This window comes from Gopherus evgoodei, unplaced genomic scaffold, assembly GCF_007399415.2.
Source record: "Gopherus evgoodei ecotype Sinaloan lineage unplaced genomic scaffold, rGopEvg1_v1.p scaffold_87_arrow_ctg1, whole genome shotgun sequence".
Classification (NCBI taxonomy): Eukaryota; Metazoa; Chordata; order Testudines; family Testudinidae; genus Gopherus; species Gopherus evgoodei.
Genome location: NW_022060108.1, coordinates 102,061 through 237,936, shown reverse-complemented (window position 1 = coordinate 237,936; position 135,876 = coordinate 102,061). Strand labels below are relative to the sequence as shown.

General features: G+C 57.9%; 6 protein-coding genes across 17 annotated transcripts in view; 2 read left to right on the top strand and 4 right to left on the bottom strand.

Moving 5' to 3' along the window:
• The window catches only part of LOC115644076 (tyrosine-protein phosphatase non-receptor type substrate 1-like), a 38,848-nt gene extending 6,048 nt beyond the window's left edge, over positions 1-32,800 (bottom strand). For 2 of the 3 annotated variants that reach the window (XM_030548155.1, XM_030548156.1), the window contains exons 1-5: positions 32,677-32,800; positions 31,136-31,495; positions 30,492-30,794; positions 28,404-28,688; positions 27,954-28,055 (exon numbers count right to left, since the gene is read on the bottom strand). In XM_030548155.1, coding sequence (XP_030404015.1) covers positions 27,954-28,055; positions 28,404-28,688; positions 30,492-30,794; positions 31,136-31,495; positions 32,677-32,722 — 1,096 coding nt within the window. In that variant the 5' untranslated portion in view covers positions 32,723-32,800. The remainder of the gene's footprint in view (positions 1-27,953; positions 28,056-28,403; positions 28,689-30,491; positions 30,795-31,135; positions 31,496-32,676) is intronic. The other variant, XM_030548157.1, reaches the window with a different exon arrangement.
• Positions 32,801-45,220: 12,420 nt separating this feature from the next.
• LOC115644086 lies at positions 45,221-54,024 on the bottom strand. Its single transcript, XM_030548180.1, has 5 exons — positions 53,985-54,024; positions 52,727-52,812; positions 51,922-52,201; positions 51,221-51,574; positions 45,221-47,366 (listed from the first exon to the last, which is right to left on the bottom strand). Exons 1-5 carry the CDS (start codon positions 54,022-54,024, stop codon positions 47,149-47,151), a joined length of 978 nt encoding a protein of 325 aa, XP_030404040.1. The 3' UTR covers positions 45,221-47,148.
• On the bottom strand, positions 53,522-77,843 carry CD19 (CD19 molecule). 2 transcript variants are annotated; one of them, XM_030548159.1, is made up of 17 exons: positions 77,718-77,843; positions 77,077-77,355; positions 71,496-71,738; positions 70,171-70,467; positions 67,870-67,962; positions 67,358-67,406; positions 66,961-67,031; positions 65,754-65,861; positions 63,397-63,447; positions 63,134-63,199; positions 60,864-60,923; positions 57,504-57,563; positions 57,074-57,145; positions 55,198-55,275; positions 55,024-55,121; positions 54,426-54,509; positions 53,522-54,306 (listed from the first exon to the last, which is right to left on the bottom strand). In XM_030548159.1, exons 1-17 carry the CDS (start codon positions 77,830-77,832, stop codon positions 54,295-54,297), a joined length of 1,836 nt encoding a protein of 611 aa, XP_030404019.1. In that variant the 5' UTR covers positions 77,833-77,843; the 3' UTR covers positions 53,522-54,294. The 2 variants fall into 2 exon arrangements, with proteins under 2 accessions (XP_030404019.1, XP_030404018.1); XM_030548158.1 differs by having other exon boundaries at positions 55,035-55,121.
• A 4,518-nt stretch (positions 77,844-82,361) lies between these two features.
• Positions 82,362-92,887, top strand: RABEP2 (rabaptin, RAB GTPase binding effector protein 2). Of its 5 annotated transcripts, none has more exons than XM_030548168.1 (14): positions 82,363-82,462; positions 83,663-83,923; positions 84,582-84,730; positions 86,385-86,504; positions 86,668-87,012; positions 87,194-87,310; positions 88,271-88,369; positions 88,510-88,641; positions 90,322-90,511; positions 90,669-90,680; positions 90,773-90,828; positions 91,073-91,171; positions 91,965-92,081; positions 92,174-92,887. In XM_030548168.1, the coding sequence occupies exons 1-14, from the start codon at positions 82,456-82,458 to the stop codon at positions 92,273-92,275; spliced, it is 1,806 nt and encodes a 601-aa protein (XP_030404028.1). In that variant the 5' UTR covers positions 82,363-82,455; the 3' UTR covers positions 92,276-92,887. The 5 variants fall into 5 exon arrangements, with proteins under 5 accessions (XP_030404029.1, XP_030404028.1, XP_030404027.1 ...); XM_030548167.1 differs by having other exon boundaries at positions 91,010-91,171; XM_030548169.1 differs by lacking the exon at positions 91,965-92,081 and having other exon boundaries at positions 82,362-82,462; positions 91,010-91,171.
• A 1,474-nt stretch (positions 92,888-94,361) lies between these two features.
• On the top strand, positions 94,362-112,863 carry TUFM (Tu translation elongation factor, mitochondrial). Its single transcript, XM_030548151.1, has 11 exons — positions 94,362-94,410; positions 102,690-102,736; positions 103,397-103,559; positions 103,933-104,099; positions 105,032-105,136; positions 110,306-110,470; positions 110,553-110,685; positions 110,797-110,901; positions 111,011-111,162; positions 111,242-111,361; positions 111,516-112,863. The coding sequence occupies exons 1-11, from the start codon at positions 94,362-94,364 to the stop codon at positions 111,684-111,686; spliced, it is 1,377 nt and encodes a 458-aa protein (XP_030404011.1). The 3' UTR covers positions 111,687-112,863.
• A 118-nt stretch (positions 112,864-112,981) lies between these two features.
• ATXN2L (ataxin 2 like) lies at positions 112,982-124,626 on the bottom strand. Of its 5 annotated transcripts, none has more exons than XM_030548146.1 (23): positions 124,341-124,626; positions 123,207-123,278; positions 122,737-122,793; positions 121,640-121,711; positions 120,530-120,680; positions 120,310-120,434; positions 120,060-120,151; positions 118,482-118,682; positions 118,227-118,402; positions 117,941-118,045; positions 117,500-117,697; positions 117,269-117,358; positions 116,914-116,981; positions 116,549-116,829; positions 116,190-116,259; positions 115,926-116,072; positions 115,395-115,467; positions 114,897-115,084; positions 114,521-114,650; positions 114,324-114,445; positions 114,016-114,225; positions 113,743-113,932; positions 112,982-113,217 (listed from the first exon to the last, which is right to left on the bottom strand). In XM_030548146.1, the coding sequence occupies exons 2-23, from the start codon at positions 123,222-123,224 to the stop codon at positions 113,147-113,149; spliced, it is 2,835 nt and encodes a 944-aa protein (XP_030404006.1). In that variant the 5' UTR covers positions 123,225-123,278; positions 124,341-124,626; the 3' UTR covers positions 112,982-113,146. The 5 variants fall into 5 exon arrangements, with proteins under 5 accessions (XP_030404006.1, XP_030404007.1, XP_030404009.1 ...); XM_030548147.1 differs by having other exon boundaries at positions 116,914-116,978; XM_030548149.1 differs by having other exon boundaries at positions 118,521-118,682.
• Between the last annotated feature and the right edge of the window lie 11,250 nt (positions 124,627-135,876).

Genomic DNA, 135,876 nt, shown 5'->3' with positions numbered 1-135,876 from the left:
CTGGGGCTGGTGCTGGGGGACTCTGGTTGGGCACTGGGCGTGCTGGGGCTGGGTGCTGCATGGGGTTGCTGGAGTCAGCACTGGGCAGGGCCTTGCCCCTGTTGAGTCCGTGTAGGGGGCTCCGCGCTGCTCCAGGCTGGGGGGCGTCCATGCCCTTTTTACTGGAACAGCTCCACTGTGCTGCGCATCACATGTGTAAACAGGATTCAGGCTCCAGGATGCCTGTCCTGCCCTTCAGCTCCACTTCCAACGGCTCCTGCTGAGAGCAGGGTCCCGAGGCCGCAGGGTGCAGGCAGGGTTGGCGTTCGCTACAGGGCACCTCGGGGTAACTGCTTCCTTCCTGCTGTCCCCGCGACCCAGCCCTGGGTGATGACAGTCAGTCGGTCCTAGCGGCACAGGGAGGATGGGCCTGAGTCAGCAGCCCCCAGCATCGCAAACGGGCGTCTGTGGGGATTTAACTCTGCTGAGACGCACTAGGCTGCGGGGGCAGAGCGAGGGGACATGGGATTTGCTCCAGGGAAAATAGGGGCTGCAGGGATCCATGCCCAGGGCAGGCTGCCTGCTGCAGAGTTTGTTTATCACCCGGGTGAGTGAACGGGGCGTGTTAGTGACGTGGTGACAGACCCTCAGCCTGGCCACTGTGATTGGGGGTCGGTGGGACTCTGCACAGCGGATGATAACATCCCTTGGTCGCTTGCTAAGAGAGCCGGTCACTTGGGAGCCAGCCCTGCGCCGTGTGCTCCTGGCACTGCCGCCCACTGCCCTGTGCAGCAATTCGCCTGAGGCCAGTCTGCAGGCTCCATAGGCGGCTGGGTTTCCTGTCTCAGTCTCGCGAGCATACGGTGCGTGTTACCGCCCAGCCCTGCAGAGGTCAGACAGTCTCTGCGCTCGTCATGGAGTCACGGGTTCAGGACAGGCCTCTTGTCGTGTGACACTGAAATTTCTGGATGTGGCAGTGTTACCAGATCTAAGCTAGTAATTAAGCTTAGAAATGTCCATGCAGGTCCCCACATCTGTACCCTAAAGTTCAGAGTGGGGGAGGAACCTTGACATGGTGAGCAGTGGTGAGGGATTTTTTAGGAATCAAAAGCCAGTAGGATTTTTTCCCCTCCTTTCTAGCTGCTTAGAAAGCAGCCTGAAGACAGAGATGTTAAGTTTTTTAACAAGGGTCTTTGTTAAGGGGAGTGTGATGTTATTGATATAAACTGGGACCACATAGAACATCGTTTGCAACCAAGGTCCTGTAGTGGCACCAAATCCTATGTAAAGGGGGTCATATAAGGTGTCTAAGACCAAGTTATGAGTTACTGGTTATGATTATGCTGTCTGTATGTCAGTATCATTATGTAGTTGAAGTTATAGGTATTGATTGTATACTGTCTGTATTTCAAATTGGTGCTGCAGTCCTGGAAAACACTCCAGACAAGTTGGTGTTAGCTCTGCTTAGCCTGCTTGATGGCCCATTAAGGACCATCAGCTACACAATTGACCCATTGAGAGGAGGCAGATACGCCTTGTAACTCAGCAGGGTGTGCAGGGACTTGCCCATGTGACTGCAAACTCCATTTTGCTGTAATTTTCCACAGTAAGAACAAAGAAGTGTTCTTACACCTGGAGGTGCCTATATAAGGCTGATGCCTCATCTCCATCTTGTCTTCAATCCTGCTTCTTACCTCTGGAGGGACTTGGCTACAAACTGAAGCTCTACACAAAGGACTGAGGACCCATCCCAGCAGGGGATGTTCTCCAGAGACTTGATTTAAACTTACAGTTTACTCCATCACTGCTACCAGCCTGAACTAAGAACTTTGCCATCACTGTATGGAATTGATTCCATTTAACCAATTCTAGCTCTCATCTCTTATCTTTTTCCTTTTATGAATAAACCTTTAGATTTTAGATTCTAAAGGATTGGCAACAGCGTGATTTGTGGGTAAGATCTGATGTGTATATTGACCTGGGTCTGGGGCTTGGTCCTTTGGGATCGAGAGAACCTTTTTCTTTTAATGGGGTGTTGGTTTTCATAACCATTCATCCCCAGGATGAGTGGGACTGGTGGTGATACTGGGAGACTGGAGTGTCTAAGGAAATTGCTTGTGTGACTTGTGGTTAGCCAGTGGGGTGAAACCGAAGTCATTTGTGTCTGGCTGGTTTGGTTTGCCTTAGAGGTGGAAAAACCCCAGCCTAGGGCTGTGACTGCCCTGTTTGAGCAATTAGTCCTGAATTGGCACTCTCAGTTGGGTCCCGCCAGAACCGCATCGTCACAGGGAGGCAAAGGAAAAAGAGAGGGAAAGAGAGAGAAAGCATGAACTGAAATTAGCAAGGGCTAAGCAGGATGTACCAGCCAACCTTAACAACCCTTCTCCAGGTACTGTTTCCCATCCCAGAAAATTCCCCACCTACAAGGCAGGTGATGATACTGAGGCCTTCTTAGAAAATTTTGAAAGGGCCTGCCATGGGTACAGCATCCCTACAGACCAGTACATGATAGAGCTGAGGCCACAGCTCAGCGGACCCTTAGCAGAGGTGGCCGCTGAAATGCCTAAGGAACACAAGAACGATTATAAACTTTTTCAAATCAAGGCCAGAATCAGAATGAGGCTGACACCTGAGCATGCCCGTCAGCGGTTCAGAGCCCTAAGGTGGAAACCAGATGTGTCATTTACCCGACACGCCTACCACATTGGAAAGAATTGGGAGGCCTGGATATCAGGAGCAAGTGCTAACTCTCTGGAAGAGTTGTCCTTCCTAATGCAAATGGAGCAGTTCTTAGAGGGTGTTCCTGAGGAAATAGAAAGGTACATCCTAGATGGGAAGCCCAAAACTGTAACTGAGGCGGGTGAGATTAAAGCCAAATGGGTGGAAGTGGCAGAAAAGAAAAAAGCTACTAGCAAGGGGAGTGAATATCACTGGGGGCAAACAGAAAATAAACCCTATCACTGGGGGCAACCCAAGACCCCACCTACAACCCAAGGAAAGCCCCAGACACCCTATTGTCCCACCTCACCAGTCTCCAGCAACCCACCTCGACCAGTGACCAGTCAGCTGGGCGATGTTTTAAATGTAATGAACTGGGACATATAAAGGCCCACTGCCCCAAGAACCCCAACCGGTTACAATTCATTACACCACAATCACACCAAAGATCCCCAGGCCCAGATGCCTTTCAAATACCCTTGGAGCAAAGGGAAAACTTGAGAGTGAGCGGAAAGAAGGTTATTGCGTGGAGAGACATGGGGGCACAAGTGTCAGCTATCCACCAATCCTTAGTGGACCCCAAATTCATCAATCCAGAGGCCCAAGTGACAATTCACCCATTCATGTCAAAATCTTTAAACTTGCCTACAGCTGAGTTGCCTGTCCAGTACAAGGGCTGGTCAGGAATGTGGACTTTTGCAGTCTATGACAATTATTCCATCCCCTTGCTACTGGCAGAAGACTTGGCTAGCCAGGTGAAGCTGGTCAAGAGAGTGAAGATGGTCACCCACAGCCAAACCAGGTAAGCTTCCACACCCACCCCTGTTCCTGAGCCGTCCACAAGGGCCCCGTCTGTGTTACCAGAGACCTAGACAGAGGTGGTGGAACCAGATCCCCTGCCAATGACTGCAACAGCCATAGTGCATCCAGTCCCAGACCCGGACCTGGAAATGCAACCAACACCAGAACCATTGCCAGCACTGATGCCAGCGCTTGCAAACCCATCTACAACTCCAACGCCAGAGGGCACCAGCGGACCTGAACTGGTAGAACCAGTGGACAACCCTACCCAAGAGGCTCAGCCAGAGCCTGAAATATCACATAGTGCACCAGCGGAGAGCAGTTCACAATCAACGAAAACAACCCCATCACCTACGTCGCTTCCAGAGGGATCAAGCCCAAGTCCACAGTTTAAGGAGGAACTGATGTCTCCAGCCTCAAGGGAACAGTTCCAGGCTGAGCAGGAAGCAGATGACAGCCTTCAGAAAGCTTGGGCGGCGGCATGGAGCACCCCACCAACTCTCAGCTCTTCTAACTGATCCTGGTTTGTTGTAGAACAAGGGCTTTAATACAAGGAGACTCTTTCTGGTGGACACCAGGAAGACTGGCATCCTCAAAAACAGTTGGTGGTTCCAACTAAGTACCGGGTAAAGCTCTTGAGCTTAGCTCATGATCATCCCAGTGGCCATTCTGGGGTGAATAGAACCAAAGACCGTTTGGGGAAGTCCTTCCACTGGGAGGGAATGGGCAAGGATGTTGCTAATTATGTCTGGTCTTGTGAGGTGTGCCAATGAGTGGGAAAGCCCCAAGACCAGGTCAAAGCCCCTCTCCAGCCACTCCCCATAATTGAGGTCCCATTTCAGCGAGTAGCTGTGGATATTTTGGGTCCTTTCCCAAAAAAGACCCCTAGAGGAAAGCAGTACATACTGACTTTTGTGGACTTTGCTACCCGATGGCCAGAAGCAGTAGCTCTAAGCAACACCAGGGCTAAAACTGTGTGCCAGGCCTTAGCAGACATTTTTGCCAGGGCAGGTTGGCCCTCCGACATCCTTACAGATTCTGGAACTAATTTCCTGGCAGGGACCATGAAAAATCTGTGGGAAGCTCATGAGGTGAATCACTTGGTTGCCACCCCGTATCACCATCAAACCAATGCCCTGGTGAAGAGGTTTAATGGAACTTTGGGGGCCATGATACGTAAATTCGTGAATGGACATTCCAATGACTGGGATCTAGTGTTGCAGCAGTTGCTCTTTGCTTACAGGGCTGTACCACATCCCAGTTTAGGGTTTTCACTGTTTGAACTTGTGTATGGCCACGAGGTTAAGGGGCCATTACAGTTGGTGAATCAGCAGTGGGAGGGGTTTACGCCTTCTCCAGGGACTAATATTCTGGACTTTGTAAGCAACCTACAAAGCACCCTCCGACACTCTTTAGCCCTCGCTAAAGAAAACCTAAAGGATGCTCAGGAAGAGCAAAAGGCCTGGTATGACAAACATACCAGAGAACGTTCCTTCAAAGTAGGGGACCAGGTTATGGTCTTGAGGCACAACAGGCCCTGTCATAAACAGAGTGTTAAGGGTTAATGTCTCTTCTACCTATAAAGGGTTACAAGCAGGGAACTGGACACCTGACCACAAGACCAATCAGAAGACAAGATACTTTTAAATTCGGGTGGAGGGAAGTTTGGGTGTGAGTTCTTTGTTCTTCTCTTGGAGGGTCTGAGAGAGACCAGACATTACTACAGGCTCTCTAAGTTTCTTTTCAAATAGTAAGTAAAAACAGGCGGTTTAGGCTTTTTAATTGTTTTACACTATTTGCATTTGTGGATCTGGCTGGTTAACTTTTATATGTGTAGTTGCTGGGAATATTTCGATTTGTATTAGTACTGGTGGGAAAGTCTCTTTCTGGTGTCTGTAAGCTATAGGACCCTGTAATAGTTACATCTTGAAGTTACAGAGATAATTCTTTACTTTTTCCTTTCTTTTATTAAAAGATTTCTTTTTAGAGAACCTGATTGATTGTTTTTCTCTGTTTCCCTTGTTTTATCCCAGGGGATTGGGATAACTCACCAGGACGGGTGGGGAGACGGGAGGGGGAGAGATAAAATCTCTCTCTGTTTTCCTTGAATCTGTTTGCCTCTTTGTGGAAGGGAAGGGAGATGCTTCTCTGTATGGTGATTTAAGAGGTTAGATCAGTATCTCAGGATAGCCCAGGGAGGGAAGTTCTGAGAGGGGGAAGGTGGAGGAATGGTTTTATTTCTCCTTGTTTTAAGAACCCAAGGGATCTGGGTTCTTGGGGTCCCCAGGGAACGTTGGGGAGGTCAGAGTGCCCCAAACACTATATTTTTGGGTGGTGGCAGCCTATCAAATCTAACCTGGTAATTAAGTTTATGGAAATTCATGCTAGTATCTCATTCCTGGACTCTAAGGTTCAGATTTGAGAAAGAATGCTATGACAGGCCCATAATATGGAAGCATCATGGGAAGGACCATTCACGGTCCAAGATCGCCTAGGAGCTGTCAACTATCTCATAGCATTCCCCACCTCAACCCTAAAGCCTAAAGTGTATGTGACGTTATTGATATAAACTGGGACCATATAGAACATGGGTTGCAACCAAGGTCCTGTAGTGGCACCAAATCCTAGGGGTCACATAAGGTGTCTAAGACAAAGTTATGAGTTACTGGTTATGATTATGCTGTCTGTATGTCTGAATCATTTTGTAGTTGAAGTTATAAGTATTGGCTCTATACTGTCTATATTTCAAACTTGTGCTGTGTTACTGGGAAAGATCCCAGACAAGTTGGTGTTAGCTCTGCTTAGCCTGCTTGATGGCCCATTAAGGACCATCAGCTACACAATTGACCCATTGAGAGGAGGCAGATATGCCTTGTGACTCAGCAGGTTGTGCAGAAACTGGCCCCTGCAGACTCCATTTTGCTGTAATTTTCCACAGTAAGAACAAAGAAGTGTTCTTACACCTGGAAGTGCCTATATAAGGCTGATGCCTCATCTCCATCTTGTCTTCAATCCTTCTTCTTACCTCTGGAGGGACTTTGTGTAGAGCTTCAGTTTGTAGCAAAGGACTGAGGACCCATCCCAGTGGGGGATGTTCTCCAGAGACTTGATTTAAACCTGCAGTTTACTCCATCACTGCTACAAGCCTGAACTAAGAACTTTGCCATCACTGTATGTAATTGATTCCATTTAACCAATTCTAGCTCTCATCTCTATCTTTTTCCTTTTATGAATAAACCTTTCGATTTTAAGATTCTAAAGGGTTGGCAACAGAGGGATTTGTGGGTAAGATCTGATATGTATATTGACCTGCGTCTGGGGCTTGGTCCTTTGGGATTGAGAGAACCTTTTTCTTTTACTGGGGTGTTGGTTTTCATAACCATTCATCCCCAGGACGGGTGGCACTGGTGGTGACACTGGGAGACTGGAGTGTCTAAGGAAATTGCTTGTGTGACTTGTGGTTAGCCAGTGGGGTGAAACCGAAGTCCTTTTTGTCTGGCTGGTTTGGTTTGCCTTAGAGGTGGAAAAACCCCAGCCTAGGGCTGTGACTGCCCTGTTTGAGCAATTAGTCCTGAATTGGCACTCTCAGTTGGGTCCTGCCAGAACCACATCGTCACAGTGGCGTAGTCGGCAGGATCCACTGGACCAGGTCAATTAAGCTTTGAGTCAGAACCCCACGCTATCCAAATTTGAAATTTGGGATTGAGATTTTGGTTGGTTAAAGATCAGTGACCATGAGCCAGAAGGCATCAGCAAAAGCAATGAAACTGCAAACACTGATGGACAGCCTGCAGTTTGAATATGAGCAAAAACTGGCAGAAATTCGAATGAAAGAGAAGCAAGCCCTGGCCCAGCTGGAGGCAGAGGCTGCTGAACGAGAGAGAGAAGCTGCTGAGTGAGAGAAAGAAGCTGCTGAAAGAAAGAAGGAGGCTGATGAGAGAGAAGAAAAAGCTTGTAAGGGGCGTCTGGAGCTTCTGGCTGCTGAGGAGAAAGCTCAACAAAGGCAACAGGAGCTGGAACAGGAGACTCACAAGATTGAACAGGAGACTCACAAGATGCAACAAGAAACTGCCAGACTTCAGCTCCAAGTCAAAAAAGCAAGGGAAGAACAGCAGAGACTATATCCTCTTGAAAGTCCAGTTTATAACAATGTTGGTATGTTGTATAACTCTGAGCAGTTGTCTGGGTGTAACCAAATGTACCCCAACACGGCCACCTTTTATGTCAATGCTGGTACTGTGTGTTCAGTAGAAGGTGGCCCCATAAATTGTGCCAGTGCTATGTACGAGAGTGGTAATGAAAAATTCATAGAGATTGTAAAAGTCAATGGTAAAAGCTGTTTAGGGCAAATGATGGCATCTAACATCACTCTTGTTAAAGCAGATCTAGTCAAAGAGGAAGATTATTTACCAAATCAGAGTGTGAATGTTGTGATCCTCTATGAGTTTACTGTCCGTGTGCCTTTAGCCAGAATCCACCTTGAATGGAATGGGGCTAAGCATGAAGTTATAGCTGGGGTAAGGAAGTTATTGCCTAAACATCTTTTAATTGGGGAAAATGTTAAAGCTTTGTTCAGTTCAGGTAGCCAGTCACAGGACAGGAATGATCTTACACCTGTGTCTATTGTGGGCAATGGTTTGCCTGAGGAGGGTTGCTCCAAAGGTTTGTCTGTGCAAGAAAGCAGTGTGTCTGTAAATGTAGTTTCTGAATGTCTGTCTAATGTCTCAGAAGTGAATCTGGAGTTAGATCAAGAGCAAAAAGATCTCATTGGGGAGGAAAATGTTTCTCAGGAGCAAATTAAAGTAAATGGTCAGGTGGAAGCCCTAACTGAGGAAGGAAAGGGTAGATTTGTAATGGGTGATGGATTGGTGGCTAGTGCAGCTTGTAAAAGTGAACCTGAAATGGGTAACGGTGATTTGCTGGAAGTAGCTCAGGGTATGTCTACATCTAAAATTTTGCAGCGCTGGTTGTTACAGCTGTATTAGTACAGCTGTATAGGGCCAGCGCTGCAGAGTGGCCACACTTACAGCAACCAGCGCTGCAAGTTGTGTTAGATGTGGCCATACTGCAGCGCTGTTGGGCGGCTTCAAGGGGGGTTTGGGGAACGCGAGAGCAAACCGGGGAAGGAGACCAGCTTCGCCGTGGTTTGCTCTCGCGTTCCCCGAACCCCCCTGCAAACCGCAGGGAAGGAGACCTGCTTGCTCGGGGGTTCGGGGAACGCGAGAGCAAACCGCAGGGAAGGAGACCTGCTTGCTCGGAGGTTCGGGGAACGCGAGAGCAAACCGGTGAAGGAGACCAGCTTCGCCGTGGTTTGCTCTCGCGTTCCCCGAACCACCCTGCAAACCGCAGGGAAGGAGACCTGCTTGCACGGGGGTTCGGGGAACGTGAGAGCAAACCGGGGAAGGAGACCAGCTTCGCCGCGGTTTGCTCTCGCGTTCCCCGAACCACCCTGCAAACCGCAGGGAAGGAGACCTGCTTGCTCGGGGTTCGGGGAACGCGAGAGCAAACCGGGAAAGGAGACCAGCTTGATTACCAGAGGCTTCCTCAGGTATGCTGGGATACCTGCTTATTCCACGGAGGTCAAGAAAAGCGCTGGTAAGTGTCTACACTTGATTACCAGCGCTGGATCACCAGTGCTGGATCCTCTACACCCGAGACAAAACGGGAGTACGGCCAGCACTGCAAACAGGGAGTTGCAGCGCTGGTGATGCCCTGCAGATGTGTACACCTCCTAAGTTGCAGCGCTGTAACCCCCTCACCAGCGCTGCAACTTTGTGATGTAGACAAGCCCTCAGTGTGGTGAAAAAAGCAGCAGCTTATCTGTGGAGAGTGGCAATGTGCCTGGTAGGGAAAGTCTGGATGAGCCTAGGCAGCCTTGTGAGCCGATGGCTTTGTCTAGTCAGCAGTGTGGGAAGACAAGGATAGTGGACGATGAGTGTCCCTATCCCTTACCAGTTTCCTGTGTGGAGAAATGTGACAGTGGAGGGAATGTGCCTGTGTCTGTCAGGGGTATTGACTTGCCTATGGAGGAAGCTACCCCGATCTCCAAGCAGTTGTCTGTGAACAGCCCTGTGTGCTGGGACAAGGGAAGTGAGATCCCAGGCTGTGTGCCTGGTAAAGGAGAATGTGTCTCCGGCTCTTCTGTGTCTGTGGAGCAGACAGAAGGTGCCTTTCAGCCTGTGATGGTTGAGGGTAATTCAGTTGTCTTGGAGTTGGTTGTAAATACAGCTAAAGCCCAGGAAGGGAATGGTCCTAAGTTTGTGTCTGCTGGGGAGAATGGCCCTGTGACTAGGGTGCATCCAGTTAGTGTCGTAGCAAAATCCCAGAGACCAGACAATTCTGGTGCTTGTAGTTTGCCAGTTGCTGATGTGTGGTTGGAAAAGGGTGTAGCAGCTCTGTCTGCTCAGGGTGATACCCTAGCCAGGGCACAAGGAGAGCAAAAAGGTGATTTAATTGTGTTACCTACTGACAGTTTAACAACTGGTAACAAGGAGGAAATGATTCCTAAATTTGTGTGTGTTGAGCCTGACAACTTGCAAGTTGCCAGTGACTATAAGGAAAGTTGCAGAGGGAAGGAGAGTACCTCTAACCTTTTATCTAGTGAGTCTATAAGTCTGCCTGAAAGGGAATTGTGTAGAAATCTGCCTGATGGGCCAAAGGTGATTCTGAATGTAAGTGAGACCCAGAAAAAGCCTGTGGTTGCTCAGGAAAGTGTTTCTTTAGAGCAAGCCCTAGGTAAAGAAGATGAGGGCAGAATTTCTAAGAGGAGTACATTGCTGCTTAAAAAAGCTGCTAAGGAAAGGAATCCTCATGGTAACCCGTGCAAGCAGTTTGGTACAACTGAAGGGTGTGAAAGTGATTTAATCAAGGAAGTTTTAGTTCCTAACAACCAAAAGTTTTCTATTGTGAATGGATCCACTGACTTTCCTTTTGAAAAATCCAGTGTGGATAGCTTTGAGATGGTCTCAGATGGAGTAAAAGTTGTTAAGGAATTTAAACAGCCCTATGACCAAGTGCCTGGGTTTGGGCAGCTTGTTGGGAAGACAATGGTGTTAGGACAGGAATGTCCCCATGCTAATTCTGTGAGTGAGCAGCCTGTGCTTCAGGATCTGAGAACAGAGTGGGTTACTTGTGTTTCAAAGCAGAATAGTTTTATGGATAAACGCTTGAGGATGCAGGGAAGAGCAAACAAACGCTCACCCTCAAACCCTTTGGATTTGTCTGGTATCTCTGTAAGACAGAGTCCAGCCTTGGAATTGGTGGCAGCTAAGAAATTAAAATCTGGTGTTTGTGTTAATGCAAATTACCTGGCTGGCAGGGAGAAGAAGGACTTGCTACTAGCTGTTAGCACAGGGAGCCCACCCCATCAGCCAGTGAATTTGGTTAAGCAAGAGAAATCTGGGTTTGATCCTGTAGAACAAGGAGGAAAGAGAAAACTGAATTTTGCAAAGGGAAGCCAAAAGTTAACCCTAAAATTCCCAAACTCCAATGGTATTAAGCCAAGGCTGTGGCATGACAAACATGATTGTAGATGGACACTTGCAATGAATTTGTTGTTATTGCTAATGGTAATTTTTGTAACTAATGTGTTGCTATTACTGAGAATTGTAAGAATGTACAATGTGCCCAATCCTTTGAAAAGTTCCTTAAACGTGTTGAAAGCAGTACAGGAGAACATACTTTATGTGAAAAGGCCTTGCTATACTAATGTTTCACAATTAATGCCTGTAAACAGTATTGAAACTTTTCACAGGGGAAAAGACATTCCAGACCAGATGTGCTGTATAAAAAAGGGAAACTGAGGCACACTACCATATTAATTGCATGACTAAATGCCAAAATTCCTCTACTGTGAACAACATTAATATCTATGTTGACTTAATGTTAATTGGGTTCCAAACATTGGCCAGAGCATGTGTAGAGAAAATGGCTAGTTTCTTTAGCTCTTGGCAAGATCATATAAGACATACAGAAATCCTGCTGCAAGAGCAGAACCAATCCACTATTGTTCTAACCAAGTTTGGCCTTAAGTTTGTAAAGAGATTCAGTCATGTTATTGAACATGAGTTTGGTAAAGCAATTCTGTTATACATTGATATAGCTTCTAACCCAGGATGGGGAGCTCTTGGGATGCAGTCAGCGATGTCTGTGTCATCCCTTCCTGCATAAATTTTGCGTTGGGGGTGTGACGTTATTGATATAAACTGGGACCATATAGAACATGGGTTGCAACCAAGGTCCTGTAGTGGCACCAAATCCTAGGTAAAGGGGGTCATATAAGGTGTCTAAGACCAAGTTATGAGTTACTGGTTATGATTATGCTGTCTGTATAATTTTGTAGTTGAAGTTATAAGTATTGGCTCTATACTGTCTGTATTTCAAATTGGTGCTGTAGTTCTGGGTGACACCCCAGACAAGTGGGTGTTAGCTCTGCTTAGCCTGCTTGATGGCCCATTAAGGACCATCAGCTACACAATTGACCCATTGAGAGGAGGCAGATACGCCTTGTGACTCAGCAGGGTGTGCAGAAACTGGCCCATGTGACTGCAGACTCCATTTTGCTGTAATTTTCCACAGTAAGAACAAAGAAGTGTTCTTACACCTGGAGGTGCCTATATAAGGCTGATGCCTCATCTCCATCTTGTCTTCAATCCTGCTTCTTACCTCTGGAGGGACTTTGCTACAAACTGAAGCTCTACACAAGGGACTGAGGACTCATCCCAGCGGGGGATGTTCCAGAGACTTGATTTGAACCTGCAGTTTACTCCATCACTGCTACAAGCCTGAACTAAGAACTTTGCCATTACTGTATGTAATTGATTCCATTTAACCACTTCTAGCTCTCATCTCTATCTTTTTCCTTTTATGAATAAACCTTTAGATTTTAGATTCTAAAGGATTGGCAACAGCGTGATTTGTGGGTAAGATCTGATGTGTATATTGACCTGAGTCTGGGGCTTGGTCCTTTGGGATCGAGAGAACCTTTTTCTTTTACTGGGGTGTAGGTTTTCATAACCATTCATCCCCAGGACAGGTGGCACTGGTGGTGACACTGGGAGACTGGAGTGTCTAAGGAATTGCTTGTGTGACTTGTGGTTAGCCAGTGTGGTGAAACTGAAGTCATTTGTGTCTGGCTGGTTTGGTTTGCCTTAGAGGTGGAAAAACCCCAGCCTAGGGCTGTGACTGCCCTGTTTGAGCAATTGGTCCTGAACTGGCACTTTCAGCTGGGTCCCGCCAGAACCGCATCGTCACAGTGTACCATGTTAATTCTCTAAAGCCCTTTTATTCCAGAGACTTAAAGGTTTGTCAGTTTACAGCCCAGGGAGGAGATGACGCTGAGTGGCCTGAAGGTGTCTACTACGACAGAAAAAGTGATGGTGGCGTGGAAGAGGTGAATCTCTCCGCGACCCTTGGACGTCTGCAGTGACAGCAGATCAAGGAGCTGTGCACTAGATTTGCGCCAATGTTCTCAGCCACCTCAGAGTGGACTGAATGGGCATACCATGCCATTGACACAGGTAATGCTCACCCAATTAGAACCCCACCCTACCGGGCGTCTCCTTATGCCCAAACTGCTATAGAACAGGAGATCCAAAACATGCTACAGATGGGTATAATCCGCCCCTCTACCAGTGCATGGGCATCTCCAGTGGTTCTGGTACCCAAACCAGATGGGGAAATACGCTTTTGCGTGGACTACCGTAAGCTAAATGCTGTAACTCGTCCAGACAACTATCCAATGCCACGCACCGATGAGCTATTGGAGAAGTTGGGACGTGCCCAGTTCATCTCTACAATAGATTTAACCAAGGGGTACTGGCACGTACCGCTAGGTGAACCCACCAAAGAAAGGTCAGCATTCGTCACCCATGCGGGGGTGTATGAATTTAATGTGCTTCTTTTCGGGCTGCGAAATGCACCCGCCACCTTCCAAAGACTTGTAGATGGTCTCCTAGCAGGATTGGGAGAATCTGCAGTTGCCTACCTTGATGATGTGGCCATTTTTTCTGATTCATGGGCAGAACACCTGGAGAACCTGGAAAAAGTCTTCGAGCGCATCAGGCAGGCAGGACTAACTGTTAAGGCTAAAAAGTATCAAACAGGCCAAAACAGAGTGACTTACCTTGAACACCAGGTGGGTCAAGGAACAATAAATCCCCTACAGGCCAAGGTGGATGCTATCCAAAAGTGGCCTATCCCAAAGTCAAAGAAACAGGTCCAATCCTTCTTAGGCTTGGCCGGATATTACAGGTGATTTGTACCACACTACAGCCAAATCACTGCCCCACTAACAGACCTGACCAGAACGACACAGCCAAATGCAGTTAAGTGGACTGATGAGTGTCAGAAGGCCTTTAACTAGCTTAAGGCAACGCTCATGTCTGACCCTGTGCTAAGGGCCCCCGACTTTAACAAACCATTCCTCGTAACCACAGATGCGTCTGAGCATGGTGTAGGAGCAGTTTTAATGCAGGAAGGACCGGATCAAGAATTTCATCCTGTCGTGTTTCTCAGCAAGAAACTGTCTGAGAGGGAAAGTCACTGGTCAATCAGTGAAAAAGAATGCTATGCCATTGTGTATGCCCTGGAAAAGCTACGCCCATACGTTTGGGGATGGCGTTTCCAGCTACAAACCGACCATGCTGCGTTAAAGTGGCTTCATTCTGCCAAGGGAAACAACAAAAAACTGCTTCAATGGAGTTTAGCGCTCCAAGATTTTGATTTCGAACACACTTTTCAGGAACTTCTAACAAAGTAGCTGATGCACTCTCCCGTGAAAGTTTCCCAGAATCAACTGGTTAAAAATTGTCCTTGAAATGTGAAAAATCTTGTCGTTTTACATAATTAGTAGTATATGTAAAGGTGCATGTGTTTTATTAATCTGTTTATTCTAAAGTTCTAGGAAGAAATCACCACCAGTGTGGTTCCCCACTGTCTGAGATTTGGGGAGCGTGTCAGAAATAGATAGTTAAGGATTAATGCCTCTTTTACCTGTAAAGGGTTAAGATGCTCAGTAAACTTGGCTGACACCTGACCAGAGGACCAATAAGGGGACAAGATACTTTCAAATCTTGGTGGGGGGAAGTCTTTTGTGTATGCTCTTTGTTTTGGGGGTTGTTCGCTCTTGGGACTAAGAGGGACCAGACTTCAATCCAGGCTCTCCAAATCTTTCTGAATCAGTCTCTCATGTTTCAAACTTGTAAGTAACAGCCAGGCAAGGTGTGTTGGTCTTATTTTTGTTTTCTCAACTTGTAAATGTTCTTTTTTTTGCTGAGAGGATTTTACTTCTGTTTGCTATAACTTTGAACCTAAGGCTAGAGGGGATTCCTCTGGGCTATATGAATCTGATCACCCTGTAAAGTATTTTCCATCCTGATTTTACAGAGATGATTTTTACCTTTCTTTTTAAGAACCTGATTGATTTTTCCTTGTTTTAAGATCCAAGGGGATTGGATCTGGACTCACCAGGAATTGGCGGGGGAAAGGGGGGGGATGGTTAAATTCTCCTTATGTTAAGATCCAAGGGGTTGGATCGGTGTTCACCAGGAACTTGGTGAAAAAGCCTCTCAAGGTTGCCTAGGGAGGAGAAGGTTTTAGGGAGACAGGAAGTGTTCCAGACACTGAAATTTCTGGACGTGGCAGTGTTACTAGATCTAAGCTGGTAATTAAGCTTAGAAGTGTCCATGCAGGTTCCCACATATGGACCCTAAAATTCAGAGTGGGGGAGGAACCTTGACAACACCCCTCGGGGAACATTGTCACTAGGAGGAGCTTCCTCGGCTACAGCTCGTCCTGGTTCTGACCTCGGAGCGTCCAGCCCCCTGTTCACCCCCTGAGCTTTTGGCAGTGGGTCCCCCTGGACGGGGCCCTGGGGCAGCCAGAGGGACCCTCCCCTGCCCTCCACTCCAGTCCCCCCCACTCCACAGCCAGCTGGGACTCCCAGCCAGTGTGTGACACAGATGGGTTATCAGCCAACAGGAACCCAGTGTAGAACAGGGCTTGTTAGCTCAGAAAACAGGAACTTTCAGCCAAGCCCATCTTGGGGGGGTCTTTGGGCTCCCCGCCAAGTCCCTACCCAGGAGACTGACCAGCTTCCAGCCGCCCAGCCTCAGTCACGCCCAGCTGCCCCACCTCTGGGCTTTGTCCCCTTACTGGTGTGGCAGAGCTCCGACCTTGCTCCCATGGGTCCTGTGCTTCTAGGCGGTTTATGCTAGCCTCAGGGGCTCACTGTGTCCCTCCACGTAGCCCTTCTCTCTCTAGGGCCAGGGTTACAGTCTACTGAGCCCTTTTCATCACAGGCCAGCAAGGAGGTTGGTGAGAGAATCCCAGTCTCTGTTCAGCCTCCTGTCCTGACAGGGGCCTGACTTCCCCTCCCAGGAGATGTTCTTGTAGTGGTGGGTTGGGGGGAACCCGGGCCCACCCTCTACTCCGGGTTCCGGCCCAGGAACCCTAATGGTAGCAGCTGTTGGCAGCCAACCTTTCACTTCCAGAGTTGCTACATTTCCCTGGGCCACTTCCCCACAGCTCTCCTGCTTCTCCCTTACCTTAGGGCTCCTTTAACAATGGTCTGAGGGGGTCTTCAGTAACCAGCCCTTCAGCTGCACTTGCTCTCCCCTGCCTGACTGGAGTGAGCCCTTTTTACAGTATCAGCAGGGCCTTAATTAGAGTCAGGTGGTCACATTAACTGAATGGGCTCCCCTGACTCTGCAGGTTAATTAGAGTCAGGTGTTCTCATTAGCCTGGAGCAGCCCCTGCTCCGGTCAGTCAGGGAACAGAAAACTGCTCAGCCAGTGGCCAGTATATCTGCCTTCGGCTATTCTGCTGTACCCAACTGGCCTGGGTCTATCACCTTGGGTAAACAGGCTATTTACTCCTTCTCATAACATATGAACTAGGGGTCACCCAATGGAATTAATAGGCAGCAGGTTTAAAACAAACAAAAGGAAGTTTTTTTTCACACGACGCACAGCCAGCCTGTGGGACTCTTTGCCAGGGGATGTTGTGAAGGCCAAGACTAGAACAGGATTCAAAAAAGAACTAGATGAATTCCTGGAGGACAGGTCCATCAATGGCTATTAGCCAGGATGGGCGGGGATGGTTGTGAGGGGCACCCCCCAAGGGTGCCACCTGGAACTAGGGTACCACTGAGCAACTCTGACCCAGCAGCCTGGGCTCCCTCTCACACTGCTGCTGGGACCAGCCTGCTAAGCCGTCTCCCAGGCTCCAGCACACACACAGGTAGGGACACATCCAGCTGCAGTTACAATCACATGGGTTCTTTAACTAGCCCCTGCATGGGCAAGCACAGCTAAGGTGCCTCTCAGTCCCTAATACGCACCCCACATCTGGAGTGTAAACTCAGCATTATACCATCTTGTGCTGCACAGGGAACTGTACAGCGCAAGCTCATGAAATTCACCCTCTCCTTCAATGTGGAGAGAAATATGCAACACCCGTCTGCCCTGAGTTATGACTCCCACACCCTGGTTTTAGACAAAGCAAAAACAAGTTTATTAACTTCAAAAGATAGATTGTAAGTGATTATAAGGGCTAGCAAACAGATTAAAGCAGATTACCTAGCAAACAAACAAAAATGCAAACTAAGCTTAATATACTAAGGAGATTGGACATGAGCAGCAAATTCTCCCCCAAGGGATGATTCAAGCAGGCTGCAGAGATTCTTAAGGGGTCAGTTGCACTTGCTCACAGCTTGGAATCCTCAGATGTTCCTTTCACAGGCTAAAAACCCCTCCAGCCTGGGTCCAGCACTTCCCCCAGGTCAGTCTTTGTTCCTCAGGTGTTTCCAGGAGTCAACTTGGGCAGGGAGTCAGTGAAGAGTCCCAATGATGTCACTCCCCTGCCTGAAGTAGTTTTTGCGTATGGAGGGAACCTTTTCTCTCTAAGCTTAGTTCCCACACCCGTCAGTGGGAAAACACTGGTATCCCAAGATGGAGCCAGCACCAGGTGACCTGGAAGCAGGGCCAGTGCAAGGGTGTTTTGTGCCCTAGGTGAAACTTCCACCTTGCACCCCTCTGTGCCCCCACTCTGAGGCGCCCCCCCATGGCAGCTCCCCCCATCGGCCCTGAGGACCCCCTTGCAGCAGCTCCACCTTGAAGCACCTCCCCCACTCCAGCTCACCCCTGCTCTATGCACAAGCACCTCGAGCACGCCGTCACTGCTTCACTTCTCCCGCCTCCCAGGCTTGCGGTGCCTAAGCTGGTTGGTGCCGCAAGCCTGGGAGGTGGGAGAAGTGAAGCAGCCAAGGCGTGCTCGGGGAAGAGGTAGGGCAGGGGTGAGCTGGGGCTTGGAGTTCCCCTGTGTGCCGCCCCCCCGCCCTCTCACTTGCTGCAGGCGGCCCTCCCTGCACTCCCCTGCCCCAGCTCCCTCCACCTAAATGCCAGCCGCAACTGGGGCAACTGAAGATCGGGACGCCGCAGTCGCTGTGGAAGAAAATGACGTCCCGCAAATCCCAGCACCCTAGGCGACCACCTAGGTCGCGTAAATGGTTGCACCAGCCCTGCCTGGAAGTTGTCCTGTTTTGTCCTTTTCAAAACACTGGCGCTGTGATTAGCTTAACGCGTGAAACACAAAGTTGTTGCAAACCAGAATGTTTTGGTTTCACCAAGTTGCCACCGACCGTTTTCATCATTTCAACACTTTGTTTTTCAAGTCCAGAAATGTGTCAGACCCAGGCGGACAGCCTGCCCCTTTGGAGCGCATCCGTATGGCTCACTAACCCCGCTCTCTGGGACCGGGCTTGGGGAGTCGGTGTTGCCAAGCCCATGCTGGAGCATCCACACTGCTCTGTAAACCCGGGGTTACAGTCGCCAGCCCTGGGTCTCACAGCCGCACTAACACATCCGTACTGCACCGTGCAGCCCTCCTGACGCGGGGCTGCAGCTTGAGCTGTGTACACACTGCACTGTAAACCTGGGGTTACAATCGCCAGCCCTGGGTCTCACAGCCGCACTAACACGTCCGTACTGCACCGTGCAGCTCTCCTGACTCGGGGCTGCAGCTTGAGCTGTGTCCACACTGCACTGTAAACCTGGGGTTACAATCGCCAGCCCTGGGTCTCACAGCCGCACTAACACGTCCGTACTGCGCCGTGCAGCCCTCCTGACTCGGGGCTGCAGCTTGAGCTGTGTCCACACTGCACTGTAAACCTGGGGTTACAATCGCCAGCCCTGGGTCTCACAGCCGCACTAACACGTCCGTACTGCACCGTGCAGCTCTCCTGACTCGGGGCTGCAGCTTGAGCTGTGTCCACACTGCACTGTAAACCTGGGGTTACAATCGCCAGCCCTGGGTCTCACAGCCACACTAACACGTCCGTACTGCGCCGTGCAGCCCTCCTGACTCGGGGCTGCAGCTTGAGCTGTGTCCACACTGCACTGTAAACCCGGGGTTACAATCGCCAGCCCTGGGTCTCACAGCCACACTAACACGTCCGTACTGCACCGTGCAGCTCTCCTGACTCGGGGCTGCAGCTTGAGCTGTGTCTACACTGCACTGTAAACCTGGGGTTACAATCGCCAGCCCTGGGTCTCACAGCCACACTAACACGTCCGTACTGCACCGCACAGCCCTCCTGACGTGGCGCTGCGGCTTGAGCTGCATCCACACTGCACAATGACAGGGCTTTGACCCGTGTCACAGCAGAACTCAAGCTCTGACGCACCCCCCCAGGCAGGGTCTTGGGACCCGGGCCCTGAGTGCTGCTGACCTGTGTCAGACTGATTTGTGTGGGGACAGAAGTGGGGTTTAAACCGGAGTGAGAGTCCGGGCTTAGTGCGCTGTGTAGACACACACGTAAGGGACAGCAGTGCCGGGCTGGCCAGCCCTGTTGTGGTATCTGACTCAGCTGGGAAGGGAGCACATGAGTATAAAACCAGCAAGTGCCTCTAGTGAGTGGTGAGGGGCTGAGAAGGGCAGCTGCACCTTTGGTCACCGCTGGAGAAGGGAAACTCATGGGCAGTCAGCCTGGGGCAGGCCTGAGGAGCGGCCGGAGGGTGATGGGCTCCCACAATGAGTCCAGAAGCAGGAGAGAATGAGTGTGACAAGGCCCTGGACACAAGAGAGTTCACTGAAAAGCTGCAGGAAGGGACGGTTGTTTGCCAAACGTAGAGCTGAAGAATGAAATTGTTTCTTTTTAATGACTATTGTTATTGAGACTTTATTAATCTGACTTTATTTTGTATCATATGAACGAACAGAACTTCGTGAGTAAAGTCTCATGACTGACACAGCATTCATTCATCCAACCGGCTTTCGCAATAACCCGCTAAATGGCAATAAAGCTGCTGGTGAAGTTCCCACAGTTCGTGCTTATCGAAAACGTCCGCAGCTGTTCTGTTCAATCACCATCCGCTTCTTAGAGCCACAGCTGTTCGGCCGGCTGCTCTTGCACTTTCAGTTCAATTGCTGCTTGGAGCGCTGGTCCTTGCTCTTTGGGTGACTGTTTTAACATTGTAACCCCTTTTCACTGTTTGCCTCCCAACACTGTAAATTGTTCATGACACTTCTTTTGATAAGACTCCGTATTGTAAGTAAAACTCCATTTTGAAATGCTCACTCCATTGTGCAAAACCCTGATGTAACCTTAGTAACTCAGTTCAGGTGTCTGAATGAGGTACGCATGAATAGTGCAGGGGTTCTCAAACTGGGGGTTGGGACTCCTCAGGGGGTCGTGAGGTTATTACAGGGGGGTTGCGAGCTGTCAGCTTCCACCCCAAACCCAGCTTTGCCTCCAGCATTTATAATGGTGTCAAATATATAAACAAGTGTTTTTAATTTTTAAGGGGGGGTCTCACTCAGAGGCTTGCTATGTGAAAGGGGTCACCAGTACAATCGTTTGAGAACCACTGGGATAATGGAATCAACCGCCGGCCCCAACCTATCCTGACAAAGTGAAGTGCAAACACCAACGGCTGAAGATGCATTGAAAAATGAGAAGAATCCGCCCCAAAAGAAAGGAACAAAGATGCAATTGAAACAAGATAAAAGTCAGGTCTGAGGCTGACAGTCATCTCTGCAATGGACAGGTGATCAATCACCAATCCCAGAGGCAGCGGGACACAGCAAGACCCATAGACTCTTGTTCAAACTCCATAGACTCTTGTTCAAACTAAAGCCTATAAAAAGGATGGCTGAGATGGAAGACTTTGGGTAACGTTCTGCTGACAACATCAAAGGGCATCGGTGTGCACCCGACAGAGACCTGGCTCTTCCTTGTGCCCGGCTTTCCTGGCCAGTTAGCTGCCACAAGCTGCAAACTCAAGCTACGAAACTAAGCTAGGGACTCAAGCTGCATCCAGGACTAGTACAACAGCTGCAGAACATTTGGAGGGGGCGGGGCACGCACTCGTTGTCACGGAGTCCCCAGGCGATGCTCTGGATCTGCTCCCCACAAAGCCAGGCAGGACTTTGGGGAGCCTCCTCTCCCTTGGAGCAGACTATCTTCAGGGCAAGAAGCTCACACGGCTTCACCTCCTGGGTCTCTCCTTGGAGCATTCAGCATCCTCTGCCCCTCCATGAGCTTCCCACAGCGAGCCTGCCCCAGCGGGGTCCTGGGAAAGCCACCGGGTCCTGCACCCCCACTTTGCAGTGAGACGTGACTCTCAGCCAGCCAGGAACAGAGAGGTTTATTCGATGACAGGAACACAGTCTAAACCAGAGCTTGTAGGTACAGTGAACCGGACCCCTCAGCTGGGTCCATTCTGGGGGGCAGTGAGCCAGATCCCCACGTCTGCCCTCACTCCTCATCCCCAGCCAGCTCCAAACTGAAATCACCTCCAGCCCCTCCTCCTCTGGGCTTTGTTCCTTTCCCAGGTCGGAGGTCACCTGATTCCTTTGTTCTCCAACACCTTTAGCATCCTCTTGCAGGGAGGAAGGGCCTCAGCCATTAGTTGCCAGGGAGACAGAGTGTCAGTGATTTATGCACACTGGCCTTTATCCCACCACCTAGAGACTTAAGAAATGCATAGGGGAAACTGAGGCACCCACATAGTATTCAGAGGAAACATTAAGAACAGTCCCACTTCGTCACATGCGTGTGTACGTATGTTGGTATTAGGTATTAGCTATTGGTTATAAATCAATTTGTGTTCTCATAATAAAGATGGCATATTGCCTTGTCCCCGAAAAGATCCTGTGTAATTTTATCAGTGTAACACATAGTCCCTGTATGGAGGGGGCTGCTGGCCCCTCACTTACACTGAAGGGGATTTTTGGCTGGCCCCTCTCCCAGCACCAAAAGAAAAGGAAGGGGCTGAAGAGAAATCAAGATCCTGAGTCTGACAGTCCCCAGAGCCAATGGGGAGACCCTATTGTTCTAGGTCAGCCCAACAGACAAGGCAGGCAGCCAATGAGAGAGCCAGGAACCCGGGGTCCTGTTCTGCAGGTGAGCTGGAGCTGCCTGAGCCAGAGCGGGGCAGAGCTAAGGGGAGAGCAGCAGCCTGAGCTGAGCTGGGGGCAGGCAAGCAGAAGCCAGAAGCACAGGGGCCAGAGTAGAGAGAGCCGGGAGCTGGAGCCGGAGCAGCCTGGAGCCAGATAACGTTACCAACTTTCTACTTGCACAAAGCCAAACACCCCTTCCCCGCCCCCACTCACTCCATCCCCCCTCCCTGTCGCTCGCTCTCCCCACCCTCATACACTCGCTCATGTTCACTGGCCTGGCTCGCGGCTGGGGTGCAGGGGTGGTGCTGTGTGCTGCCTCCGGCTGGGAGGGCAGACTCTGGGGTGGGGCTAGGGATGAGGGGTTTGGGGAGTCGGAGGGGGCTCCAGGCTGGGGGCGGGTGGAGCAGAGGGATTCAGAGGATGGGATGGGGCTCCAGGCTGAGGCAGGGGATTGAGATGTGGGAGGAGATATGGGCTCTGGGGTGGGGGTGCGGCCAGAAATGAGGGGTTCAGGATATGTGAGGGGGATCAGGGCTGGGCCAGAGGGTTGGGGTGCGGGGGTGAGGGCTCTGGCTGGGGGTGCAGGCTCTGGGGTGTGCTGGGGATGAGAGGTTTGGGATACAGGAGAGGGTTCAAGGCTGAGGCAGAGAGTTGGAGTGCAGGCTCTGGAGTAGAGCCAGGGATGAGGGTTTGGGGGCACAGGCTGACCTGGGGCTGAAGTGGGGAGAGACAACTCCTCCCCGCCCTCTCTCATCGCAGCAGCTTGGGGCTGGGGGAGAGACGCCTCTCCCCTGGCTGCAGCCCTGAGCCACCGCATGGGGCTTAATAGGCAGCTGGCCGCTTAGAGGGACTTGAGGTTTGAGCAGGAAAGAGGCCAAATGGAGCTGTGTCCAGGGTCGTTTATAGCTTCTGCCAAGTGAAGGGAATCCCATTGTTCTCACTGTGAGAAATTACAGATAATAAGATGGGGTTTGGAGTCACATGGGCAAGTCACATGTCCATGTTGCTTTGCTTAGTCATAGCAGAGGCCATTCCCCACGCCCCAGTTAGAACGTTCACAGGAAAGTCCATTTAGTGTAGACAGGCATCTCCCATTGGGAATTCAGTGTTCTTCAATGGGCCATTTAACGGGAATGGTCCCTTCAAGATGTGCAGGTTAAATACCTTATTGGTGTTACCACATGAGCAAACATTTGAAATACAGGTACATAGTTGTGACGAAGTGGGACTGTTCTTAATGTTTCCTCTAAATACTGTGTGGGTGCCTCAGTTTCCCCTATGCATTTCTTAAGTCTCCAGTGTGCATAACTTGCTGACACTTTGTATCCTGGCAACAAATGGCCAGGGCCCTTCACCCTGCAAGGGAATAGCTAAAGGTGAACAAAGAGATCAGGTGACCTCCTGGCCCGGGAAAGGAGCTCAGCAAAGAAGGAGGGGCTGGAGCGGGTTGCAGTTTGGGGCTGTCTGGGGAGTGGAAGTGAGGGCAGACGGGGGTTGTCTGGCTTGCTGGGCCCCAGAATAGACCTAGCTGAGGGGTCCCGTTCTCTGTACCTACAAGCTCTGGTTTAGACTGTGTTCCTGTCATCTAATAAACCTCTGTGTTACTGGCTGGCTGAAAGTCACGTCTGACTGCAAAGTGGGGGTGCAGGACCCTGTGGCTTCCCCAGGACCCCGCTAGGGCAGACTCACTGTGGGAAGCGCACGGAGGGGCAGAAGATGCTGAATGCTCCAAGGAGAGACCCAGGAGGTGAAGCCAGGTGAGCTTCTTGCCCTGAACAAGTCTGCTCCAAGGGAGAGGAGGCTCCCCAGAGTCCTGACTGGCTTGGTGGGGAGCAGTTCCGGAGCATCGCCCAGGGACTCTGACAATAGTTATCATTCATAACTTCAGATACAAAAGTGACACATGCATAGAAATACCATAAGCATATGCAGCAAACCATGACCTCTCCATAGACACCTTACTTGACACACTTTGTACAAGACTTGTTCCAATATATAACAGTGGTAGCAGCAATGATCTTCATCGTCATATTCTAACCAGATAACATCACACCTCCACACTAGGTGCTGGGGCTGAGCCTGCCCGCCCACACCTGGTGCACCTGGAGCGGAGGGGCAGGCCCAGCCCTTGTGTTGTGTCAGGATTGGGTGCAGCTTCACTGCACAGTCCATGTCCCGGGTGGGGAGCTGCACAGTGATCTCCCACCTCTGTGCACAGAATTTTTAATTGTTTGGCACTGTATTCCCTCAGGAGTAAAACTCCATTTTGGCTATGTGTCTCTCTGACTTCCTCAGTTCCCAGGTGAGAGAAACCAGGCTCCATCCAGAAACCAGCCCTTTATCCCCCACCTCCCAGCCCTTTGTTCTCGAGCTGGGCCCTCTGCCCAGCTTCCCTGCTGGGGGGGTGGGAAATCCATCCAGGTGTCAGTGTGCTGGTGATTGGGCTTTCCATTGTCTTCTCAGTTCTCCATTGAGCTGGCCATGAGCCATTCAGTCTGCTCAGACAGCTGGGTGACACACACACTCCTGTGGCTCTTAGCCGGCCCTGAGCGCAAACTTAATCCTCCATCCCCCACCGTAGCAATGTCTGAGGGAAACTGAGGCACTCACATTGGGCTTGTGGATTTGGTGTTTCCAAGCCCATGCTGGAGCATATACACTGCACTGTAAACCTGAGTTCACAAGTTGCTGGCTCCCGGTCTCATGGCCAGGCTAACACGTCCGTACTGCTCCATGCAATTCTTCTGACTCGGGGCTGCGGCTTGAGCTGCGTCCACACTGCACAATGATGGGCGTGGACCCGAGTCACAGCAAGACTCAAGCTCTGACCCACCCCCCCTGGCAGAGTCCTGGGACCCAGGCCCCAAGTGCTGCTGACCTGTGTCAGACTGATGTGTGTGTGAATGGAAGGGGGGCTTGGGCTCCGGGCTTAGCATGCTGTCCCTCCCCCGCCCTGCTGGGCGACATGAACAGCGGGAAGCCCTGGGTTCAGGTGCTCCGTTCAGTACTGTCCAGGTGCTTCGTACTGTCTGGGCCCCCCACAGGCCGGCTGCTGTTCCCGCTATTCCTCTGCAGGCCGAGCTGCTGCTGGGTCCACAGCTGGTCCTTGGGTCTGAGCGGAGGCTGCAAAGCAAAGCAGTTCGGGAGCTCCCGGGCTGGCTCAGCGGGAGCCTAACATCCCCCGGGCTCAGTCCCTCAGTGCACACCTTACACCCAGGTCACTGCCCTCGGGCCAGAGGTGTGTTTTACACCCACCCCTGCCACAGCTCCGCTCTGCTGGGTCCCCGGGAGCCCTGGCGGTGTCACTCCCACCACAAAGGGCCAAAGGAGCGTAGCAGAATCCCCCCTACCACGGCCGCCCCCATGTCAATGCACCTCCTTGGAGCCTATGGACCTAGCTGGCCAGCTGGGGGCCCTGCCGCTGCCATCTCTTCCCAATTGGGAAAGGCTCTTAGCGCATCCCCACGGCGCAGAGCTCTCCACACGCTACTGAAGCCCCACAAGCCCAACCCCCGAAGGGGTCCGTGTCATCACAAGGGGGGAAACTGAGGCAAGGAGAAAAAGTGACTTGCCAAAGGCCTAACGCAAACCACTTACAGAGCTGGGAACAAAACCCAGGAGTCCTGACTCCCAGCCTCCTCCCCCCAACCCCCCATGAACCTCTGGCCTGCGCAGCAATCCAGCGGCACCCCAAGACTCACGGCGCAGGGTGTAGTCTCCGAACTCCTTGGTGCTCAGTGTTCTCCCGTCCTTGCTGATGAAGCAGCACTGGTACCGGGCTCCCAGGTCCTCCGGGCTCCTGACACGAAACATGAGTGTCGTGGCCAGAGTGGCTGAGCCTTTGTCCAAGGGCAGCATCTGCGTCTGGACTTTGTACAGACTGTTGATGGGAACAAGCGGCTGCTCCTCCCCGTCGCTCCCAGATGGGTCACCCCTGGCGATGGGCATTAGCTCTTCATTTTGGCACTTTGCCCACGTGGCCTCCGTGCCCGCCGAGCAGTGGTAGCCAATGCACACGAGGGAAACGTACTCCCCAGGGACCCAGACTTTTGGCCCCACGATGTCGCTGGCGGTGAACATCTGGCGGGCGGCTAAAGAGAGCGAGCATTGTAGAGACACATGTAGAGACAAGAATCCCGTGCACTGCTACAGACTAGGGACCGAGTGGCTGGGCAGCAGTTCTGCAGAAAAGGACCTAGGGGTTACAGTGGATGAGAAGCTGGATAGGAGTCAGCAGTGGGCCCTTGTTGCCAAGAAGGATAACGGCATATTGGGCTGCATTAGTAGGAGCATTGCCAGCAGATCAAGGGACATGATCATTCCCCTCTATTCGACATTGGTGAGGCCTCATCTGGAGTACCGTGTCCAGTTTGGGGCCCCACACTACAAGAAGGATGTGGAAAAATTGGAAAGAGTTCAGTGGAGGGCAACAAAAATGATCAGGGGGCTGGAGCACATAACTTATGAGGAGAGGCTGAGGGAACTGGGATTGTTTAGTCTGCAGAAGAGAAGAATGAGGGGGGATTTGATAGCTGCTTTCAACTCCCTGAAGGGGGGTTCCAAAGAGGATGGAGCTCAGCTGTTCTCAATGGTACCAGATGACAGAACAAGGAGCAATGGTCTCAAGTTGCAGTGGGGGAGGTTTAGGTTGGATATTGGGGAAAACTTTTTCACTAAGAGGGTGGTGAAGCACTGGAATGGGTTCCCTAGGGAGGTGGTGGAATCTCCTTCCTTAGAGGTTTTTAAGGTCAGGCTTGACAAAGCCCTGGCTGGGATGATTTAATTGGGGATTGGTCCTGCTTTGAGCAGGGGGTTGGACTAGATACCAACTGAGGTCCCTTCCAACCCTGAGAGTCTGTGATTTTATGCTTATTTATACCGCACCAGCATCCCCATCAGGGGCCAGGGCTATGCTGCTCGGGGTGTAACGAAAAGCGGCCCTGCCCCAGACAGCCTGCAATGGAGGTGTGGGCGAGAGACGCCGGGGACATGACAAAGGCAAGGGGGAGTCCCAGGAAATGATGGGAGCCGTTCTGACCCTGGGCTGTGCAGTGGGTGCAGCTCTCCGGTTGCCTGCTCCCTCGACCAGAGCTATGCAGCCAGTCTCACGCCTCAGCCTCGAGGCGCAGGCCCACCCTTCAGGGAGGCAGCGGCGGACACAGAGAAAGGGAGACCAAGAGAAATGTACCGACTGGCTCAGGACTCTCAAATCCGAGTCCTGGCGGATTTACTGAGGGCGGAGTGACCAGACAGTAAGTGTGAAAAATCAGGAGAGGGGGGTGGGGAGTAATAAGAGTCTATATAAAAAACACAAACAAATATTGGGACTTTCCCCCTAAAATCGAGACATCTGGTCACCCTAACCAAGGGCCAGTCAGTGCAGCTTGCAGGCACTGAGCCTACCATGATGGGAACGGTGCTAGCCTGCAGTGGGCCTCCTGGTCACCCTTGCGCGGCTTGGAAGTGAAGGGGGAGCCGGGCGTGAGGCCTCGCAGACATTTACGGCTCTTTTGACAGGCCAGTCACAGGTACCTGCACGTACAGCAAATGCTGCCCACGCGTTTCCATTCTAAAGGGCCGTGTCGGGCACCAGGGCTCTGTTGGCCGGCGCCCGTCTGGGTTGACGCCTGGCCCAGCTCTCCCGGGTACTATTGTTTGCAAAGAGGACAAACAGCTCAGCCATTATTAGAGACGCAAGGAATGGGGGAGAGGGATAGGGGGGAAACAGCTTTGTCACCAACTGTACTGGGGGGTGAACCCCTCTGGTGTCTGTTGGATTGGTATTATACCCTTGAAATGCAGCGGGGACCCTGCCCCAGGGACACTGACGGGCTTTTTTAATAGCCCTGTGAAAATCATTTCTTTGTGTGAGTGACAGTTAAAAACTAGACCTGGCGCCCGCTGCCGGCGACGCACTGAACTACTGGGCAGCAGCTGGCACCACACATGGGTCTGTAAACCCACACCTGCCCTGCTGGGAGCCCCCCGGGACTGGGCGTGTGGGGAGGTGCAGGAGAAAGCCCCATGCAGCTGCACCTGGCCAAGCCATCCCATACCTCTGCTTCTCTTGTACAGGAAGAATGCGACTCCAGCCACCGCCAGCGCTGATACCGTCCCTGACACCAGCAGGACTATGACACTGACCTGGGTCCCCTCATCTGGGGAGAAAGGGAACCTGGGTTTGTCCCCCACGCCAGCCAGTCCCCAGCCCTGGGGCCAGATGGGAGCCGGCGCCCCCTAGAGGGGAGAGGCCCCATGTCCCATTCTCTGCTCCCCAAGCTGGCCCGTCCCCAGCCCTGGGGCCGGATCAGAGCCAGTGCCCCCTAGCAGGGAAGGCCCTTTGTTGCCCCCTGAGCCAGCCAGTTCTTCCAGACAATGTCAAGCTGTCCAAGGGAGGGTGAGGCTAGTGTCCCTTCCCCCTGCTTCCAGGACAGGAGCCTGCCCCCCTTCCAGCTGGCAGGCACCTGACACCAGCCTCCGCCCTCCGTCCCTGTCCCCTCACTCACACTCCAGATGCACCCGCACACTCCGGACGATGGGCCGGCTCAGCGTCTCGTGCTGCACCTCACAGCTGATCTCAGCACCCTCTGACTCCGCCACAGGCTTGAACTGGTAGAAAGACTCCAGGTTGAAGGTGCCATTGGGGTTTACGCGGGGGGCTTCTGTCCGGACACCATTGAGGAGCCAGTTAACAGCGATGGCTTCTGGGTAAAAACCCTTCACGTCGCACATTAACACCTGGGCCTTGCCTTGTACAAACGTGGGGGCGTGAATGTTCACCATGGGAGAGACTGCAGCGGGCGTTAAAGACACCAGGGTCATGCGAGTTGTTATGCAGCAGCTCAGAGACAGATAGCACCACCCCGGGACAGCCCATGGGGCAAGGCCAGGATCCAGATCCCATGGGACAAGCAGAGCAGGGTACAAGCCAGGTAACGTCACCAACCAGCCACTTACACAAAACCAAACACCCTTGCTGGGAGCGTGGGATATGGTATGGGGCGAGGGATGAGGGGTTTGGGGTTGTGACAAAGTGGGAATTTTCCCTTGTTATGTTGTATCTGACTCTTACTGTTGAGCCTATGTGAGTTTTACCATTTTGCATGAATAATGTGTATGCCTCAGTTTCCCCGTGTGCTGCACCAATACCTCAGTGGTGGGAATAGGGGTGTGAGACTTTGTCTGAGACCCTTTGGGGCAGGTGAGGCTGCTCCAGCTGCCTGCACAGATACTATGACTGGTGCCCTTCATAACCTGAGAGTCGACCCAGGAGTGGGATGAACCAAGGGAGGAGACCAGGTGACTCTTTGCCCAGGAAGTGAGACAAAGACAAGGAGGGGAGAAAAGGGGGTGTTTGAGGTGAGGTCACTGGAAGCTGGGCAGTCTGCTTGGGGGGACTGGAAGAGGGGGAGTCAAGGGCATCTGGCCCAGGACTCCCCGAGATTTCTGTGCTAACAAGTTCTGTTCTACACTGTGTTCCTATTGAATAATAAACCTTCTGTTTTCTTGGCTGGCTGAGAGTCACTGCTGACTGTGGAATTGGGCTGCAGGACCCTGTGGCTCCCCCAGGAGCCCTGCCTGTGGGGAGTGCACGGAGGGGCAGAGGGTGCTGAATGCTCCAAGCTCACACCCAGGAAGGTCAAAGCTGCGTAAGCTTCTTGCCCTGGAAATAGTCTGCTCACAGACAGGAGACTCCCCCAGAGTCCTGACTGGACTCATATGAAGTAGTTCCAGAGCATCACCCGGTGACTCCATGACAGGGGTGCAGGAGGAGGCTCTGGGCTGGGATCGAGGGGTTCGGAGTGTGGGAAGGGAATAAGAGCTGGGGCAGGGGGTTGGGGTGCAGGAGAGGGTCAGGGGTGCAGGCTCACCTCAAACAGCTCCTGTAAGCAGTGGCATGTCCCATCTCCAGCTCCTACACGGAGACGCGACCAGGTGGCTCTGCATGCTGCCCTGCCTGTAGGCACCACCCCTGTGGCTCCCGTTGACTGCAGTTCCCAGCCAATGGGAGTTGCAGAGCCGGCGCTTGGGGCAGGGGTGGCGTGTAAAGCCCCCTGGCTGCTCCTATATGTAGGAACCTCAAGGGGAACATGCCACTGCTTCTGGGAGCCTCTTAGAGTCACAGCAGGCAGGGAGCCTTCCTTAGCCCGGCTGGGCCACTGACTGGACTTTTAACGGCCCGGTCAGCAGTGCAGACTGGAGCCACCAGGGTCCCTTTCCGACCAGGTGTTTCAGTCAAAAAATGGACACCTGGCAACCCTAGGGCCAGGCCTGCCTGCCACAGCACCCCCGCCACCGTTACTAGCCACACCGCTGTGCCTGGGCATGTGCACGCCGGTGCCAGCACCCTGGGAGCGAGGAGACGGGGTGGGGGCGCAGCTTTGGCAAGAGGAGGAATCTGGCGAAGCGGCAGCTCCAGGACCAGATGCCCAGAGTCAGTGGCTGGCCCCACGTTGCTTGGGGAGTCTGGAGCAGAGCTGGGATCTGAACCCAGATTTCCTGAGGCCTGGCCAGCACATGAACTACCGGGCCATGCTTCCCTCAGGAATACAGGGCCAGGGCCCTTCCCTCCTGCCCCCCGCCCATGTTGTCACCTCCGAACACGAGCTGGAAGTCTGTCTGCAGAGCGCCACGCGGCAGAGCGGCGTGCTGGACCTGGCAGGAGAAGGCGACGCCCTGGTCCTGCTCCGTGGGCTGGAAGGTCAGAGAGCTGCTGACGTTGAAGGTGCCGTCCGGGTTCCTCTGGGGCGCTGGGAGCGGGGATGCCGGCAGGACCTCCCCAGCCCTCAGCCAGGTCACTGCGATGTCGGCCGGATGGAAGCCGGACACGGAGCATTTCAGCAAGTTCGGCTCCCCCCTCAGCACCGCTTTACTGGGGATGGCAACGGTGGGCACGGCTGCAGGGAACCAGATGGCATCAGCAGGGAGAGCCCTGGGGAGTCGGGGGCCTCCCAAGCATCCCCTGCTGGGCTGGGTGGTTCCTCCCCCCAGGACAGCCAGAGCTGCCAGAATGCCAGGGCGGGAGGCCAACAGCCCCTTGGAGGCACCCACTCCTGGCTGGCGGGGGTGGGGGCAGGGGCCGGGGGGGGGGGCTTAGTCACATGCTGGGAATGTAAGGAAACCCCTTGCCCTCTTTTGTGCCCACCTATCATGGAAACACCCTGCCCAGCCCCAGCAACACGCGCAGTGCGGGCCGTGCCCAGAGCAGAGGGGCTGGCTGCAGAACCAGTTCCCGCACCTGTCTCCCCACTCCCTCGCCAGCACTGACCCAGCACTGCCAGATATAGGCTCTGCTCCCCTCTGTCCGGGCTGTGGATGACCAGGCAACGGTAGGCTCCTTGCTCCGACACGGTCACATTGTGCAGAACCAGAGAGGCGTTGCCGCTGGCGAGCTGCTCCGTGTCCATGGACACTCCCGGCCGGGAGATGCTGAGGGAATCATCGTACGACGCCAGCTCCTGGCCCTGGAAATACCAGTGCACAGCCAGGTACTCTGGGCTGATGGGGGCGTTCGCCACGGTGAAGGTGCATGGGAGGAGAGCCTGGGAGCCCAGCTGAGCCGCCACCGGGGAGTCCACCATCACCTCCAGCTGGGCGCCTGCACAGAATGGAGCCCGGTTCATCCCCAGCCTGCGCCAGAGAATGGCTCGCAGCCAGACAGAGGGATGCAGAGAAGTGGAGCCGGGAGAGGAAGGAGAAGAGATTGCGGGGCGAGGAGGAGGGGGATTAAATAGCTTTTGTTCAACTAAATATTCTCTAAGTCAGGACTGTTAAATGTCCAGCCTGGGGGCCAGATGTGCCACACACAACAGATTCACCAGAATTTCAGCTTTCATTTAAAACATAGTACGTTTCTACCCCTCATTGCTGTGGAGAGAACCTTCTGCGTGTGACATATGTAATGATGCTGCCTGACTCTGCAGAGCCTGGGCCCATCGTTGTGAGAGGGACAAACTGCCCTGAACGTGATCGATGCAGTGAGACGCTGCCTGGGTCTGCAGAGAGCCTGAGCCCATTGCTGTGAGAGGGACAAACTGCCCTGAATGTGATCGATGCAGTGAGACGCTGCCTGGGTCTGCAGAGAGCCTGAGCCCATTGCTGTGAGAGGGACAAACTGCCCTGAATGTGACCGATGCAGTGACGACGCTGCCTGGGTCTGCAGAGAGCCTGAGCCCATTGCTGTGAGAGGGACAAACTGCCCTGAATGTGACCGATACAGTGATGACGCTGCCTGGGTCTGCAGAGAGCCTGAGCCCATTGCTGTGAGAGGGACAAACTGCCCTGAATGTGACTGATGCAGTGACAACTCTGCTTGGGTCTGCAGAGAGCCTGAGCCTATCGCTCTGAGCTGAAAACTCCCCTGGCTCTTATTAGTCTGATTGGAGCCTCAGCTGTACCTCCCCAGGATGACGCATCAGTGTGGACATGAACTGTTGGTCACGGGTGGTTCTAGTGGCTGGAGGAGGGACGGCTGCGAGGCAGCATCAGATCGACGCACCCCGGAGGGAGAGAGACACGGGGGACGGGCGATGGACAAAGGCAAAGGCAGCGATATCGGTAGATGGCGAGTCTCTGGTTCATGGCGGAGGTGACACCGTGAACAACAGCGAGCCGTTTAGTGCTGCCTGAGAGCCACACCCTCCCCTTGGGTCCTGTGCAAACCCCGCGCGGCCGTGGGAGAGACTCAGGGCCCGATCCCGGACACAAACCCCCCGCTCTCCTTGCCCCCGGTGCACCAGGGAGCTGGGGAGAGGGCTGGGTCCTTGCCCATATACTCACAGACGCCCCCGAGAAGCAGAGAGAAGAGCCCGACTCGTGCCCCCATAGCCCCGGCCAGGAGGGGCTCCAGCTGCCTGGCTGCTCCTTAGCAGTGGGCCTACAGCAGGGAGCAGTGACCGAATGCTTTCACTTTCCCTTCCTGTACAGCTGGTTGCCTTGTATCCGCCCTGTGCACAGCCAGGCAGTGAGCAAACAGAGCCGTGCCCAGGCCTGCTGTGTGCACACAGCCTGGGCCCTGATTCACACTGTGACGTGCTGCCACACTGAAGCTAGCCCAGGTAAGTGTTGGCCGAGGGTCGCCAACCTCTGGGTCTTGGCTCCTGGGAGGAGGGGAAAGGTTGATCCGAGTGTGATGAAGTGGGAATGCTCTGGCCCCCACAGGCTGCAGTGAGGACACTAGACCCTGCACTGTCAGGCAGGGAACACCTGTAATCCGCCTGGCTCCGTGCAGTCCCGTGGCTCCCCGCCCCCACGATGCGCAGCTGGGTTCGCACCCGTGGGATTTATGGGGGGTGTCTTAGACCTGCCCACGGGCAGCCAGAAGCACCCGCAGAACGTGAGCCAGGGTTAAAGTCCTGTCCTTGTATCCCCTTGGGGGCCCAACTTTATCCCCCAGCTCTCGGGGCTCCGCCTTCCTGGGGGTGAGGACCAAACAGCTCCTCGGGCTCCGAATGGATTTTATTACTGTCACGGGGCCAGTGGCGATGCTCTGGGACTGACCCTACGGAGCCAGGCAGGACTCTGGGGATGCAGCGAGGCCGTGTGGTTCCACGCCGCCTGGAGAGGGACGAGCGCCTCCAGACACCAGAGGAGCGGAGCCAGCGAGTCCCGTGCCTGCCCCCCCAGGTCAAGGCGCAGGAGAGGAACTATAAAAGCCCAAACCAGAGCCCACTCGAGAGGCAGCTGCCGCAGAGGCCAGATGCCTCCGGCCTAGCTCCCGGTTGGCAGACCCGGCGACCTACGGCTGGCCCGAGGAACGGCCCGACCTGCCGACATCCACCAGAGCCCAAGGAGCTGCCCAGCCTGCCCCTCGCCAGTTACCTGGAGGAGTCCATGGTGTTAGACCCCCTGGAGGACACCGTCCGGCCCAGGTACCTCCAGAGGGTCTAACACACTGGGGCAGCCGACCCGAGTCTGGCTGTGACACTGCCAGAGCCCATGTCAGAGCGGTGCGGTCAGGATCCCACTGACGCAGCAGCGGGTCTTCTGACGCTGTTAGGGCCCCGGGCTGGGATGCAATGGAGTGGGAGGGCCTGCGTCCCCCCTGCCACCCACCCTGCGGTGTCAGTCTCCCCCTTTCCAGGCCCCTATGAGCCGAGAGCCTGGGCTAGTTGTGAACCCGTCTTAGCTCAGCTACTGCCTGAGCCAATGACTCTCTGCTGCCCAGCCCTGACCAGGGCCTGGACCTGCTAATTGCATAATCTGTTCTTCAGCCCCTGCCTGAGAACCTGAGCCCGTGACTCACCATTGCTACCAACTGCGGGCCGGGCGTGAATCACTGTCTGTGTTTGCCTCTACTGCTGCCGCAGGCGAATTCCCCGTCAGCGACTGGAAGGAAGTAGCAAGATGGTGTGGTTCCCCACTGCCCTGGAGAGGGACAAGCTGTAACGATGCGGTTCTGGCGGGACCCAACTGAGAGTGCCAATTCAGGACAAATTCCTCAAAACAGGTGTGACGTTATTGATATAAACTGGGACCATATAGAACATGGTTTGCAACCAAGGTCCTGTAGTAGCACCAAATCCTAGGTAAAGGGGGTCATATAAGGTGTCTAGGACCAGGTTCTGGGTTGCTGGTTAGGATGATGTTGTCTGTATGTCTGTATCATTGTGTAGTTGAAGTTATAGGTATTGGCTGTATACTGTCTGTATTTCAAATTGCTGTTACAGTTCTGGGAAACACTCCAGACAAGTTGGTGTTAGCTCTGCTTAGCCTGCTTGATGGCCCATTAAGGACCATCAGCTACGCAATTGACCCACTGAGAGAAGGCTGATATGCCTTGTAACTCAGCAGGGTGTGCAGGGACTGGCCCATGTGACTGCAAACTCCATTTTGCTGTAATTTTCCACAGTAAGAACAAAGAAGTGTTCTTACACCTGGAAGTGCCTATATAAGGCTGATGCCTCATCTCCATCTGGTCTTAAATCCTGCTTCTTACCTCTGGAGGGACTTGGCTACAAACTGAAGCTCTACACAAGGGACTGATGACCCATCCCAGCAGAGGGATGTTCTCCAGAGACTTGATTTGAACCTGCAGTTTACTCCATCTCTGCTACAAGCCTGAACTAAGAACTTTGCCATTACTGTATGTAATTGATTCCATTTAACCAATTCTAGCTCTCATCTCTATCTTTTTCCCTTTATGAATAAATCTTTAGATTTTAGATTCTAAAGGATTGGCAACAGCGTGATTTGTGGGTAAGATCTGATGTGTATATTGACCTGGGGCTGGGGCTTGGTCCTTTGGGATCGAGAGAACCTTTTTCTTTTACTGGGGGGGTGTTGGTTTTCATAACAATTCATCCCCAGGACGGGTGGCACTGGTGGTGATACTGGGAGACTGGAGTGTCTAAGGAAATTGCTTGTGTGACTTGTGGTTAGCCAGCGGGGTGAAACCGAAATAATTTTTGTCTGGCTGGTTTGGTTTGCCTTAGAGGTGGAAAAACCCCAGCCTTGGGCTGTGACTGCCCTGTTTAAGCAATTGGTCCTAAATTGGCACTCTCAGTTGGGTCCCGCCAGAACCGCATTGTCACAACAGGGCAGTTACAGCCCCAGGCTGGGGTTTTTCCACCTCTAAGGCAAACCAAACCAGCCAGCCAAAGAGGACTTTGGTCTCACCCCACTGGCCAACCACAAGTCACACACGCAATTCCCTTAGACTCTCCAGTTTCCCAGTATCACCACCAGTCCCACTGGTCCTGGGGATGAATGGTTATGAAAACCAACACCCCAATAAAAGAAAAAGGTTCTCTCGATCCCAAAGAATCAAGCCCCAGACCTAGGTCAATATACACATCAGATCTTACCCACAAATCACGCTGTTGCCAATCCTTTAGAATCTAAAATCTAAAGATTCATTCATAAAAGGAAAAAGATAGAGATGAGAGCTAGAATTGGTTACATGGAATCAATTACATACAGTGATGGCAAAGCTCTTGGTTCAGGCTTGTAGCAGTGATGGAGTAAACTGCAGGTTCAAATCAAGTCTCTGGAACATCCCCCGCTGGGATGGGTCATCAGTCCTTTGTGCAGAGCTTCAATTTGTAGCAAAGTCCCTCCAGAGGCAAGAAGCAGGATTGAAGATAAGTTGGAGATGAGGCATCAGCCTTATATAGGCACTTCCAGGTGTAAGAACACTTCTTTGTTCTTACTGTGGAAAATTACAGCAAAATGGAGTTTGCAGTCATATGGGCCAGTTCCTGCACACCCTGCTGAGTCACAAGGCGTATCTGCCTCCTCTCAATGGGTCAGTTGTGTAGCTGATGGTCCTTAATGGGCCATCAAGCAGGCTAGGCAAAGCTAACCCCAGCTTGTCTGGATTGTCTCCCAGAAGCACAGCACCAATTTGAAATACAGACAGTATACAGCCAATACTCATAACTTCAACTACAAAATGACACGTGCATACAGACAGCATAATCCTAACCAGCAACCCATAACCTGGTCTTAGACACCTTATATGACCCCCTTTACATAAGATTTGGTGCCACTACAGGACCTTGGTTGCCACCATGTTCTATATGGTCCCAGTTTATATCAATAACGTTACACCCCCAATGCAAAATTGATGCAGGAAGGGATGACACAAACATCACTGACTGCATCCCAAGAGCTCCCCATCCTTGGGTCTGTCTTCAGCTACTTTATCCATACACGCTCTGGCCAATGGTTGGAACCCAATTAACATCAAATCAATGTAGATATTAATGTTGTCCATAGTACAGGCATCTTGGCATTTAGCCATGAAAGCAATACGGTAGTGTGCCTCAGTTTCCCTTTTCATACAGCACATCAGGTCTGGAATGTCTTTTCCCCAGTGAAAAGTTCCAATACTGTTTATAGGCATCAATTGTGAAACATCAGTATAACAAGGCCTTTTGACAGAAAGTGTGTTCTCAGGTATTCCTTTCAACATCTTCAAGGGATTTTCCAAAAGATTAGGCACATTGTACATTTTTACAGTTCTTGGTAATAGCAACACAATAGTTACAAAAATTACCATTCGCAATAACAACAAATTCATTGCAAGTGTCCATCTACAATCATTTTTGTCATGCCACACCTTTGACTCAATACCATTGGGGTTTTGGCATTTTAGGGCTAACATGTGGCTTTCCTTTGCAAAATTCAGTTTTCTCTTTCCTCCTTGTCCTGCAGGATCAAACCCAGATTTCTCTTGCTTAACAGAATTAACTGGCTGATGGGGTGGGCTCTCTGTGCTAACAGCTATTAGCAAGTCTTTCTTCTCCCTGTCAGCCAGGTAATTTGCATCAACACAAACACCAGATTTTAACTTCTTAGCTGCCACCAATTCCAAGGCTGGACTCCGTCTTACAGAGATACCAGACAAATCCAAAGGGTCTGAGAATGAGAGTTTGCTTGCTCTCCCCTGCATCCTCAAACTGTTTTGCTCTGAAATAAACCAAATCTGTCCTTAGACCCTGAAGCACAGACTGCTCACTCACAGAATTAGCATGGAGGCATTCCTGTCCCAACACCATTGTCTTCCCAACCAGCTGGCCAAACCCAGCCACTTGGTAATAGGGCTGCTCAACTTTCTTAACAGCTTCTATTCCATCTGAGACCTTTTCATAGCTACCTACACTGGACCTTTCAAAAGGAAAGTCAGTGGATCTATTCACAACAGAAAATTTCTGGCTGTTAGGAACTGAAACTTCCTTGATTAAATCACTTCCACACCCTTCAGTTGCAGTAAACTGCTTGCACAGATTATCATGAAGATTCCTTTTCCCAGCAGCTTTTTAAAACAGCAATTCCCCCGTCTCAGAAATTCTGCCCTTACCCTCTTTGCCTAGGGCTTGCTCTAAAGGAACACTTTCCTGAGCAACCACAGACTCTTTCTGGGTCTCACTTATATTCAGAATCACCTCTGGTCCATCAGGCAGATTCCTACACAATCCCCTTTCAGGCAAACTCATAGACTTATTAGATAACAGTTTAGAAGCATTCTTCCTTCCTTTGCCACACACAAGTTCAGGAATCTTTTCCTTCTTGCTATGAGTTGTTAAACTGTCAGTGGGCAACACAATTAAATCACCTTCATGCTCTCCTTGTGCCCTGGCTAGGGTATCACCCTGAGCAGACAGAGCTGCTACACCCTTTTCCACCCACACAATAGCAACTGGCAAACTACAAGCACCAGAATTGTCTGGTCTGTGGGATTTTGCTACGGATTCAACCTAGTCATAGTGCCATTCTCCCCACCAGACACAAACTTAGGACCATTCCCTTCCTGGGCTTTAGTTGAATCCAGAACCAACTCTGAGGACAGGTGCACTATTCTCAACCCTCACAGGCTGAAAGTCACCTTCTGTCTGCTCCACGGACAAAGAAAAGCCGGAGACACAGTCTCCTTTACCAGGCACACAGCTTGGGATCTCATTTCCCTTGTCCCAGCACACCGAGCTGTTCACAGACAACTGCTTGCCCTCCATAGGCAAATCAATACCTCTGATAGACACAGGCACGTTGCCACTCCCAACAGATAAACTGCTGCTATTCTGACTACACTGACTTTCAGCAAATCACAGTTACCCTTTTCCAGGTTCCCTTTTACAAGTTGTATTAGCCCACAATTCATCACCCATCAAAAATCTCCCCTTTCCTTCCTCAGTTACGGCTTTAACTTGACCACCCACTTTAATCTGCTCCTGAGAAATATTTTCCTGCCCAATGAGATCTTTCTGCACTTGATCTAACTCCAGATTCACTTCTGAGACATTAGACAGACATTCAGAAACTCTATTCATAGACACACTGCTTTCTTGCACAGACAAACCTTTGGAGCAACCCTCCCCAGGCAAATCATTGCCCACAATAGACACAGGTTTAAGATCATTTCTGTCCTGTGATTGGCTACCTGAACTGAACAAAGCTTTAACATCTTCCCCAATGAAAAGATCGTTAGGCAACAACTTCCTTACCCCAGCTATCACTGCATGCTGAGCCCCATTCCATTCAAGGTGGATTCTGGCTAAAGGCACCCGGACAGTAAATTCACAGAGGACTACAACATTCACACTCTGATTTGGTAAATAATCTTCCTCTTTGACTAGATCTGCTTTAACAAGAGTGATGTTAGAAGCCATAATTTGCCCTAAACAGCTTTTACCATTGACTTTTACACTCTCTGAATTTTCCATGACCACTCCCATACATAGCACTGGCACAATTTATGGAGCCACCTTCTACTGAACTCACAGTAACAGCATTGACATAAAAGGTGGCCGTGTTGGGGTACATTTGGTTACCCCCAGACAACTGCTCAGAGTTATACAACATACCAACATTGTTATAAACTGGACTTTCAAGATAGATCCAATTTCTGCTGTTCTTCCCTTGCTTCTTTGACTTGGAGCTCCAGTCTGGCAGTTTCGTGTTGCCTCTGTCGAGCTTTCTCCTCAGCAGCCAGAAGCTCCAGACGCCCCTTACGAGCTTTTTCTTCCAATTCAGCATTTTTTTGCTTCTCCAACAAGCGCAGATCTGCTAGATTCCGTTCATGCTCCAACTGCAGTTTATTTGTTGTCTTCTGCACTCTAATTTTTTTCTGCATCTTCCGTAGCCTCAGGTAAGGGCTGTGCTCCTGCCTCCTGATCCCTGGCCATTAACAGCTCTCCCAGGTTTTGATTTGTAGCTTTCTTTCTAAAGCTTATCACCTTTCTGAACACAAATCTTCCAGGGCTCTTTTGCCAAGGCCTCAAGTGCTCTTTGCTCACCCATTGCAACTGCTCTTTAACCAACCAAACTCTCAATCCCAAAAATAAAATTTGGATAGCGTGGGGTTCTGACCCAAAGTTTAATTGACCTGGTTCTGTGGATCCTAGCACAACTATGCCACTGTGATGGTGCTGGTTCTGGCGGGACCCAACTGAGAGTGCCAATTCAGGACAAATTGCTCAGAGCACGGTAGTCACAGCCCAAGGCTGGGGTTTCTGTGCACACCAAGGCAAACCAAATCAGCCAGACAAAGAGGACTTTAGTCTTACCCCACTGGCTGACCACAAGTCACACAAGCAATTCTCTTAGACCAGGGGTAGGCAACCTATGGCACAGGTGCTGAAGGTGGCACGTGAGCTGATTTTCTGTGGCACTCACAGTGCCCGGGTCCTGGCCACTGGTCTGGGGGGCTCTGCATTTTAATTTAATTTTAAATGAAGCTTCTTATGCATTTTAAAAACCTTATTTACTTTACATACAACAATAGTTTAGTTATATATTATAGACTTAAAGAAAGAGATTTTCTAAAAACATTAAAATGTATTACTGGCACGCGAAACCTTAAATCAGAGTGAATAAATGAAGACTTGGCACATCACTTCTGAAAGGTTGCCGACCCCTGCCTTAGACACTCCAGTTTCCCAGTGTCATCACCACCAGTCCCACTCGTCCTGGGGACAAATGGTTATGAAAACCAATGCCTCAATAAAGGAAAAAGGTTCTCCCGATCCCAAAGAATCAAGCCCCAGCCCCAGGTCAATATACAAATCAGATCTTACCCACAAATCATGCTGTTGCCAATCCTTTAGAATCTAAAAACTAAAGGTTTATTCGATAGAGATGAGAGCTAGAATTGGTTAAATGGAATCAATTACATACAGTGATGGCAAATTTCTTGGTTCAGCCTTGTAGCAGTGACGGAATAAACTGCAGGTTCAAATCAAGTCTCTGGAACCTCCCCCACTGGGATAGGTCATCAGTCCTTTGTTCAGAGCTTCAGTTTGTAGCAAAGTCCCTCCAGAGGTAAGAAGCAGGACTGAAGACAAGATGGAGATGAGGCTGTGACGAACTGGGAAAGTTCTTAATGTTTTCTCTGAATACTGTGTTGGTGCCTCAGTGTCCCCTTGGCAGTTCTTAAGTATCTGGCAGAGCAAAGGGCCAGTGCACCTAAATGCCTGACACTCTGTCTCCTAGCAACTGATGGCCTGGGACCCTGCCCTGCAAAGGTGCCAACTGAAGGTGTTGGAGACAAAGGGATCAGGTGACCTCCTGGCCCGGGAAAGGGGCTGAGCAGAGAGGAGGGGCTGGGAGGGGTTGTTAGTCTGGAGCTGGCTGGGGTCGAGGGTGGAGGGCAGACCTGGGGGTCTGGCTCACTGCCCCCAGAATGGACCCAGCCGAGGGGTCTGGTTCGCTGTATCTACAAGCTGTGTTTTAGACCCTGTTCCTGTCATCGAATAAACCTCTGTTTTACTGGCTGGCTAAGAGTCACATCTGACTGCAAAGTGGGGGTGCAGGACCCGGTGGCTTCCCCAGGACCCCACTGAGGTGGGCTCGCTGTGGGAAGCGCATGGAAGGGCAGAGGATGCTGAATGCTCCAAGGAGAGACCCAGGAAGTGAAGACGTGTGAGCTTCTTGCCCTGAACAAGTCTGCTCCAAGGGACAGGAGCTCCCCAAAGTCCTGACTGGCTTGGTGGGGAGCAGTTTCAGAGCATCGCCCAGTGACTCCGTGACAATTGGTGGCAGCGCTGGGATGTACTGCACCCTGTTAATGGTGCTGCTTGCAGTAAGTGACTGGGGAGCAGTAAAACAAAGGAGGGATAATGAGGACAAGGCGTGCTGAAGGCTCAGAGAGGGACGGTGTCAGGGGGCAGTTAACTTCTGGGAGTGTGTGACCAGCGAGAAGGACTGTTGGAGTAACAGGGTCCCCCTGAGGACTGCAGTGAGCAGTCTCAGAGGCGGAGGAGCTTGCCGCTCGACCCTGGAAGAGAGAAGGATTTTTGCAGTAGCAGGGTCCCCCTGAGGACTGCAGGGAGCAGTCTCAGGGGCGGAGGAGCTTGCCGCTCGACCCTGGAAGAGAGAAGGATTTTTGCAGTAGCAGGGTTCCCCTGGGGATTGCAGGAGCAGTCCCAGGGGCGGAGGAGTCTGCAGCTCGACCCTGGCAAAGAGGTGGTGATCACGAGAAGGGCTGGCACACCAGGGGTTCTTCCTGGAAACCATGGGGGAGCCAAGAGCACACAGGCCTGTGAGTCCAGAGCCACTTGGGAACGGTGAAGTGATGGCCTATCACCGTCTCCTTAAGAAGGACATTGTGATCCTGTGCACAAAGAGAGTGTTACACATGGGGACGTTCACCAAGGCACAGTTAATCGTGCAGTTGAAGGAGAAGCACCGCTCTGAGGAGCAGATTCCTGGCCCAGATGGGGCTACAAGAGTATCTGAGAGCAGCTGGAGCATCAGCCAGGCATCCCCGGGAGTCTGGTCCCCAATCAGACGAGGGTCTTCACGATTGGGTTCCCCATCAGGAGATTGGAGACGGATGGGATGGGAGCAGAGCCCGAGAGAGCGAGAGGACCGTGAGAGAGAGCAAGAGCCCGAGGAAAAGCTGCATGAGAAGCAGCAGCAGCGTGGACTGGTGATGGTGGAGCAGAGAGACATAGGGGGCTGCCCAGGGGTCAGTGGGGAAACACGCCTGCAGGGGCGAGACCCTGGGACAGAGAGAACTGTGGTGGTGCAGCCCCAGATGCTGAGGGACTGTGGGACCTGGGTGAAGTTCCCTGGGGTGAAGCCCCTCGCCCTGCCTATGGCCCAGATCCCTGTGCAGACCCAGGAGGGGTCGGGCTGGCTGGTGGTTGGGGTTCTCCAGGACATCGGCTGGGAGGCCCTGTTGGGGGGTGACTGTCTCCCCTTGGGACAGGATCCAGGCCCCGCTCCTGTAACGGCCGAGGGTTTGAATTCAAATCCAGGGAACCAATTGGCTAGGGTTGAAATGGTCAGTGAAAATGCAAATAACCTGGCTGGCAGGGGGGAGGGGCTGCTGGGCTCAGGATACCTGCCTACCTGTAACCAGCCCCCTGGGGCTGAGTGGGAGGGAGAGATGCTCCCCGCCCCCCTGCACACCGGAGAGGGGGCTCACGCTGGCTCTGATGCTGGGACCAGAGCAGAGAGCTCGCTGCCTGCCCCCACTGGGACAGCAAGGGCAGCGCTGAGCACGGGGGGAGCTGAGACCCCAGCTGAGTGGGGGGACACCCAGGCAGGGCAGGTCAGCTGCCAAACAGGTTTGTCTGGTCCAGACGTGCTGCTGGGAAGTGATTGCACAGCAGGGAGGGAGCTACCAGGGACAGGGCTCAGGGGGGCTGTGACCCCAGGTCCAGCCAGCGAGAGGGAGCAGGTCCCACTCCCTGCCCCAGCTGCTGAATCCCAGACGGAGCTGCAGAGGGATCCCTCCTTGGAGAAGCTGAGGGAACTTGCTGGCCACAGTGCTGCAAACCCCCTTAGGGAAGGCTGCAGGGACAGAGTCCTGCAGGAGAAGGGATTCCTGTACCGGGAATGGGCTCCCCAAGGGGAAATAGAACTGGGGGGAATCGGGAGGCAGCTGGTGGTACCCCAGGAATCCACAGGGTTCTTCCCATTTGAGCTGCTGGATGGGAGGAGAGTGAGGGGACCCCTGGACCTGAAGGGGGAGGATTGGATGGAGAAGGGGGAAGACCCCCGGGGGGATCTCTTCCCTGAGGTGGGAGACAATTTCCCCATCAGGTGTTCCCCGTTCAGAGTCACTGGGAAAGCAGCCCAGAACCTGGAGAGAGAGGTCAGGGACATGCTGGCTTTAGATGGGATCCAGCCATTTTACAGCCCATGGGCCTCACCTGTGGGGCTGATCCCCAAGCGAGACAGGATGATCTGGTTTTATGGGGGCTATCAGAAGCTTAAAGCCATCACAGTGTCTGATGCCAACCCCATGCCTAGGCCTGGGGAGATTCTAGACAAGCTGAGAGGGATGGAGAACTTGGCCCTGGCAGACACTGATAACGTGCATCTTTAGCCAGACCTGGGAGGAACAGGTGTCCCAGGTGAAGAGGGGCTGGGCTGCCTCAAGGAGGTGGGACTGACGGTAAAAGCTGGAGAGTGTAAGGGGGGACGGCAGAGGTGTTGTGTCTGGGCCACAAAGTGGGAAGCGGCTGCCCAAGCCCAGAGCTGGCCAAGGCCAAGATGGGGGCTCTTAACCAAGGGAGCCCGAATCACAGACCAAAGGGCTGGGAAAAGACCCAATCCCAGCTTGAAGCCCAGGGGTACTGGGGTGGCAAAGGGTGTGGGCTGCATAAAACTTCCCCCATGCAGCCTGCAAGTGCCATCAAGCACACCCGACCTAAGGGAGGGCGTGAGACTGGACTGTCCTGGTGTAACTCACACCAAGGAATGGGAGAGATGCTGGGGCATCCATGGGAACGTTGGTGGGTTCGAACTTGCCCACGTCACTGGCTGAAGTGACCTCGCTCAGTTCGGTCTCGAAGTGGGGAGAGATGTGACGAACTGGGAATGTTCTTAATGTTTTCTCTGAATACTGTGTTGGTGCCTCAGTGTCCCCATGGCAGTTCTTAAGTTCTGGCAGAGCAAAGGGCCAGTGCCCCTAAATGCCTGACACTCTGTCTCCTAGCAACTGATGGCCTGGGCCCCTCCTCTGCAAAGGTGCCAGCTGAAGGTGTTGGAGACAAAGGGATCAGGTGACCTCCTGGCCCGGGAAAGGGGCTGAGCAGAGAGGAGGGGCTGGGAGGGGTTGTTAGTCTGGAGCTGGCTGGGGTCGAGGGTGGAGGGCAGACCTGGGGGTCTGGCTCACTGCCCCCCAGAATGGACCCAGCCGAGGGGTCTGGTTCGCTGTATCTACAAGCTCTGTTTTAGACCCTGTTCCTGTCACTGAATAAACCTCTGTGTTACTGGCTGGCTGAGAGTCACATCTGACTGCAAAGTGGGGGTGCAGGACCTGGTGGCTTCCCCAGGACCCCACTGAGGCGGACTCGCTGTGGGAAGCGCACGGAGGGGCAGAGGATGCTGAATGCTCCAAGGAGAGACCCAGGAAGTGAAGACGTGTGAGCTTCTTGCCCTGAACAAGTCTGCTCCAAGGGAGAGGAGGCTCCCCAAAGTCCTGACTGGCTTTGTGGGGAGCAGTTCCAGAGCATCGCCCGGAAACTCCGTGACAGAGGCATCAGCCTTTTATAGTCTTTTCCAGGTGTAAGAACCTCTTTGTTCTTACTGTGGAAAATTACAGCAAAATGGAGTCTGAAGTCACATGGGCAAGTCCCTGCATACTTTGCTGAGTCACAAGGCGTATCTGCCTCCTCTCAATGGGTCAGTTGTGTAGCTGATGGTCCTTAATGGGCCATCAAGCAGGCTAGGCAAAGCTAACCCCAGCTTGTCTGGATTGTCTCCCAGAAGCACAGCACAAATTTGAAATACAGACAGTATAGAGCCAATACTCATAACTTCAACTACAAAATGACACGTGCATACAGACAGCATAATCCTAACCAGCAACCTATAATCTGGTCTGAGACACCTTATATGACCCCCTTTACATAAGATTTGGTGCCACTACAGGACCTTGGTTGCAACCATGTTCTATATGGTCTCAGATTATATCAATAACGTCACACGAGCCCCAGCCAAACCCCAGCCAAATCCCGCTACACAGAGCATGCCTCCTCCCTCTGAGTAGACTTAAGCAGCTCACACAGCTTTGACCTTCCTGGGTCTGAGCTGGAGCATTCAGCCTCCCCTTCCACACTAGGGTGACCAGACATCCCGATATTGACGCGTTTGTCCCGCATTGATTGGGATGCAATTTGTCCTGATATTTCGCGGTACTCCGTTTGGTTTTCGTTTCCCCCCCTCCGCTGGCAGCACTCTGCTTTTTTTTTTCTCTGCTGGCAGACACCCCTTCCCCACGTGTCCCAATATTTTCTTCCTCTGATCTGGTCACCCTATTCCACACTGTTCGCTTCCCGCAGCGAGTGCACCTGGGCGTGGCTTCTGGGGCAGCCAAAGGGTCCTGCACCCCAACTCCGCAGTCAGATGTGACCCTGAGCCAGCCGGTAAAACAGCCGGTTTATTAGGCGACAGGAATGCAGCGTAAGGCAGAGCTCGTTAGCACAGAAATCAGGGACTTTCAGCCAAGTCCAACTTGGGGGGAGGGGAGCCCAGGGCCAGGACTCTCATCCTCCCCCTGAGCCCCAAAACAGTTGGGACTGACTCGCTTCCAGCTGCCTGGCCCCGGCCCGGCCCATTGCTCCTCCTCCAGCCTTTGTCTCACTTTCCAGGCCAGAGTCCCCTGGTGGCATCCCCCTCCTGGTCTCAGGTCACGAAGGGGAGGCCACAGCATCGGTGCAGGCAGCTGGAGAAGCCCCCGCAAAAGTCACAGGCTTATTCTCACCACTTGGACATTGTGCAGCAGAGGGAAACTGAGGCACACACAGTGCTCCTGCCAAAGAGTAAGGCTCTCACAAGATAACAAGGGGAAATCCTCACAATTACAGGCAGAGAAACCAACCCCCCACACCAGCCAGTCCGGGCTGCTCTGGCGCCTCAGCAGCGCCTCTGGTGGGCAAAAGGCAGAACTGCAGCATATTTTCTGCCTCCCTCGGACAAGAACCGTGTGCATGCTGTGGGGAGGGGGCGCGAGGTGGGACGAGTGGCGTGTGGGTGTCAGCACAGGGGGTGGGGCTGACCCAGAGGCTCCCTCCCTCCCGAGAAGTCCTGAGCAGTGTGGCCAGTGGCAACGGGGCAGCAAAATAATACAGCCCCGCTGGGCTAGCAAAGCACATACTTGGCAACTTCTGCCAGTGCCCCAGGCAGGTGCCTAACTGGAAATCCAGGCCTGCACAGGGTGCAAAGACCCCCAGTCCGTCCCGTAGCGCTGGAGCTGCAGCCGGGGCGTGCTGTGTCCCCCAGCCGCAGAGGCAGAGCAGACCTCAGCAGTGCCCCTCGCTGCTATTTCAGCCCTGAGCTGGGCCTGGTCAGAGCAGCCTGGGGTTGTTCCCGGCCCTGCGAGCAGTGGCTCCTGTTTCACTTCCCCCAGCAGAGACAGGCTCAGCTGCAGGGTGCAGACCACGTGGGGAGGCCAGGCTGCGCTCTGGGGCTGTGGCTTGTGGGGACGAGAGTTGCTGGTTGCAGGCCCTGCACCATGCAGTGGGGCTGTGTCTCTGTGGTGGGGATGGCATCGCCCACATGTATCCTGTGCACCATCTACTCAATATAGCCCAGATGGTGCCCTCCTGGGGGAGCGGGAGCTGCTGGGCCCCCTGGGTTCCCAAAGAGCCTCCGCACGTCCTGGGACCCTCTTCTCACAGCCGCTTCACATCGGGCACCTCTCCTTTCCAGGGCGCAGGTTGCCAGGGGGGCTCCCTGAGGGTTCCCTCCCCAGCTGCTGCTGTCCCCCAGCCGACTCTGCGCAGGAGCAAGGGAGGGGACTCTGGGGACAAGAGGACCCTGGAGCGGAGGTGATGGCGCCCTGCAGCCAACTAGCCATCAGAGGGATCGGGGGGCTCCGTCCTTCCCTGCCAGCCCAAGGGTTGGCCGTGAGCCCGGGTCCCCAGCCACATCTCGTCTCTGGGCACCAAACCTCATGGACCTCCGACGGTGGCGCAAGCCCTGGCACTCCCAGCACACCATGGCATGCAGGACCAGCAGGATGGGCGCCAGGACTCCCAGGGGACCACAGGCTGCCCAGTGCTGCACCCCGGATCCTAGAGAGGGAACAGAGGGGAGCATGTGTGGGTCCCTGCAGGGGGGCAACAGGGGGCTGCTGGGGGTCCCCCATCATCCATCCCCCTCCTTTGTTCTGCCCTCTCCTTCCCTCCATCCTCTCCCTGCCCTTCCCCCTTCCCTCTATCCCCCTCCTCTGCCTGCCCTTCCCCCTTGCCTCCATGTCCCTCCTCTCCCTGCCCTTCCTCCTTCCCTCCATCCTCTCACTCCTCTCCCTGCCTTTCTGCCTTCCCTCCATCCCCCTCCTCTGCCTGTCCTTCCCCTTTCCCTCCATTCCCCTCCTCTGCCTGCCCTTCCCCCTTCCCTCTATCCCCCTTCTCTGCCTGCCCTTCCCCCTTGCCTCCATCCCCCTCCTCTGCCTGCCCTTCTCCCTTGCCTCCATCCCCCTCCTCTGCCTGCCCTTCCCCCTTCCCTCTATCCCCCTCCTCTGCCTGCCCTTCCCCCTTCCCTCCATCCCCCTCCTCTGCCTGTCCTTCCCCTTTCCCTCCATTCCCCTCCTCTGCCTGCCCTTCTCCCTTGCCTCCATCCCCCTCCTCTGCCTGCCCTTCCCCCTTCCCTCTATCCCCCTCCTCTGCCTGCCCTTCCCCCTTCCCTCCATCCCCCTCCTCTGCCTGCCCTTCCCCCTTCCCTCTATCCCCCTCCTCTCCCTGCCCTTCCTCCTTCCCTCCATCCTCTCACTCCTCTCCCTGCCTTTCTGCCTTCCCTCCATTCCCCTCCTCTGCCTGCCCTTCCCCCTTCCCTCCATCCCCCTCCTCTGCCTGCCCTTCCCCCTTGCCTCCATCCCCCTCCTCTGCCTGCCCTTCCCCCTTCCCTCTATCCCCCTCCTCTGCCTGCCCTTCCCCCTTCCCTCCATCCCCCTCCTCTGCCTGCCCTTCCCCCTTGCCTCCATCCCCCTCCTCTGCCTGCCCTTCCCCCTTGCCTCCATCCCCCTCCTCTGCCTGCCCTTCCCCCTTGCCTCCATGTCCCTCCTCTGCCTGCCCTTCCCCCTTGCCTCCATGTCCCTCCTCTGCCTGCCTTTCCCCCTTCCCTCTATCCCCCTCCTCTGCCTGCCCTTCCCCCTTCCCTCCATCCCCCTCCTCTCCCTGCCCTTCCTCCTTCCCTCCATCCTCTCACTCCTCTCCCTGCCTTTCCGCCTTCCCTCCATCCCCCTCCTCTGCCTGCCCTTCCCCCTTGCCTCCATCCCCCTCCTCTGCCTGCCCTTCCCCCTTCTCTCCATCCCCCTCCTCTGCCTGCCCTTCCCCCTTCCCTCCACCCCTTCCTCTGCCTGCCCTTCCCCTTTCCCTCTATCCCCCTCCTCTGCCTACTCTTCCCCCTTCCCTCCATCCCCCTCCTCTGCCTACCCTTCCCCCTTCCATCCATCCCCCTCCTCTGCCTGCCCTTCCCCCTTGCTTCCATCCCCCTCCTCTGCCTGCCCTTCCCCTTTCCCTCCATCCCCCTCCTCTGCCTACCCTTCCCCCTTCCCTCCATCCCCATCCTCTGCCTACCCTTCCCCTTCCCTCCATCCCCCTCCTCTGCCTACCCTTCCCCCTTGCCTCCATCCCCCTCCTCTGCCTGCCCTTCCCCTTGCTTCCATCCCCCTCCTCTGCCTGCCCTTCCCTCATCCCTCCATCCCCCTCCTCTGCCTGCCCTTCCTCCTTCCCTCCATCCTCTCACTCCTCTCCCTGCCTTTCTGCCTTCCCTCCATTCCCCTCCTCTGCCTGCCCTTCCCCCTTCCCTCCATCCCCCTCCTCTGCCTGCCCTTCCCCCTTCCCTCTATCCCCCTCTTCTGCCTGCCCTTCCCCCTTGCCTCCATCCCCCTCCTCTGCCTGCCTTTCCCCCTTCCCTCTATCCCCCTCCTCTGCCTGCCCTTTCCCCTTCCCTCCATCCCCCTCCTCTCCCTGCCCTTCCCCCTTGCCTCCATCCCCCTCCTCTGCCTGCCCTTCCCCCTTGCCTCCATGTCCCTCCTCTGCCTGCCCTTCCCCCTTGCCTCCATGTCCCTCCTCTGCCTGCCTTTCCCCCTTCCCTCTATCCCCCTCCTCTGCCTGCCCTTCCCCCTTCCCTCCATCCCCCTCCTCTCCCTGCCCTTCCTCCTTCCCTCCATCCTCTCACTCCTCTCCCTGCCTTTCCGCCTTCCCTCCATCCCCCTCCTCTGCCTGCCCTTCCCCCTTGCCTCCATCCCCCTCCTCTGCCTGCCCTTCCCCCTTCCCTCCACCCCTTCCTCTGCCTGCCCTTCCCCTTTCCCTCTATCCCCCTCCTCTGCCTACTCTTCCCCCTTCCCTCCATCCCCCTCCTCTGCCTACCCTTCCCCCTTCCATCCATCCCCCTCCTCTGCCTGCCCTTCCCCCTTGCTTCCATCCCCCTCCTCTGCCTGCCCTTCCCCTTTCCCTCCATCCCCCTCCTCTGCCTACCCTTCCCCCTTCCCTCCATCCCCATCCTCTGCCTACCCTTCCCCTTCCCTCCATCCCCCTCCTCTGCCTACCCTTCCCCCTTGCCTCCATCCCCCTCCTCTGCCTGCCCTTCCCCCTTGCTTCCATCCCCCTCCTCTGCCTGCCCTTCCCTCATCCCTCCATCCCCCTCCTCTGCCTGCCCTTCCTCCTTCCCTCCATCCTCTCACTCCTCTCCCTGCCTTTCTGCCTTCCCTCCATTCCCCTCCTCTGCCTGCCCTTCCCCCTTCCCTCTATCCCCCTCTTCTGCCTGCCCTTCCCCCTTGCCTCCATCCCCCTCCTCTGCCTGCCTTTCCCCCTTCCCTCTATCCCCCTCCTCTGCCTGCCCTTTCCCCTTCCCTCCATCCCCCTCCTCTCCCTGCCTTTCCTCCTTCCCTCCATCCTCTCACTCCTCTCCCTGCCTTTCCGCCTTCCCTCCATCCCCCTCCTCTGCCTGCCCTTCCCCCTTCCCTCCATCCCCCTCCTCTCCCTGCCTTTCTGCCTTCCCTCCATTCCCCTCCTCTGCCTGCCCTTCCCCCTTCCCTCCATCCCCCTCCTCTGCCTGCCCTTCCCCCATCCCTCTATCCCCCTCTTCTGCCTGCCCTTCCCCCTTGCCTCCATCCCCCTCCTCTGCCTGCCTTTCCCCCTTCCCTCTATCCCCCTCCTCTGCCTGCCCTTTCCCCTTCCCTCCATCCCCCTCCTCTCCCTGCCTTTCCTCCTTCCCTCCATCCTCTCACTCCTCTCCCTGCCTTTCCGCCTTCCCTCCATCCCCCTCCTCTGCCTGCCCTTCCCCCTTCCCTCCATCCCCCTCCTCTCCCTGCCTTTCCGCCTTCCCTTCATCCCCCTCCTCTGCCTTGCCCTTCCCCCTTCCCTCCATCCCCCTCCTCTGCCTGCCCTTCCTCCTTCCCTCCATCCTCTCATTCCTCTCTGCCTTTCCGCCTTTTCTCCATCCCCCTCCTCTGCCTGCCCTTCCCCTTTCCCTCCACCCCCTCCTCTGCCTGCCCTTCCCCCAGCCCTCCATCCCCCTCCTCTCCCTGCCCTTCCTCCTTCTCTCCATCCCCCTCCTCTCCCTGCCCATCCCCCTTCCCTCCATCCCCTCCTCTGCCTGCCCTTCCCTCATCCCTCCATCCCCCTCCTCTCCCTGCCCTTCCCCCTTGCCTCCATCCCCCTCCTCTCCCTGCCCTTCCCCCATCCCTCCATCCTCCCTCTCCTCCCCCTCCCCTTCCCCCTTCCCTTCCCCCTTCTGTCCATCCCCCTCCTCTCCCTGCCCTTCCTGCTTCCCTCCATCCTCTGTCTGCCCTTCCCTCCATGCCCCTCCTCTGCCTGCCCTTCCTCCTTCCCTCCATCCTCCTCCTCTCCCTGCCCTTCCCCCTTCCCTCCATGCCCCGGCTCCCCTGTCCCCCAGGGGTCCCACAGACGGGGTGGAGGGGTACCTAGTCCCTCCCCCAGGACGCTGAGTTCGGTCCCGTTCCCAGCGTGGCTGCTGGTGGCTGAGGTCCAGATGAAGCAGCGGTAGAGCCTGGCATCATGCTGGGTGAGGTTGACCAGGTGCAGGGACACGTCCCGCTGGTGCCGAAAGCGCCCTGAGTCCAGGGCAACGCGGTTGCGCAGCTCGGTGACCTGGCTGGGTGGCTGGTAGATCTGCACCTCCCCACTGCCACCGGGTGTGCTCTGCACCCAGGTCACCGCCAGCTTGGAGGCCTTTGGGGTGGCAAAGAAGCTGCAGTTCAGGAGCACGGAGCCCCCCGGTGAGGCCCTCACCTCCGGTGGCTGGTGCACTCGGACTTCTGGGGTGGGAGGAGAGACATCGAGCGGAGCAGGAGAGGCTGTGACCCGCCCTGCAATCTCTGGATTCCCACTGCTGGGAACCCTCCCACCTTCCCAGGCTCCCTGCTGCTGGGGACCTTCCCTGACCCTGCCCTTCCCCAGTTCCCCCAACTCTGCTGCCAGGGTCTCTCCCCAACCTCCCATCCCTCCCCCTGCTGCCAGGAGCACCCCTCCCCTTCTCACCTGGCTTGTGTTCCCCAGGCTGCCCCACTCCCCAGGAACCTCCCCGACTCCCCATCCCTGGCCTGCTCTCCCCACACCACCCACCTCCCCCTGGGATCCCCTGAAGTCAGCCCCTGCATGGTACCTGACCCTTGCAGCAGGAAGCAGCCAAGGGGACGAGCCAGATGGGCAGCATGTGACACATCCTGGGCTGGTAACAAACCCTGGGATGGTGAATCCCTGGGGCGGCAGCCGGGTCTCTGAGGGCTCCAGACTCTCTCAGGACAGGGAGATGCCCTGGCAGATTCTGTACTCACACCCGGTTGGTTCCAGCAGCGAGAGACCAGCCTGTGGTGCCCACCTGGGGTGCAGGGCCCGGCCACGATGCCAAGGGTGCCAGGTAACAGAGATGTCCTGCAGTCACCCTACAGAGCCAAGCCCCCAGCTGGGGAGAGCCAGGTGTGACCATCACTTGGTGCTGTGTCCAAGGCTGGGCTCTGCACCACACAAACAGGGAGATGCCAGGAAGGGGTTGGCAAAGGGCCGCCTGACAGAGCTGGATCCACTCAGGTCAGCCACATGAAGCGGTGAGGGGCACCTGCCCGGGGAAGGGATTCCTGAGAGCAGGGCAGAGTGACAGCCCCGAAAGTGCCAGTGTTTGGCTGGGAGGGGAATTAACCAGCAGAGCCGCTCACCTAGAGCTGGCGCAGATTCTCCAGCAGCCCCTTGCAGCGCCCGGGAGTCGAGACACCTGGCTTTCACATGGGGGGGCTTCGGTCAACTCTCCAGAATGACACTAAATCCTGTTGCCTCCCCTGGGCCGAGCCCCCGGGAGCTGCGACTCTGAGTCAACCTTACAGAGACCCTCGTTCAGTGGCGCCTGGCTCGGGATGGCCCCTCGGTGAGAGCACAGAACGCGCCCAACCACCAGTGGCTGCGTCATTTCCCACCCACCCCCGAGAAGCGAAGTCTGTGGGCGTCAGAGAGATGGAAGTGAAACCAGGCTGGAATCGGGGCTGCAGGGCTTGCTCGCAGCCTGCACCCAGAGGCCACGGGGAGAGCTGAGACACAGCCACGCCTGGGCCCAGGGGTGGCTCAAAGCCATGGTGATACCAGCTCTCCGCACACAGCTTCACTGCCTAGCCCTCACACACAGCAGGGTCCCCCTCACACCCGCCTGGAGCCAGTGTCCCTCAGAGACCCCTCTCTTTGAGGGGAGCCATACAAGGCCAGTGTTCAGAGAACTCAGCTTCCATTACTCTCAATGGGGCGGGAGGGACAAGGTTTTTCCATTGTTCTCAGACCCCAGGTGTCCTGGCTCGCAGCCTCTCCCCGCACCCCACCAACCCCATTCTAACCCACTAAGTCGCACTCCCTACCCAGAGCTGGGAGAGAACCCAGGAGTCCTGGCTCCCAGCCAGCCCTGCTCTAACCACCAGACCCTGCCCCCCCCCAAGAGCCAGGGAAAGAACCTAGGAGTCCTGGCTTCCAACCACCCACTCTAACCACTAGAGCCCCCATCCCTGAGCCAGAGAGAGAACCTAGGAGTCCTGGCTTCCAACCACCTGCTCTAACCACTAGACCCCCCCATCCCTGAGCCAGGGAGAGAACCCAGGAGTCCTGACTTCCAACCACCTGCTCTAACCACTAGACCCCCCATCCCTGAGCCAGAGAGAGAACCCAGGAGTCCTGGTTCCCAACCCCAGGCCTGTCCCACTTCTGGCTGTAACATGACCCCAGTGACACAAACTCAGGCCAAAGATAATAGGATTTATTAGGGATGGAGGCACACTGGTGGGGGGGGGGCGGTTTGGGGGGCATTTTGCCTGCCATGGCCCCTGCTCTTCCTACACATCAGGCCAAGGGGCAGTGGAAATGTGTGGGGAGAGATTGCTGCTCGGGAGCGTGGGCAGTGTGTTCCCAGCGTGTAATGGGTTGGTGGGGACAAACGCTGGGGGGCCCTGTCCCCAGCTTGTCATTGGGAGTACAGACACCGGGGGCCTGTCCCCAGCATGTCATTTGGGGGTGGGTACAGACATGGGGAGGCCTGTCCCCAGCATGTCATAGGGGAATACAGACATGGGGGTGGGGCCTGTCCCCAGCCTGGACATGCACGTGTCAGACGCCGTGGGAATGCGGTTCAGCCCAGCTGGATGGACCTGGCTGTGTGGGGCAGCTGAGCCCGGGTAGGGGGCAGGCCAGAGGCACCTGGGGGCACGGCGTCGGCGGCTGGCCAGTGCAGAGCCATGGGAACAGTGACTGGAGCCCTGCGGTGCAGCTCCCGGAGCCCATGGCCCCCCCGCAGCCTTGGGGCCGTCCCTGGCAGTGGAACCCAGGACGTGGGGCCGGGATGGGGAGCAGATCCATGGGGGCGTGGGGCCCTCCCGGGAGCCCTGTGCTCGTGGGCTCAGCTACACTTGCTGCTTGTCTCGGCCCAGGGGTGGCGTCTCCTAGTCCCGAGTCAGGCTCCGGGGCACCCCTCGCCTGGGGGGTTCAGCTCCGACAGACCCTGGGGCCCTTAGCCCAGCAGCTGCAATGAGAACAAAACAGGTGAGAGCCCAGGGGTGCCCCCCTCACTGACCTCTGCCCCCAGGCCCCGCCCCGGATACCCCCCAGTGCCTATCTCACCACCACCCACCCATCACTCACCGTCTCCTCGCAGTTCCACGCTCCCCTCCCAGGGAGGCAGGACGCAGCCCGGCCCCCCCTCCATGTTCTCGTAGGAATCGGCATCTGCGGACGGGAGCCGGAATCAAAGCCAGGGCCTGGGGGGGCTGTTGCCCCCACTCCACCCCCCCATACACACCTCATTTCCGGTGGGGGAGGTGGAGGGCTGAGCCCCTCCCAGTCCTTCTCCTGGGGAGCCTCCCCCTGCACCCCTGGCCCTGGGGAGGGGCAGAAACATCTTGGGTGCATCAGGGAGAGGGCCTGGTGTGGGGGCCCCAAGGCCAGGGATAGTCCGTGCATGCTGGGATATTGGGGTCACTCCAGGGAGGGGGGCTGGGTGATGGGGTGACCCCAGGGGTGTCAGGGTACTAGGGTATGGGAGTGACTCAGGGAGGAGGACTGGGGCACTGGCTATAGTAGTGACCCTTGGGATAGGGGCTCAGGGCACTAGGATATGGGGTGACCCCAGGGAGGGGAACTCAGGGGCGCTGAAATATGAGGATGACCCCAGGTAAGGGGGTTTGGGGTGCTGGGATATGCAGGTGACCCTGAGTGGGATATTGGGGTCCCAGCCCCATACCTGGTGCTCACCTTCCTCCTGGCTGCAGTCCCGGAGGCGGAGGTGCCGGACAGGGGCTGCATACAGAGCCCCGGCCATCTCCTCATAGGCCTGGGAGCCTGTGGGGAACAAGGGGGCATGAGGGAAAGCTCTGGGAACCCTTCACCCCCCGGGGGAGCTCCTAGCCCCTCTCACCAGCAGAGCCCTCACTGTGTCCGTCCTGCCGATCCCGCTCCGGCTCCTCACATGCACCCAGCAGCAGCATCCGCAGGTCTGCGGGGAGAGACCAGCCACTGAGTGAGGCCACACAGCGTTCCCTATAGGCACCCCGGGATCCACACACACACAGCACCCCCTATAGGCACCCCGGGATCCACACACACACAGCACCCCCTACAGGCACCCTGGGATCCACACACATACACACAGTGCCCCCTACAGGGACCCTGGGATACACATATGTACACAAAGCACTCCCTACAGGCACCCCAGGATAAACACACACAGACACACACACACATACAGAGTGCCCCCTACAGGGACCCTGTGATCCACACATACACACAGAGCACCCCCTACCTGCACCTCAGGATCCACACACTGTGACGGAGCAGGACGCGGGTGGATTTGCCCTGGGAATGTTGCAGGGGTTACAGTGGAGGGGGGACTTCCCTTGCAGGAAGCTCCCTGAGCTGTAACCTGAGCCAGGAGAGGGGTTGGGAGAAGTGACACCTTCTGCCCCCCAGACTGAACAAAGGGAGGAGGAGCAGTGGGGAGGGCGGGGAGAGAGCTGCTGGAGGAAGTTTTTGTGGAAGAAGGGAAAGATTGTGTAAGGCAAGTAAAAAAAAACTGTGTAAAAAGTTATCACAACCTTGCACTAATAATTAAATACGTAAACTGGCGCCTAACATGGGGCAAATAAGACAGCAGGATAGCCTATGTATAAACAAAATGCAGCTGTTGCTCATTATTGTCTGTATTATTGCTTGTTATTGTCTGTAACAAAGGTATAAATGCTTTCTGTAATTGTTTACCTGTTGAGAGACCTGTCCGGGACTGGGGTGACCCAGTGTCCTAGGGCACTCCCTCCCTCTATTGCAATTGCTAAAGTTAGAATAAAGTATTTAATTTTGCTGCACCCAAACAAAAAGCGAGAACTAAGTTTTTCCTCCGACATTTTGTTTTCAGTTTTGGGCCGGGGGGTGCAATGCAGGGAACCCCAAGCTGGGGTCTAAGCTCCCTGAATCCCCAGAAGGACTTGATTGAGGGGTCCTGGTTGTACCTACAAGCCCTGCGTGGGACTGTGTTCCTGTCGTCTAATAAACCTGCTGTGTTACTGGCTGGCTGAGAGTTAGGGTCAATCTCAGGAAGAGGGGTGCAGGGCCCTGACTCCCCCACACTCCGTGACACACACACACACACAGCGCGCCCCCTACAGGCACCCCGAGATCCACACACACAACACCCCCTACAGGCACCCCAGGATCCACACACACACAGCGCCCCCTACAGGCACCCTGGGGTCCTCACCACACACACAGGACCCCCTACAGGCACCCTGGGACACACACACACACACACACACACACACACACACACAGTGCCCCCTACAAGCACCCCAGGATACACACACACAGCACCCCCTACAGGCACCTGGGATTTACCCCACAAGCACAAACAGACACTGCACCCCGTATGGGCACTTCAGGATCTCCCTCCAAACACAGCATCCCCTACAGGCACCCCAGGACTCGCCGCCTCACACACACATACCACACCTCCTACAGGCTCCATGGAATTCACACACACACACACATACACACACACACACACACACACACACAGTGCTCCCTACAGGCACCTTGGGATCCCACACACACAGCGCCTTCTACAAGCTCCATGGGATTCACACACACACACACAAACCATGCCCCTTACAGGCTCCATGGGAGTCACACACACACAGCGCCCCCTATAGGCACCCTGGGATCCCAGACACATGCAGATCCTGTGGTGGAAGACTGATCCCAAGCCCCCCACCCAGGGACCCCACCATCCCTGAGCCCATCACCTGTTACAAGCCGCACAGCTCCGGGGCTCAGCGGGGCGCTGTCCTCCTCCGTGTTCTCGTAACACTCGCTGTCTGCCAACACGGGGGGCATCCCTGTCAGTAGCAGCCTGCGCCTGCTCCCCTCCGATGGGCTGTGGGGCAGGGGCACCCTACTGGGGCAAGCCTCTGGGCTGCCTGGAGTTACCAGGGATCCCGTTACCGGGGCCATAGGCCAGTGTCACCAGGGGAGCCGTTACCGGGGTGATGAATGGTTGCAGGGGTGTTGTTACCAGGGTGATGCTCTGGACAAACCTGGGAAACCATTGCCCTAGGTGCGCAGATCCCCACCCACCCCTAAACCCCAGGGTGATGGGCCCCTCCCGCCCAGGGGGATGCCTGGGAGCGGAGTGTGATCTCCGGGCAGCCCCCTGCCAGCACCCCACACTGTTACCTTCAGAGACCTGGTCTTCGGCCCCGGGGCCCTGGCGAGCATTTGTGTAGTGGGCAGCGTCTGGGGACCGGGATGGGGGAGACCAGTGAGAGATATGGGGGAAGCTGTGGAACTGGGGGTGCAGGGCAGGGGGCTCTGTCAGCCCAGGGGAGACCCCCCGAAACTCCACACTCAGCTCTCCCCCCACCACACCCAGGGCTGGCAAGTTATATGGGCTTGTGCTGCCCGAGCACCAGGAATATTCAAGGCTGGGGGCTGTGCTCCAACAATATTTGGAGCTGGGTTTCTCCCCTGGCCCTGCCCTCGCCCTGCCTCGGAGCTTCCCTGCCTGAAAGAAAACCGAGGGGTGCCCCCTCCCTTGCTTGTGCTGCTTCGGCCTAAGGCCACAGAGATCAGCAGCCTCTTGGAGAGGGGAAGAGGGAGAGAGGAGGGGGAAGGAGGCGCACATGGCCTTGGGAGCTGTCTCCTCCCCGCCCCAGTACCCACCATAGGGGAGGCGAGTGGGCTTTCTGGACCGGAGAGACTCCTTAGGAGCATGTGCAGTGACCGTGGTGCAGAGTGAGCGTGCTGCCAGTGTGGGGGGAGGGGGGCGGGAGTCCTCTCTGGCCCTAGCCCTGGGGCAGCCTGTCTGCATCCCAAGTTCCTTATCCCCAGCCCTGCCCCACCCCAGAGCCTGCGCCCCCAGCACCCCAACCCTGAGCACCCTCCTGCACTGTGAACCCCTCATCCCCAGCCCCATCCCAGAGCCCTCACTTGAGGGGAAAAACGTGCAACTTAAATTTGGTGGTCAGTTTGGAATATCATTGTGTTTAGCACAATACTTGATTATTTTACACCCGTTAAGTATATAACTAGTCGTATACAGGTGTTACAAAGTGGGAATGTTCTTAATGTTTTCTCTGAATACTGTGTGGGTGCCTCAGTTTCCCCTGTGCAGTTAGGTATCTAGGTGGGGGGATCAGGGAGTGTGATTGTTGCAGAGCCCAAGTGGGCCCCTGTGATACTGTCTGCACAGAAAATGGCCGACACCCTGTCTCCTGGCAACTGATGGCCTGGGCCTCTCCCCTGCAAGTTGCCAACTGAAGGTGTTGGAGAACAAAGAGATCAGGTGGCCTTCTAATGCCTGGAAAAGAGAGGAAGGCCAGAGGAGGGAGTGTCAGTGCCTGTGCAGACTTCTGGGAAGCGCCTGGTGTGGAAGGGGATGCTGGGATGCTTTGGAACTACTCCATACAAAGCCAGTCAGGACTCTGGGGGAGCCTCCTCTCTCTGAGCAGACTGTCTGCAGGGCAAGAAGCTTACACCTTCCTGGGTCTGACCTCAGAGCATTCAGCATCCCCTTCCACACCATGCGCTTTCTGCAGCGAGTCTGCCCAGGCAGGTCCTGGGGCAACCAGAGGTCCCTGCACCCCAACTCTGCAGTCAGACGTGACTCAGCCAGCTGGTAAAACAGCTGGTTTATTAGATGATAGGATCACAGTCTAAAACAGAGCTTATAGGTACAGAAAACAGGACCCCTCAGTCAGATCCATCTTGGAGGGTGGGGAGCCCAGACCCAAGTTCTGGGCCTCTCCCCATTTCCCCAGCCAGCTCCAAACTGACACTCCCTCCTCTGGCCTTTGTGTCTCTTCTGGACAAGGAGCCCACCTGATCTCTTTGTCCCCAACACCTTCAGTGGGCACCTTGCAGGGGAAACTGAGGCACCCACACAATATTCAGAGAAAACATTAAGAACATTTCCACTTTGTCGCAACAGCTGCAACAAAATATAATACCGTATATTGAAGCAGGCAAGTGCTGCTTCTGACTTTCCACTTTTAATTGACCCTTGTAATCTTGTGGTGCCAACGCATTGTAGCTGCATTTTATATCAGCTTACAGGGCAGGAGTAGGGGGGCACCACCATTTTGGGCACCACCAAAAATTATACAAACCTGCCACCTAGGGCCACACCACAGCCTCACCCCTCCCCGCCCCAAGATCCTGCTCTCACTCCTGCCCCCCCCTTCCCCACCCAGGACCCCACTCTCAGCTCTGCCCCCTCTTCCCCAGCCAGGACCCCACTCTCATCCCTGCCTCCCCCTTCCCCAGCCAGAACCCCGCTCTCAGTCCTGCCCCCCATTCCCCACTCAGGACCTCGCTCTCAGCCCTGCCCCCCATTCCCCACTCAGGACCCCGCTCTCAGCCCTGCCTCCCCCTTCCCCAGCCAGGACCCCGCTCTCAGCCCTGCCCCCAATTCCCCACTCAGGACCTCACTCTCAGCCCTGTCCCCCATTCCCCACTCGGGACCTCGCTCTCAGCCCTGCCCTCCCTTCCCCACCCATGACCCCACTCTCAGGTCTGCCCCCCCCTTCCCCAGCCAGGACCCTGCTCTCAGCCCTGCCCCCGCATTCCCCAGCCAGGACCCCGCTCTCAGCCCTGCCCCCCCATTCCCCAGGCAGGACCCCACTCTCAGCCCTCCCCTCCCTTCCCCAGCCAGGACCCAACTCTCAGCCCTGCCCTCCCTTCCCCACCCACGACCCCACTCTCAGGTCTGCCCTCCCTTCCCCAGCCAGGACCCTACTCTCAGGTCGGCCCCCCCATTCCCCAGCCAGGACCCCGCTCTCAGCCCTGCCCCCCCATTCCCCAGGCAGGACCCCGCTCTCAGCCCTGCCCTCCCTTCCCCAGCCAGGACCCCACTCTCAGCCCTGTCCCCCATTCCCCACACAGGACCCCACTCTCAGGTCTGCCCCCCCCGCCAGGACCCTATTCTCAGGTCTGCCCCCCCCATTCCCCACTCAGGACCCCGCTCTCAGCCCTGCCCCCCCTTCCCCAGCCAGGACCCCACTCTCAGCCCTGCCCCCCCTTCCCCAGCCAGGACCCCGCTCTCAGCCCTGCCCCCCATTCCCCACACAGGACCCCACTCTCAGCCCTGCCCCCTAGTCCCCAGCCAGGACCCCGCTCTCAGTCCTGCCCTCCATTCCCCACTCAGGACCCCGCTCTCAGTCCTGCCCCCCATTCCCCACTCAGGACCCCACTCTCAGCCCTGCCCCCTCTTCCCCAGCCAGGACCCCGCTCTCAGTCCTGCCCCCCATTCCCCACTCAGGACCTCGCTCTCAGTCCTGCCCCCCATTCCCCACTCAGGACCCCACTCTAAGCCCTGCCCCGCCCCCTTCCCCACCCACGACCCCACTCTCAGGCCTGCCCCCCCATTCCCCAGCCAGGACCCCACTCTCAGCCCTGCCTTCCCCTTCCCCAGCCAGGACCCCGTTCTCAGCCCTGCTCCCCCATTCCCCAGCCAGGACCCTGCTCTCAGCCCTGCCCCCCCATTCCCCAGCCAGGACCCTGCTCTCAGCCCTGCCCCCCAACCAAGTCCCCCATTACCTGAAGCCCAGTTGCCTCCTGCTCTGTTCTCCTCCAGACTGTTCTCGTAGCAGGCGCCGTCTGGGGGAAGGACGGGAAGGCGTCAGGGGAATGGGGCAGGGGCCTTTCCCCTCTAGGGGGCGCCATCTCCCATCTGGCCACAGGGCAGGGATTGGTTGGCTCTGGGGTCAGGGAATGGGACATGGGGCCTCTCCCCTCTAGGGGGCGCTGTCTCCTATACAGCCCCAGGGCAGGGATTGGCTGACTCTGGGGTCAGGGAATGGGATATGGGGCCTCTCCCCTCTAGGGGGCGCTGTCTCCCATCCGGCCCCAGGGCAGGGATTGGCTGACTCTGGGGTCAGGGAATGGGACATGGGGCCTCTCCCCTCTAGGGGGCGCTGTCTCCTATACAGCCCCAGGGCAGGGATTGGCTGGCTCTGGGGTCAGGGAATGGGACATGGGGCCTCTCCCCTATAGGGGGCGCTGTCTCCTATACGGCCCCAGGGCAGGGATTGGCTGACTCTGGGGTCAGGGAATGGGACATGGGGCCTCTCCCCTCTAGGGGGCGCTGTCTCCTATACAGCCCCAGGGCAGGGATTGGCTGACTCTGGGGTCAGGGAATGGGATATGGGGCCTCTCCCCTCTAGGGGGCGCTGTCTCCCATCCGGCCCCAGGGCAGGGATTGGCTGACTCTGGGGTCAGGGAATGGGACATGGGGCCTCTCCCCTCTAGGGGGCGCTGTCTCCTATACGGCCCCAGGGCAGGGATTGGCTGACTCTGGGGTCAGGGAATGGGACATGGGGCCTCTCCCCTCTAGGGGGCGCTGTCTCCCATCCGGCCCCAGGGCAGGGATTGGCTGACTCTGGGGTCAGGGAATGGGATATTGGGCCTCTCCCCTCTAGGGGGCGCTGTCTCCCATCCGGCCCCAGGGCAGGGACTGGCTAGCTCAGGGGGGGTGGGGAATGGGACATAGGGTGTGACGTTATTGATATAAACTGGGACCATATAGAATATGGTTTGCAACCATGGTCCTGTAGTGGCACCAAATCCTAGGTAAAGGGGGTCGTATAAGGTGTCTAAGACCAGGTTACGGGTTACTGGTTATGATGATGCTGTCTGTATGTCTGTATCATTTTGTAGTTGAAGTTATAAGTATTGGCTCTATACTGTCTATATTTCAAACTTGTGCTGTGTTACTGGGAAAGATCCCAGACAAGTGGGTGTTAGCTCTGCTTAGCCTGCTTGATGGCCCATTAAGGATCATCAGCTACACAATTGACCCATTGAGAGGAGGCAGATACGCCTTGTGACTCAGCAGGGTGTGCAGGAACTGGCCCATGTGACTGCAAACTCCATTTTGCTGTAATTTTCCACAGTAAGAACAAAGAAGTGTTCTTACACCTGGAGGTGCCTATATAAGGCTGATGCCTCATCTCCATCTTGTCTTCAATCCTGCTTCTTACCTCTGGAGGGACTTTGCTACAAACTGAAGCTCTACACAAGGGACTGAGGACTCATCCCAGCGGGGGATGTTCTCCAGAGACTTGATTTGAACCTGCAGTTTACTCCATCACTGCTACAAGCCTGAACTAAGAACTTTGCCATTACTGTATGGAATTGATTCCATTTAACCAATTCTAGCTCTCATTTCTATCTTTTTCCTTTTATAAATAAATCTTTAGATTTTAGATTCTAAAGGATTGGCAACAGCGTGATTTGTGGGTAAGATCTGATGTGTATATTGACCTGGGGCTGGGGCTTGGTCCTTTGGGATCGAGAGAACCTTTTTCTTTTACTGGGGTGTTGGTTTTCATAACCATTCATCCCCAGGACGGGTGGGACTGGTGGTGATACTGGGAGACTGGAGTGTCTAAGGAAATTGCTTGTGTGACTTGTGGTTAGCCAGTGGGGTGAAACCGAAGTCCTTTTTGTCTGGCTGGTTTGGTTTGCCTTAGAGGTGGAAAAACCCCAGCCTAGGGCTGTGACTGCCCTGTTTGAGCAATTGGTCCTGAATTGGCACTCTCAGTTGGGTCCCGCCAGAACCGCATCGTCACATAGGGCCTCTCCCCTCTAGGGGGCGCCGTCTCCCATCCGGCCCCAGGGCAGGGATTGGCTGGCTCAGGGGATGGGGCATGGGATTCGGGGCCATTCTCCAGGAGGCACCGGCTCCCATCTGGCCCCAGGGCAGGGACTGGCAGGCTCAGGGAGGTCAGTCCCATCTCATCCCCTGTGCAGTGGGTGGTGCAGGGTAAGGGTGGGGGAGCTGGGGGTGGTTTTGGGGAGGCTGTTACCGCTGGACCCCTTGTCCCCCATACACAGTTTCATGTCCCCATTGGTGTTTTCATAGCCATCGCCATCTGGAGCCAAGAGAGAAAAACAAAACAGGTGACCCCAAACAATGGCCCGGGGGGGGGCAGCCTGGCCCCTTCCATCACCCTTCCCCATGCCCACCATCCTGTCCCCTCCCAGCGCCCTCTCCACCCTGTCGCTGCCCTGTCATGCCCCAACACCCCTCTCTAACCCCAGCTCCCCATTTCTCCTGCCTCCAACTCACCCTCAGGTGCTGGTTCTTCCTCACTGTCTGGATGCTCATACTCCTCCTCATCTATGGGAGAGGGGGTGTCAATGTGGGTCTTGCACCCCCCAGTCCCTTTACTCTGGTCACTCCCTGTGCTGAGCTGCATCTCTCACTCCATACAGCCCTCTGGGCGGGTGGGGGGGAGAAGTATCCCCTCCTCCATCTCTCCCTGTAGTCCCCCATGCCAGTCACTTTCCCTGACTGGCCATCACCCTATTCTGTGGCCCATGAACCCCCTTCCTGGCTCTTACTGCCTGTGGCTGGCCCCCATTGCTGCCTCCCATCCCGTCTGGGCCCCCATTATCCCCCCTTTCCCCCACTATGTGCCCCTGCCCCCTCAGTACCCCCCACCCCTCATCTGGCTGTATTCCCATCACACCTGTGACATTCTATACCTTGGGGGAGTGTCCTTGAACCCCCATACTCCTCATTTGTATATACTGGTGATCTCACATAGAAAGCCGGCCTTGTCATGTACCGGGGAAAGGTTATGATCTGCTGAGAGTCATTTCTCTATCCATAGATGTGTGTCTTTAGCGCATGTGAAGTTATGAGATTGTGTTGTGTGGTTGTCACTGAAACATGCTGTAAGTTGGGGAATCAGCCAGATACTAGCTCCCTAGAGGCAACAGCAAGGAAAGTAATCGACGCCCGGGAGAGTGTCGAACAACCATCACCAGCCATTGTCCAGCAAGGGAGCTAGGATGCAATGACTCCCCTGCACGAGGCCCCACCGGGGGAATTGCTCCGCCTGGCCTGGGGACTCAGCAATGCCCCAGACAGGCCTGGGCTTGTGTGTTCCAAGCTGTGACGAAGTGGGGCTGTTCTTAATGTTTCCTCTGAATACATTTCATAGACTATCAGGGTTGGAAGGGACCTCAGGAGGTATTAGTCCAACCCCCCCAATCCTGTGTGGGTTCCTCAGTTTCTGGCCAACACTCAGTCTCCTGGCAACTAATGGCCCAGGCCCTTCCCCTCTGCAAGGGGATGCTAAAGGTGGGGGAGAACAAGGAGGTCAGGTGACCTCCTGGCCCAGGAAAGAGCTCAGCAGAGAAGGAGCGGCTGGAGGGGGTTTCAGTTTGGAGCTGTCTGAGGATGGGAAGTGAGGGCAGATGTGGAGGTCTGGCTCACTGGACCCCAGAATGGACCTGGCTGAGGGGTCCTGTTTTCTGTATCTACAAGCTCTGTTTTAGACCGTGTTCCTGTCATTGAATAAACCTCTGTGTTACTGGCTGGCTGAGAGTCACGTCTGACTGCAAAGTGGGGGTGCAGGACCCGGTGGCTTCCCCAGGACCCCACAAGGGCAGACTCGCTGTGGGAAGCGCACGGAGGGGCAGAGGATGCTGAATGCTCCAAGGAGAGACCCAGGAGGTGAAGCCGTGTGAGCTTCTTGCCCTGCAGACAGTCTGCTCCAAGGGAGAGGAGGCTTCCCAAAGTCCTGCCTGGCTTTGTGGGGAGCAGATCCAGAGCATCGCCCGGGGACTCCATGACACAAGCACATGGGACTGAGGGTATAAAACAGATACAGGGGCCCCACGCTGGGCCTTTCTCCTGCCCCCACCTACACTGCAAGCAACAAGGACACTCTGAAGACTCCAGCTGAGGGGACTGGGCCAGGCTTCCAGAGTGAAATCTGTGTACTAGGAACTGCAATATCCAGGGGGGTGAGAAAAACTGCGTAATCTAGTTGTTGCCCGGTCTAATAGGGTTGAGAGGTTAGACTCAGGCTTATAGTTTATTTCTTTCGATAACTAACTCTGACTTTTTGCCTATCACTTAATATCACTTAAAACCTCTCTTTTGTAGTCAATACACTTGTTTAACTGTTTATCTTTACCAGTCAGTCTGTGTGACGGGTTTGGTAAATGTGCTCAGGTTTACAAAGGCTGCTGTATGTCCACTTTCCACTGATGAAATGGGGACCCAATTAATAAAGTTGCACTGCTCGTCTTGAGCAGGGCAAGATGGTACATTCCTGAGGCACAGTGCTGGGAGCTGGGGGGATCTGGCTGGTGCCTTTCTCTGGGAGCATTCATGAGTCGCTCTGGGAGCAGTCATACAATCTAGCTGGGTGTGGGGCTCCACATGTGGTTGGGAAGAGTGATCACTGCGCCTGGAAGGGTTGCTGCTGGTCACTAGCCAGGCATTGAGAGACAGCCCAGGCTAGGGAGAGGACCCCGGGGACCCCATCACACATCCCACCCCAATATGTGCCCCCCATCACTCCCATCCTCTGTTCCTCTGCCCCCTCTCTGCATCCCACTCCTGCAGTGCTTGGAGAGCTGGGGGGGGGGGCTGGGTTGGGGTCACCTCAGGGGGGTTCTGATACTCACCCTCTGATTCAACAGTACTGATGGGCCCCTCTGCAGGCACTGGCCTCCCCTGCCCTCTTGCATCCAGTGCCACATTCTCATAGGGCACTGCATTTGTCTGCCTGACACCTGGGAACAGGGGCAGGGTCAGAGCGGGGCCCCCAGAAGATGCACAGTGAGGGAAGGGCGGCACGGGCGGGGGGCGGCACACCAGCTGGCCTGGGTGGGAGCAGGGGGAGGGGGTCAGTGCAGACAGTTGTGGCAACTGGCTATCCCTGGGGTTGAGCCCCACAAGCCCTGGAGCTGGAAAGAAGCAGGGCATCAGCATGCCCCTCCCTGGGCCGATGGTGGGGACGCAGCCCCCTGGGTGACTGGAGTGAGGGTACACAAGGCGAGGGGGTCTCTGCATTAAGATAATGCCTATGATCCAGTTGCATGCTTCAGGGCTGTGGCCTGTCACTTGCAGGGTCAGGAAGGAACTTGCCCCCCCTTTGGCTGGCTGGATTCCCAGTTTCATTTTCCCCTTCCCGTGAAGCACCAGGGACCGGCCGCGCTGGGGAGGGGACACCAGGCAGGCGGGCAGGCTCTGAGGGGGGTCAGAGAGCCCTCTTGGCACTTGGCTGGTGGGGCTGGCTCCCGTGCTCAGAGACATTCTCATGGCCCTTTGCAGGGTCAGGAAGGATTCTTTCCCCAGGTCAGATTGGCTGGGACACTGGGGGGCTGTGGGCTGCTGCAGGCGTTGGGGGCACCCCAGGCTCCCCTATTCTCTGCCTGGGGCCACAATTGCTCAGCCTCCTTGGGACTAAACCACTTCAGTGCAACAGGTCCATATGGGGGGTTACAATGGGCTGTGAACGTCAGGGGATTAGGCTGATCCAACAGGCTCTTTGGGCCTTGATCGCTATGAAAATAGAGGGGGAGCACTCACCTGGGGGGCAGGGTGTTCCTGTAGAGAGTGGGGAAGCAGGGGGGCAATGGAGTGTGGGGGACAGTCACGAGCTGTGTTTGTAGGGGCAGACTGTTCTTGTGGCAGGCAGGGTGTGTGTTGGGGGGCAAAAGGAGCTGTCGGCGTGTTGGGGACCCAGTGGAGGCAGGGACCACACACTGAGGGTGTCTGCTGAGGGCAGGATGTTCCTGTGGGGGGCAGGGGTTGTGGGTGCTGGGTAGAAGGTGCTGGGGGGCAGTGGGTGTTGGGGGCTGGGAGCGCTGGGTAGAAGGGGGCACTCACCAGCGGTGTCTGCAAGGGGCAGGACATTCCCGTAGGGGGTGTGAGCCCCATTCCCAGTCACCTTGAAAAACCTGGAAATGGAGTAATCATCATTGGGAAATCAGAATCACAAACTCCACACACACACCCCTGCCACTGCCAGGCAGAAATCCCGGCCCACCCTGCCCCCCACCACTCCCAGAGACCCCACAGACACCGTGTGGGTCAGAGACATCCTGTGCCTGGCTGCCAGACACCCCAGAGCCTCCCACCCAGCCAAGGACCCTCCTGCTTCCAGCAGCCCCCTCTCCACAGCCCATACAGACCCCCCTTCCAGCTCCCAGAGATACCCCCATCCTGCCTGGGGAACAGACCCTCCCTCCCAGCCCAGGTAGCAGGTTCTCCCCACCCAGGTCACCTCCTGGCTGGATCCATCAGGCGTTTCCTCCTCCTCCTGGTCTGCAGGGCTGGAATCAGACAGCACAGGGAGGTAAGGGGGACTCAGGGGGGCCAGCCCTCCCTGACCCCCAGACACCCCTCTAGTTCCCCCAGCACCCAGTGCTTCTCCCCCACCCAGCCACCTCACTCAGCACCTCTGCCCTCGACGAGTCACTTGCCACACCTTATGCAGCACCCTCCAGCACTCAGCTAGCCCCCCCGCCCCACCCAGCACTTCCCACCCCACTCAGCACCTGTTCCGCTCTGCCCCTACTTGACCTCTTCTCCCTATGGCCGGGGTCGTCACCCTAGAACTGAAGGTACCATCTGAGGGGGAAGGCACCCCCCAGAGTGGGGACCCCCTCCCCGGAGCCCTGAGGGCTGAGCCCAGTCACACCCACCCATCCACCACACAGAGCGGGCTGGGGGAAGGTCTGCAAAGAGGGCCTGAGATGTGGGTCAGGATTGGGGGTGTCCCGGCCCCCCACTCACCTCGGCGGATCTGGTAGTATCCAAACAAGGAGGCCAGGCCAATAGCAACGTATCCAAATGCCGCAGCTCCCACGATCCAGGGCTGCCACCCTCCTGGGCAGAGACATTGTCATGGGCCTGGCCTCAGCCCCCATATCCCCCCTGTGTCGCCCCTGCTACTGCCCCCCTGTACCCACCCTCCCTAATACCACCACCCTCCTGGGCAGAGACATCGTCACGGGCCTGGCCTCACCCCCCAATATCTCCTCTGTGTCCCCCCTGCTACTGCCCCCCCGTACCCACCCCCACTAATGCCCCCACCCCATGGGCAGAGTCATCATCACGGGCCTGGTCTCACCCCCCCCATGTCCTCCCCACATCTCCCCCACTACTGCCCCCCTGTACCCACCCCCACTAATGCCCCCACCCTCCTGGGCAGACACCTCATCACGGGCCTGGCCTCACCCCTCATATTCCCCCTGTGTCCCCCCCTGCTACTGCCCCCCTGTAGCCACCTCAACTAATGCCCCCACCCCCTAGCCAGAGACATCATCACGGGCCTGACTTACCCCTTTCCCCCCTGTGTCCCCCCTGCTACTGTCCCTCTGTGCCCACCCTCACTAATGCCCCCAACCCCTGGGCAGAGACATCGTCATGGGCCTGGCCTCACCCCCCATATTCCTCCTGTGTCCCCCCCTGCTACTGTCCCCCTGTATGCACCCCCACTACTGCGCCCACCCCCTGGCCAGAGACATCACCATCCTCTTGCCCCACAACCCACCCTAGCCCCCATGGTCACTCTGCCCCCTACCTGTGCAGGCCGTGACCCCTCCCCCCGGTCACTCTGCCCCCTACCTGTGTGGGCCATGACCCCTCCCCTCCAGTCACTCTGCCCCCTACCTGTGCAGGCTGTGACCCCCCCCGGTCACTCTGCCCCCTACCCTGTGTGGGCCATGACCCCTCCCCCCCAGCCACTCTGCCCCCTCCCTGTGTGGGCCATGACCCCTCCCCTCCGGTCACTCTGCCCCCTACCTGTGCAGGCTGTGACCCCCTCCGGTCACTCTGCCCCCTACCTGTGCAGGCTGTGACCACTCCCCCCCGGTCACTCTGCCCCCTACCTGTGTGGGCCATGACCCCTCCCTTCCGGTCACTCTGCCCCCTACCTGTGCAGGCTGTGACCCCCTCCGGTCACTCTGCCCCCTACCTGTGCAGGCTGTGACCCCTCCCCCCCGGTCACTCTGCCCCCTACCTGTGTGGGCCATGACCCCTCCCCTCCGGTCACTCTGCCCCCTACCTGTGCAGGCTGTGACCCCCTCCGGTCACTCTGCCCCCTACCTGTGCAGGCTGTGACCCCTCCCCCCCCGGTCACTCTGCCCCCTACCTGTGCAGGCTGTGACCCCTCCCCCCCGGTCACTCTGCCCCCTACCTGTGTGGGCCATGACCCCTCCCTTCCGGTCACTCTGCCCCCTACCTGTGTGGGCCATGACCCCTCCCTTCCGGTCACTCTGCCCCCTACCTGTGCAGGCTGTGACCCCCTCCGGTCACTCTGCCCCCTACCTGTGCAGGCTGTGACCCCTCCCCCCGGTCACTCTGCCCCCTACCTGTGCAGGCTGTGACCCCTCCCCCCCGGTCACTCTGCCCCCTACCTGTGTGGGCCATGACCCCTCCCTTCCGGTCACTCTGCCATCTACCTGTGTGGGCCATGACCCCTCCCCTCCGGTCACTCTGCCCCCTATCTGTGCAGGCTGTGACCCCTCCCCTCCGGTCACTCTGCCCCCTACCCTGTGTGGGCCATGACCCCTCCCCTCCGGTCACTCTGCCCCCTACCTGTGCAGGCTGTGACCCCTCCCCTCCGGTCACTCTGCCCTCTACCCTGTGTGGGCCATGACCCCTCCCCTCCGGTCACTCTGCCCCCTACCTGTGTGGGCCATGACCCCTCCCTTCCGGTCACTCTGCCACCTACCTGTGTGGGCCATGACCCCTCCCCTCCGGTCACTCTGCCCCCTATCTGTGCAGGCTGTGACCCCTCCCCTCCGGTCACTCTGCCCCCTACCCTGTGTGGGCCATGACCCCTCCCGTCCGGTCACTCTGCCCCCTACCTGTGCAGGCTGTGACCCCTCCCCCCCGGTCACTCTGCCCCCTACCCTGTGTGGGCCATGACCCCTCCCCTCCGGTCACTCTGCCCCCTACCTGTGCAGGCTGTGAACCCCTCCGGTCACTCTGCCTCCTACCTGTGCGGGCTGTGACCCCTCCCCTCTGGTCACTCTGCCCCCTACCTGTGTGGGCCATGACCCCTCCCCCCCCGGTCACTCTGCCCCCTACCTGTGCGGGCCGTGATCTCCAGCTCCACAGCGTGGCTGTGGTTCCCCTGGACACAGAGGTAGGTCCCAGCCTGGTCGAGTGTCACTGCCGGCAGCACCAGGGCTGCCCCCATGCCCAGGGCGATCTGGAACTTGTAGGCTCCGTAGCGCTGAGCTGCCAGCTCCACCAGCTGCTGCCACGAGATCTCTGGGCCCAGCCGCTTCCAGGCCAGGGAGCCTTGGACCCAGACACCCGGCATGGAGCCACTGCAGGGGAGACGGGCTGTGTCCCCTGCCAGCACTGAGAATGACGGCTCCCCTGCGGGGGACAGGGACACTCAGGGGTGGGACAGGAAGGGCCTGGGGGGTTGTAGGGCAGGAAGGCAGGAGCAGAGGGCAGGAGGCAATCGGGGTGCCGGGGTGTCAGCAGGAACTAGGATTGCCAGGTGTCTGGTTTTTGACTGGAACGCCCAGTCGAAAAGGGACCCTGGCAACACTGGTCAGCACCGCTGACCTGGCCATTAAAAGTCCGGTTGGTGCGGGGCTGGCAGGCTCCCTGCCCAGCTTAATGCAGCTCCTAGGAAGCGGCAAAATGTCCCTCGGCTCCAAGGTGCAGGGGCGGCCAAGGGGGCTCCATGCGATACCTCCACCCCAAGCACCAACTCCACAGCTCCCATTGGCTGGGAACTGCGTCCAATGGGAACCGTGGGGACGGTGCCTGCAGGCACAGGCACCATGCGGACCCCCTGTCCCCTACACCTAGGAGCCGGAGGGACATGCCGTCTGGTTCCCTAGAGCTGTTTGATGTCAGCACCACCTGGAGTCTGCACCCCAAACTCCCTCCTGCACCCCAACCCCCTGTCCCAGCCCTGAGCCCCCTCCTGCACCCAAACTCCCCACCAGAGCCCACACCCCAACCCTCTGCCCCAGCCCTGAGCCCCCTCCCACACTCATGACCCCTCATTTCTCACCCCACTTGGAGCCCAAACCCCCAGCTGAAGCCCTCACCCCCTCCCACACCCCAACCCATGACTCAGTTTGGAGCCACCTCCCACTCCAAATCCCTCAGCCCGACCTCCCAGCCTGGAGCCCCTCCTTCATGCTAAACCCCTCATCCCTGGCCCCACCCCAAAGCCTGCACCCCCAGCCAGAGCCCTCACCCTCCCTTCACTTCAACCTCCTGCCCCAGCCCAGTGAAAATGAGCAAGTGGGTGAGGGTGAGGGAGAGTGAGTGATGGAGGAAGGGGGGAAGGAGTGAGTTTGGGGGTTTCAGAGAAGGGGCAGGGGACTGGACAAGGATGTTCAGTTTTCTGAAACTCTAGTCGGGGGCACAGCAGGGTCCCTCACCTCCCAGGTGCAGGTGCACAGTCCAGTTCTGGTTCCCGGCCTGACACCGGTACTGCCCGGCATCCCCTGATTCCAGCCTCTCGATGAGCAGGGCATTGCTGTTGGGCCGGTGCCGAGGTCCAGCGCGGTCAAACTGGTGGGTCCCGTTGTTTGCATCCCTGAACCAGTCCACAGCAGTGGCATTTCCTGCGGCGCAGGGGAGCACAACCTGCGCCCCCTGGGTCCCAGAGATGTAGTGCTCCCCTGGCAGGGATGAGAGTGAGCTCAGACCACAGCCCAGCCCCGTGTCCACCCCAGTCTCTGCCCTCTGGATCAGCCCCCAGGTCCCCTGCCCCCTCCTGGAGCTGGAGGAGAGGCGGGCAAGAGGACCTGCCACAGGATAAGTGGGGAGGGACCCCGACGCAGGGGCAGCCCTAGACACCAGCAAAGCAAGCACGTGCTTGGGGCACCACATTTGCAGGGGTGGCAAGGAACCAGCATGGGAGCTGAGAACGAACAGGGGGCCCTGGGAGCTGTAGTTCCTTGGTTAGCTCCCTGCCTATAGAGCCAGCCCTGGAGCAGAGAAAGAACTACATTTCCCAGCATTCCCTTGGCCACCACCGACTGGAAAGGGAGGAGTAGGGAGTGAGGTAGCTGAGACCTCATGCTGCAGCTGCTGTGAATGGAGAGCTGCACTGTGCAGGGTGGGGAGACCATATTTTAACATTCAAAAAATAGGACACTCCACGGGGAGGGACGGTAGCCCCACCCTGCCACCATCCACTCCCTCCAACTGCCCCCAACAGAAACCCCAACCCATCCAACTCCCCCCCTGCTCCCTGTCCCTTGATCACCCCCTCCCAGGACCCCTGCCCCTAACTGCCCCCCAGACCCCACCCCCTATCTAAGCCTCCCTTTTCCTTGTCCCCAACTGCCCCCTCCTGAGAGCCCCCCAACCTCCCCCCTAGGACCCCACCCACTACCTGTCCCCTGACCAACCCCTGGGACTCCCATGCCTATCCAACTGCTGCCTGTCCCCTGACTGCCCCCCTAAACCTCTGCCCCATCCAACCCCCCTGCTCCCTGTCCCTTGACTGCCCCCCCCGAACCTCCTACCCCTTCTCCAACCCCCCAGCCCTGTTACTGTGCCACTCAGACCAGTGTGTCTGGCTCCACACAGCATCAGACATGCTGCTGCATACATGCTGCCATCCTCCCCTGCAGAGCCACAGCCGCCCTTCCCCTCCCCGCACCTGCCTTCCAGATTTGAACACCTCAAAATTCAGGAGTGCTCAAGCTCAGTTTGGGCAGCTGTTACTTCATTTCTCCCAAATCACATATACTGATCCACTGCAACTTGCTGTAGAACAAGTAGGATAAAATTGAGCAAGAAATGCTTCCCAGTGGTTATTAGGACTGGGATTGCTATTTTCAACAGCCAGTGCCTTTTTGTTTGTTTGTTTGTTTAAAAGGAAGACAGTGATATTGCATTGGCAAATTCTCCATAGAAACAAAGAGTGGAACAAAAGAATAATAGAGGCACCTCAACTTTTCCTCATTTATGGAAGACAGTCTTATAATATGCATCCAGAGATCCTCCAATCACACAACCTGAAAATTGTTCCACTTTACTGCAGTTCCATAACCATATGGGAACCAGTCCTGGCTGTTCTGTGCACAGGGGCAGCTCCAGGCACCAGCATGCCAAATGCGTGCTTGGGGCAGCAAGTCACTGGGGGCGCTCTGCCGGTTGCCGCGAGGGCCTTCAGCAGCTTACCTGTGGAGGGTCCGCTGGTCCCGCTGCTTCGGCATACCTCCCGCAGGCAAGCTGCCAAAGGCAGCCTGCCTGCCATGCTTGGGGTGGCAAAATGCCTACAGCCGCCCCTGTCTGTGCATATCCAAACTTCCTGCTGAATGACCCGCCCTGGGAGCGAGTTACCAGTGACTCATGGCTGCGGCAGAAGGAGGGTGCAAGTGGTGGGGGAGAGCCCAGGGCTGGGACAGCAGGAGGTGTGGGAGGGCAATGGGGGAGAAGGGGGCAGCCCAGAGCTGGGGCAGCAGGGGGTGTGGGTGGGGGGAGAGAGCGTAGGGCTGGGATGGGGGGCAGCCAAATATTTTTTGCTTGGGGTGGCAAAAAACCTAGAGCTGACCCCGCCCCGAGGTGCCAATTCTGCAGGAAGCCTAGATGCTGAAGTGTTCCCCAATGTAATGGGGCGGGGGGGAGGGAGTATATCGATTCCTCCTGCTCTGCCTGTGAGGAGGCTTGTGATTTGAATCAGGATGACCTGATGGATATGCACAGTTGTCTAATCCCCTGTGATGGGGTGAACAAGGCCTCAGGATTCTGCCACTCCCATCCCAGGAGAGGAGTGGTGGAGAAGTCCTCCAAGTGGCTTAGAGTGATGAGGAAGCAATTAATCAGAGTATCAGAGGGGGAGCCACGTTAGTCTGGATCTGTAAGAGCAGCAAAGAATCCTGTGGCACCTTGTAGACTAACACACGTTTTGGAGCGTGAGCTTCATGGGTGAATACCCACTTCCTTGGATGCATCCCACGAAAGCTCATGCTCCAATACGTGTCTGTTAGTCTATAAAGTGCCACAGGACTCTTTGCTGCAATTAATCAGAGGGGCTGCTGGAATGGCCAGTCAGGGGCCAGGAGGGCCCTAGAAAAGGAGCTGCGGATGACAGCTGTCATTAGTTGCTTTGTGGAGCTGGAGAAGAAAAGTGTGTGTGCCTGGCTGGACGAGCAGCAGAACCAAAGACAATCTGCTAGCAGGGACCAGGGGAGCGAGAGGCTCCTGGCTGGTGGCTAGGACTGAGCCAAAGACAATCTGCTAACAGGGACCAGGGGAGCAAAGAAGAAGCTCTTGGTTGGCTGTGGGGACTGAGTAAGGACTTGGCCCAGGGAGGTCTGCACGAAGATCATGTCTCCAGAGAAGCAGCCCTGGAGCGGAAGGTGGGGGTCAATGGGGAGCATTCATGGGATGGAGATATTCTGGGACCGAGAGACTCTTGTCAGTGTGGGACAACTCCACCAAGGGGCTGTGTAACTTGGAGGGAAGGCTCCCCAACTGAAACCATTCACCTGCTGATAGCTCAGATCAGGGGCGGCTCTAGGCATTTTGCCGCCCCAAGCACGGCAGGTAGGCTTCCTTCGGTGGCTTGCCTGCAGAGGGTCCACTAGTCCCACGACTTCGGAGGACCTCCCGCAGGTGTGGTCTGCAGGCACACCTGCGGGAGGTCCGCCAAAGCCGCAGGACCAGCGGACCCTCCACAGGCAAGCTGCCGAGGGCAGCCTGCCTGCTGCCCTCGTGGCACCGGCAGAGTGACCCCTGCGGCTTGCCGCCCCAAGCATGCACTTGGCATGCTGGGGACTGGAGCCACTCCTGGCTCAGATCCCACACAGACACAGGAAGGCTCAGAGGGGGGCCAGGGGGACTGGTAGCTGGGGTCCTTCAGCACATCAGCTTTGATGTACTCTTGGGAAGTGACTGTGTCTCTCTGAGACAGGATCCAGACCTGGCGTCCGTAAACCCCAGAGAGCTAAAGCGAGAGAGCCCGGATCTCGGTCCTCCAGACGGGGGCCAGGAGAGGGCTCATTCCACAAGAGAGCATAGGGAAGAGCCCAGTGGGGTGTTGCCACCTCATCCCCATGGAAGTAGATGGGAGGGGAGACGGGGGCACTGGAACATGGGCGCTGAGGTGATGCAGGCACAGCTGTGTGGTGCCCAGTGCAAACCTAACCCTGAGGGGGGTTGTTGGACCCTCCAGGTTGAGGGGCCTGTAAGAAGGTACATCTGAAATGGGATCCCCAAGGAGGTTGGGGTGCCCAATCTGCTTCCAGAGGCGGTGCTGACGGAAGGATGGGTCGGAGAACAGGCCGGACAGCGCTCACCTGGCCTGACACCAGCAAACTACCTAACAGGGGACCTAACACCTCCAATGGGGTGCGAGTTACCAGGGATAGGGCTTAACAGGGCTGAGACTGAGGCTTTGTCCCGTGGTGGAGAAACAGGCACAGCAACAGGGGCCGGGCCCTGACCCCAGCATCTGAATTCCAGATCTAGCAGCAGAAGGGTCCCGCCTGGAAGAAGCTGAGGGCCCTTGCGGGCCACGGTTTTGCAAGATCCTGGGGGAGGATTGGAGGGAAAGATCCATGTGAGAGAAGGGACCCGGTACCGGGAAAGGTCTCCCTGAGGGAAAATACAGCTTTGGGGGATAAGGAGGCAGCTGGTCGTCCACCTGAAGTACCACTAGTGGTACTAACTGGCTGCGAGGTACCTCTCTCTAGAGATATGGGGGCCAGCACACCGGGCAAAGGCTGCCGCAGAACTTTTACGGCCCAAGAAATGCACAGGGGTCCATCCTTTCAAGCTGGTGTCCGGAAAGAGAGCGAGGGGTTCTTTCGGCTTGATGAGGAACGACTGGGAGGGGAAGTTGAAAGGAAAATTCTGGGGAAGGCTCATGGAGCTCATGGGTTTGGCCAGGGAGAATCTAGCTAGGGCCCAAGGGAAGGGCTGGTAGGACAGCATGCTGGTTCCTATAGCACCAGGCGGTGGGAGGAGGTTTGTTGTTGCAGAGGAACAAATGTGACCTCGCCTTGGTGCCAGGACCCTGGACAATGGCCTGGAGATGGGGGACCCAGCAACTGGTGACCAAGAGGCTCAGCCCATCTTGGCAGTCAGCTGGTTCTGGCCAGTGGGAGGAAAATGGCCGAGGAGAGAGGACCCTGGTGACCTGACCAGCCAGTTCCAGCCAGAGGGCACAAGGACAGAAGAGAGAGGACCCCAGTGACCTGTTTACCTGGGACCAAAGACAAAAGATAGACTCATAGACTCATAGGTGAGGAGAGGCCAAAGGGTAGATGATCTTGGGGGCTCAGCTGGAAGGAGGAGGTGGCTCTACTGGAGAGGGGGAGCAGCCAGAGCCCACCTGGATGGGGGAGAGACCTAGATGTGCTGTGCTGAGGGAGGCCAGGCCTGAGGGGCCGGAGAGTTTCCTGCGCTGGGTTCAGATGCTCAATAAACCTCCTGTGTTACACTGGCTGAGTCACTGAAGGCTAGAGATCAGGGGGCATTGTTCCCTCTGGGGGCGGGAGCCCTGGCGGGTGCCGAGCAAGTGGACTCCCCGAGGGGCTCTCGGCAGAGACAGGCGTCCTGAGAGCTCAATGGTGCAGTTCCAGGAGGTGGCGGGGGTAGAGGGCCTATCCCCGAGACAGAGTGTGACCTTCACGGGGGGCTGTCACGCCGAAGGGGGGTTACTCCCAGGGGCCATACAGAGCCAAGGACAGGGGACCTTTGAGTCCCTGACACTGCCCCCCCGGATCTGCCCCCCTCACCTCACTGGATCAGCCCCCTAACATTCCCCAAAACACTATCTGCCTCCTGGATCAGCCCCCCAAATCTGTACTCTACCCCCCAAACCACTGCCTGCCATGGCTTAGTCCCCTGGGCCAGCCCCACTCCTCCAGTGCCTGCCCCCTAACTCCCCACCCTGCCCTCCAACCACCACCTTCCCCCCAGTCGTCTCCTCCATCCAGACCTTGCCCCACTGCCCTGCCCCCCACATCAGCCCCTCGACCCGCCCCTCCCCAGACTCACGGCTCCCTGGCACATTGAGCAGCACATTCCCCCCGCTGTCCCCGTCCCACTGGCAACTGTAGACGCCTGCGTCCAAGGTGGAGACGTTGGGTAGCACCAGTGACCCCTGGGCCCCGATGCCCATCCTGGTGCGGGAGGGCGGCTCCCCCAGGGTCACGTTCAGGCTCAGCAGCTCCTGGCCCTGTGGGCCCCTCCACAGCCAGGAGAGTGACAGCTGAGTGGGGGGGTCCCCATACAGAGCTCCGGTCCCTCCACAGGGCAGGACTGCAGCCTTTAACTCTGGGGGGGAAGGGAAGAGACACACAAATTGGGAACCAGCCTCCTTCCCAGCCATGGCCTCCCAAGCCTCCCCACTCAGTCACAGCCGCCCACCTTTCCCCAGCCCCGCCGTGGCCTGATCCCACAGACCAGCCCTCTCACCATGGCCCCCCGGTCTAGCCACCGCCTGGCCCATCCTCCAACCTGTCACAGCTCGCCAGCCTCTCCCACACCCCCCCGGCTCCCCCCGCCCTGAGACATCACCCGGGCCCAGCCCTGGCCCAGACGCTCCCCTGCTCCCTTCGTAGCCTCCTCCCAGGCCCCGAGGCCCCGGCATCCCGCCACGGTCTCCCTCGGCCACTGCTTCCCCCAGAACCTCCCACCTGTGGCGCTGACCCGTCTGGCCGTCTCCCCCTGCCTCGGGGGGCCCCCGATCCTAGCCGCCGCCACCCAGCCCAGCAGCGTCAGCAGCAGGAGGCAGCCCAGCTCTTGCGCCATCCCCTTGCCCAGTGCAATGGCCCCGCAGCGCCTGGCGAGGGGAGGGCCCCAGGGCTGCTATTTCCAGCAGGGCCTTGTGGTTTGGCGGGCGGGTGGGGCCCTGGACCATGACGTTCTCGGCAGAGGATCCCAGGGGGTAGCTGGGGCCTTGCAGCTGGTGGGGAAGGGTCATGGGGCTCCACAGCGGAGTGGTGCCAAGAGTGTGGTGCAGCCCCATAGATTGGGGGTGAGTTCTCTGATCGGAGGGGCGAGGCCTGAACGCCCCTGGGATTTCCTGCCCGTGACAAGGCATCGACTGAAGGGGACAGGAGATGGGGGCAGACCACATCCCCTGACCCCATCTCTCCTCCACCATATCCCCCACCTTGTGACCGCCCAGCCTGTCCTGCTGCCCCACATCCTGTGTCACTTCTCGTGGGTAGCTCCATCTTATCTTCCCCAGTGTGTCCCCTTCACCTCATGGAACCTCCACCATGCTCCCTGTCTGCCCCAGGGCAGGCCTTGTGTCTGCGAGTGTCTCTCTCTACCCAGCCTCCGCATTTCCTGGCACGTCCCTGGGGAACTCTGGGTTGGTGTAAACACCCTTGCAGGTGCACTAGGAGCACGGGGTGTGTGTGTGTGTGTGCAGGGAGGGAGAATGCTTTCTGCCGGGGTGATCAGGCCTGATGTTCTCACCATGTCCCGAGTTCTCCCTAAATCCTCAGCTCCTGGAGTCAGGAATTGGCAGAGGAATCCCAGCTCTCACTGGCATAGACGGGACGGGGGGCTGGAAACGCCACTTCTGAAAGTTCAGAGACCAGGCAGCAAATGCACATTGTTCATTAGTGAAGGGGGGAGGGGTAAGAACAGCCTGTGATTCCTGGGTCTGATCCTGTGATTTTCGGGCCCAACCCCACAAACGAGGGGAGATGCTAGGGTCTGTGTGTGTGTGGGGGGGTTAGGTGTCAGGGTCCCTAAAGTAGTGGCTGCCAGAGGAACATGGTTGCTGGGGGTGATTACTAGGGGGCGGTTGCCAAGAGGATGTGGTTGCTGGCAGTGAGTGGAAGGAGGAGCTCATTACCAAAGAGTGGTTGTGACAAAGTGGGTTTTTTCCTCCCTATGTTATTCTTATGCCTATGTGAGTCTTATTGTTTTGCATGAATGCTGTGTGTGCCTCAGTTTCCCTGTGTGCTGCACCAATACCTCAGTGGAGGGAATAGGGGTGTGTGACTTTTCCTGAGACTCTTGGGGGCAGGTGAGGTGGCTCCAGCTGCCTGTACATAAGTGATGGACGGTGCTCTTCATAACCTGAGACCCAGGAGGGGGTGCCACCAGGTGACACTTTGCCCAGGAATCATAGAATCATAGAATATCAGGGCTGGAAGGGACCTCAGGAAGTCATCTAGTCCAACCCCCTGCTCAAAGCAGGACCAATTCCCAACTAAATCATCCCAGCCAGGGCTTTGTCAAGCCTGATCTTAAAAACCTCTAAGGAAGGAGATTCCACCACCTCCCTAGGGAACCCATTCCAGGGCTTCACAACTCTCTGAGTGAAAAAGTTTTTCCTAATATCCAACCTAAACCTCCCCCACTGCAACTTGAGACTATTACTCCTTGTTCTATCATCGGGTACTGCTGAGAACAGTCTAGATCCATCCTCTTTGGAACCCCCCTTCAGGTAGTTGAAAGCAGCTATCAAATCCCCCCTCATTCTTCTCTTCTGCAGACTAAACAATCCCAGTTCCCTCAGCCTCTCCTCATAAGTCATGTGCCCCTACCCCCTAATCATTTTTGTTGCCCTCCGCTGGACTCTTTCCAATTTCTCCACGTCCTTCTTGTAGTGTGGGGCCCAAAACTGGACACAGTATCCAGATGAGGCCTCACCAATGTCGAATAGAGGGGAATGATCAGATCCCTCGATCTGCTGGCAGTGCCCCGACTTATACAGCCCAAAATGCCATTAGCCTTCTTGGCAACAAGGGCCCACTGCTGACTCCTATCCAGCTTCTCGTTCACTGTAACCCCCAGGTCCTTTTCTGCAGAACTGCTGCCCAGCCACTCGGTCTGTAGCCTGTAGTGGTGCATGGGATTCTTCCGTCCTAACTGCAGGACTCTGCACTTGTCCTTGCTGAACCTCATCAGGTTTCTTTTGGCCCAGTCCTCTGGTTTGTCTAGGTTCCTCTGTATCCTATCCCTGTCCTCCAGCACATCTACCACTCCTCCCAGTTTAGAGTCATCTGCAAACTTGCTGAGGGTGCAATCCACACCATCCTCCAGATCATTAATGAAGATATTGAACAAAACCGGCCCCAGGACCGACCCTTGGGGCACTCCGCTTGATACCGGCTGCCAACTAGACATGGAGCCATTGATCACTACCCGTTGAGCCTGACGATCTAGCCAGCTTTCTATCCACCTTATAGTCCATTCATCCAGCCCATACGTCTTTGACTTGCTGGCAAGAATACTGTGGGAGACTGTATCAAAAGCTTTGCTAAAGTCAAGGAATAACACATCCACTGCTTTCCCCTCATCCACAGACCGGTTATCTCCCCATAGAAGGCAATTCGGTTAGTCAGGCATGACTTGCCCTTGGTGAATCCAGGCTGACTGTTCCTGATCACTTTCCTCTCCTCTAAGTGCATCAGAATTGATTCCTTGAGGACCTGCTCCATGATTTTTCAAGGGACTGAGGTGAGGGACTGGCCTGTAGTTCCCTGGATCCTCCTTCTTCCCTTTTTTAAAGCTGGGCACTACATTGGCCTTTTTCCAGTCAACTGGGACCTCCCCCGATCGCCATGACTTTTCAAAGATAATGGCCAATGGCTCTGCAATGACATCAGCCAACTCCTTTAGCACCCTCGGATGCAGCACATCCGGCCCCATGGACTTGTGCTCATCCAGCTTTTCTAAATAGTCCCGAATCACTTCTTTCTCCACAGAGGGCTGGTCACCTCCTCGCCATACTGTGCTGCCCAGTGCAGCAGGCTGGGAGCTGACCTTGTTTGTGAAGACAGAGGCAAAAAAATCATTGAGTACATTAGCTTTTTCCATATCCTCTGTCACTAGGTTGCCTCCCTCACTCAGCAAGGGGCCCACACTTTCCTTGACTTTCTTCTTGTTGCTAACATACCTGAAGAAACCCTTCTTGTTACTCTTAATATCTCTTGCTAGCTACAACTCCAAGTGTGCTTTGGCCTTCCTGATTTCACTCCTGCATGTCTGAGCAATATTTTTATACTCCTCCCTGGTCATTTGTCCAATCTTCCACTTTTTGTAAGCTTCTTTTTTGTCTTTAAGATCAGCAAGGATTTCACTGTTAAGCCAAGCTGATCGCCTGCCATATTTACTATTCTTCCTACACATTGGGATGTTTTTTTCCTGCAGCCTCAATAAGGATTCTTTAAAATACAGCCAGCTCTCCTGGACTCTTTTCCCCCTCATGTTATTTTCCCAGGGGATCCTGCCCATCAGCTCCCTGAGGTAGTCAGAGTCTGCTTTTCTGAAGTCCAGGGTCTGAAGTCCAGGGAAGCGAGACGAAGACCAGAGGAGGGGCCATTGGGGTGTTAGGGGCCAGGCAGCTGGAAGTCAGTCATTTTCTGCTCGCTTGGGGCTTAGGGGGAAGGCCAGGACCCTGGCTCTGGGCTCCCCTCCCCATATGATGGACTTTACTGAATGTTCCTGATGTTTGTGCTAACAAACTCTGTCCTATGCTGTGTTCCTGTCAACTAATAACCCGTCCATGTCACACGCCGTCTGAGAGTCTCGACTGCCTGCAGAGTTGGGGTACAGGGCTCTCTGGCTTCCCCAGGAGCCCCGCCTGGGTGGACTCGCTGTGGGAAGCACATGGTGTGGAAGGGGATGCTGAAGCCATGTAGGCTTCTTACCGTGGTGACTCCTGACTGGCTTCATTCAAAGCAGTTCCAGAGCATTGGTCCTGTGACTCTGTACTCAGTTGCCAGGGGGATGCCGTTGCCAAGGGCAGATGCCAGAGCTGGTTACCAGGGAGATTTAGTTGCCCAAAGTGGTTGCTGGGGTTGGTAGCTAGGGAGAGGCAGTTGACTGGTGTGGTTGCATAGAGGAATGGTGGTTATGAGGGAGAGGCTGTTGCCAGGGCTGGTTGCTGGGGGCATGCATTTGCCGCAGTGGTAGCTAGGGAGAGGCGGTTGCTGGGGTGGTTGCCAGGGAGAGGCTGTTGCCAGGGTTGATTGCCGGGGGGGTTGCCAGGGAGAGGCTATTGCCAGGGCTCGTTGCCAGGGGAGAGGGGGTTGCCAGGGAGAGGTGGTTGCCAGGGAGAGGCGGTTGCCAGGGTTGGTTGCCGGGGGGGTTGCCAGGGAGAGGCCATTGCCAGGGCTCGTTGCCAGGGAGAGGTGGTTGCCAGGGAGAGGCTGTTGCCAGGGCTGGTTGCCGTGGGGCGGGGGGGTTGCCAGGCCCTCCTACGCTTGGGCTGGCGGCCCCGCAGACAGACCCCGCCCCACCCCTTCGGGTCTCTCCGATGCCTCCCGAGGCCCCTCGGCCCCGTTCGGGCTTTCGGCTCCCTCCGGATACGCTCGGCTCTTTTCGGGACCGCCCGGGTGGCCCCGCCCCCAACTGACCCCGAACGCGGAAGTGCGGAGCCTGCGGCAGGGGAGCCGCGAGCGGAGCATGGAAGGTGCGGGGGGGGGGGGGGAGTGACCCTTGGGGGAGGGGTACAGGGTGCGGGGGGGGGGAGTGACCCTTGGGGGAGGGGTACAGGGTGCGGGGGGGGGGGAGTGACCCTTGGGGGAGGGGTACAGGGTGCGGGGGGGGGGAGTGACCCTTGGGGGAGGGGTACAGGGTGCGGGGGGGGGAGTGACCCTTGGGGGAGGGGTACAGGGTGCGGGGGGGGAGTGACCCTTGGGGGAGTTGCACAGGGTGCGGGGGGAGACCCTTGGGGAGGGGCAAAGGGTACAGGGGGTGTGACCCCCCAGGGGAGGGGCACAGGGTGCGGGGGGAGACCCTTGGGGGAGGGGCAAAGGGTACAGGGGGTGTGACCCCCAGGGGAGGGGCACAGGGTGCGGGGGGTGTGACCCTTGGGTGAGGTGCACAGGGTGCGGGGGGTGTGACCCTTGGGGGAGGGGTACAGGGTGCGGGGGGAGACCCTTGGGGGAGGGGCAAAGGGTACAGGGGGTGTGACCCCCAGGGGAGGTGCACAGGGTGCGGGGGGTGTGACCCTTGGGGGAGGTGCACAGGGTGCTGGGGGGGGAGACTCCTGGGGGGAGAGGCACAGGGTGTGGGGGGTGTGACCCTGGGGGAGGAGCACAGGGTATGGGGGGTGTGACCCCCGGGGGAGGGGCAAAGGGTACAGGGGGTGTGACCCCCAGGGGAGGGGCACAGGGTATGGGGGGTGTGACCCTTGGGGGAGGTGCACAGGGTGCTGGGGGGGGAGACTCCTGGGGGGAGAGGCACAGGGTGCGGGGGGTGTGACCCCCGGGGGAGGGGCAAAGGGTACAGGGGGTGTGACCCCCCAGGGGAGGGGCACAGGGTGCGGGGGGAGACCCTTGGGGGAGGGGCACAAGGTACAGAGGGGGTGACCCCCGGGGGAGTTGCACAGGGTGCGGGGGGTGTGACCCCGGGGGAGGAGCACAGGGTGCGGGGGGTGTGACCCCCGGGGGAGGGGCAAAGGGTACAGGGGGTGTGACCCCCAGGGGAGGGGCACAGGGTATGAGGGGTGTGACCCTTGGGGGAGGTGCACAGGGTGCTGGGGGGGGAGACTCCTGGGGGGAGAGGCACAGGGTGCGGGGGTGTGACCCCGGGGGAGGGGCTCTGGTGTCCTGGGGGAGGGGGTGACATCTGGCAGGTTGGGTCTGTGACCCCCCATCTCTGCCTGCAGAGCCATGTGGGGCAGATGGGCTGGGTGGGGGGGCCACAGCCCCCCAGGAGCCCGGCGTGTTGGTGGAGGTCGTGGGCGCGGAGCAGCTGGACCCCAGGGAGACAGTTCGGGCGCTGCAGGAGGAGCTGTCGGCCGCACTGGCTGAGGTGGAGACGCTGCGAGCCGTGGCCACCGTGAGCGAGGGCACCAAGCAGGAGGCTGTGGCCGCCGTGCGGCGTCAGTGCCAGGAGGAGGTGGCCTCGTTGCAGGCCATCCTCAAAGGTGAGACCCCCCGGCAGCCCCCCCATGCTACCCCGATGCACCCTGTGCTTTCCCACTGCCCCTCCATGCTTCCCCACTGCCCCCAGACAGCCCACGCAGCCCCCCGTGCTTCCCCACTGCCCCCATACGTACACCGGCCATGCCTACTGCCACTCCTCACACACCCCCGTACTCCTACTGTTGTCTTCCCAGGCCCCCAGCCACCTGGTACCGCCCCATACGCACCTCTGTATGCCCCCCATGGCCCCATATGCACCCTCGTATACCTGCCACCCTCCCATCTGCACTCCTTTATGCCCACCACCATTCCACACGCCCTCCATACTCCTACCGCCGTCCCCAGTCTGCCCACATGCCCATCCCTCAACCTCCATCCCCCATCTGCCACCAGCCCCCCCCCCCCAGCCCCCTTACATCCTAGGACACCACCCCACACCCCCTGTGTGTCCCACTTCCCCGGTGCCCGTCACTGAGGGTGTATGCCAGATGAGCTGGACGTGAGCTGCCAGTGTCTGGAGAAGCCAGACGCCCCCCTATCTGCGAGTCTCTGTGCTGCCCCAGCCTGGGGATGGGTCTCTGCTCCCAGAGGTCCGGGGTGTTTGCTGCATGGGACCCGATGCTCCCGTCCCCCTCATGGTGACCTCTGCTGCTTCCCCAGACACCATCAGCAGCTATGAGGCCCGCCTGGAGGCCCTGCAGCAGGAGCAGCACGGTGGGGGCTCGTGGGGGAGCTGGGAGCTGAGCCGCCTGCAGCAGCAGCAGACGCAGGGAAACCCCCTGGACTCGCTGGAGCGGCAGATGGAGAAGGTGAGGCAGGGGGAGGATGGGCCCTTGGGGTGGGGGGAGGGGCTGGGAGGGGCCATTGAGGGGTGTTGGGGACTCCAGGTTGAACCTCGGGCCCAGGAGACCTCTGAGGGGGTGCTAAGGGTGAGATGTGGGTGGGTCCCTGGCTCAGGAGGACTCTGGCTGGGGGAGAAGGGTGGGGGACACTGGTCACGGGGGGGCTGGAGAAGGTGGATATGGGGGGCTGTGGGGTCCCCTGCTCTTGCCAGCTCTGCTCCCCAGACCAGGCAAGATTCTGAGTGGGTGCAGGGTGGAGGGTGGGGCATGCAGAGGGGGTAGGTGGAGGGCCGTGTGGGTTCAGAGTAGGGGCTGGAGGCTGAGGGGGTTGGGGCTGTGGGTGGAGGTCTGTGGGGTCCCTGGCACATGTCGGCTCTGCCCAAGATCTTTTAGGTGAATGGTTTTGTTATCACTCAGGAAAGGGATCTTGGCGTCACTGTGAATAGTTCTCTGAAAACTTCCACTCAGTGTGCAGTGGGTCAAAAAAGCAAACAGAACGCTGGGTATCATCAGGAAATATTAGATAATATCACATCGCCTCTCTGTAAATCCATGGTACGCCCACATCTCGACTCCTGCGTGCAGATGTGGTCGCCCCATCTCAGAATAGAGCTGTTAAAAATGAAAAAAGGACAGAGACCGGGACGGGACAGCTTCTGTCCGAGGCGAGATTCCAAAGACGGGTACTGTTCAACTTGGAAGAGACGACTGAGGGGGCATGTTACATAAGGAGCAGGGGTCACCTAATAACATTAACCAGCAGCAGGTTCACATCAAACAGTCGGAAATATTTCTTCATATAACGCAGTCAGCCTGTGGAACTCATTGCCAGGGGATGTCATGAAGGTCAAAAATATAACTGGCTTCCGAAAAGGATTATAGCAGAACCTCTGAGTTATGGGAGGGGAGGTCGGTCATCACTCTGAACCAAATGTTATGGTTCTTTCAGGATTTACAAGTGAACCTTGACTTAACACAGCTTTGCAGCTTTACTGTGCAGAAGAAAAATGCTGCTTTAAGCAGCTTAATTTAAATGAAACAAATGTAGAATTTTCCTTACCTGGTCAGACCTTGGTTTAAACTTTCCCTGTATGTTCAGCAGTGTACGTTTAACACCGCATTGTGCAGGATTTGCTTGTGCCTGACTCTGTACTTCCGGTTCCAAAGGAGGGGTGCGGTTAGTTTGTAACTCTGGGGTTCGTAACTCTGCCTTTCTGCTATAACCGAGTTTCTGGAAGGTAGGTCCATCGATGGTGATTAGTCAGGATGGGCAGAGATGCAACCCCATGCTCCGGGTGTTCCTAAACCTCTGACTGCCAGGAGCTGGGACTGAACAACAGGGGATGGACTCTCCATAATTGCCCTGTTCTGTTCACTCCCTCTGGGGCACCTGGCAGTGGCCACCGTCAGCAGACAGGACACTGGGCTAGATGGATCTCTGGTCTGACCAAGTGTGACCGTTCCCATGTTCTCATGCCTCAGGACTCCAAGCACCTGTGGGTGTAAGGTGGGGGGTGCTGGGCATTGGGTGATGCAGAGTGGGGTGGTTGGGTGCTATGGGTCGGGGCATGGGTTGTGGTGGGGGAACTGGGAGTCCCTGGCTCAGCCTGTCCCCGCCCAGGCACAGGAGGACTCCGAGCGGCTGCGCAGCATCGTGCTGCCCATGGAGGAGGAGATCGCCCAGCTCAAGAGCAAACTCTCCCGGGCCGAGGGACTGATCCAGGGGCTGCGGGGGCCTGAGGTGAGACCCGGAGGGGAGGAACCATGTGAGGAGAGCGGGGTGGCAGAGAGCCAGGCCATGCAGGAGGGTGTTTGGGGGAGGGAAGGGATGCCCGATGTGGATGGACTGGGGCGGTTCTGACTGCGTGGGGGGGCTCACTCTGCCCTGTGACTCCTTCCCCCAGGGCTTGCTCTGCGTCTCGTCGGAGTCCCTGCTGTCTGACAGGGAGGCTCCCAGCCGGATGCCCCCTGCCCACCCTGGGGGAGAGGGGGATGAAGGCTCTGGACCAGAGGGCGAGGAGGAGCCGGGAGGGGGCCTGGCCTTCACCCGCGGCTGTGACAACGTCTCCATCATCTCCATCGCCAGCTCCAGCGCTGGTTCCCCCCAGCCCCGCCGCCGCCCCAGCCCGGAGCACGAGGACACAGCCTCCCTGCTGTCCACTGGCACCCTTGTGCCCGAGAGCATCTACCTGCTGCCCCCCGGCTTCCAGCTGGTGCCTGATGGGGAGTGGGCACAACTGCAGCAGGAGGTGAGAAGGGAGTGGGGGAGCTGCGGGCAGGGTGGGGGCCGGAAGGTGGGAGTGGGCTCGGGGGGGGGGAGCAGGGAGGCTGGGGTTGTGGGACATGGGAGGACGCTGTGCAGGGTTGCTGGAGCTGGGGTGGGGGATGTGGCCGGGACAGGGTGACCTGCGACCTCGGCCCCCCCCCCAGGCCAGGCGGCACCAGGAGTCCCTGCAGCAGCTGAGAGAGCAGCTGGAGGCGGCGATGCAGGAGAAGCTGGGACTGCAGGAGGCGCTGAGACAGAGCAGTGAGGACTGTGCCAAGCAGGTACCATGGGCAGCTCCCCCTCCGCAAGCTCTGCCTGTGTCTTGCAGCCCCTGCTAGCCCCCCCCCGCCCTCCCAACTCTGCCAGTGCCCCTCACTCCCAACCTGCAGCCCCCTGCTAGCCCAGCCCTGCCCCCCCTTCCACCCGCAGCTCCACTGGTGCCCCTCACTCCCGACCTGCAGCCCCCTGCTAGCCCTGCCCTGGGCCCCCCTTCCACCCGCAGCTTCGCTGGTGCCCCTCACTCCCGACCTGCTGCCCCCTGCTAGCCCAGCCCTGCCCCCCCCAGCTCTGCTGGTGCCCCTCACTGCCGACCTGCAGCCCCCTGCTAGCCCTGCCCTGGGCCCCCCTTCCACCCGCAGCTTCGCTGGTGCCCCTCACTCCCGACCTGCTGCCCCCTGCTAGCCCAGCCCTGCCCCCCCCAGCTCTGCTGGTGCCCCTCACTGCCGACCTGCAGCCCCCTGCTAGCCCTGCCCTGGGCCCCCCTTCTACCCGCAGCTCCGCTGGTGCCCCTCACTCCCGACCTGCAGCCCCCTGCTAGCCCTGCCCTGGGCTCCCCTGCTCTGCCAGTGCCCCTCACTCCCAACCTGCAGCCCCCTGCTAGCCCAGCCCTGCCCCCCCCTTCCACCCGCAGCTCCGCTGGTGCCCCTCACTCCCGACCCGCAGCCCCCTGCTAGCCCTGCCCTGGGCCCCCCTGCTCTGCTGGTTCCCCTCATTCCTGACCTGCAGCCCCTGCTAGCCCAGCCCTGGGCCCCCACTTCTGGGGTGCCCCTCCTTCCCTATCCGCAGCCCCTGCTAGCCCAGCCCTGCCCCCTCCCCCCAGCTCTGCCAGTGCCCCTCACTCCCGACCCGCAGCCTCTGCTAGCCCAGCCCTGCCCCCAGCTCTGCCGGTGCCCCCAGTGCTGATGTGCAGCCCCTCTCCCTGTGGCCAGGCTGCTTCGTGCTGATGGCTGAGTCTCTCCCAGGTGCTGGTGCTGCTGGATCAGATCCAGAAGTCGGAGCAGCTGCTGCAGAACCTGCAGGCGACCGTGTCGCAGACCCAGCACCGGACCCAGGAGCAGATAGTGAGTGGGGGGAGAGCAGGGGGGTGCCCGGCAGGGTGGGAGACACACGGTGCTGAGGGGGGCTGGGATCCATGGTGGGGGTCACTGGTGAGGGTTGTGGGGAGGGATCCAATCCCTCTGCTCACCCCCCCTTCCCCCAGGCCGACCTGGCGTCATCTCACAAGCGACTCAGCTACGAGGTGCAGCGGCTGAGCGAGGAGAATGAGGGGCTGCGGGGCTCCCGGCCCCCCCTGGTCCCCGCTGAGGAGCTGCCACTGACCAGCTCTGTGCAGGTACCGCAGGGGCCTCTAGGTCATCTCTCTGACTCTCCTCGGGGAGCTGTGTGGGGTGGGAAAGGGGGTACACTCCCATGCAAACCTCCAGTCCCTACCAGGACCTGTAGGCACTGGTGGGCGGGTGGGAATATTGAGGTTGGGTCACACCCTCCCCCCCCCGAAGCTGGGGGTGAGGTATCAAGGTGTGAGTCTTGCCCTCTCCCCAGGAGCTGTAGGACCGGGGATGGGGGGGATGTCAGGGTGTGGGTTCTCCCCCCCCAGCTGTAGTTACAGGTGGGGGATAACGAGGTGTGGGTCTCCCCCCTCCCCCCAAGGAGCTGTACTTCCCCGTGTGGGGGATAACGAGGTGTGAGTTTCACACACACACACCCCTCCCTGGAGCTGTGGACATCTGGGGGGAGGGGGGATATCGAGCTATGGCCCCTCCCCCCAGCTGTAGTTGCAGGTGGGGGGGATAACGAGGTGTGGGTCTCTCACACCCACCCACCCACCCCTGGAGCTGTGGGCATGGGTGGGTGGGGTGGGGGGGATATCGAGGTATGGGTCTCACCCCCTGTCACGGAGTCCCCGGGCGATGCTCTGGAACTGCTCCCCACCAAGCCAGGCAGGACTCTGGGGAGCCTCCTCTCCCTTGGAGCAGACTTGTTCAGGACAAGAAGCTCACCTGGCTTCACCTCCTGGGTCTCTCCTTGGAGCATTCAGCATCCTCTGCCCCTCCGTGCACTTCCCACAGTGAGCCCCCCCCAGCGGGGTCCTGGGGGGGCCAAAGGGTCCTGCACCCCCCCACTTTGCAGTCAGACGTGACTCTCAGCCAGCCAGTAACACAGAGGTTTATTCAGACGACAGGAACACAGTCCAAAACAGGTCTTGCCGGCACAGACAACAGGACCCCCTTTAGTTAGGTCCATCTGGGGGCCCCAGGGAGGCCACAGCCCCGTTGGGAGGCCCAAGCCCCATCGGAACTCCCCTCCATTTTCCAGCCAGCTCCCAAGCTGAAAAACTCCCCCCCGCCTCTCACTCAGCTTTTGTTCAGCTTCCCGGGCAGAGGTATCACCTGGCCTCTAACCCCTTCCTGGGTTCTCACACTACATGCTCAGGTATTTTCCCTCCAGCCAGTCTCCCAGCCCCCAGTGCAGATCGCCCTCCCAGGCCAACACCCCCCACTCAGCATTCACAGACCACTGTAAGAACAGTCCCACTTCATCACTGCCCCCTACCCCCAAGCTGTAGGTGCTGGTGTTGGGGGTTCCAGGGTATGGGCAGGAGCGGCGCCAGGGTTTCTGGCACCCTAGACAGAATTCGGGGGGCGGCATTTTGTGGGCTCCCCGCGGGGTGCGCGGGAGCTTCTGGTTCCACTCCCATCGCGCCGCTGAAGAAGGACCCTCCGCCGAAGTGCCGCAGGCGACAGCGGCAGTCATTGAGCTGCTCAATTGCCTGCCGCTGTTTTCCGCTGCACGTCGGCTGAGGGTCCTTCTTTGGCGGCGCGATGGGAGCGGAACCTGAAGCTCCCGCGCACCCCGCGGGGAGCCCACAAAATGCCGCCCCCTGAATCCTGGCACCCTAGGTGACCGCCTAGGGTCGCCTAATGGAAGCTCCGGCCCTGGGTATCCCCCATCGCCCCCAGCAGCAGCAGGTCCTGGCTTTGGGGTACAGTTCTCTCCCACCATTGCCCCCCAGGAGCTGCAGGCCCTGGTGCGTCAGCTGCAGGAGGAGGCCGGGACTCTGCGCCGAGCCAGCGAGCACCATAGCGAGCGGCTGCGCATTGAGATCGTCACGCTGCGTGAGCGGCTGGATGAGGAGGAGGCCACCCGGGCCCGGCTGCAGGGGGTTCTGGAGGCCCAGCTGGGGGCCCAGCGTGAGGAGAGCCGTAAGGCTGGGGGTGTGGGAACTGCGGGAGGAGGGGAAAGGGGCTGGTGGGGGGCTGGGGAAGTGGGTTGGGCTGGGGGTGTCACCCCCCCTCGCTGTAACAGTTGTCTCTCTCCCCCACACCCCTCCGGCTGTGACTCCATCGCTCCTGCCCACAGAGCTCATGGAGGGTAAGTGGGGACTAGGGGAGGGAGGCGGGTGTGTCTGTCACTCACCCCCACCCCTCAAGGTGACTCACCCCCTGCCCCATCTCTCTCCTCAGCCTCCCTTTGCAGCGTCCGGTCGGAGATGGAGCGGCTACAGCAGCAGCTGGGGCAGGTGAGGGGGCTGGTTTTATGGGGATGTGGGGGGGGTCCTCAGGAATGGGGAGGGGCCTGTTCTGTGCCCCCCAGGGAGTGTGTCTGGTGGGGAAGTCTATGCTGAACTCTTCCCACAGGCAGGACATGCCTTGGGAGAGGTGAAATAGTGATTCCCCCCCACCCCCACACACACTCCCCAGGCAGAGCATTGGGAGCAGAGGGGACCGTGGGGTCACACTGGTTTCCCATTCCTGCCCCCAAAGGCAGAGCAGCGGGCACAGGGGCTGGAGCAGGACGTGCAGCGGCTCCGGGGGGACCTAACTCAGCGCGACCAGCAGGGCCAGGCCTGGGAACAGGAGAAGGTGAGTGAGATAAGCCAGCCCCTCCCCTGCACAACACCACCCCCAACCCCGGGGCAGGCCCTTGATGCCCCCGCACGGATCTCCGTGGGTTCAGGGCACTGGCTGTTAGGCCAGTCTGGGCATCTCGCCTGAGAGCCAGCTTAGCCTTTGGCTCTGCGCTGGCCCACTGAGAGCCCCAGCGACTGGCTCTCGCCTTTCCCACCTTAATCCCTCCACCAGTGCACCTGGGGGGATGAACCCTTCTGCCCTCAGGACAAAGGTGGGGTGTAAACTGAGCCCCACCCGGTTCAGAAAAGTATGACAATATTTCCCACATTCCTCCTTCCACCCTACACCTCCCTTGAGTGCTCTGCAACCACCCCACCCCAGTGGGGCATGTAAGGCAGGGACCCCAACCATGGTTGCAGCTGAGGGTGATCCCAGGGCTCTCATGGTCTCTTCGCCAGGCTAGGCTGGAGTGGGGGTGCAGAGGAGTCGGGGGCTGGTCCCAGGGCTGTGACAATCTCTCTCCCCCAGGCCAGGATGGGGGGAAGGGAGTTGCAGAGGAGTAGGGGAGGGGTGGGCTGGTCCCAGGGCTGTGACACACTCCCCTAGGCTGGGCTGGAGGAGGGGTGCAGTCTCTCTCCCAGGCCGGGATTGGGGAGGAGAGTTGCAGAGGAATGGGGAGATGGGGGGGGGGGGGGGCTGGTCCCAGGGCTGTGACACACTCCCCCAGGCTGGGCTGGAGGGAGTATGTGTGCAGAGGAGTCAGAGGAGGGGGCTGGTCCCAGGGCTGTGACAGTCTCTCCCCCAGGCCAGGCTGGAGGCAGTGCTGTCTGAGCAGCGGGGGAAGCTGCAGCGGTTGCAGGCGGAGCTGGACACCAGTGAGCAGGTGCAGAGAGACTTTGTCCGCCTCTCGCAGACTCTGCAGGTACCGGCTGGGGGGTGTCTTTGAGCAGGTGCCATCTGTCTATGGCCCAGGATCTCAGGAGGTGTCTCTCTCACTCCCCTCTCGTCCTTCAGGTGCAGCTGGAGAGGATCCGCCAGGCCCCCTCGCTGGAGCAGGTGCGCAGCATTGTGGATGGGACGCGGCTGAAGGATGTAGCAGAGCTCAAGGAGCCCTGAGAGGCTGGGACAGCAAGGGGCCCTCCCCCTAGGGGGGCATGGATGCCGCCTACCCTCCCCCTGTACGGGCACAGACTCCAACCCCTTTCCCTCCCCACCAGGGGGGCCTTGGACACTGGCCAGGCTCTGAGTGGCTATCCTCTACTAACCCCCTTCCCCAGGCACCTGTGGGGGATTGGGGCCATCAGCCTGGGGAGACAGGTCCCAACTCCTCTTTGCCAACCTGCCCCAGCTCGGGGATGATGCCCCCCACCTGCACACTAACCAAAGATGCAGCTGCTGTCCACCCCTCCACACACACACACAAGAGCGAGGCCTATGGGGGAAGGAGTCAGGCATGGCCCCAGCTCTGGCTCCCACCACAAGAAACAGCCTGTTAGTGACAGTTACTAACACTGAGGAGGGATTTGGACTTGAGCTGGGGGAGGCCAGCTCCGACTCAGTGTCCATCCTCCATTCCCCCTCCCCCAGGTTCCTTCCCCCCCACAATGGATGGGAAGGGGCTGGGCCAAGCAGGCCCATCGGCTCCCCTGACACTAACACTCCTCCAGCCTGCCTTTGTGTGGAGAGTCCACAGGGGGCAGGGTTAATAAAGGTGACTTTGTGACCATACTCATCTGAGCCACCTGCATCCATCTGTCTGCTTTAACGTTAAACTGCTGCTGCTTTCTCCATGTCAGCTGCCCTGGGCAACAGGGGGCTTAAGTGGGACAATGGTGTGAGACTGACCGAGGCAGCGCAGGCAAAGATGTAAGGCCTGGAACCCTACGCCCCTCCCCTCCCTTCCCCCCGCACATTTGCCAGCCTAACCTATTCTAAAATCATGAGTCCTACCCTGTAAAATGACATTGGTTCTTTTTCTTTGCCGTAGCTTTTCTCCCCTGCTACCTCAGCTGGAACCAGGTGCTGGGTATTAAATGAGAGCTGAGATCCTCCTGCAGCCAGGGCTTCAAGATACACACTCATGCCCTGAGCAGGGGAAGCTTTGCACAGTGCTGCTCCGCTTCATGCTGTGTTTGGTTCCTACTGTCTGAGCAAGCCTGCCCCACGAGCGAGCGTCCCAGCTCAGCCAGGGACAGCCCCAGCCTCAATCTCGCTGGTTGTTGTGGGGGCTGCATCAGGTGACACCAGCCCCCAGTTCTGGGGTGAAACACACACACACAGATATCTCTCTCTGGGGGTCATAGTATCAGAGGGGTAGCCGTGATAGTCTGGATCTGTAAAAGCAGCAAAGAATCCTGTGGCACCTTATAGACTAACAGATGTTTTGGAGCCTGAGCTTTCCTGGGTGCATACCCACTTCCTCGGATGCAATATTCACAACGTATTCACCCAGGAAAGCTCATGCTCCAAAACGTCTGTTAGTCTATAAGGTGCCCCTGGACTCTCTGCTGCTGCTTCTGGGGGTCAGAGTGAATCACACCAGGCGCCCGTCCCTGTCCCTGGGCTGGCAGGAGTTGTCAGCCCGACAGGCGCTGGCGCCGTGGGTCCCTGCTGGGGCCAGACCCCCCAGCCCCGGGCGGAGGGAAACGCGTGGGTTCAGGCCCAGGGTCTCCCAGCACCTGGGACCCCGCCCCCAAGCTGAGCAGCCCTCAGTCCTCCAGGGCCACAGAGTCTAAGCTGGGGTGGGGTAGAATTGCCCCTTTCCATCGAGTCTGGAGGGGAAGCGTCTCCCTTTGCCATAGAGTCCCCGCAGGGAGCGAGAGCGGCTCTGCCCGAGCCCTGCTGGGGGGTCACAGCCCCGCAACCATAGAGTCTCCAACTGGCTGGCGAGGCTCGGCAAGACCGTCAGTGGGCAGAGCGCCATAGAGTCCCAGCTCCTGTGCCGAGTGACGCCTGGCGGAGGATAGAGCGGCTCCAGTAGCGCCATAGAGTCTCCCTGAGCCCGGGGCTAGAGACGCGCCTCCAGTACAATAGCATCTTCCGCTGGTCGTAGATAGAGCGGCTCCCGGTACACCATAGAGTCCTTACGAGGTGCTAGAGCGGCCGCGACACATTTCCGCTGAGCTCGCGATTAGCTGGCGGAAACGGCTGTTTCCCGCTTCATTCATTGGCTCTTGCACGTCACTTCCGGCCAGGTTGAAAGATGGCGGCGCACGCGATGCTGGTCTGTGGGGGACGGAGCGGAGCTGCTGGTCAGTAACAGGGGACCAGGAAGACCTGGGGGAGGTAACGGGAGGTTGGGGGGTCTCTGGGAGGTGGGGGTTAGGTTGGGGAGCGGGAAGGAGGTGGGGGGGTCTCTGGGAGGTGGGGGTTAGGTTGGGGAGGGGGAAGGAGGTGGGGGGGTCTCGGAGGTGGGGGTTAGGTTGGGGAGCGGGAAGGAGGTGGGGGGTCTCTGGGAGGTGGGGGTTAGGTTGGGGGAGCGGGAAGGAGGTGGGGGGTCTCTGGGAGGTGGGGGTTAGGTTGGGGGAGCGGGAAGGAGGTGGGGGCTCTCTGGGAGGTGGGGGTTAGGTTGGGGGAGCGGGAAGGAGGTGGGGGCTCTCTGGGAGGTGGGGGTTAGGTTGGGGGAGCGGGAAGGAGGTGGGGGCTCTCTGGGAGGTGGGGGTTAGGTTGGGGGAGCGGGAAGGAGGTTGGGGCTCTCTGGGAGGTGGGGGTTAGGTTGGGGAGGGGGAAGGAGGTTGGGGGCTCTCTGGGAGGTGGGGGTTAGGTTGGGGAGGGGGAAGGAGGTTGGGGCTCTCTGGGAGGTGGGGGTTAGGTTGGGGAGGGGGAAGGAGGTTGGGGGCTCTCTGGGAGGTGGGGGTTAGGTTGGGGAGGGGGAAGGAGGTTGGGGGCTCTCTGGGAGGTGGGGGTTAGGTTGGGGAGGGGGAAGGAGGTGGGGGGTCTCTGGGAGGTGGGGGTTAGGTTGGGGAGCGGGAAGGAGGTTGGGGGTCTCTGGGAGGTGGGGGTTAGGTTGGGGAGCGGGAAGGAGGTTGGGGGTCTCTGGGAGGTGGGGGTTAGGTTGGGGAGGGGGTAGGAGGTGGGGGCTCTCTGGGAGGTGGGGGTTAGGTTGGGGAGCGGGAAGGAGGTGGGGGGTCTCTGGGAGGTGGGGGTTAGGTTGGGGAGGGGAAGGAGGTTGGGGGTCTCTGGGAGGTGGGGGTTAGGTTGGGGAGCGGGAAGGAGGTGGGGGGTCTCTGGGAGGTGGGGGTTAGGTTGGGGAGCTGGAAGGAGGTTGGGGGGTCTCTGGGAGGTGGGGGTTAGGTTGGGGAGGGGGAAGGAGGTTGGGGGTCTCTGGGAGGTGGGGGTTAGGTTGGGGAGCTGGAAGGAGGTTGGGGGGTCTCTGGGAGGTGGGGGTTAGGTTGGGGAGGGGGAAGGACGTTGGGGGTCTCTGGGAGGTGGGGGTTAGGTTGGGGAGGGGGAAGGAGGTGGGGGGTCTCTGGGAGGTGGGGGTTAGGTTGGGAGGGGGAAGGAGGTTGGGGGTCTCTGGGAGGTGGGGGTTAGGTTGGGGAGGGGGAAGGAGGTTGGGGGTCTCTGGGAGGTGGGGGTTAGGTTGGGGAGGGGGTAGGAGGTTGGGGGGTCTCTGGGAGGTGGGGGTTAGGTTGGGGGAGGGGGTAGGAGGTTGGGGGGTCTCTGGGAGGTGGGGGTTAGGTTGGGGAGGGGGAAGGAGGTGGGGGGTCTCTGGGAGGTGGGGGTTAGGTTGGGGAGCGGGAAGGAGGTGGGGGGTCTCTGGGAGGTGGGGGTTAGGTTGGGGAGCTGGAAGGAGGTTGGGGGGTCTCTGGGAGGTGGGGGTTAGGTTGGGGGAGCTGGAAGGAGGTTGGGGGTCTCTGGGAGGTGGGGGTTAGGTTGGGGAGGGGGAAGGACGTTGGGGGTCTCTGGGAGGTGGGGGTTAGGTTGGGGAGGGGGAAGGAGGTGGGGGGTCTCTGGGAGGTGGGGGTTAGGTTGGGAGGGGGAAGGAGGTGGGGGGCTCTGGGAGGTGGGGGTTAGGTTGGGGAGGGGGAAGGAGGTTGGGGGGTCTCTGGGAGGTGGGGGTTAGGTTGGGGAGGGGGTAGGAGGTGGGGGGGTCTCTGGGAGGTGGGGGTTAGGTTGGGGAGGGGGGTAGGAGGTGGGGGGGTCTCTGGGAGGTGGGGGTTAGGTTGGGGGAGCGGGAAGGAGGTGGGGGGTCTCTGGGAGGTGGGGGTTAGGTTGGGGAGCTGGAAGGAGGTTGGGGGGTCTCTGGGAGGTGGGGGTTAGGTTGGGGGAGCTGGAAGGAGGTTGGGGGGTCTCTGGGAGGTGGGGGTTAGGTTGGGGAGGGGGAGGACGTTGGGGGTCTCTGGGAGGTGGGGGTTAGGTTGGGGAGGGGGAAGGAGGTGGGGGGTCTCTGGGAGGTGGGGGTTAGGTTGGGAGGGGGAAGGAGGTTGGGGGTCTCTGGGAGGTGGGGGTTAGGTTGGGGAGGGGGAAGGAGGTTGGGGGTCTCTGGGAGGTGGGGGTTAGGTTGGGGAGGGGGTAGGAGGTGGGGGGGTCTCTGGGAGGTGGGGGTTAGGTTGGGGAGGGGGTAGGAGGTGGGGGGGTCTCTGGGAGGTGGGGGTTAGGTTGGGGGAGCGGGAAGGAGGTGGGGGGGTCTCTGGGAGGTGGGGGTTAGGTTGGGGGAGCGGGAAGGAGGTGGGGGGGCTCTGGGAGGTGGGGGTTAGGTTGGGGGAGCGGGAAGGAGGTGGGGGGGTCTCGGAGGTGGGGGTTAGGTTGGGGAGCGGGAAGGAGGTGGGGGGGTCTCTGGGAGGTGGGGGTTAGGTTGGGGGAGCGGGAAGGAGGTGGGGGGGTCTCTGGGAGGTGGGGGTTAGGTTGGGGGAGCGGGAAGGAGGTGGGGGCTCTCTGGGAGGTGGGGGTTAGGTTGGGGGAGGGGGAAGGAGGTGGGGGCTCTCTGGGAGGTGGGGGTTAGGTTGGGGAGCGGGAAGGAGGTGGGGGCTCTCTGGGAGGTGGGGGTTAGGTTGGGGAGGGGGAAGGAGGTTGGGGCTCTCTGGGAGGTGGGGGTTAGGTTGGGGAGGGGGAAGGAGGTTGGGGGCTCTCTGGGAGGTGGGGGTTAGGTTGGGGAGGGGGAAGGAGGTTGGGGGCTCTCTGGGAGGTGGGGGTTAGGTTGGGGAGGGGGAAGGAGGTTGGGGGTCTCTGGGAGGTGGGGGTTAGGTTGGGGAGGGGGAAGGAGGTTGGGGGTCTCTGGGAGGTGGGGGTTAGGTTGGGGAGGGGGAAGGAGGTTGGGGGTCTCTGGGAGGTGGGGGTTAGGTTGGGGAGCGGGAAGGAGGTTGGGGGTCTCTGGGAGGTGGGGGTTAGGTTGGGAGGGGGAAGGAGGTTGGGGGTCTCTGGGAGGTGGGGGTTAGGTTGGGGAGGGGGTAGGAGGTTGGGGGCTCTCTGGGAGGTGGGGGTTAGGTTGGGGAGCGGGAAGGAGGTGGGGGGTCTCTGGGAGGTGGGGGTTAGGTTGGGGAGCGGGAAGGAGGTTGGGGGTCTCTGGGAGGTGGGGGTTAGGTTGGGGAGCGGGAAGGAGGTGGGGGGGTCTCTGGGAGGTGGGGGTTAGGTTGGGGAGCTGGAAGGAGGTTGGGGGTCTCTGGGAGGTGGGGGTTAGGTTGGGGAGGGGGAAGGAGGTTGGGGGTCTCTGGGAGGTGGGGGTTAGGTTGGGGAGGGGGAAGGAGGTTGGGGGTCTCTGGGAGGTGGGGGTTAGGTTGGGGGAGCGGGAAGGAGGTGGGGGGTCTCTGGGAGGTGGGGGTTAGGTTGGGGGAGCGGGAAGGAGGTTGGGGGTCTCTGGGAGGTGGGGGTTAGGTTGGGGAGCGGGAAGGAGGTGGGGGGGTCTCTGGGAGGTGGGGGTTAGGTTGGGGAGCGGGAAGGAGGTGGGGGGCTCTCTGGGAGGTGGGGGTTAGGTTGGGGAGCGGGAAGGAGGTGGGGGGCTCTCTGGGAGGTGGGGGAAGGTCTGGCTTTCACAATGTTTAGGGCTGGAAAGGCCATGTGATATTTTCGTCTGACCCCGTGGCACAGGCCAGGGGCCTGCCCCACAATAATCTTAAAGCTGATCTGTTTTGATGAACCCTTGATGAATTGTCCCAGTCGTTAATTACCATTGGGTAATTGGATGTTCTGGGAGTGAGGGAGAAGGGATCCTGGGAGGGGAGAGAAGGCTTGGCGGGGGAGAATATAGCGGCAGGTTATGTGATGGATGGAGATTTTGGGGAGGAGCAGGGGTCGAGGGAGAGGTTGTGGGGGACAGGGAGGATCTGGAGGTAGGAGGTGAGCAGTGGAGAGCAGGTGGCTGTGGAGGGGGTGGTGTGGTGGTGGGGCGTTTGAGGACTCAATGATGGTGGAAGGGGGGCTAAGTAGAGAGCTGGGATCCTGAGAGAGAAGGGATGACTCTGGATCAGGCCAGGAGGGATTGTATGGTGAGCAGGGAGTGCAGCATGCAGCCATTTAAGGTGTCAAGAAACTTCATCTCTGCATCTCTTTGTGAGGTGATATGTACCCAGTCAATATGGCGATAGCTGAAATCCCCTGTTATTATTGAGGATTTTTATTTTAATAGCCTCTCTGATCTCCCTGAGCATTTCACAGTCACTATGACCATCCTGGTCAGGTGGTCGGTGATATATCCCTACTGCTATATTTTTATTATTAGAGCATGGAATTTCTATCCATAGAGATTCCATGGTACAGTTTGGTTCACCTGGTAATAGTGACTATAATATAATTAAATTTAATGTCCCTGTGGCGGGGAAAACACCACAGCAGCCCAACACTGTAGCATTTAATTTAAAAAAGGGAGACAACACAAAAGTGAGGATTTAGTTAAACAGAAATTAAAAGGTACAGTGCCAAAAGTGAAATCCCTGCAAACTGCATGGGAACTTTTTAAAGACACCATAATAGAGGCTCAACTTAAATGTATACTGTCATGGAGTCCCCGGGTGATGCTCTGGAACTGCTCCCCACCAAGCCAGTCAGGACTTTGGGGAGCCTCCTTTCCCTCGGAGCAGACTGTCTTTAGGGCAAGAAGCTCATACGGTTTCACCTCCTGGATCTCTCCTTGGAGCATTCAGCATTCTCTGCCCCTCCATGCGCTTCCCCCAGCGAGTCCACCCAGGTGGGGTTCTGGGGAAGCCACAGGGTCCTGCACCCCCACTTCGCAGTCAGATGTGACTCTTAGCCAGCCAGTAAAACAGAGTTTTATTCGATGACAGGATCACGGTCTGAAACAGAGCTTGTAGGTACAGAGACCCGGACCCCTCAGCCGTTCCATTCTGGGGCCCAGCGAGGCAGACCCCCATGTCTGCCCTCACTTCCCATCCTCAGCCAGCTCCAGACTGAAACCCCCTCTAGCCCCTCCTCCTTCTCTGCTGAGTTCCTTTCCTGGGCCAGGAGGTCACCTGACCTCTCTGTCTCCCACACCTTTAGCTATCACCTTGCAGGGGGGAAGGGCCTGGCCATTAGTTGCCAGGGGACAGAGGGTCGGCCAGGAACTGAGACCCCCCCCCCCACAGTATTCAGAGAAAACATTAAGAACATTCCCAGTTCATCACATATACCCCAAATTGAAAAACATAGTAAGAGAACCAAAAAAGTGCCACCATGTCTAAATAAGGAAGTAAAAAGAAGCAGTGAGAGACAAAAAGGCACCTTTAAAAAGTGGAAGTTAAATCCTAGTGAGGAAAATAGAAAGGAGCATGAACTCTGGCAAAGTAAGTGTTAAACTTATCATTAGGAAGGGCAAAAAACAATCTGAAGAACAGTTAGCCAAAGATTCAAAAAGTTATAGCAAAATTTTCTTTTAATTACATCAGAAGCAGGAAGCCTGCTAAACAACCAGTGAGTGTGGACACTGGATGATGGAGGTGCTAAAGGAGCACTCGAGAATGATAAGGCCGTTACGGAGAAACTAAATGAATTCTTTGTGTTGGTCTTCACAGTTAAGGATGTGAGGGAGATTCCCAAACCTGAGCCATTCTTTTTAGGTGACAAATCTGAGAAACTGTCACAGATTGAGGTGCCTTTAGAGGAGGTTTTTGGAACAAACTGATAAACTAAACAGTAATAAGTCACCAGGACCAGACGGCATTCACCCAAGAGTTCTGAAGAAACTCAAATATGAAATTGCAGAACTACTAACTGTAGTTTGTAACCTATCATTTAAATCAGCTTCTGTACCAAATGACTGGAGGATAGCTAAGGTGACACCAATTTTTTAAAAGGGTTCCAGAGATGATCCCAGCAATCACTGGCCGGTAAGCCGGGCTTCAGTACTGGACAAACTGGTTGAAACTATAGTAAAGAACAAAATTGTCAGACACATAGATGAACGTAATTTGTTAGGGAAGAGTCAATGTGGTTTTTGTAAGGGGAAATCATGCCTCACCAATCTACTAGAATTCTTTGAGGGTGTCAACAAGCACGTGGACAAGGGGGATCCAGTGGATATAGTGTATTTTAGATTTTCAGAAAGCCATTGACAAGGCCCCTCACCAAAGGCGCTTAAGCAAAGTAAGCTGTCATGGGGTACGAGAGAAGGTTCTCTCATGGATCAGTAACTGGTTAAAAGATAGGAAACAAAGGGTAGGAATAAATGGTGTGCCCCAGGGGTCTGTACTGGGCCCAGTCCTATACAACATATTCATAAATGATCTGGAAAAAGGGGTAAACACAGAAGTCGCAACATTTGCAGATGATACAAAACTACTCAAGATAGTTAAGTCTCAGGCAGACTATGAAGAGCTACAAAAGGATCCCTCAAAACTGGATGACTGGGCAACAAAATAGCAGATAAAATTTAATGTTGATAAATGCAAAATAATGCACATTGGAAAATGTAATCCCAATTATACATATAAAACGATGTGGTCTAAATTAGCTGTTTTCACTTGTGAGAGAGATCTTGGAATCATAGTGGATAGTTCTCTGAAAACATCCACTCTATGTGAAACCGCACTCAAAAAAGCAAACAGAAAACATTAAGAAAGGGATAGATAATAGGACAGAAAATATTATATTGCCTCTGATCCATGGTACACGCATATCTTGAATACTGCGCGCAGATGTGGTCACCCCATCTCAAAAAAGATATATTAGAATTGGAGAAGGTACAGAAATGGTCAACAAAAATTATTAGGGCTATGGAACGGCTGCCGTATGAGGAGAGATTAATAAGACTGACTTTAGCTTGGAAAAGAGACGTCTAAGGTGGGATTAGGATAGAGGTCTATAAAATCATGACTGGTTTGGAGAAAGTAGACAAGGAAGTGTTATTTACCCCTTCTCAAAACACAAGAACTAGGGGTCACCAAATGAAATTAATAGGCAGCAGGTTTAAACCAAACAAAAGGAAGTATTTTTTTCATACATCACACAGTCAACCTGTGGAACTCTTCACCAGAGGATGTTGTGAAGTCCAAGGCTGTAACATGATTCATAAAAGAACTAGATAAGTTCATGGAGGATAGGTCCATTAGTGGCATCCCTAGCCTCTCTTTGCCAGAAGCTGGGAATAGGTGACAAAGGATGGGTCACTTGATGATTACCTGTTCTGTTCACTCCCTCTGGGGCACCTGGCATTGGCCACTGTCGGAAGACAGGCCACTGGTGTAGATGGAACTCTGGTCTGACCCATTCTGGCCACTCTTATGTTCTTATCCTCTATAACAGCCCATAATCAAGCTGAAGAGTCCCCCCTCCGTCTTCTCTTCTCTACACTAAACAGGCCCAGGTTTTTAACCTTTTTTCACAGGTCAGATTTTCTAAACCTTTGATCAGTTTTGTTGCTCTTCCGTGGACTCTCCAGTTTGTCCCATCTCTTCTAAACTCTGGCACCTTGAATTGCACCCAGTACTCCAGCTGAGGTCTCACCATTGCTGAGGGCGACAACTACCTCCTGTGTCTTACATGCAACACACCTGTTAATACGCCCCAGACTGAGATCTGCCTTTTCACACCTGGGCACATCACTGACTCATTCAGTGTCTAACCACAGACCCTGACCAGCAGTGCCACTGCCAGCCAGCAAGTCTCTGGTTTGTAGCTGCGCACTGGCTTGTCTTTCCTGAATTTCATCTTGTTCATTTCAGTCCAACTCTCCACTTTCTCCAGGTGGTTTTGTACTGTGAGGATAATGACTAGCTGTCTGTGCTGGTGCTGCTAGATCTCAGCGGAGAGCGGGCCCCTGGTGTGCTGAGGACTGCCTATCCCAAAGAATGTGTAGGCTAGGTAGAGGGAAAGTGAAGTATAGAAAGGAGATGGGGCTTGTTCAACGCCAGAGCTGGGGAGTGAACCCAGGAGTCCAGCCCAGGGCCACTCGGCTTCGTGAGCAGGGTGCTGCGCAAACACAATAGAGACGTCCCTGCCCCAAAGAGCTTCCGATCCAGGTTCAAGTCAAAAAGCACCAGGGACTCCTGATGACCAGACAGGTTGTGGGGGAGCCTCCAAGCTGAAGGGAGATGGGTGCGGGGATGGTGACTGAACAGCGCGACAGGGTGATCACAGCTTTTCCCTGTACCTCTTACAGGCCTCCGGGGCTGCCTCTCCAGCTACCTGCTGGGCGTCTTGGGGACGGTAAGGAGCCACTTGGCTGGGATGGGCTGTGGGGGTGACTGCCGTGACCATGCACACACACACTCCCCCAGTGCACTGGGGTGTTTGGGGCCTTGGCCACAGAAGGGGGGAACTGGGGGTGAGGAGGGGTGTTAGGGGCAGTGGGGGAGCTATGTTGGGTGGGTTGGAGTTGTTAGGGAGTTGGGGGGGATGTGGGTAGGGGGCCATAGGATGGGCTGTGGGGGCTGTGATGGGGAGTCGTAAATGAGGTGGAGGTTGGGAAAGTGGACTGTGGGGAACCCACCTCTGTGTGTGTGGAGGGGGCTTGGAGAACCCTGGTGGGTTGGGGGTGGCTATGGGAGCTGTGGTGCATGTCGTGGATGGACAGGGGGGAAGGGGGTGGAGTCCAGGTGAGGTCCGTGGGTATGTGGGGGGTGGAGCCCTGTGGGGAGGGGTAGGGGGGATGGAGCTGGCAGGGGGAATGGGGATGTGGGGAACAAGGTTGGGGGGTGGCACCTGGGTTGGGGGGCAAGTGGGGATGCGTTGGGTTGGGAGATGGAGCCCAGGTAGGGTCGGTGGAGGGATGGGGATGTGGGGAGTTGTCATGGGTGGGGTTGATGGGGGAGCTGTGGGGGGAGGTCGTGGGGGATATACTCATGCCAAGGCTCCCTATGCCCCTAGTTATCCCCGCCCAGCCCAGCCTCCCGCCTCTGCCCCCTCCTGCTGCGCAGCTTTGCTGTCGAGGCCAAGAAAACCTACGTGCGGGACAAGCCCCATGTCAACGTGGGCACCATCGGGCACGTGGACCACGGCAAGACCACGCTGACAGCTGCCATCACCAAAAGTGAGTGGGGGGGCCTGGAGCAGAGGGTTGCGTGTCCTGGGGTTCCCTGGGCCCCGGCCCCATTGATTGATTCATGGTTGCCGCCAGAGGCCCCTGCTGAGCCCAGGTGCTGCCCACAACCCCTGACCAGGAGTCCTGGTGCCGGGTGCTGCACATTCCCAATGGGAACAACCCCTGCCCCCAAGAGCTCCTCGGCTAAAGGGGTGAGAGTGGAAACAGGAGCCACATGGAGAAAGGTCTGGTCCAGTGTCATAGAGAAGGTCACTGGCAGAGCTGGGAATTGAACCCAGGAGTCCTGGCTCCCAGCCTGCCTCTCCTCCTCAGCTGGTTACTCACCCCCTTTTTCTGCCCCTGTTTTCCCCCCTCCCCCAAGTCCTAGCTGAGGCTGGAGGTGCCAAGTTCAAGAAGTACGAGGAGATTGACAACGCGCCAGAGGAGAAGGCTCGTGGCATCACCATCAACGCCTCCCATGTGGAGTATGCCACCGCCAACCGGCACTACGCCCACACCGACTGCCCCGGCCACGCCGACTACGTCAAGGTGAGGGCAGGCGGGAGGAGGGGCTTGCCCCTTTCAGCCTGTGGGTGAGTTGTCATGGTACCCACATTTCCCAGAATTCTGCTGTCTGAAAGGGCCAAGCCCCCCTTGCCTTCCAGTCCCCGAATGGGCCCCCTCAATCTCTTCCTCCATTCTCACATGTGCACCTCCAAGTGCCCCGCTGTCCTTGCCCACACCCTCCGGTTCCTGCTTCTATCCCTAACACCACAGCCCTCTGCCTGCCTCTCTGTACCCCAAAACTCACCGCCTCTAACCTGCCCCTCCGTGTGTCCCCCCACACACAGCCCTCTGCCTGCCTTGCTGCTCCTCCGTACCCCCAGACCTGCTCCCTTTATCCCCAAACTCACCCCCTCTAGCCTGTCCCTTCTTCTGTCCTCACACACAGCATCTGCCTGCCTCTCTGCACCTCTGTACCCCCAGACTCACCCCTGCTAGCCTGCTCCTCCTTCTGTTCCCAAATGTACTCTTTTGTCCCCTCTGTGCCCCTCCCTTTGTCCATCCCTCTGTCCCCACACTCACCACCCTCCATCCTTCTATTCCCAAAGATAGACCCCCCCCCAATCCCTTCCTTTGTCCCCACACACACCCTCAGTTCCTGCACCCAGCCCCTGAGACACCGCCACCCCCACCACCGTTCCTTCTCCCAGCCCCGAGACCCCTCCCTTCCCCTCCTCCCGGCCCTGGAGGATCAGTGGGTGGGGAGCAGCGAAGGGCAGCGGAGGAGCAGGGCGTGGGCGGGGATCGGCTGTTCTGTGGGTGGTTTCACTCTTCCTCCCCTAGGGTCTGTGTGTGTCACCCCAACAAGTTCACCGCCAAGCTCGGTGCAACAATAACACATTCCCGCTCCCTAGTTCTGTTCCCGCCCCAGGCTGTGCTGGCCTTGGCATCTGAGCACCGCCATCTCTCTCTTCCAGAACATGATCACTGGCACCGCTCCCTTAGACGGCTGCATCCTCGTGGTGGCAGCAACAGATGGGCAGATGCCACAGACCCGAGAGCACTTGCTGCTGGCCAAACAGGTAAGGGGAGGTGATGGGTTCCCCAGGGTGCAACCTGGAATTGGGGTACCACTGAGCTTACCAGCCTAGGCTCTCTCCCTCACTGTGATGCTGGGACGAGCTGCAAACCCCTCCAGGTCCTGCACACACACAGCCATCCACAGGCAGGGACGTACCCAGCTGCAGTTACATGAAGGCTTCTCCTAGCCACTCATGAATCAATGTTAGAGAGGTTCCAGCCAGTCCCCCCCAGCTCCATAACCTGGGACCCCAGACCTGGACTGTCCTGCCCTGGTGAGAAGCCTGACTGGTGTAAGTTTATTACCCAGTCTTCCACTTCTACAAAGGAAAGTGGGTGTGCACCAAGCCTTGCCCCTTGAGCAGATTGCCCGAGCACTTCAGCCAAAAGGCGCTGTTGTAGGTAAAATACCAAACAGATGTAGTAGCAACAGACAGATGGATTGTAAGTGATTATAAGTAATAGGTGTTCAGCTCAAAGTTGGTTACCTAAGATATAAAACACATTTGCAGTCTGAGTTCTCTTAGGGTTAGCTCAGTGGTTTGAGCATTGGCCTGCTGAACCCAGGGTTGTAAGTTCAATCCTTGAGGGGGTCACTTAGGGATCTGGGGCAAAATCAGTACTTGGTCCTAGTGAAGGCAGGGGGCTGGACTCAATGACCTTTCAAGGTCCCTTCCAGTTCTGTGAGATGGGTATATCTCCAGGTATTTATTTAACTAGATAGGATTTGAATCAGGCCATCTCTCACCCTGGGAAATGGTAGAGTTTCTTAATACACAGGCTGGGATTCTCCTTTCCAGCCTGAGACCCCCTTCCCAGTTCAGTGTCCCCCAGCCGGGTTTCCAGGTGTTGAGTTGTGGGGGGTGAGGATGTCACTTCCCCCTTTTATAGCTTCTTCCAGTTGGCTGGAAAGAGCCTTTGCTCTGATTGAGCCAAGCAGCCTCCATTGTGTACCTGCTCTCTCTGAGAGGTCTCCATTGTACACAGTCCCTAGGAGTGTGGATTCCTTTTAATGGGCCGTCAGCACTGTCTGGCCCTTCCACTGTTGTACCTAAAAGGCTGGTTGTGGGTGTCTCCCAACCTCACAACATATTTCACTAACACACACACAGCAAAACTTCATAACTTCCCATCCAATGACGGCACCTACAATCCAACAGGATATTAATGTTCAACAGCTCAAGACTTTTAACATGATACCTCCCGGTTCCACGCGCAGGGCCAGGTAGGCAGGCAGAACTGCAGAGTCTCAGTGCATGGATGAGACGATGGTGTAAAGAGGAGTGGTTTAGATTTATTAGGAACTGGGGAAATTTTTGGGAAAGGGGGAGCCTATACAGGAAGGATGGGCTCCATCTAAAGTTCTAAACCAAAATGGAACCAGATTGCTGGAACTTAACTGCTCTACGACCTTTTAAATGTTTTTAAACTAAGGGCTGGGGGAAAGCCGACAGGTGCAGAGGAGAACATGGTTCAGACATCCCTTAGGGGAGGATCTATTAATAGAGAATCTCTATGTCCTAGTGAGGACAAGAGGATGGAAAATGATAAAATACAAGCAGGGTCTGATCAGAAACAGTCAAATAAAAAAGAGTCCCATTCAGTTACATTGTGTAACGGCAGACAGCTAAAAGGAGACAAGTTTTTAAAGTGCTTATATAGCAATGCTAGGAGTCTAAATAATAAGCTGGGTGAACTAGAGTGCCTTGTATTAAATGAGGATATTGATATCACAGGCATCACAGAAACCTGGTGGAATGAGGATAATCAATGGGAGACAGTAATACCAGGGTACAAAATGTATTGGAAGGACAGAACAGGTCGTGCTGGTGGGGGAGTGGCACTATATGTGAAAGAAAGCGTAGAATCAAATGAGGTAAAAATCTAAATGAATCAAACTGTATCATAGAATCTCTATGGATAGAAATTCCGTGCTCTAATAATAAGAATATATCATGACCACCTGCCCAGGATGATGATAGTGACTGTGAAATGCTCAGGGACATTACAGGGGCTATTAAAATAAAAAAACTCAATACTAATAATGGGGTATTTCAGTTATCCCCATATTGACTGGGTACATGTCACCTCAGGACGGGATGCAGAGATAAAGTTTCTTGATATCTTAAATGACTGCTTCTTGGAGCAGCTGGTCCTGGAACCCACCAGAGGAGAAGCAATTCTTGATTTAGTCTTAAGTGAAGCACAGGATCAGGTCCAAGAGGTGAATGTAGCTGGACCGCTCGGTAATAGTGACCATAATATAATTAAATTTAACATCCCTGTAGCAGAGAAAACACTACAGCAGCCCAACACTAGCATTTAATTTCAGAAAGGGGAACTGCACAAAAATGTGGATTTAGTTAAACAGAAATTAAAGGGTACAATGCCAAAAGTAAGATCTCTGCAAGCTGCATGGAAACTTTTTAAAGACACCATAATAGAGGCTCAACTTAAATGTATATCCCAAATTAAAAAACATAGTAAGAGAACCTAAAAAATGGAAGCTAAATCCTAGTGAGGAAACTAGAAAGGAGCACTGGCAAAGGAAGTGTAAAAATACAGTTAGGAAGGCCAAAAAAGAATATGAGGAATAGTTAGCCAAAGATGCAAAAAGTAATAGCTTTTTTTTTTTAATGTACATCAGAAGCAGGAAGCCTGCCAAACAATCAGTGGGGCCACTGGACGATCGAGATGCTAAAGGAGCACTCTAGGATGATAAGGCCATTGTGGAAAAACTAAATGAATTCTTTGCATCGCTCTTCACGGCTGAGGCTGTGAGGGGGATTCCCACACCTGAGCCATTCTTTTTAGGTGACCGATCTGAGGAACTGTCTATAATTGAGGTGTCATTAGAGGAGCTTTTGGAACAAATTGATCAATTAAACAGCAATAAGTCACCAGGACCAGATGGGATTCACCCTGGAGTTCTGAAGGAACTCAAATGTGAAATTTGCAGAACTACTCACTGTGGTCTGTAACCTCTCATTTAAATCAGATTTTGTACCAGATAGGGTGACCAGACAGCACGTGTGAAAAATCGGGACGGGGTGGGGGGTAATAGGAGACCATATAAAAAAAGCTCCAAATATCAGGACTGTCCTTATAAAATCGGGACATCTGGTCACCCTAGTACCAGACGACTGGAGGAGAGCGAATGTGACGCCAAGTTTTAAAAAGGGTCCAGAGGTGATCCCGGCAATTACAGGCCGATAAGCCTGACTTCAGTACCGGGCAAACTGGTTGAAACTATAATAAAGAATAATATTGTCAGACATATAAACGAACATAATTTGTTGAGAAAAGAGTCAACATGGTTTTAGTAAAGGGAAATCATGCCTCACCAATCTACTAGAATTCTTTGAGGGGGTCAACAAGCATGTGGACTAAGGGGATCCAGTGGATATAGCAGGGGTAGGCAACCTATGGCACGCATGCCGAAGGCGGCATGCGAGCTGATTTTCAGTGGCACTCACATGGCCCCGGTACTGGCCACCAGTCCAAGGGGGCTCTGCATTTTAGTTTAATTTTAAATGAAGCTTCTTAAACATTTTAAAACCTTTATTTACTTTACATACGATAGTTTAGTTCTATATTACAGACGTATAGAAACAGACCTTCTAAAAACGTTAAAATGTATTACTGGGATGCGAAACCTTAAATCAGAGTGAAGATTCGGCACAGCACTTCTGAAAGGTTGCCGACCCCTGGGATATAATGTACTTAGATTTTCAAAAATTCTTTGACAAGGTCCCTCACCAAAGGCTCTTACACAGAGTAAGCTGCCACAGGATAGGAGGGAAAGTTCTCTCATGGATCGGTAACTGGTTAAAAGACAAGAAACAAAGGGTAGGAATAAAGGGTCAGTTTTCAGACTGGAGCGAGGTAAATGGTGGTGTCCCCCAGAGGTCTGTACTGGGATCAGTCCTATTCAGCATATTCATAAATGATCTGGAAAAAGGGGTAAACAGTGAGGTGGCAACATTTGCAGATGATACAAATTACTAAAGATAGTTAAGTCCCATGCAGACTGTGAAGAGCTACAAAAGGATCTCACAAAACTGGGTGACTGGGCAACAAAATGGCAGATGAAATTCCATGTTGATAAATGCAAAGTAATGCACATTGGAAAATGTAATCCCAATTATACATATAAAATGATGGGGTCTAAATTAGCTGTTATCACGCAAGGAGATCTCGGAGTCACTGTGGATAGTTCTCTGAAAACATCCACTCAATGTGCAGTGGCAGCCAAAAAAGCAAACAGAATGCTGGGAATAATTAAGAAAGGGAGAGATAATAGGACAGAAAATATCATGTTGCCTCTATATAAATCCACAGTACACCCACATCTTGAATACTGCGTGCAGATGTGGTTGCCCCATCTCAAAAAAGATCTATTGGAATTGGAAAAGGTTAGAAAAGGGCAACAAAAATGATTAGGGGTATGGAACAGCTTCTGTATGACAAGAGATTAATAAGACTGGGACTTTTCAGCTTGGAAAAGAGATGGCTAAGGGGAGATATGATTGAGGTCTATAAAATCATAACTGGTGTTGAGAAAGTAGATGAGGAAGTGTTGTTTACTGCTTCTTATAACACAAGAACTAGGGGTCACCCAATGACATTAATAGGCAGCAGGCTTAAAACAAATAAAAAGAAGTATTTCTTCACACACAACTCCTTGCCAGAGGATGTTATGAAGGCCAAGTCCATAACAGGGTTCAAAAAAGAACTAGATACATTCATGGAGGATAGGTCCATCAATGGCTATTAGCCAGGATGGGCAGGGATGGTGGCCATAGATTGTTTGCTAGAAGCTGGGAATGGGCGACGGGGTGGATCACTTGGTGAGTCCCTGTTCTGTTCATTCCCTCTGGGGCACCTGGTATAGGCCACTGTTGGTAGACTGGATACTGGGCTAAATGGACCTTTGGTATGACCCAGTAGGGCCGTTCTTATGTACCTCACAAGGCAGACCTTGCACCGAACAAGTCATAATCCTATCCCAGTGGTGAATATGCGGGTGTCAGGGTGCTGTTGTGGGGGTACAGTGTGTCATGGGGCATCTTTGCCAGAAGCCTTGAGCCTGGGCTGTGAGCCAGGGGATCCCCTCCCCAAGGACTGGGCTGGGGCTGGTTGGGCTGCCCCTCACCCTGTGGCCCCCTCAGATCGGGGTGCGGCACATCGTGGTGTACATCAACAAGGCGGACGCAGTAGAAGACCAGGAGATGCTGGAGCTGGTGGAGCTGGAGATCCGGGAGCTGCTCTCTGAGTTTGGCTACGATGGGGAGAAGACGCCTGTCATTGTGGGTTCTGCCCTCTGCGCCCTGGAAGTGAGTGCCCCCTTCTCCTCCACACCCTCCCGGCAGCGCCTCACCCGGCCACTGCCCATGCTAATACCCTCCCTTCCCCCAGCACCGCAGCCCCGAACTGGGACTGAACTCCATCCTGAAGCTGCTGGACGCGGTCGATACACACATCCCACTGCCCGTGCGGGAGCTAGACAAGCCATTCCTGCTGCCCATCGAGTCAATCTACTCCATCCCAGGTAATGCCTGCTGCCCCCCCCCCCCGGCCCAGTCCCTATGCTGAGCCCTGTGCCTTTTCAGGGACTCATCCCCTCCCAGGTCCCATGGCACTGACTCCTCTGCCCTTGCAGGGCGTGGGACAGTGGTGACAGGGACACTGGAGCGTGGCATCGTCAGGAAGGGGGAGGAGTGCGAGTTTGTGGGGCACAACCGCAACCTGCGCTCCGTGGTGACAGGTAGGGGGCACAGCTAACAACCCCTCACCTGCTCTCCCCTCCCAGAGGTGGGGGAAATGGCCCCTGCCAAGGCTGGGGAACCCAGGCTTACCCCATCCCTCCCCTGCAGGCATCGAGATGTTTCACCAGAACCTGGAGCGGGCTGAGGCCGGAGACAACCTTGGGGCGCTGGTGCGGGGGCTGAAGCGGGAGGACGTGCGGCGTGGCATGGTGATGTGCAAGCCCGGCTCCATCAAGCCCCATCAGAAGATCGAGGCCCAGGTGGGGCCTGTGCTGGGGTGGCAGAGCGGGGGGGAAGGTGGGCTGCTGGGCTGTAACAGTCTCTCCTCTGCCCCCCCAGGTGTACATCCTCAGCAAGGAGGAGGGCGGGCGGCACAAGCCTTTCGTCTCTAACTACATGCCTGTAATGTTCTCCCTTACCTGGGACATGGCCTGTCGGACCATCCTGCCCCCTGGAAAGGTACAGAGCCCCCCTGCCTTGCCCCCAGCACTGGCTGTGGGCTCACCACGGGGACAGGAACCAGCTTACCCAAACTTCCCCAGCCCAGTCAGTGGTGGCTGGCGGCCAGCCTGTGCCCCCCGCTCTGACCTGCTCCCACTCTTCCCCCCTGCAGGAGATGGTGATGCCCGGCGAGGACACAGCCCTGACCCTCACCCTGCGGCAGCCCATGGTGCTGGAAGAAGGTCAGCGCTTCACCCTGCGCGATGGCAACCGCACCATTGGCACCGGTGTGGTCACCAAAACGTTGGAGATGGGGCCAGACAATGACAAGTGGGGGGCTTAAAGGCTGGGCCGGCTCTGCCCCCAGGCCTGTGTCCGCAAACTGGGGGCAGTGCTAGTTCTGTCTGGTGTCCCCCTCTGTGGTGCTGGGGGGGTGCCCTAAGAACTTGTTTATCGCTGCTGCCCCCGGCGGCATCATGGTCAGCCAGAGCGGGGTGCAAACTGCCTGTTGTATGAACTGCTCGGCCATGGGGCATCAGAAATTGAACTGCCCTTCTGTGGTGGCTCTCCTGCCCAGAGCCCCTCCAGTAGGGGGCTAGAAGGGGCTTATACAGCTTCCTGCTGTTTGGTTTCTTTTGTTAATAAAGGTGCGAATCATGGCTGGGTCCTTCCTGCTTCTTGGGGGGTGCTGGAGGTGACTGTTGGATGAAGGGGGTTCCTCGCATGGGAGCAGCTGGTGCCAGGGGCTCACGTCCCCACAATGAGTTGAGCTGTGACAGTGATAGTAGCCCTGTAGGGACCAGGCAGCATTCCTTACAGAGGGCTGCTCTCAGGCAGGTCCCAGCTCTTGTCCAGGGCACTGGGTCAGCACCCAGCTTTGGGGGCTTGCCTAGCAAAGCAGGGGGAGAAGGGGGTGGATTAGCTCCCAGGGAGCACCGCTGGGGGCTGATGAAGCTGAAGGAGAATGTTGGCAGAAGGGGAAATAGAGACATTACCCTGCCTGAAGTCAGGGTAGCGAGGGGAAGGGGTGGAACCGCCTCCCCCCAGAGTAAAGAGCAGGGCCCTATTTGGTGCAGAGCAGCAGGCTCCTTCACCCCTTCCAGTAGCAGCAGGGGCCTAGCCCCTAAGTGACACCTCCTTGCCCCCTGAGGGGTAGGAACACAGGGCAGCAGCTGCAGATCTCACTCCCCCTTAACAGGCTTCTTTCTGGTTTCCCTACACTAGTTTTAGTCACTCCATTACAGGCAGGGATCTTTAGCAGCAAGTGCCAGGCTCTGCCTAGTGTACAGCCCCCACTGGGGAAGCCCCTTCCTCTCACCCGGGCCCACCCCCAGCAGAAAAGAAGGGGCAGATAGACAGGAACAGAAGCCAGGACTCCAACCCTCCCTTACACTATTCTCCTCCCTCACAAGCCCCCAGAGACTCACCCCAACACCCACCATGGAGTTAGTTTAAAATTTTATTTTATTTTTTTTCCACTTTTTAAATATTTTTATGTAATAAAAAGTCGGTGTTCATCAGTCTGGTCTGCTCCTGTGTTCGTGTTACTAGGGGAGGGGAGCCCAACACTCTATTTAACAGCCCGATTGGAGTTATAAATAATAGAAAATAAAACCTTGGCAGCTCCAGGAGCCAGGGGCAGGTGGCTCTTGCTGCTGCGCGCTCCGCAAGGCAACAAAAAAGGTGCTTGGTAAAGCCCCGCCCCCTGCTGTGGCACTGTTAGGGGCAGGCTGCCAGGCCAGGGCACACGCAAGGGGGCAGAAGGAGCAAACCGGATCCCGGACAGGGGCCGGCGCTGGGAGTTCAGTTCACAGTCAGGAATCGAGGCTTCAATTTCCAGGGGGGTGGAATGGGAGCTGCTGGGATGGGTGAGACTGAACTAGAAAGAGAGCAGAGATTGTTAGTGAGCAAGGCAGGACAGGATGCCAAGCACTAGACCCCCACAGCAGGGAGACAGGGCTGCAAGCCTGTCCACCCACCCCACTGCACTGAGGCCTCCCACTCCTCCCTGAGCCCCCCTCATGGGCCCTGCCCCAGGACTAGGGAGATGGGGAAAAAAAAGCCCACAGTACCTGCTGCAGGAGGAAAGAGAGAACATGCCCTGCCCTCTCCCCTCACACTGCTACATCTGTGCCCCTCACCATGCCCATCTCCTGGGGCAATGAGCACCACAGCCCTGTCATACTGACTGAAGCCTAGACATCCCCATCATTGCAGGCCTTCATGTTAGGGGCTGGACCCTCCATCATCAGAGCTGCCACAGGCGCCCCCCAGCTCAAGAAGGAAGGGCAGCCCCTCAACAGCTTGCCAGCATGGGGAGTTACTCTAGTACCAGCCTGGCCCATCACACCCACCCACCAGTCCTGAGCCTCAGACATCCCCCCACCCCCAGCACTGACCTTGATGGTGTCCTATATAGGTGTATGGAGATGGTGTGGAGGCTGAGAGGGTGGGCACCCCGCTCTGTGGCACGCCACCTTGTGGGGGCCCCCCATGGGTCTGCGTGGGGTGAAGCAGCATGACCTGGGGGGGATGAGGTGCCCCGGGGTGGGGGGGCGGTGCTGCTGTTATTCCAGTCTGGACATGGGCCTGTGGGAGGCGAGAGCAGGGGGATGAGCGTTGGTGGGTGGGGCCCACGCAGTGCCCGCAGCCCTGCTGCCCTTACCACCTACCTGGGTGACGTGGGCCATGTTGGTGTAGCTGTGCTGCAGCTGCTGGTGGGCGTGGATGGCGTAGACAGCCTGCTGTGGGAAGCTGCTCTGGGGGGACTGGGCGCTGGGCCCTGGCGTGATGGAGGGTGGCGTGGCCGTCAGCGTGGCTGTGTGGTACAGGTTTTGCTGCTGCTGGGCACTGGCCAGGTGGGGCGGCTGCCCAGCCTGGTGCTGCGCCAGGACACAGGAATTTAGAGAGCAGGGTCAGGGAGTTAACACCTCCCCACCCACTACCCTCCCCCTCAGCCCTGGGGGAGACCCCCCCTCACCTGTACGGGGCTGGGGGCAGCATGCTGGGCCTGCTGTTGGTTCCCTGTCGGGGTGGTGGCTGGCTGAGGCTGGTGGGGGTGCAGTTGTGTCGCATGGTGGGGATAGGACTGATGAACTGTAGCTGGAGAGAGAGACTCAGTCAGAGCTAGAGCAGAACTGGCCCCAGGCCCCGGGACTCCCCAGCCTAGAGACTCACCATAGAGCGTCTGGGGCGTGGGCTGCTCCGAGGGGGAGTACTGGGGAGTGGAGGACGACACAATGGCCTGGGGGTGGCTGCCAGATGTCATCATGCGGGGATTGCTCTGGAGCATCGGGGCAAATACAGGCTGCAAGGGAAGAACCAGGCCTCACAGCTGTTAGAGAGACCATCCCTGTGTGCTCAACCCTCTCTGTCCCCGGCATACCCCTCTGCCCCCAAAGGCTGCAGGGGCCAGGCCCCATGGGTGTTAGACAGACCAGCCCCACACACTCACCCCTCTGCCCCCAGATGGCCCCACCGAGGCTGCAAGGGGACAGAAGGGCCCTTCTCGCTTCACCCCCATGCTCCTCCTCCCCCTCCCCGTGGCCTTTACCTGAGAAGGGTAGTGCGCCATAGGCTGCATCATGGTGGGCTGCCCCGTGAACTGCTGGGGGTTATAGGAAATGTAGGAGGAGTAGGGTGTAGCTGCCACCAGGGGGGGCCCTGCCGCCGCTGCTGCCTGCATAATGGGGGGTGCAGATGTTGGCTGATGCTGGTCTGTGCGCTGGGGTGGGAGGGAACCTGTGGGAAAAGGAGCCAGCTGCTCAAAACGGACCCCAGAAACCCCTAGGCCATATGGCTGCCTCAACCCCATGGTGAGGGACCCTCCCCTCCAGCCCCACACAATGGTCCCTGCTGCCACCTCTCCCCAGACGTCCCATCACTCCAGCAGATCAGCTTCTGCTGCCCTGGGAGGGGGTCCAGGTTAGCCCCACCCATTCCAATCTTGCCCCTTTGGCCCAGCCACCAGGGTGGGGAGCTCTGTCCATGCTTTAGCCAGCCCTCCTCCCATCAGTGCAGCTGGTGCCGCACTGGGAAACGCCAGGCTCACCTTTGGCCCCTCGGTACTTGCCCTGCTGGCCAGGCACAGAGCTGGAGACAGGGTAGGGGTACATCTGGGGCGCCTGCAACAAGAGACGGGCAGCAGGGTGGTTACCTGAGAACAAGGAGAACTCCCCTGCCCCCTCAGACCCCAGCTCCCCCCAGAGGACAGGTACCCCCAGCCTCAAACACATTTACCCACCCCTTGCAGCTTCCCCATCCCCCCCGCCCACCTCTTCCCAATGTGCCCCAACCCCTCTGGACAGGCCCTGCTCTCCCAATCCCTGCAGCTTCCCCATCCCCCACATCCTTCCCTCAACAGGCCCTGCTCTCTTATCCCTGCAGCCCCCTCTCCCCCGCCCCGACCCTGGTCCCTCATCACCTCCCTGCCATCCCTGCAGCTCCTCCCTTCTCCACTTTCCCAGTGTGCCCCCACCACTCTGGGCAGGCCCTGCTTCCGCCCCCCCTGCAGCTTCCTCATCTCCTGCTGCCAGTGCAGCTCCCCTCTCCTCCCCCCAGTAGCGCAATGGGGTGGGCTCACCTGGACGGCAGGGCTCATGTGGATCTGAGGTATGTAGGAAATGTACTGGGGGCTGTACATGCCCGTCTGGCCAGCCGTGATCACTGGGATGGAGGGAGTGGAATGGGCACGAGGGCCCGGTGACGTGGGGGTGCTCGTCGACTTGTTCTGGAAGCAGAGAGAGCAGGTGAGCATGGGGCCCAGCCAGATCCTCACCAGTGATGGGGAGGACCAGCAGCTGTTGGAGCCAATGGGGCTCCCACCCACCCAGCCCAGCTGACTCACCACAGAAAGCAGCGTTTTCGAGGGGTTGAACTCCTTGGCATTGGGATTCAGAGTCGATTTCTTCACTTGCCTGAAACCAACGCAGGACAAATCAGGGTTAAAAACCCTGGAGAGCCCAGTGACCCCCTCCAACCCGCTCCCCCTCACCCTGTGCAGCCTGCCATGCCCTGTCCCACCTGTTCCCCCCCCAAGTGCACCCTGCCATGCCCTGTCCCACCTGCTCCCCCTCCATGCAGCCTGCCATGCCCTTCCCCACGCAGTGCACTCTGCCATGCCCTCTCCCACCTGCTCCCCACTGCCATGCCCTCCCCCACCTGCTCCCCTGCAAGAGAACCCCAGGCCCTCCGCTGCAGACTCACTCGGACACAGGCCCCTCCTCTTTGTCCTCGGGCTCGCCCTTGCCTGGGGGGTTGGTCGCCTGCTGCTCGGCCACCTCACACAGCCCCTTCTCCTCTTTGCCACTCTCCGGCAGCAGCTCCAGGCTGGTCCCGTTGGGCTTTGGCACCATGCTCACAGGGGGAGCCTCCTCGGGCCCCTCGCAGATGCCTGGCTCAAGGGACTTCTCCTTGCCCTCCAGAGGCTCCTTGGGCCTGGCACTGAAGGACTCCAGGCTGGTCTCTGGGGAACTGCTTGGCTGGAGCTGTAGGGGAGCCAGAAACTCATGGTGGGCCCAGCCCAGATATGCCCACTCCCCCCCACCCTCCTTGCAGTCACCAGGCCTTACCTTGAATTGGGCCCCAAACTTGCGCAGCTCCTCCAGCTGGGTCCGCTTCTGCTCATTCTGCAGCCCTGCTGTGGAGAACAGTACAGAGTGAGCTGAGGGGCTGCTGCAGCCTCAGAGTGCCCCCCCGCCGTAGGGAACCCCCACTCCCACCCCCCCAGCATCACTGAAGCTCCGCCAACGGTTTATGCTTTCATGGGGGGGACAGGTCACAAGAGACCCCTGACAGGAGGATGCGGCCCCTTCGCTTGGGAAGCGACGCTTGGAGCAGTCTCCCTTGGGGGCACACACCAGGTTCTGTGGCTTCAGAGGGGGCTGGAGGCCCAGCCTCTCAGTGCTGACTCCTAGACGCACACACCTTTGTTAGCGGCCTTGCTGAGTTCACACGACCCTGTCGCTTCCAAGGTTCTGCCAGGATCTTTAGCCACAGATGTGGGAGCCTCTTTCCCTGGGAGAGGAAAATGGAAATCCCGTAACACATTACACTGCCCTGCCCCGACCCCTGGTCCAAGGCACAGCTCCCCAGGCCCATCTCCTCACAGCTGCCACAAGAGTCCCCAGAAGCCCCACGCTACTCCCTGGGCCTTACCCTCAACAGCAGTGGCCAGCATGGGGGCGGCTACTTTGGGAGAAGGAGGGTTTGGGGAAACACTTGACTCCAGGCCAGTTCTGGCCTCCGATGGGGATGCGGGTGCTGCTGACACGGCAGAGCCCACCGGAGAATCCTGGGAAGAGGCTGGAGTGGCTGAGGCAGACTTGGGAGAGCGAGGAGGGTACATGCGGCCCACTGCAGGGAGAAATGTTAGAGACACGGTGAGAACAAAGGTCCTGATCCCTTCCATACACAGCAAGAGACATAGAGACAACTACACAGACTAGGTCTCTCAGACTCTATATTAAACTACCACCCTTGTCTCCAGCAGGGCCCTGCAGGTTAACCCTCAGCTGCTCCTCCTGCCCACCGGGCTAACAGTGACTGGGGCACACCCCTCTCTAGCCATCAGAGCAGAAAGATCCCCACCCTGCCTACCTGCAGGGGGAGCTGCTGAGACCTCCACAGGGCGGCTTGATGGGGAAGACATGGTCTTGGCACCCCGGATGGGACGCTGGGACTTCGGAGACATTCGGGAGGGTCCTGAAAAAGCAAGCAAGCAAGCATAGGAGGGGGTTACAGGCTGGTGCAACAGCTTGGACAGAGTCCCTGGCCTTCTCAGAGAGCAGGGTGCGAACTCTGGGCTGGAGGGCACTGGAGACAAGCCTCAGGCATTGCTAAAGCCCATGCCAGGAAGCCTCTCATGTAGATCCCTGGATCTCACCTCCATTGATCCCTCGCTGCTCCGGGGCGGGACTAGAGTTGCTGTCTGGATGGTGCGCGCTGCCCCGGGGAGGCATGGACCCCACTCCTGGCCTCCCACCCCGGGAGCTGCTGCACCGGATGCCTCCTCGCGAGCCCTCTCTGACGCGCTGTGGTAGCGGGACATACTTGCCCTCCCTGCAGACACAGACAGGAGAGGAGTTACATCGACTCCCATGCCCTCCCCACCCCACACATGTGCATGCACCTCTCTCACCTGGAGGCCAAGCTGGGGCTATCCCTGCCAGACACCTGCCTCTGCACAGAGCTGTGCTTCTCCTCCTCCGTCCGGCCGTCATCATTCTCCATGGCGATGCGCAGGCGGTACTGGGGGCTCGACTCAATCTCCCGGGCCAACTGGGCCGCCCGGGCTTCCCGCTGCCGGAACTCTTCCGAGTTATCTTTCTCTAGAGGAACGCTAGGACAGGGACAGACAGAGACAGGCCTCAACGCCAGCTGACCCTGCCAAGAGCAGTGCAGGATGACACTGGCTCAGAGCTGTCTGAAGCCCCCCATTTTGGGTGGCAATTGCTGCTCTGGTCTCCACTGGAGGGAGCCTGTTTCTGGATTCGTTTGCCCATCTGAGCACAAGGAGGATGGAAAAATCACCCTGCACACTGTCAAAGTGGAAAAAGTAACCTAATGGCTTGGCGCGAGTAGCAGCGGTGCAGCCGGTCAGGGGAGCAAGCTGATACTTGGGAAGCCAGCCCCAGGGAAAATTCAGATCTGAAGATTGACAGGTTTTAAACAATGAAAAGCAAGCATGAACAAGGAGCTGCTTTCATCCAGAACCACACTGAGCAATTCCAGAACCAAGAGCTACACAGCACTTGTCTGTGTGGGATGCTGGAGAGCCGCACTCCCACCACACGCAGGTGCACAGGGAGCAAGGCTGGGCTCTGCAGGGACATGCACACAAACTCAGGGTCACTTTCATGGTTCAGATGCATCCAGACACATTTTCTTACCAAACAGTTTTTAATGATGTTTTCTTAGGAAATTCTATACCAAAATAATCTACATGAAAGGGGCATTAACTCCAGATGAAGGCAGTTAAAGAACAGGAGTTGGAAGTATTCCAATGTCTATATTTGCACCCAGCCTGCCCTACGCACCTATCCAAGGTCCTCCGACCTGAGCCACCCCCTCCCACCACACACATGCACCTGCCCCTGAGGCTCTATCCATTTTTGTGGGTTTAGAACCACCTGTTCTTTTTCTAACCTCTCCCCCGACCCCTTCTGCTATGTGAAAGGTCCACAAAGACAAAGGAAACAGTATCTGACTCCCCAAGGCAGCGGTTCTCAACCCCTAGCTTGCAAGCCACATGCAGCCCAATGAGTATACAGCTGCAGCCCATCTCACATACCTCAGGGCCATACAGGTAGTATGGATGCTGCCCACAACACACACACAGCTGCAGATACAGCCCACAATGGTAAATAAGTTGAGAACCATTGGCTCAGGAAAACTGAAAGATAACTAGACAAATCCCCAAAGGAAACAAGCGGGAAAAGGATCATTTTTTGCATGGAACAAGAGTGAAAAAAAATCCTGCTGATGGAGGTGTAACTTTACATGAAAGCCAGCCTGGGCAGCTTGAGCTTGGCTATTCCCTCACAGCTGAGAGCGACATCCTTGTCCTTTCAATGGAGCCATGTGTGGTACTGAAGTCCCTCTCGAAAGGGGCAGCCCTTTCGCCTCTGTAGCCTGATATGAAGGCACTGACCCAAGAATCACACTCTTCTCCATGAGTGACAGCTCCCTCCCACACAGAGCCCAGGCCCACACTCACGTGTAGGAGGACAAACTGCTGTCATACGTTGTCTTCACGCCATAGTTCTCTTCATTAAACTTGAACATCTCATTGGGATCCCAGCCATTAGACTGCAACAAGGACAAGTGTTAGATACAGGCTCTGCAGAGCCCCCAATGCTGAGCACCGAGCAGCAGAAGGGATCTGGGTACCCAAGAGCCCTCTCCCCAAGCTAACCCCTGCCCACCTCACCCCAGGCCCTGAATGCAAGGAGAAGCAAGGTTCTTACCATGTCAGATTCCAGGTCATAGTCATCACTGTTGCTGTCCCCTCCTTCCCAGCGCTGCAGCACCTTCTCTTTGTGCTCCCCATTAACCTTGGAGTTCATGGCGATGGCAGAGTCCGTGAACTTGTCTAGGAGCAGACAATGGGCCATAAGGTCTGCCACCCTCTCTGGACGACCCTCCACCCCAAGCGGGGACAGACCCCATCCAGAGGGCCAGCATTACCTTTGGTGGCGTAATTGAAATCAACATTACGGAAATGCACCAGCATGACATCAGTGGGCTTGAAGACCATGGTGTCCACAATGTCCTCCCGCTTAGGTCCCACCAGCTGATCTGGGGTCTTCCTATGCACCGCATCCACAGCAAGCTCGAACTGCAAACAGCCACCGTTACTGCACGCTGCACTCTGCCCTAAGAACCGGTCTCCCGCTGCCATGGGGGACCCCGCATGTTCACCACAGAGCTCAGACGCTCTGCGCCGTGCCTCAAGAACCGGCCTCCCGCTGCCATGGGGGACCTCACATGTTCACCACAGAGCTCAAGACGCTCTGTGCCCTGTCCCAGAAGCCGGCCTCCCGCTGCCACGGAAAACCTCATGGTTACTCCTGGGGGAATTCTGGTCGAATGCAGAATTTCCTGTTTTCCCCGCAGAATTTTAGGCCACTGGACTTCGCAGAGCCCAGATTGCAATGATCAGAGCGCCCAGCTTGGCTGGGTTGGAGGCTGCACACTTTTTGATCCTCATTCTTGCAGGGACTGGAGAGTGCCTGGGATGACCCAGCCAGCTCTGGCAAAGGGTGAGGAAGAACACAGCCGCACCACACCATGTGCCCAAGTGGACAGTAAAGAAGTTGGGGGGAGTAAAGGCTCTAGAGGGACTGCTGTCTGGGCTGGGGGTTGCCCCATGGCTCAGCTCTGAGGGGAAGGGGATGTGGGTGTCTGGGCTCTTGGGGCCCGACAGCTCCCTCCAGCCCCCCAATCGGGAACTGGGTTGTTGTAGGGGTTTATTTAACTCTTTATTCCTGGGGGGAATCTTTTTTGCTGTTGTCTGTATTGTTGACAGGTAAGGTATTTTGATTATATTTTGTTATTTTGACAAATAAAATATTGTGTGCAGAATTTTTTATTTTTTTTGGCGCAGAATTCCCCCATGAGTAAGATGCTCTGTGCCATGTCCCAAGAGCCAGGCCTGCCACTGCCCAGGGGGGACCCCAGATGTTCACCACAGAACTCAGACACTGTGTGCCCTGTCCCAAGAGCTAGCCTCCTGCTTCCCAGAGGACTGGCCAGCCATGGGGACCCCAGCATTTCACTATCCCTCCAGACACTTACCTTAGAGCTGAGGGTTTTAAAAATCCCCTCAAAGGTGCTGCCATTTTTCACCTTCACATCACACGTGGAGCCCTGGGGACAGAGCCAGAGATTAGCACTGGCGGGGGAAGCACATACCACAGGGTCCAAGGTCCCCTCCAGTAGAGCAAAATCTCTCTCTCCTTCACACCATCCCCACCCCTACTGCAGCTCCCAGGGTCTCCCGGCCCACCCCCCAGAACTGGGAGAAGAGAGGAGATGCCCGAAGGGAATCACTCTGGGAAGCAGAACAGTCTCTCATTGGCTCCTGTTACACAGGGTCCTAAAGACTCACGGCTGCCCCTGCATGCCCAGCACCCAGGAGGCTTGTACTATCCTAGCCCAGGCAGCACCACTCAGCTGGGAGCCCACCACTGTGACTCACTGTGAGGGCAAGAGCTGCCAGAGCCCAGGGGCAGCATGCAGACAGGGATGGGGTGAGAACTTTGGCTGTGTAACTCCCAGACCACCCCCAAGAACTTCTCTTTCTACAGCAGGACATACACAGCAGCCAGTGACCTCTCCCCAGTCTCGCTGAGGACAGTGGCACATAGATGGAGGGAATTCAGACCTCCTACACAGGCACCGATTTCTGGATGCTGTATGCTGCGCTTCGATGCTCTGGTGATGAGTGCAGGCACAGAGGGGACAGCATTACCTCCCAATTTGCAGTGCCAGCCTGGCCTTCAGCTCCTTACCCCTCTGGCCCCTGCCACCAACACAGCTACTGCTCCTTTCCTCTCTTCCCACAGGCCCAGGTCCATCCCCCCAGCAGAAAATAGCCCAGATAGCCCCTCTCTCTCCAGATTCCTTCCCCCCCCCATTCCCCCCTGCCCAGACTTCCATGGATATGTCCTGCTGGGTGACACATACACCCCTCCACCTCCCTGCCTGGCTTCCAACTCAAAGTCCAATGCTGGGAACAAGGAGTTTCTGAGAGAGGGGGCAGTGTGACTATCCCATCCCCCCCAAAAGCCAGAAACTCCTCCCCGCCCCCAAGACCCTTGCAACAGCCTGCTCCTGAATGGACCATGCTAGGCAACCCCCTCAGCATTGCAGCAGGAACTGACAGCACTTACCACAACAGCCGTCAGGAAATGCAGCATTCGAGAATTGTTATAGACTCCTTCGAACACCTGTCATAAACATAGTGAGATGAACCCATCAACAAGGAGCAGTGAACATACCACCTTCATCCCCCAGGCTTCCCCTGTACGCACCCCCCTCAGCATCTGGGTTAGGAGCCAGGGCAGTTACCAGGACGAGCAGTGTGCTAACAGCAATCACCTCTGTGATGCTACACTTACAGGGCAAGCTTGGGGTACAATTCCAGGGCCAGCCACGTGCTGCTGTGTGAAGACGCAGGCTTGGGTCCTGAACAACCCACAAACTTTGGAGCCCTGAGCTCATGCCAACCCCACTGGCACCAGCAGGCCCAGAGTGAGCCTGCCCCCTCTTTTCCAGGAGGAGCCAAGCCAAGGATTCACAGATCTTAAGGCCAGAATGATCAAGTCTGGCCTCCTGGGTAACCCAAGCCAGAGAATCTCACCCAGCAACCCCAGCACATGGCCCAGTGAGAGGGAAGAGACAGCACTGCAGGGAAACCTCCTCCAAGGTGGATCTGAGAGAGAGACAGCTGGATGTCAGAGTCCCACTGGCGACTCTGTGCTCCCACTAGCACTGCAACTCCCATGCAGCTGGGCCTCATGCGCCGCCCCTCTGCCCCCCATCCTGCTACAGGGACTGAGAAAACAGCTCTGCTGAGCGTCAATTCTGGCTGCATTTGTTACTGCTGATACACAAGGCAGAGGATCCAACTTCAGGGAACCAGAGGACTCATCTTTGGGCTTGGGACAAGACCATGAACATGAAGCAGAACATCTCTTCTAAAGCTGCTTTTCAGGGCAGAACACGCAGCCCCTCCTCCCAGTGATGGGAAGCCAATGGGAAGGTGTTCAGCTGCATACTTGGAGGAAAGGGGAGGGACTAACTTAAAAGCAGATACCCTGGGGATTGAGAAAGCAATTATGGGACCTTTCATCTCTAGAGTTCCAATCTGGCCCTAGGCTGGAGGAATAAATTGGCTCAGGAGATATGGGACTTTCCCCTCCAGAGGACACTAGCTCCAATCTGGACTGACTGGCTCAGGGGGTGAGGAATGGCACCCGTCTGGCTCCATCTTGCTCCAGGCCCCAAGAGAACTGTCTGGCTCACTGGCGACTCCTATCACGCTGGGGTCTCTTGAGATCAAAGGGAAGCTAGTGCTACCAAAACACTATGAGATACACTCATTAAGATCTGGGCCAAAGGATGCACTTAAAGGTCAGAGTGCTGGGTGGCAGGTCACGTTCCTCTCTTCTCTAGTACGTTTTTGGGAAACATTTAAACTTGCGCTGGCACTATGATGCAGAAAGTAGGAAATGCCTGGCAAGTCCAGCAGAAGCCTGTGAGAAGAGCAGTATGGAGATGCTATTGTCTGAGGAGTTAAGGGAGACCAACGCAAGCCATCCCCAGCCCATGCCATGTTCTCAAGAAAGAGGAAGGGCCTGCACAGCCACCCACGGCTGCTGCGGAGGAAAAGAGGCTCTTAATCAGGAAGTCAGTACAGCAGACAGCCTGGCTCTCCTGGGAGACCAGCATCAGTTCCCCTCTCTCCCCTTTAGACAGAGTCGCAGGTACTTACTGGAGACTGGGGAGGTCCCTTGCCTGTGCTCTGCCCCCTGAAAACAAATCATAGGTAGAGCTAGTTACAGTGGCCCTGACACTCCCACAACCACCCACCCATCTCCGCTCCCAAGAGGGTCCTCGCCAGGCCCCCACGGGCTGCGCCCCTCGTGGTAGGGCTCACAAGGCTCGGAGCCCAGATGCCTGGGTTTCCTACCTGGCGGGGAGCATGTTCTAGCGGGGAGGGGTACTGGGAGCCTGGACACCTGGGTTCTATCCTGGCTCGGAGGGGGGGAGGGGCACTGGGAACACAGACGCCTGGGTTCTAGCCTGGCTCGGAGAGGGGAGGAGAGAGGCGCTGGGAGCCCGGACGCCTGGGTTCTAGTCTGGCTCGGAGAGGGGAGGAGAGAGGCGCTGGAAGCCCAGACGCCTGGGTTCTAGTCTGGCTCGGAGAGGGGAGAAGAGAGGCGCTGGGAGAACGGACGCCTGGGTTCTAGTCTGGCTCGGAGAGGGGAGGAGAGAGGCGCTGGGAGCCCGGACGCCTGGGTTCTAGTCTGGCTCGGAGAGGGGAGGAGAGAGGCGCTGGAAGCCCAGACGCCTGGGTTCTAGCCTGGCTCGGAGAGGGGAGGAGAGAGGTGCTGGAAGCCCAGACGCCTGGGTTCTAGCCTGGCTCGGAGAGGGGAGGAGAGAGGTGCTGGAAGCTCAGACGCCTGGGTTCTAGCCTGGCTCAGGAATGGGAGGAGGAAGAGGTGCTGGAAGCTCAGACGCCTGGGTTCTAGCCTGGCTCGAAGAGGGGAGGGGAGAGGTGCTGGGAACCCGGACGCTTCGATTCTATCCTGGCTCAGAAGGGGAGGGGCGCTGGGAGCCCTACGCCTGGGTTCTATCCTGGCTCGGAGGGGGAAAGGGGAGGGGCGCTGGGAGCCCGGACGCCTGGGTTCTATCCTGGCTCAGAGGGGAAGAGGGGAGGGGCGCTGGGAGCCCGGATGCCTGGGTTCTATCCTGGCTCGGAGGGGGGGAGGGGAGGGGCGCTGGGAGCCCAGACACCTGGGTTCTATCCTGGCTCGGAGGGGAAGAGGGGAGGGGCGCTGGGAGCCTGGAGCCTGGGTTCTAGTCTAGCTCGGAGAGGGGAGGGGAGTTAGGAGCCTGGACGCCTGGGTTCTATCCTGGCTCAGAGGGGGGAAGGGGAGGGGCGCTGGGAGCCCAGACACCTGGGTTCTATCCTGGCTCAGAGGGGAAGAGGGGAGGGGCGCTGCGAGCCCGGATTCCTGGGTTCTAGCCTGGCTCGGAGGGGAGGGGCGGGGCGCTGGGAGCCCGGATGCCTGTGTTCTATCCTGGCTCGGAGGGGGGTAGGGGAGGGGCGCTGGGAGCCCGGACGCCTGGGTTCTATCCTGGCTCGGAGGGGGGAAGGGGAGGGGCGCTGGGAGCCCGGACGCCTGGGTTCTATCCTGGCTCGGAGGGGGGTAGGGGAGGGGCGCTGGGAGCCTGGATGCCTGGGTTCTAGTTTAGCTCGGAGAGGGAAGGGGAGGGGAGTTAGGAGCCTGGACGCCTGGGTTCTATCCTGGCTCAGAGGGGGGAAGGGGAAGGGGAGGGGCGCTGGGAGCCCAGACACCTGGGTTCTATCCTGGCTCAGAGGGGAGGCGTGCTGGGAGCCCGGACGCCTGGGTTCTATCCTGGCTCGGAGGGAAAGAGGGGCGGGACGCTGGGAGCCCGGACGCCTGGGTTCTATCCTGGCTCGGAGGGAAAGAGGGGCGGGACGCTGGGAGCCCGGACGCCTGGGTTCTATCCTGGCTCGGAGGGGAAGAGGGGAGGGACGCTGGGAGCCCGGACGCCTGGGTTCTAGCCTAGCTAGGAGAGGGAAGGGGAGGGGAGCTAGGAGCCGGGACGCCTGGGTTCGAGCCTAGCTTGGAGAGGGAAGGGGAGGAGAGCTAGGAGCCCGGATGCCTGGGTTCTATCCTGGCTCGGAGGGGGGAAGGGGAGGGGCGCTGGGAGCCCGGATGCCTGGGTTCTATCCTGGCTCGGAGGGGAAGAGGGGAGGGACGCTGGGAGCCCAGACGCCTGGGTTCTATCCTGGCTCGGAGGGGGGAAGGGGAGGGGGGCTGAGAGCCCGGACGCCTGGGTTCTATCCTGGCTCGGAGGGGAAGAGGGGAGGGGCGCTGGGAGCCCGGACGCCTGGGTTCTATCCTGGCTCGGAGGGGGGAAGGGGAGGGGCACTGGGAGCCCGGACGCCTGGGTTCTATCCTGGCTCGGAGGGGGGAAGGGGAGGGGCACTGGGAGCCCGGACGCCTGGGTTCTATCCTGGCTCGGAGGAGGGGAGGGGAGGGGCGCTGGGAGCCCAGACGCCTGGGTTCTAGTCTGGCTCGGAGGAGGGGAGGGGAGAGGCGCTGGTAGCCCGGACGCCTGGGTTCTATCCTGGCTCGGGGGAGGGGAGGGTCAGGGCGCTGGGAGCCCGGACGCCTGGGTTCTAGTCTGGCTCGGAGAAGGGGAGGGAAGAGGCGCTGGTAGCCTGGACGCCTGAGTTCTAGCCTAGCTCGGGAGAGGGGAGGGGAGCTAGGAGCCCGGACGCCTGGGTTCTAGCCTGGCGAGGCGAGGGGAGAGGCGCTGGGAGCCCGGACGCCTGGGTTCTAGCCTAGCTCGGAGGAGGGGAGGGGAGAGGCGCTCGGAGCCCGGACGCCTGGGTTCTAGACTGGCTCGGAGGAGGGGAGGGGAGCTGGGAGCCCGGACGCCTGGGTTCTAGCCTGGCTCGGAGGAGGGGAGGGGAGCTAGGAGCCCGGACGCCTGGGTTCTAGCCTGGCTCGGGGAGGGGAGAGGTGCTGGGAGCCCGGATGCCTGGGTTCTAGCCTGGCTCGGAGGAGGGGAGGGGAGCTAGGAGCTCCGACGCCTGGGTTCTAGCCTGGCTCGGAGGAGGGGAGGGGAGGGAAGCTAGGAGCCCGGACGCCTGGGTTCTAGCCTGGCTCGGAGGAGGGGAGGGGAGCTGGGAGCCCGGACGCCTGGGTTCTAGCCTGGCTCGGAGGAGGGGAGGGGAGCTAGGAGCCCGGACGCCTGGGTTCTAGCCTGGCTCGGAGGAGGGGAGAGGCGCTGGGAGCTCGGATGCCTGGGTTCTAGCCTGGCTCGGAGGAGGGGAGTGCCGCTGGGAGCCCGGACGCCTGGGTTCTAGCCTGGCTCGGAGTGGAAGATGGGAGGGGCGCTGGGAGCCCGGACGCCTGGGTTCTAGCCTAGCTCGGAGAGGGAAGGGGAGGGGAGCTAGGAGCTCGGATGCCTGGGTTCTAGCCTGGCTCGGAGGAGGGGAGGGGAGCTAGGAGCTCGGATGCCTGGGTTCTAGCCTGGCTCGGAGGAGGGGAGGGGAGCTAGGAGCTCGGACGCCTGGGTTCTAGCCTGGCTCGGAGGAGGGGAGGGGAGCTAGGAGCTCGGATGCCTGGGTTCTAGCCTGGCTCGGAGGAGGGGAGGGGCGCTGGGAGCCCGGATGCCTGGGTTCTAGCCTGGCTCGGAGGAGGGGAGGGGCGCTGGGAGCCCGGACGCCTGGGTTCTAGCCTGGCTCGGAGGAGAGGGGCGCTGGGAGCCCGGACGCCTGGGTTCTAGCCTGGCTCAGAGGAGGGGAGGGGAGCTAGGAGCCTGGACGCCTGGGTTCTAGCCTGGCTCGGAGGAGGGGAGAGGCGGTGGGAGCTCGGATGCCTGGGTTCTAGCCTGGCTCGGAGGAGGGGAGTGCCGCTGGGAGCCCGGACGCCTGGGTTCTAGCCTGGCTCGGAGTGGAAGATGGGAGGGGCGCTGGGAGCCCGGACGCCTGGGTTCTAGCCTAGCTCGGAGAGGGAAGGGGAGGGGAGCTAGGAGCTCGGATGCCTGGGTTCTAGCCTGGCTCGGAGAAGGGGAGGGGAGCTAGGAGCTCGGACGCCTGGGTTCTAGCCTGGCTCGGAGGAGGGGAGGGGAGCTTGGAGCCCGGACGCCTGGGTTCTAGCCTGGCTCGGAGGAGGGGAGGGGAGGGGAGGGGCGCTGGGAGGCCGGACGCCTGGGTTCTAGCCTGGCTCGGAGGAGAGGAGGGGAGGGGTGCTGGGAGCCCGGACGCCTGGGTTCTAGCCTGGCTCGGAGGAGGGGAGGGGAGCTAGGAGCCTGGACACCTGGGTTCTAGCCTAGCTCGGAGAGGGAAGGGGAGGGGAGCTAGGAGCTTGGATGCCTGGGTTCTAGCCTGGCTCGGAGAAGGGGAGGGGAGCTAGGAGCTCGGACGCTTGGGTTCTAGCCTGGCTCGGAGGAGGGGAGGGGAGCTAGGAGCTTGGATGCCTGGGTTCTAGCCTGGCTCGGAGGAGGGGAGGGGCGCTGGGAGCCCGGACGCCTGGGTTCTAGCCAGGCTCGGAGGAGAGGAGAGGAGGGGAGGGGTGCTGGGAGCCCGGACGCCTGGGTTCTAGCCAGGCTCGGAGGAGAGGAGAGGAGGGGAGGGGCGCTGGGAGCCCGGACGCCTGGGTTCTAGCCTGGCTCGGAGGAGGGGAGGGGAGCTAGGAGCCCGGACGCCTGGGTTCTAGCCTGGCTCGGAGGAGGGGAGAGGCGCTGGGAGCTCGGACGCCTGGGTTCTAGCCTGGCTCGGAGGAGAGGAGAGGAGAGGAGGGGAGGGGCGCTCGGAGCCCGGACGCCTGGGTTCTAGCCTGGCTCGGAGGAGGGGGGGGGAGGGGCGCTGGGAGCCCGGACGCCTGGGTTCTAGCCTGGCTCGGAGGAGAGGAGAGGAGAGGAGGGGAGGGGTGCTGGGAGCCCGGACGCCTGGGTTCTAGCCTGGCTCGGAGGAGGGGAGGGGAGCTAGGAGCCTGGACGCCTGGGTTCTAGCCTGGCTCGGAGGAGGGGAGGGGAGCTAGAAGCCTGGACTCCTGGGTTCTAGCCAGGCTTGGAGGAGAGGAGAGGAGAGGAGGGGAGGGGCGCTGGGAGCCCGGACGCCTGGGTTCTAGCCTGGCTCGGAGGAGGGGAGGGGAGCTAGGAGCCCGGACGCCTGGGTTCTAGCCTGGCTCGGAGGAGGGGAGAGGCGCTGGGAGCCCGGACTCCTGGGTTCTAGCCTGGCTCGGAGGAGGGGAGGGGAGCTAGGAGCCTGGACGCCTGGGTTCTAGCCAGGCTCGGAGGAGAGGAGAGGAGGGGAGGGGCGCTGGGAGCCCGGACGCCTGGGTTCTAGCCTGGCTCGGGGGGAGGGGAGAGGAGGGGAGGGGCGCTGGGAGCCCGGACGCCTGGGTTCTAGCCTGGCTCGGAGGAGGGGAGGGGAGCTAGGAGCCCGGACGCCTGGGTTCTAGCCTGGCTCGGAGGAGGGGAGGGGAGAGGAGGGGAGGGGTGCTGGGAGCCCGGACGCCTGGGTTCTAGCCTGGCTCGGAGGAGGGGAGGGAAGCTAGGAGCCTGGACGCCTGGGTTCTAGCCTGGCTCGGAGGAGGGGAGGGGAGCTAGAAGCCTGGACTCCTGGGTTCTAGCCAGGCTTGGAGGAGAGGAGAGGAGAGGAGAGGAGGGGAGGGGCGCTGGGAGCCCGGACGCCTGGGTTCTAGCCTGGCTCGGAGGAGGGGAGGGGAGCTAGGAGCCCGGACGCCTGGGTTCTAGCCTGGCTCGGAGGAGGGGAGAGGCGCTGGGAGCCCGGACGCCTGGGTTCTAGCCTGGCTCGGAGGAGGGGAGGGGAGCTAGGAGCCTGGACGCCTGGGTTCTAGCCAGGCTCGGAGGAGAGGAGAGGAGGGGAGGGGCGCTGGGAGCCCGGACGCCTGGGTTCTAGCCTGGCTCGGGGGAGGGGAGAGGAGGGGAGGGGCGCTGGGAGCCCGGACGCCTGGGTTCTAGCCTGGCTCGGAGGAGGGGAGGGGAGCTAGGAGCCCGGACGCCTGGGTTCTAGCCTGGCTCGGAGGAGGGGAGAGGCGCTGGGAGCCCGGACGCCTGGGTTCTAGCCTGGCTCGGAGGAGGGGAGAGGCGCTGGGAGCTCGGACGCCTGGGTTCTAGCCTGGCTCGGAGGAGGGGAGAGGAGAGGAGGGGAGGGGCGCTCGGAGCCCGGACGCCTGGGTTCTAGCCTGGCTCGGAGGAGGGGAGGGGAGGGGCGCTGGGAGCCCGGACGCCTGGGTTCTAGCCTGGCTCGGAGGAGAGGAGAGGAGAGGAGGGGAGGGGTGCTGGGAGCCCGGACGCCTGGGTTCTAGCCTGGCTCGGAGGAGGGGAGGGGAGCTAGGAGCCTGGACGCCTGGGTTCTAGCCTGGCTCGGAGGAGGGGAGGGGAGCTAGAAGCCTGGACTCCTGGGTTCTAGCCAGGCTCGGGAGAGGGGAGGGGAGGTAGGAGCCCGGACGCCTGGGTTCTAGCCTGGCGAGGCGAGGGGAGAGGCGCTGGGAGCCCGGACGCCTGGGTTCTAGCCTAGCTCGGAGGAGGGGAGGGGAGAGGCGCTCGGAGCCCAGATGCCTGGGTTCTAGACTGGCTCGGAGGAGGGGAGGGGAGCTGGGAGCCCGGACGCCTGGGTTCTAGCCTGGCTCGGAGGAGGGGAGGGGAGCTAGGAGCCCGGACGCCTGGGTTCTAGCCTGGCTCGGGGAGGGGAGAGGTGCTGGGAGCCCGGATGCCTGGGTTCTAGCCTGGCTCGGAGGAGGGGAGGGGAGCTAGGAGCTCCGACGCCTGGGTTCTAGCCTGGCTCAGAGGAGGGGAGGGGAGCTAGGAGCCTGGACGCCTGGGTTCTAGCCTGGCTCGGAGGAGGGGAGAGGCGGTGGGAGCTCGGATGCCTGGGTTCTAGCCTGGCTCGGAGGAGGGGAGTGCCGCTGGGAGCCCGGACGCCTGGGTTCTAGCCTGGCTCGGAGTGGAAGATGGGAGGGGCGCTGGGAGCCCGGACGCCTGGGTTCTAGCCTAGCTCGGAGAGGGAAGGGGAGGGGAGCTAGGAGCTCGGATGCCTGGGTTCTAGCCTGGCTCGGAGAAGGGGAGGGGAGCTAGGAGCTCGGACGCCTGGGTTCTAGCCTGGCTCGGAGGAGGGGAGGGGAGCTAGGAGCCCGGACGCCTGGGTTCTAGCCTGGCTCGGAGGAGGGGAGGGGAGGGGAGGGGCGCTGGGAGGCCGGACGCCTGGGTTCTAGCCTGGCTCGGAGGAGAGGAGGGGAGGGGTGCTGGGAGCCCGGACGCCTGGGTTCTAGCCTGGCTCGGAGGAGGGGAGGGGAGCTAGGAGCCTGGACACCTGGGTTCTAGCCTAGCTCGGAGAGGGAAGGGGAGGGGAGCTAGGAGCTTGGATGCCTGGGTTCTAGCCTGGCTCGGAGAAGGGGAGGGGAGCTAGGAGCTCGGACGCTTGGGTTCTAGCCTGGCTCGGAGGAGGGGAGGGGAGCTAGGAGCTCGGATGCCTGGGTTCTAGCCTGGCTCGGAGGAGGGGAGGGGCGCTGGGAGCCCGGACGCCTGGGTTCTAGCCAGGCTCGGAGGAGAGGAGAGGAGGGGAGGGGTGCTGGGAGCCCGGACGCCTGGGTTCTAGCCAGGCTCGGAGGAGAGGAGAGGAGGGGAGGGGCGCTGGGAGCCCGGACGCCTGGGTTCTAGCCTGGCTCGGAGGAGGGGAGGGGAGCTAGGAGCCCGGACGCCTGGGTTCTAGCCTGGCTCGGAGGAGGGGAGAGGCGCTGGGAGCTCGGACGCCTGGGTTCTAGCCTGGCTCGGAGGAGAGGAGAGGAGAGGAGGGGAGGGGCGCTCGGAGCCCGGACGCCTGGGTTCTAGCCTGGCTCGGAGGAGGGGAGGGGAGGGGCGCTGGGAGCCCGGACGCCTGGGTTCTAGCCTGGCTCGGAGGAGAGGAGAGGAGAGGAGGGGAGGGGAGCTGGGAGCCCGGACGCCTGGGTTCTAGCCTGGCTCGGAGGAGGGGAGGGGAGCTAGGAGCCTGGACGCCTGGGTTCTAGCCTGGCTCGGAGGAGGGGAGGGGAGCTAGAAGCCTGGACTCCTGGGTTCTAGCCAGGCTTGGAGGAGAGGAGAGGAGAGGAGGGGAGGGGCGCTGGGAGCCCGGACGCCTGGGTTCTAGCCTGGCTCGGAGGAGGGGAGGGGAGCTAGGAGCCCGGACGCCTGGGTTCTAGCCTGGCTCGGAGGAGGGGAGTGGCGCTGGGAGCCCGGACGCCTGGGTTCTAGCCTGGCTCGGAGGAGGGGAGGGGAGCTAGGAGCCTGGACGCCTGGGTTCTAGCCAGGCTCGGAGGAGAGGAGAGGAGGGGAGGGGCGCTGGGAGCCCGGACGCCTGGGTTCTAGCCTGGCTCGGGGGAGGGGAGAGGAGGGGAGGGGCGCTGGGAGCCCGGACGCCTGGGTTCTAGCCTGGCTCGGAGGAGGGGAGGGGAGCTAGGAGCCCGGACGCCTGGGTTCTAGCCTGGCTCGGAGGAGGGGAGGGGAGAGGAGGGGAGGGGTGCTGGGAGCCCGGACGCCTGGGTTCTAGCCTGGCTCGGAGGAGGGGAGGGGAGCTAGGAGCCTGGACGCCTGGGTTTCTAGCCTGGCTCGGAGGAGGGGAGGGGAGCTAGAAGCCTGGACTCCTGGGTTCTAGCCAGGCTTGGAGGAGAGGAGAGGAGAGGAGGGGAGGGGCGCTGGGAGCCCGGACGCCTGGGTTCTAGCCTGGCTCGGAGGAGGGGAGGGGAGCTAGGAGCCCGGACGCCTGGGTTCTAGCCTGGCTCGGAGGAGGGGAGAGGCGCTGGGAGCCCGGACGCCTGGGTTCTAGCCTGGCTCGGAGGAGGGGAGGGGAGCTAGGAGCCTGGACGCCTGGGTTCTAGCCAGGCTCGGAGGAGAGGAGAGGAGGGGAGGGGCGCTGGGAGCCCGGACGCCTGGGTTCTAGCCTGGCTCGGGGGAGGGGAGAGGAGGGGAGGGGCGCTGGGAGCCCGGACGCCTGGGTTCTAGCCTGGCTCGGAGGAGGGGAGAGGCGCTGGGAGCCCGGACGCCTGGGTTCTAGCCTGGCTCGGAGGAGGGGAGGGGAGCTAGGAGCCCGGACGCCTGGGTTCTAGCCTGGCTCGGAGGAGGGGAGAGGCGCTGGGAGCTCGGACGCCTGGGTTCTAGCCTGGCTCGGAGGAGGGGAGAGGCGCTGGGAGCTCGGACGCCTGGGTTCTAGCCTGGCTCGGAGGAGGGGAGAGGAGAGGAGGGGAGGGGCGCTCGGAGCCCGGACGCCTGGGTTCTAGCCTGGCTCGGAGGAGGGGAGGGGAGGGGCGCTGGGAGCCCGGACGCCTGGGTTCTAGCCTGGCTCGGAGGAGAGGAGAGGAGAGGAGGGGAGGGGTGCTGGGAGCCCGGACGCCTGGGTTCTAGCCTGGCTCGGAGGAGGGGAGGGGAGCTAGGAGCCTGGACGCCTGGGTTCTAGCCTGGCTCGGAGGAGGGGAGGGGAGCTAGAAGCCTGGACTCCTGGGTTCTAGCCAGGCTCGGGAGAGGGGAGGGGAGGTAGGAGCCCGGACGCCTGGGTTCTAGCCTGGCGAGGCGAGGGGAGAGGCGCTGGGAGCCCGGACGCCTGGGTTCTAGCCTAGCTCGGAGGAGGGGAGGGGAGAGGCGCTCGGAGCCCAGATGCCTGGGTTCTAGACTGGCTCGGAGGAGGGGAGGGGAGCTGGGAGCCCGGACGCCTGGGTTCTAGCCTGGCTCGGAGGAGGGGAGGGGAGCTAGGAGCCCGGACGCCTGGGTTCTAGCCTGGCTCGGGGAGGGGAGAGGTGCTGGGAGCCCGGATGCCTGGGTTCTAGCCTGGCTCGGAGGAGGGGAGGGGAGCTAGGAGCTCCGACGCCTGGGTTCTAGCCTGGCTCGGAGGAGGGGAGGGGAGGGAAGCTAGGAGCCCGGACGCCTGGGTTCTAGCCTGGCTCGGAGGAGGGGAGGGGAGCTAGGAGCCCGGACGCCTGGGTTCTAGCCTGGCTCGGAGGAGGGGAGGGGAGCTAGGAGCCCGGACGCCTGGGTTCTAGCCTGGCTCGGAGGAGGGGAGAGGCGCTGGGAGCTCGGATGCCTGGGTTCTAGCCTGGCTCGGAGGAGGGGAGTGCCGCTGGGAGCCCGGACGCCTGGGTTCTAGCCTGGCTCGGAGTGGAAGATGGGAGGGGCGCTGGGAGCCCGGACGCCTGGGTTCTAGCCTAGCTCGGAGAGGGAAGGGGAGGGGAGCTAGGAGCTCGGATGCCTGGGTTCTAGCCTGGCTCGGAGGAGGGGAGGGGAGCTAGGAGCTCGGACGCCTGGGTTCTAGCCTGGCTCGGAGGAGGGGAGGGGAGCTAGGAGCTCGGATGCCTGGGTTCTAGCCTGGCTCGGAGGAGGGGAGGGGCGCTGGGAGCCCGGATGCCTGGGTTCTAGCCTGGCTCGGAGGAGGGGAGGGGAGGGGCGCTGGGAGCCCGGACGCCTGGGTTCTAGCCTGGCTCGGAGGGGAGGGGCGCTGGGAGCCCGGACGCCTGGGTTCTAGCCTGGCTCAGAGGAGGGGAGGGGAGCTAGGAGCCTGGACGCCTGGGTTCTAGCCTGGCTCGGAGGAGGGGAGAGGCGGTGGGAGCCCGGACGCCTGGGTTCTAGCCTGGCTCGGAGTGGAAGATGGGAGGGGCGCTGGGAGCCCGGACGCCTGGGTTCTAGCCTAGCTCGGAGAGGGAAGGGGAGGGGAGCTAGGAGCTCGGATGCCTGGGTTCTAGCCTGGCTCGGAGGAGGGGAGGGGAGCTAGGAGCTCGGATGCCTGGGTTCTAGCCTGGCTCGGAGGAGGGGAGGGGATCTAGGAGCTCGGACGCCTGGGTTCTAGCCTGGCTCGGAGGAGGGGAGGGGAGCTAGGAGCTCGGATGCCTGGGTTCTAGCCTGGCTCGGAGGAGGGGAGGGGCGCTGGGAGCCCGGATGCCTGGGTTCTAGCCTGGCTCGGAGGAGGGGAGGGGAGGGGCGCTGGGAGCCCGGACGCCTGGGTTCTAGCCTGGCTCGGAGGAGAGGGGCGCTGGGAGCCCGGACGCCTGGGTTCTAGCCTGGCTCAGAGGAGGGGAGGGGAGCTAGGAGCCTGGACGCCTGGGTTCTAGCCTGGCTCGGAGGAGGGGAGAGGCGGTGGGAGCTCGGATGCCTGGGTTCTAGCCTGGCTCGGAGGAGGGGAGTGCCGCTGGGAGCCCGGACGCCTGGGTTCTAGCCTGGCTCGGAGTGGAAGATGGGAGGGGCGCTGGGAGCCCGGACGCCTGGGTTCTAGCCTAGCTCGGAGAGGGAAGGGGAGGGGAGCTAGGAGCTCGGATGCCTGGGTTCTAGCCTGGCTCGGAGGAGGGGAGGGGAGCTAGGAGCTCGGATGCCTGGGTTCTAGCCTGGCTCGGAGGAGGGGAGGGGCGCTGGGAGCCCGGACGCCTGGGTTCTAGCCTGGCTCGGAGGAGGGGAGGGGAGGGGAGGGGCGCTGGGAGGCCGGACGCCTGGGTTCTAGCCTGGCTCGGAGGAGAGGAGGGGAGGGGTGCTGGGAGCCCGGACGCCTGGGTTCTAGCCTGGCTCGGAGGAGGGGAGGGGAGCTAGGAGCCTGGACGCCTGGGTTCTAGCCTAGCTCGGAGAGGGAAGGGGAGGGGAGCTAGGAGCTCGGACGCCTGGGTTCTAGCCTGGCTCGGAGGAGGGGAGGGGAGCTAGGAGCTCGGATGCCTGGGTTCTAGCCTGGCTCGGAGGAGGGGAGGGGCGCTGGGAGCCCGGACGCCTGGGTTCTAGCCTGGCTCGGAGGAGGG

What these genes read in the sequence shown, in the direction of transcription:
- LOC115644086 (XM_030548180.1), bottom strand. Translation starts at nt 54,024, where the DNA reads ATGGCTCTGCACTGGCCAGCCGCCGACGCCGTGCCCCCAG. An exon ending in ACTTCGCTTCTCGGGGGTGG is followed by an intron (nt 52,202 to 52,726) that starts GTGGGAAATGAC and finishes TTGGCTCTGTAG; the next exon opens with GGTGACTGCAGGACATCTCT. An exon ending in CTTCCTGCTGCAAGGGTCAG is followed by an intron (nt 51,575 to 51,921) that starts GTACCATGCAGG and finishes CTCCCACCCCAG; the next exon opens with AAGTCCGAGTGCACCAGCCA.
- CD19 (XM_030548158.1), bottom strand. Translation starts at nt 77,832, where the DNA reads ATGGCGCAAGAGCTGGGCTGCCTCCTGCTGCTGACGCTGCTGGGCTGG. An exon ending in GCCCCTTGCAGACACCGCTG is followed by an intron (nt 65,862 to 66,960) that starts GTGAGTGCCCCC and finishes CCCTGTTCCCAG; the next exon opens with GTGTCAGGCAGACAAATGCA. An exon ending in CAGTACTGTTGAATCAGAGG is followed by an intron (nt 63,448 to 65,753) that starts GTGAGTATCAGA and finishes CCTCTCCCATAG; the next exon opens with ATGAGGAGGAGTATGAGCAT.
- RABEP2 (XM_030548167.1), top strand. An exon ending in GTTGCAGGCCATCCTCAAAG is followed by an intron (nt 83,924 to 84,581) that starts GTGAGACCCCCC and finishes CTGCTTCCCCAG; the next exon opens with ACACCATCAGCAGCTATGAG. An exon ending in TGGAGCGGCAGATGGAGAAG is followed by an intron (nt 84,731 to 86,384) that starts GTGAGGCAGGGG and finishes GTCCCCGCCCAG; the next exon opens with GCACAGGAGGACTCCGAGCG.
- TUFM (XM_030548151.1), top strand. Translation starts at nt 94,362, where the DNA reads ATGGCGGCGCACGCGATGCTGGTCTGTGGGGGACGGAGCGGAGCTGCT. An exon ending in GACAGCTGCCATCACCAAAA is followed by an intron (nt 103,560 to 103,932) that starts GTGAGTGGGGGG and finishes CCCTCCCCCAAG; the next exon opens with TCCTAGCTGAGGCTGGAGGT. An exon ending in CCTGCGCTCCGTGGTGACAG is followed by an intron (nt 110,902 to 111,010) that starts GTAGGGGGCACA and finishes CCTCCCCTGCAG; the next exon opens with GCATCGAGATGTTTCACCAG.
- ATXN2L (XM_030548146.1), bottom strand. An exon ending in CTCAGCAGCTCCCCCTGCAG is followed by an intron (nt 117,698 to 117,940) that starts GTAGGCAGGGTG and finishes TTCTCCCTGCAG; the next exon opens with TGGGCCGCATGTACCCTCCT. An exon ending in AGTTTGGGGCCCAATTCAAG is followed by an intron (nt 116,830 to 116,913) that starts GTAAGGCCTGGT and finishes GCTCCCCTACAG; the next exon opens with CTCCAGCCAAGCAGTTCCCC.